This window comes from Hirsutella rhossiliensis, assembly GCF_020360975.1.
Source record: "Hirsutella rhossiliensis strain HR02 chromosome Unknown scaffold00008, whole genome shotgun sequence".
In the NCBI taxonomy this organism is placed as follows: Eukaryota; Fungi; Ascomycota; class Sordariomycetes; order Hypocreales; family Ophiocordycipitaceae; genus Hirsutella; species Hirsutella rhossiliensis.
In genome coordinates, this window is record NW_025408674.1 from 201,260 (window position 1) to 330,991 (window position 129,732).

General features: G+C 48.2%; 18 protein-coding genes across 18 annotated transcripts; 6 read left to right on the plus strand and 12 right to left on the minus strand.

The window, feature by feature from the left end:
* Positions 1–36,667: 36,667 nt before the first annotated feature.
* HRG_07265 (C2H2 finger domain-containing protein) lies at positions 36,668–38,328 on the plus strand (the record flags this gene model as incomplete). Its single annotated transcript, XM_044865736.1, has 8 exons — positions 36,668–36,851; positions 36,919–36,959; positions 37,020–37,160; positions 37,208–37,418; positions 37,496–37,529; positions 37,593–37,969; positions 38,015–38,103; positions 38,266–38,328. 8 exons carry the CDS (start codon positions 36,668–36,670, stop codon positions 38,326–38,328), a joined length of 1,140 nt encoding a protein of 379 aa, XP_044718700.1.
* Positions 38,329–43,318: 4,990 nt separating this feature from the next.
* HRG_07266 (nitrate assimilation regulatory protein nirA) lies at positions 43,319–45,555 on the plus strand (the record flags this gene model as incomplete). The annotated part of the gene is made up of 8 exons (XM_044865737.1): positions 43,319–43,354; positions 43,463–43,751; positions 43,898–44,107; positions 44,174–44,471; positions 44,542–44,681; positions 44,752–44,923; positions 45,090–45,270; positions 45,361–45,555. 8 exons carry the CDS (start codon positions 43,319–43,321, stop codon positions 45,553–45,555), a joined length of 1,521 nt encoding a protein of 506 aa, XP_044718701.1.
* Positions 45,556–47,320: 1,765 nt separating this feature from the next.
* Positions 47,321–48,013, minus strand: HRG_07267 (uncharacterized protein; the record flags this gene model as incomplete). The annotated part of the gene is made up of 1 exon (XM_044865738.1): positions 47,321–48,013. One exon carries the CDS (start codon positions 48,011–48,013, stop codon positions 47,321–47,323), a length of 693 nt encoding a protein of 230 aa, XP_044718702.1.
* Positions 48,014–48,893: 880 nt separating this feature from the next.
* On the minus strand, positions 48,894–49,358 carry HRG_07268 (uncharacterized protein; the record flags this gene model as incomplete). The annotated part of the gene is made up of 1 exon (XM_044865739.1): positions 48,894–49,358. One exon carries the CDS (start codon positions 49,356–49,358, stop codon positions 48,894–48,896), a length of 465 nt encoding a protein of 154 aa, XP_044718703.1.
* Positions 49,359–55,867: 6,509 nt separating this feature from the next.
* Positions 55,868–56,205, minus strand: HRG_07269 (uncharacterized protein; the record flags this gene model as incomplete). The annotated part of the gene is made up of 2 exons (XM_044865740.1): positions 55,868–55,973; positions 56,057–56,205. The coding sequence occupies 2 exons, from the start codon at positions 56,203–56,205 to the stop codon at positions 55,868–55,870; spliced, it is 255 nt and encodes an 84-aa protein (XP_044718704.1).
* A 6,498-nt stretch (positions 56,206–62,703) lies between these two features.
* Positions 62,704–63,165, plus strand: HRG_07270 (uncharacterized protein; the record flags this gene model as incomplete). Its single annotated transcript, XM_044865741.1, has 1 exon — positions 62,704–63,165. One exon carries the CDS (start codon positions 62,704–62,706, stop codon positions 63,163–63,165), a length of 462 nt encoding a protein of 153 aa, XP_044718705.1.
* A 1,862-nt stretch (positions 63,166–65,027) lies between these two features.
* Positions 65,028–66,285, plus strand: HRG_07271 (tc5 transposase DNA-binding domain-containing protein; the record flags this gene model as incomplete). Its single annotated transcript, XM_044865742.1, has 6 exons — positions 65,028–65,156; positions 65,202–65,570; positions 65,616–65,756; positions 65,978–65,991; positions 66,153–66,178; positions 66,236–66,285. The coding sequence occupies 6 exons, from the start codon at positions 65,028–65,030 to the stop codon at positions 66,283–66,285; spliced, it is 729 nt and encodes a 242-aa protein (XP_044718706.1).
* Positions 66,286–68,570: 2,285 nt separating this feature from the next.
* Positions 68,571–69,442, minus strand: HRG_07272 (phosphotransferase enzyme family domain-containing protein; the record flags this gene model as incomplete). The annotated part of the gene is made up of 2 exons (XM_044865743.1): positions 68,571–69,144; positions 69,252–69,442. 2 exons carry the CDS (start codon positions 69,440–69,442, stop codon positions 68,571–68,573), a joined length of 765 nt encoding a protein of 254 aa, XP_044718707.1.
* A 4,520-nt stretch (positions 69,443–73,962) lies between these two features.
* Positions 73,963–74,857, minus strand: HRG_07273 (uncharacterized protein; the record flags this gene model as incomplete). Its single annotated transcript, XM_044865744.1, has 2 exons — positions 73,963–74,701; positions 74,760–74,857. The coding sequence occupies 2 exons, from the start codon at positions 74,855–74,857 to the stop codon at positions 73,963–73,965; spliced, it is 837 nt and encodes a 278-aa protein (XP_044718708.1).
* A 2,570-nt stretch (positions 74,858–77,427) lies between these two features.
* HRG_07274 (uncharacterized protein) lies at positions 77,428–77,980 on the minus strand (the record flags this gene model as incomplete). The annotated part of the gene is made up of 2 exons (XM_044865745.1): positions 77,428–77,712; positions 77,762–77,980. The coding sequence occupies 2 exons, from the start codon at positions 77,978–77,980 to the stop codon at positions 77,428–77,430; spliced, it is 504 nt and encodes a 167-aa protein (XP_044718709.1).
* A 1,143-nt stretch (positions 77,981–79,123) lies between these two features.
* On the minus strand, positions 79,124–81,397 carry HRG_07275 (kinase; the record flags this gene model as incomplete). The annotated part of the gene is made up of 5 exons (XM_044865746.1): positions 79,124–79,523; positions 79,578–79,797; positions 80,155–80,760; positions 80,815–81,234; positions 81,289–81,397. 5 exons carry the CDS (start codon positions 81,395–81,397, stop codon positions 79,124–79,126), a joined length of 1,755 nt encoding a protein of 584 aa, XP_044718710.1.
* Positions 81,398–84,307: 2,910 nt separating this feature from the next.
* HRG_07276 (DDE superfamily endonuclease domain-containing protein) lies at positions 84,308–85,979 on the plus strand (the record flags this gene model as incomplete). The annotated part of the gene is made up of 4 exons (XM_044865747.1): positions 84,308–84,616; positions 84,671–84,981; positions 85,033–85,184; positions 85,279–85,979. The coding sequence occupies 4 exons, from the start codon at positions 84,308–84,310 to the stop codon at positions 85,977–85,979; spliced, it is 1,473 nt and encodes a 490-aa protein (XP_044718711.1).
* Positions 85,980–88,477: 2,498 nt separating this feature from the next.
* On the minus strand, positions 88,478–92,281 carry HRG_07277 (endonuclease-reverse transcriptase domain-containing protein; the record flags this gene model as incomplete). The annotated part of the gene is made up of 10 exons (XM_044865748.1): positions 88,478–88,618; positions 88,688–88,759; positions 88,808–88,895; positions 88,974–89,306; positions 89,377–89,518; positions 89,597–91,094; positions 91,146–91,290; positions 91,430–91,666; positions 91,722–91,768; positions 91,817–92,281. 10 exons carry the CDS (start codon positions 92,279–92,281, stop codon positions 88,478–88,480), a joined length of 3,168 nt encoding a protein of 1,055 aa, XP_044718712.1.
* An 857-nt stretch (positions 92,282–93,138) lies between these two features.
* HRG_07278 (endonuclease-reverse transcriptase domain-containing protein) lies at positions 93,139–98,596 on the minus strand (the record flags this gene model as incomplete). The annotated part of the gene is made up of 9 exons (XM_044865749.1): positions 93,139–93,944; positions 94,044–94,059; positions 94,134–94,300; positions 94,344–94,559; positions 94,727–94,835; positions 94,935–95,006; positions 95,344–95,490; positions 95,722–96,706; positions 96,789–98,596. 9 exons carry the CDS (start codon positions 98,594–98,596, stop codon positions 93,139–93,141), a joined length of 4,326 nt encoding a protein of 1,441 aa, XP_044718713.1.
* Positions 98,597–98,822: 226 nt separating this feature from the next.
* On the minus strand, positions 98,823–99,539 carry HRG_07279 (Ribonuclease H-like protein; the record flags this gene model as incomplete). Its single annotated transcript, XM_044865750.1, has 2 exons — positions 98,823–99,030; positions 99,199–99,539. 2 exons carry the CDS (start codon positions 99,537–99,539, stop codon positions 98,823–98,825), a joined length of 549 nt encoding a protein of 182 aa, XP_044718714.1.
* An 896-nt stretch (positions 99,540–100,435) lies between these two features.
* Positions 100,436–102,607, minus strand: HRG_07280 (centromere DNA-binding protein complex CBF3 subunit; the record flags this gene model as incomplete). The annotated part of the gene is made up of 8 exons (XM_044865751.1): positions 100,436–100,574; positions 100,662–101,140; positions 101,203–101,342; positions 101,417–101,502; positions 101,707–101,829; positions 102,107–102,117; positions 102,194–102,424; positions 102,485–102,607. 8 exons carry the CDS (start codon positions 102,605–102,607, stop codon positions 100,436–100,438), a joined length of 1,332 nt encoding a protein of 443 aa, XP_044718715.1.
* A 5,288-nt stretch (positions 102,608–107,895) lies between these two features.
* On the minus strand, positions 107,896–111,524 carry HRG_07281 (uncharacterized protein; the record flags this gene model as incomplete). Its single annotated transcript, XM_044865752.1, has 13 exons — positions 107,896–107,954; positions 108,017–108,061; positions 108,152–108,514; positions 108,585–108,677; positions 108,729–108,823; positions 109,100–109,192; positions 109,402–109,470; positions 109,538–109,589; positions 109,671–109,781; positions 109,862–109,909; positions 110,000–110,626; positions 110,708–111,097; positions 111,437–111,524. 13 exons carry the CDS (start codon positions 111,522–111,524, stop codon positions 107,896–107,898), a joined length of 2,133 nt encoding a protein of 710 aa, XP_044718716.1.
* A 4,419-nt stretch (positions 111,525–115,943) lies between these two features.
* HRG_07282 (uncharacterized protein) lies at positions 115,944–116,444 on the plus strand (the record flags this gene model as incomplete). The annotated part of the gene is made up of 1 exon (XM_044865753.1): positions 115,944–116,444. The coding sequence occupies one exon, from the start codon at positions 115,944–115,946 to the stop codon at positions 116,442–116,444; it is 501 nt and encodes a 166-aa protein (XP_044718717.1).
* Positions 116,445–129,732: the final 13,288 nt, after the last annotated feature.

Consider the following 129,732-nt stretch of genomic DNA (forward strand, 5'->3'; position numbering starts at 1 on the left):
TACCTAGGCTTTATTATCTACGCTAGTATAGGTATATAGGCGGATCCTATAAAGATCTAGGCGATTTAGGACTAGGCTGCCCTAACTACGTAGATAGGCGTATAGAGCTTCCTTAGGTTCGCGAACTATTATAGGATATTTATTAAGGGCTTCTCCTATATTATAATGCCCTTAAACGAGATTACTAAGAAGCGGACCGCCTTTCGTTAGGGGCCTATATAAGAAGGAGCGTTCCGCACGCTTAAGGACCTATTCTCTTAAGCCCTAGTACTACTACTTTAGTAGGACTTCGACCGGTCTACGTTAGTTAAAGCGGACTATAGCGGCTAGGTACTTAGAGGAACGCTCTCTTAGGAGGTAGACGGGCGGAAGTAACCGGTAGTATTCTACTCCCGTAAGCTAACCCTAGTAGAGCGGAATTACGCTATTTATAATAAAGAGATACTAGCGATTATTAGCTACCTCGAGCAATAGTAAGCGGAGCTCTAGAGCTATAAGAGCTTCGAGGTTCTTATAGACTATAGGAACCTTAAGTACTTTATAACTCGCTAGCACCTCTTAGAGCGGTAAGCCCGCTAAGCGGAGTATCTCTTATACTTTAACTTCTCGATTAAGTACTAGCTAGGGTAGGACTCCGTAGTCCTAGATACGCTTTCCCGGAGGGATTAAGACCGGCCGATAGGAGCGGATATCGAGGCCCGGGATCTATAGCTTATCCTATAAGAAGCGCTATAGACTTATATAGGAGCTTCCTTAGTAGGGGAAGGCGCGGCGCTAACGGATAAGCCTTTTCCCGTACCTTTGCCTCGGCCTAGCAAGGAGGGATAGACCGGCCTAGGGGCGCGTACGGCGCGGGTATTCTAAGATAAGGTCCTCTAGCGCTTATAGGATAGGATATCGTCTCTAGACTATACCTACGAGAGCGTATACCACGCTATTAAGTCTAGCGCTTAACGCCTCGATCTAAAGCTAAAGCTAAAGGTATAAGTAGCCGACTATTATATCGACCTACGGGGGCACCTACGTTAGCGGGGGAGACTATAGGTACCGGGCGCGCCGTATACTATAAAAGCTAGGGAGAAGGATAGACCGCTAGAGCTAGATAAACAGAACGAGCTCTAAAGGAAGCTAGTTTAGCTCGTCTATAACTTTAGTATCGTAGGCTACCTAGGTAGGCAGGGTATAGTAGTAGGCCTTACGAGGGATTTCTACTAGCCCCTCCTATAGTACTACGTTCGCCGCTTCCTCTATAACTATAATATCTATAGCCGTACTAAGATTTAGAGGGCGTAGCTTAAAGGGCTGCTTAAGTAGCTTCCGGTGCTTAACCGGTTCTATACGTATATATAGATAGACTTTATAACGGACCTCTTATTTATAGAGGGCGGCAACCGCTATATATAGGTAATTAAGGACTAACTTAGTAAGTCTATAGTATTAAAGCCGATACTATCTATAAATACGGAGTCCTATATAGAGCGCTTCCTATAGTACTAGGCCTGCTTATATAGCTAGCTAGCCTTTATTATAAGCGATAAGGGATCGAATTAGACTAGCTGCTTTTAGTAGTACCTATACTAGCTACTTTAGATTACGTAGCTACTTAGTATAGTATATTACCTATAGACTAACGGAGGGCCTAAGAAGGTTAACTAAGAGGTATAGGCTTACCTACGGGCTATTATAGCCTATAACTAAGTAGACTAAGACTATTAGCTCCCCGCGGCCTAACTTACGTTAAATAGTAGACTATATACCTCTATTAAGATAGCCCCTTTCTTTATAATATATAGCTTTAAACTACCCTTACTAGTTCCCTTTACCGTAGATATAGTAGTAGAGTAGTATAGTAATTTATTACTAGAGGGCCGCGCCTTTATATTCGTATAAAAGCTATAGGAGACTATAGATTATTATTAATCCGCGATAGCCGCCGCGGCATAAGATTAGGAGCGGCACGCTAATAAGACTAGGGCCTTAATAGATAGGTTTATAGTAAGAGATAAGGTATAGCTAGACCTCTATAACTATAGGTTAGTATAGCTAAAGAAGAAGCTTAACTAGCTATACGCGAAGTTTACGGTATAGAGGGTTATTAGCTTATAGGTTATAGAGCTCGATAGTCTCTTAATAGGGGTCTATAATAAGATTAACGTAGACCTCCTTTATAGAGCCTCCTTTAACCCGCTGCCTAGATAAGAAGTAGTAGACGCTTAACCGCCCGTAATTAAGGTAGAGGGAGAGGATAAGTTCGAGGTTAAAGAGATATAAGCCGCGCGCTAGAAAAAGGTCGGTAAGGGGAAACGCCGGGAGGTCCTTATTAAGTAGCGCGGGTATCTCGACCCTATATAGGAACCTATATATAAGTTTATAGGAACTATAGCCCTTAATAAGTTCGAAGCCTTATTTAAAATAGTAGATAAGAATAATAGACTAGCGGACTACTAATAGTAGCCTAGGCTAGGACTACGAAGTAAGTATAGCGGAGGGGGCAGTTATAGTAATATAGGTAATATAAGCGTAATAGTATAGGTAGAGATAAAAATAGCGTTTATTATAGGGCGGAGCCCTTAGACTACCTAGGCCTATTCCTTATCGTTATTATTATTATTATCTTTATTATTATCGTCCTTATCGGCCTCTTCCTTCTTATTAGCGGCGGCGGCGGTCTCTAGGGCGCTAAGGCGGCCCTCTAAGCCCGTAAGCTAGTCGGCGGCGGCGGCGGCTCTAGGGGTAAAGGGGCGGCGGCTAGCGGCGGCGGTAGGGGCAGCGGCGGTAGCGGAGGCGGGCACGGCTAAGGGGACCGCTAATAGGGCGACGGAGGTAGTATCCCTAGCGCTAGGTATATTAGAGGCGGAAATAAGGGAGCGGAGGAGTAGGACTTACTTAGGTATAAGGCCCTATCGCTCGAGGGCACGGAGGTTATAGTAGGCGGCGGCGGCGGTAGTAAGGCGCTTCTTAGTAGCCCCCCGCGCTTACCCGTATAAGCCGGCCTTTTAAGCCGACGCTATAGCGAGTAGGATAAGAGGCGCCGCCTTATAGGCGCGGCCGGCTCGCGCGCACTAGTAGCAGCTACCGCCGCGGCGGCGCCCGGCCTAGTCGGAGTAGTTAAGCTCCTATAATATATAACGTATATAGGGGGCTAAGCGGGCGGCGCTAGCCTATACTTAGCGCTTATACTATAGGAGGTTAGCGGATAATATCTATTACGCTTGCCTAACTATAGACTTATAGGGGTAGCGGAGATAGAGGCAGGGGCCGAGGGGCCGGGCGTTATAGGTAGCGGCGGGGACGGCGTCGTTACCTTAAGGGGCGACGTAAGAGTAAATAGCGTAGTAGAGGCGGCGGCGGCGGCGGTAAGAGCGGTAGCAGCGGCGCGGGTAGGAGCGGCGGTAGCGGCGGAGTCGTCGTTAGCCGCGGCTAGCGCGGCGTCGACGAACGACTCTATACGCTCTAAGAAGGAGGAGGTAAGAGAGGGAGAGGTAGATATATCTATTATAGAAGTTAGTATAACGGAATACGGCCTCCCGCTCTATAGGGCGCGGAACTTACTAGTTAGAGTTATTATTATTATTAGGGCTATTATTACTACTACCGCTACTACTATAAGTATACGTTAATAGAGCGGCTTATATAGCTAGGAATAGACTAACGCCTTAGGTAGAGCGGAACTTACCTATTAATACTACTACTATAGTTAAAGAAAGGAGAAAAGGAAGGGAAAAGGGAAAGGAGGGATACCGCCTTATATACCCCTTAGTAGAGGATACTGCCTAAGGTAAAGGGGACGGGCAACCTAAGGCTTATATAGGTCTAGACTAGCCGCTAGCTACCTAGAGGCGTATATAATAAGTTACGCCCTTATTTAAATAGCTAGCCGGCTAATAAGTATAGAGCTAGGTCCTAGCTACTTAGGCTAACGGGCGCGGGGATAATAGGGCTAGTAGGGCCGGCCCTATTAACGGGAAAGGGTAGGGAAGAGCCCGCGGCATAGGCCTAATTATATAGGAGCCGTTAATAGGGCAGCGCTACGCCGCGCTTAAGGGAGGGCATTATATAAGAGTCTTTAACTATTATAGGTAATAGGCTTAGGCCGCGGCCTAAGCTATATAGTTATATACGGAGGGCTAGATCCTATAAGTATAAGGGCGGGCTAGCCGCGTATAAAAGAGCTCTATATAGCTTATTAATATTATCCTACGGATAGTACCTATATATACGCTTTTACTTACTCTATAATAGGTAGCCTCCTTTACTTAGGGGTATATAAGGCGGTATCCCCTTTTTTTTTTATCCTTTCCTTTTCCTCCTTCTTTAACTATAGTAGTAATAATAATAAGTAAGTTTAGCTTTACCTAGGGTATTAGTTCGTTCTTAGCTATATAGGCTACTTTATTAACGTATACTTATAGTAGTAGCTATAGTAGTAATAATAGCCCTAATAATAATAACTTTAACTAATAAGTTTTCTACCTTATAAAGTAAGAGGCTATAATCTATAATACTAACTTCCGCGATAGATATATCTACCTTCCCCTCCTTTACTTCCTCCTTCTTAGAGCGTATAGAGTCGTTCGTCGACGCCGTGCTAAGTATAGCTAATAATAGCTCCGCCGCTACCGCTACTCCTACCCGCGCCCCCGCGACCGCGCCTACCGCCGCCGCCTCTACCTCTACTACGCTAGCCGCCCTTATATCGCCCTTCCGTATAACGACGCTATCCCCGCCGCCGGCTATAACGCCTAGCCCCTCTACCCCCGCCTCTGCCTCTACTACCCTTATAAGTCCGCTACCTAGCGAGCGTAGTAGCTATTTTCCGCTAACTTCTTAAAGTATAAACGCTAAGTATAGGCCGGAGCCGCCCGCGCGGCCCCCTATATATAGTACGCGTCGTAGGAGCTCCCCTACGCCGACTAAGTTAGGCGCCGCTATAGCGGTAGTTATTACTAATACGCGCGTACCGGCCGCGCCTATAAAGCGGCGCCTCTTATCTTACTCGCTATAGCGTTAGCTTAAAAGGCTAGCGCGTATAGGTAGGCATAGGGGGCTACTAAGAAGCGCCTTACTACCGCCGCCGCCGCTTACTATAATCTCCGCGCCTTTAAGCGCTAGGGCCTTATCCTTAAGTAAGTTCCTCTTTTTTAGCTCTTTTACTTCTACTACTAACTCTCTTAGTACTAAGAATACTACCTTTATCGCCTTATCGGCGGTCCCCTTAGCTATGCCCGCCGCCGCCCCTACCGCTACTACTAGCTAGGCCCCCCCCGCTCCTAGAGCCCTTAGAGCTACCGCTACCGCCGACTAGCTCGCGGGCCTAGAAGGCCGCTTAAGCGCCTTAGAGAGCGCCGCCGCCGCTAATAAGGTAGAGGAGGATAATAAGGATAAGGATAAGGATAACGATAAGGATAAAGAGTAGGTCTAGGTAGTCTAGGGGCTCCGCTTTAAAATAAACGCTATTTTTATCTCCGCTTATATTATTATACTTACGTTATTATAACTACCTACTTTACTTTACCTACTTTATAGTCCTAGCTTAGGCTATTATTAGTAGTCTACTGGTTTATTATTCTTATTTACTATTTTAAATAAGGCTTTAAACTTATTAAGGGCTATAGTTCCCGTAAACTTATATATAGGTTCTTATATAGGGTTAAGATACCTATACTACTTAACGAGGACCTCTTAGCGTTTCCCCTTATTAATATTTTTCTAGCGCGCGGCCTATATCTCTTTAACCTTAAACTTATCCTTTCCCTTTACCTTAATTATAAGCGGTTAAGCGTTTACTACTTTTTATCTAGGTAGTAGGTTAAAGGAGGCTTTATAAAAGAGGTCTATATTAATCTTATTATAGACCCTTATTAAGAGACTATTAAGCTCTATAACCTATAGGCTAATAACCCTTTATACTATAAACTTTATATATAGCTAGTTAAGCTTCTTTTTTAGCTATACTATCCTATAGTTATAGAGGTCTAGCTATACCTTATCTCTTACTATAAACCTATTTATTAAGGCCTTAGTCTTATTAGCGTGCCGCTCTTAATCTTACGCTACGGCGGCTATCGCGGATTAGTAATAATCTATAGTCTCCTATAGCTTTTATATAAATATAAAGGCGCGGCCCTTTAATAATAAATTACTATACTACTCTACTACTATATCTATAGTAAAGGGAACTAATAAGGGTAGTTTAAAGCTATACGTTATAAAGAAAGGCGCTATCTTAATAGAGGTATATAGTTTATTATTTAATATAAGTTAGGCTATAAGGAGCTAACGGTCTTAGTCTACTTAATTATAGGCTATAATAGCTTATAGGTAAGCTTACGCCTCTTAGTTAACCCTTTTAGGCCCTTTATCGGTCTATAAGTAATATACTATACTAAGTAGCTATATAATTTAAAGTAGCTAGTATAAGTACTACTAAAAGCGGCTAGTTTAATTCGATCCCTTATTGCTTATAATAAAGGCTAGCTAGCTATATAAGCGGGCTTAGTATTATAAAAAGCGCTCTATATAAGACTTTATATCTATAGATAGTATTAGCTTTAATATTATAGACTTACTAAGTCGGTCCTTAATTACCTATATATAACGGTTACTACTCTTTATAAGTAGGAGGTCCGTTATAAAGTCTATCTATATATATATATAGAACCGGTTAGGTACTAAAAGCTACTTAAGTAGCCCTTTAAGCTACGCCTTCTAAATCTTAGTACGGCTATAAATATCGTAGTTATAAAGGAAGCGGCGAACGTAGTACTATAAGAGGGGCTAGTAGAAATCCCTCGCAAGGCCTACTACTATACCTTGCCTACCTAGGTAGCCTATAATACTAAAGTTATAAACGAGCTAAACTAGCTTCCCTTAGAGCTTATTTTATTTATCTAGCTCTAGCGGTTTATCCTTCTCCCTAGCTTTTATAGTATATAGCGCGCCTAGTACTTATAGTCTCCCCCGTTAATATAGATGCCCCTATAGGTTAATATAATAGTTAGCTACTTATACCTTTAGCTTTAGCTTTAAATCGAGGCGTCGAGCGCTAGACTTAATAGCGCGGCGCACGCTCTTATAGGTATAGTCTAGAGACGATATCCTATCTTATAAGCGCTAGAGGACCTTATCTTAAAATACCTATACTATACGCGCCCCTAAGCTAGTCTATCCCTCCTCGCTAAGCTAAGGTAAAGGTATAGGGGAAGGCTTATCTATTAGCGCCGCGCTTTCCTCTACTAAGGAAGCTCCTATATAAGTCTATAGCGCTTCTTATAGGATAAGCTATAGATCCTAGGCCTCGATATCCGCTCCTATTAGCCGGTCTTAATCCCTCTAAGAAAGCGTATTTAAGACTATAGAGTCCTGCCCTAGCTAGTACTTAATCGAGAAGTTAAAGTATAAGAGATACTCTACTTAGCGGGCTTATTATTTTAAGAGGTACTAGCGGGTTATAAAGTACTTAAGATTCTTATAGCCTATAAGAACCTTAAAGCTTTTATAGCTTTAGAGCTCTACTTACTATTACTTAAGGTAGCTAATAATCGCTAATATCTCTTTATTATAAATAGCGTAATTCTACTCTACTAGGGTTAGCTTATAAGAGTAAAACGCTATTAGTTACTTCCGCTCGTTTACCTCTTAAAAGAGTATTCCTCTAAGTATATAGCCGCTATAGTCTACTTTAACTAATATAGACCGGTCGAAGTCCTACTAAAGTAGTACTAGGGCCTATAAGAATAAGTCCTTAAGCGTATAGAACGCTCCTTCTTATATAGGCCCTTAATAAAAAGCGGTCTATTTCCTAGTAATCTTATTTAAGGGACTTATAATATAAAAGAAGCCCTTAATAAATATCCTATAATAGTTCGCGAACCTAAGGAAGCTCTATACGCCTATCTATATAGTTAGGGCCGCTTAGTCTTAGATCGCTTAGATCTTTATAAGATCCGCCTATATACCTATGCCTATATAGATAATAAAGCCTAGGTACTTAACCCTCTTAACCCCGAATTTATATTTATCTAGGTTAAGGTAGAGCCTATAAAGTTAAAGGCGCTCTAAGACCCTCTATACTTTCTATATATAGTCCTTATAGGAGCCGCTAATATAGATAAGAATATTATCTATATATATAAAGGCGAACTTATCTAGGAAGTCCTATAGTATATTATTAATATAATACTAAAAGGTAGCGGGCGCTCTTAAAAGGCTAAAGGGCGTTATAAGCTACTTAAATAAGCTATAGCGTATATAGAACGCTGTTTTTTACTTATTACCCTTTAAGATTTATACCTTATAGAACGCTTATTTTATATCTAGCTTTATAAACTACTTTACCTTTAAAAAGTTATAGAGCGTATCTAAGATTAAGGGTAAGGGGTAATAGTCTAGCCTTATAATTACGTTTAGAGCCCTATAGTCGTAATAAAACTATATCCCGCCCCTTAGTTTACGTATAAATAAGACTAGCGCTCTTACTTTAGAGCTACTTACTTAAATAAAACCCTTATTTAAGAGGTCCCTTAGCGTCTTCTTTAGTACTAGTAGCTCTATATATAATATACTATATAGCGGTCTAAATAGTATAAGTAATTCCTACCCCTTTTTATTAGTATAGAGTACGATCCTATAGTCTACCCCTAGCTTATATAGGTTAAGCTTATTTACTTCTTAGGACTTAAATAGCGGTAGGAGGTCGTAAAAGCGCTTTAGTATCTACTACTATAGCTTAGAGGGTAACTTTAGCTTCTTTATCTAAAGGGCCTTATCGATATCCGCTAAGCTAACTATATAGACCGCTACGTTAGCCGCTACCTAGCCTTACCCTTACTCTACCTATTATATAGTTCCTATAAAGATAAAGGTAAGGACTTCTTATACTAAGTATAAAGCTTATACGCTTAGTCCTACGCCTATAAAACTATTATTATAGCGGACCTACCGTTATATAGGCCTAAACTATAGCTTTCTTTAGTATAAAACTAAGTATAACTCTATATATAATAACTAAGGTTTCCTAAGGATTAAGGGAAATTTTAGTTAAGGGATTATATAGGCTATAATAAGCTTATAGTAACTATTAACCTTTATAGCTAGCTATATAATACCCTTAATTACTATACCCTTTATTACGCTTAAGGCGCCCTTTACTTACCTTAGGGCGATCTTTTCTACTAGTACTTATATCTCTCGCGTAAGCGCCTCGTTAACTACGGCGTAGTACTAGTAGCCCTTATCTATAAAGGTAGTAATAGGTAAGGAGTTATTAATTATAACCTATATTAAAGTAAGCTCTTCTTTTATATAGGTAAATAATTCCTCCTTCTTTCTTATTAGTACTAGTAATTAAGGCTCTAGAGCCTATCTTTACTCCGGAGCTACTTTTTTTCCTCTAGGCCTAAGGGGGCAGAGTCCTCTTTATTATCTAAGGTAAAGAGCGGTTCTATCTTCGCTACTTAAACCGCTATAGGCCGCTTAGCTAAAAGGAAGGGGCATTTTAATATAAAGTACGTAGATACTCTATAATATAAGTAGCGGCCGTTAGCCTTCCTCTTCCTAATTTCCTTACTTATTACCTACTTTGCCTACTACTTAGAGTATAGGGCGGTATAAGGGGTAGTCGATAGCGTCTTCTTACCGCGTTTAGCCCGGTCTATATAGGTAGCTAATATTAAGGTATCCTTATCTATATCGATAGCCGGTTATTTATCTTATAGAGGGGCGGTAATCCTATCGCTACTATACGGCGTACGCTTACGGAGCTTTTAGAAACGCAGCGTCTATTTATAGCCCTAAGCTACCTTTATTAAACGGCTTATATACTCGCCGTAGTTAATAAGTATAATTATAGGGATAAGTAGCTCTTATAGGGCTAGCGTAATCGAATTCTATAGCTGTATAAGCTTCGCGCTATCTTCTTATACTATAGTCCCCGCTACCTATAAGAGCGTCTCTTTAAAATTAAGAAGGAATTTACTAAAGGTTTATCTATCTCTCTACTTAAGGGTCTATAGCCTATCTTACGCCTTCTCCCGCTCCTATACGTTACTAAACGTATATATAAGGTATTAAAAGAAGTCTTATAGGTCGCGTTTACCCCTAAGGCCGCCCTTATCCTAGAATCTAGAGATCTACTATATCTAGGGCTCTAGTAGCGTATAGAGGAGCGAATACTACGCTATATCGCGATAGCTATTTAGGCCCTATTTCTTATTAGTTATAAACTTCGTCTATAGCTAGCTAAGAAAGAAGTAGAAGGACTCTAGCTTACTATCCTAAGTCGGCTAAGGGAGCGGCTTCCGCGTTAGTAGTATCGCCGCTATAACCGGCGTTACGGAGGCTATAGGGGTTAGAGCTAGTCTTATAGACAGCTCCCTTAGTATAGCGAGAACCTCGTCTATCTTACTAGCTATTGCGCTTTTAATCGCTTTTAGGATAGCTACGATACTTCCTATCTATCTAAGGAGGGGCGGAGTACTTCCTTAAAGGGGAGGCGCCCTCTCTAAAAAGATATCTATTAAATCTATTAGTTAATAGCTTATACTATTACGGAGTAAGTAAAGGCATAGGCGTAGGTACTATTTATAGGATAATATTAATAAGCTATATAGAGCTCTCTTATACGCGGCTAGCCTATATATATATATATAGGATCCGGCCCTCTATATATAACTATATAGCTTAGGCTATAGCCTAAGCCTATAACCTATAATAGTTAAAGACTCTTATAGCCGGCTACTAATATCTCTATAACTATAAATCCTAACCCCGTTAGCTATAGAATACGATAATATATAGACTATATAGATTCTTATAAAGGAAAATAGTAAGCTATTAACCTAGCTATAGTATATCGATATCTATTAGTATTAGTTACGCTAAGAGGTCTAAAGGGGACTTATTTCTATTTATTAGGTTCTAACGGTATTAATAAAAGCTAATAGTCTTATAAAGCCCTTACTAAAGTAGAAGCTAGCTATCTTTTTATAGTAAATTAGGCTAAAAGACGTTCGAGAGAAGCTATCCTTAGAAGCCCGCCTTAAGAGTCTACGAGAGGAGCTAATAGTATATAAGAGGAAGGAAACGTCTATAGCTAAAGAGAGGAATTAGGACTTATCTTAAAGGAGGGCCCCTAGCTTAATTAGGACTTATTCTTCTTAAAGGCCCCCCTTTTAGGGACTTATCCTTAGAGAAGCCCCCCTTTCTTATAGGACTTAATTTCCTCCTTAGGCCCCTTTTTCCTAAAGTAGGTCTAAAAGAGCCTAGGGCTAAAACCCGGATTTCTTAAGTAAGGGATAAGTATAGACTAAGACCTCCTCTATACGCTTACTAGCCTAGGTATTTAGCTTTACCCTTTCTATAAGGGCAGGCTATAGCTAAGGGGGTATATCGCGAAGCGTGGCCTAATTTCGTAGTTCTTAGAAATATCCCTTAGTACGAGGGACCTAGGAAGCTAAAAACACCCGGTATAAAAAACAGGTTTTAAAGAAGTAGCTAAAAAGAGGTATAGAAAGAAAGGTAGGGGTATAAGGGGAAGTAGAAGTAGCGATAGCTTCTTATAGAGGTAGCGAGAGATAAGACGGATATACCGGCAACGGCTAAAAAGGAAGGGAAAAACCGGTAAAAGGCTCGGTAGTTAAAAGGATATTAGTACCTTCTTTAAGTAGGATCTTCTTTATTAATTAAGATACTAAACGGGTATAAAGAGGGGCGTTAGATAGAGGAAAGAAGGATAATTAAGGAAATATAATAATTACTCCCTTACTATAATTACTACTCCTATAAGAATTAAATATCTCTACCCTACCTATCCGACCCCTTACTTTTACTTTTACCTTTATATATTTTATATATACTTCTTATATCTCTCTTTACGAGACTTATAGTATAATTAGGGACGAAATATAAGCTTAGTATAGCTTATTACTTATAAATAAATAAATAAATAGAATAACTTAATTAAACGCTTAAATAATATTTATAATACTATATTAGCTATAAATAAAACGATTAAGTTAAATAGCTACTAATAGTATAACTAGCTTATAATAGCTTAGTTATAGAAATAACTAAGCTCTTATTAATATATATTAATTATAGATATAACCTAGAAGTATTTAAGGTTATTTAATAAAGACTATAAATAAAATAAGTAATACTATAAGTAGATTAGCTATAAAAATTATATAAAGAAATATAATAAGAACTTTAATTTATTAGAAAATAAATATCTACTTACTATAATCGGAAAAGATTATAGGGACTAATCTTTTAAGAGGGAGATATAGTCTACTTTATATAACGAAATATTAAAATAAAACGGCTAAGTAATAAATTAGATTTTAAGAAACTTAGACCGTTTAAAGTTAAGAAAACTATTTTAAAAGTTAACTATAAACTTTCGCTATTAATAATAATATAGATATACTTAATATTTTATATCTTATTATTAAAGCTAGCGCTATAAAACGCTAAACTATAAGAAAGAAATTTAAAGTTAACGATAATTAAGAATATAAAGCTAAATAAATACTAGATATAAGAAAATAAGGTTAGTAATAAAAGTACCTTATTAAGTAAAAGGGATATAAACTAAAAGAAAATACCTAGGAACTACTTAAGTACTTACCCTACTATAGTTCTTTACTTTAATAGTTTTACTAGTAAAATCTACCCTAGGTATTATAAAATCGCTTAATAAACTAATAGTATTTTAATTAATTATATTAAATCTACTTATTTATTAAATATTAACTATTACTTTAGATTCTTAACGCTCTACTTTATTAAGGTTATTTAAGGAATAAAGGCCTTAATAGGCTATCTTAGTACCCTTTATCTTTAGCTAGTACTTTTAATAGTAAAGCCGCGCTAAACGAGCTAAGGCTTTATTTAGGTTAGCTTAAGCTTTTAATATTCGCTCCTTAGTAATTTCTTTTTCTTTATTTAATTAATCGGACTTTAGATTTATTTAGGATACTAAGAGATATATTAGCTATAAATAATAAGTAAGATAATAAGGTTACTTATAAGAGCTAATCGCTACGCTTAATATATTATAAGAACGACCTTACTATATATATTTAATATACTTAGAAGATTTCTTTAGTATTTTATAATAAAAGCCGCGTAATAAATAAAAAGAATATAGTATAATATTAAAACTAAGACGATTAATAAACTTAGCTAAATAAATACGCTTAAGGGTCTTATAAGAACGATCTTTTAATATACGACTAAATATACTATTAGTAGTATATCCTAAGGGATAAAAAGGATAAACGAGGAATATATATACGCGCGATAAAGGTATATTTATATATAGCGGCTAAGGTAGTAATAGGTCTTATAAATAAAACTAAAAGGAAGGGAGATATTATATTATAACTATAGTTAGTAGGCTATAGGAGAGCTAGCTATAGTTATTACGAAGCGTAGCTTAATTTTATAGTTCTTAGAGATATCCCTTAGTAAGAGGGACTAAGGAAGCTAAAAATACCCGGTATAGAAGAAGGAAGAAGGAGCTAAAAAGAGGTATAGAAAGGAGGGTAGGGGTATAAGGGGAAGTAGAAGTAGCGATAGCTTCCTATAGAGGTAGCGAGAGATAAGATAGATATACCGGCAATAGTTAGAAAGGAGGGGAAAAACTAGTAAAAAGCTTAGTAGTCGAAAGGATATTAGTAGCTTCTTTAAGTAGGATCTTCTTTATTAATTAAGATGCTAAATAGATATAAAGAGGGGCGTTAAATAAAGGAAAGAAGGATAATTAAAGCAATATAATAATTACTCCCCTAACTTTATTACTGCCCCTATAAGAATTAAATCTCTCTGCCTTACCTATCCGACCCCTTACTTTTAATTTTACCTTTATATATTTTTATATACTTCTTATATCTCTCTTCGCGAGAGTTATAAGCCCGGGAGGAATAGTATTCCTATACCTTCCGGCTGCTATAAAAGGCACCTTTTTTATATCCTTTATAGCTTCCTTTTACCCCTCTTACTAGAAAGGCCGATTTTTAACCGACTTTTCTACCCCCTTACTTCTATAACGATAACGAAAACCGACTCCTTTACCGTCCCTACGGTCTATAGGACGATTCTTATAAAGCCCTAAGATTAAGATAAGTAGGTAAAGGAGCTACGGGCTTATATAAATAGAACTATCTATAATTTAGTCTTCTTTAATAAGTAGGACCCTCTTAAGCCCCCTCTTTATCCTAGGGCAACGGACTTTATAGAGGGCGCTACCCTCTTCTCCGAGCTAACCTCTATATAATAAAGAGCCTTTTCTACTACCTTAGGTAACTATAAAAGTTATCGAAAGGAATACCTTTACGAGACGAAGCTACTAACTACTACTTATACGGCGATAATAGAATCCGTTAGTACTATAAAGCTAATCTCTCTTTAAGAGGAAGAGACTCCTAGGCAGTAGCTTTTAAAGCTCGAGACCTTAATAGCTCCCTCGAGGGGCTATATAACTAACTATATTAAGAAGACCTATACGGTATATCTAGGAGCCTTTTCTACTAAGAACTTACTAGCTTCTTCGTAGCTAGCTAAGTAAGAAGAAATCCTCGAGGAAGCTAACTAATACTTCTTAATAGAAGCTCTTTCCGGCTAGTAGCTATAGGATATATCTCTACTAATAAAGCTTATTAGTAATAGTTACTTAACTATCTTTTAAGAGGCTAGCTAGGAACTAGATAAAGAGGCTACTAGAGTATAATAGTAAGTAGTCTTATTCCTTCGTAGCTAGTACTCGACCTAGATAGCTCGACCTATAGCTGCTATAGCCCTTATTGCTACGGCCCCCGCTGCTACTACTATAGCTATTGCTCCTTCGGCTCCTCCTCCCTCGAGAGCCTTAACCCTATCTTTAACGGCTACCTTAGTCCTAGCCCCGGCTTCGTATCTTACTCCGGGCCCGGACCCGGTCCCGTTAGTTAGACCGGCCCGACTAGTCCCCTAATAGACCTTTTAGTCTATTAGTCGAAAAATCAAGGAACTAATCGAAATCGAACCTCTTTATTAAAATTAGCAATAAGGGGTAAAAAGAGGAGGTTTTTAAGTAGACCTTCTAGATCGGGACGAGGATTCCTTAAAGAAATAATATATAAGGAGGAATCGAACTACCTACTAAGTATATAAAAAGCCCTATTAGCTAGAAGACTACTAGTAGGTCTTCGAGGAAAACCGACTTAAAGGAGTTAACCCTTTAAAGAGGCTATAAGAAATAGTATAATAGTCTCTTAAGGAGGACCCCTTATTATAGAAGAAGATAGACGAGATTTAGGTTACTAAGAAATAGTAACTAATAACGCCGCTACCCCTATTTAAGCTATAAATTTAAGGAAAAATCGTTAGTATAGTAAATCCGGCCTTCGTCTTCCTTATAGATTAATAAGGCTAAGACTAACCGTTAGAGCCCTCCGATTATCCCCTACGAAAATCAGCTATCCTTAACTCCGGTGCTTCCCTCGATATCTATAATATACTCTTACGATTCCGGTCCTTTAAGAAAGTATAGAGGGAATACCTTATTGCTAGGGAATTAACCGTACGGATAGAGGGGTATAGAAGGGTGAATTTTACGATAAAATTACCTAACGGGTCTATATAAATTCTTCGGCGAAAAAGGGTAGTATTTTGCCCTTAATTTTTAATAAGCCTAATTTCCTTCTACCTTCTTAGAGAGGAAGGAATCTTCTAGGATATAACGTCTAAGCCTACGAGGCTAGTCTAGAAGAATTAGACTATTAAGCTTATTAAGGAGAAATTCGGTTAATTTATTCTCGAATTCTAACCTATTTATAGGAAGGAACTACTTAAGAAGTTAGCTTTCCTTACTAGGAGGAATAGGTCTACTATAAAGGACCCTCTTTTAGCAGCCTAAGGAGACAGCATTCTTTAGCACGTATAACTTAGTTACCCGGGCCCCCTAGCTTTATATAGGCTAGGCTAATAATAGGGCGTACGAATAAGGGGCTTAAAGACCGTCGAATATAAACACTATAGCTAAGGAAAGACTAGGAGACGAATTTCTAGAAGGACCTTAATACGGCCGGACTAGCCGTATAAGGAAATTTAGGTCGACTAGACCGACGTCTCTAGGGACTAGGAAAGCTTTATTAAGGTAATGTTTTTTATAGACGCCTTTTTAGGGATGGTTTTACCTTATTTCTTATAGACCTACCTAAGTAAGTATAACTAGTTTACCCTCTAAGACTTCGTTAACTAGATAAAATCCTACTTTAGCTACGAGGTAAAGAAGATATAGTTTAATAGAGAGCTATTTATAAAGGATATCTTAAATTAGCTTTAAAAAAGGGGCATTTTACCCCTCCCGTTAGCACCGAATACCTAGGCCTAAAACGGAGGGGTAGAAAGATTAAGGGGTGCTATAATAAAAAGAGCCTATATAATAAGACTTACTATAAAGCTTCTATACGACCTTTAAAGGGAAGTCGTTAAAACCGCCTATTACCTTTAGAACCGGACCCTTAGGGACCCTAAGGACCCTAGGGAACTAAACTAAGGAATAAATTAAAAATCCCCCCTTAAGCTCTTTACGAAAAAGAGGGCCTCGCTAGCCTACCTTTATGCCTATAGCTATAAGGCATACGTAATAACTACCGATATATAGCTAAAAAGGAAGAAGAAAAGAAAGCTTAATCTTAGAGCCTTTATTAGTTACCTTATTAGCTATAATTCTACGAATATCTTCCGGATCTAGATTCCTCTTCTACGGAAGGTTATTACGACTAGGGATATAATTTTCGATAAATCTAGCTTCTTTAACGGAAAGAGGGATTAATAGCCCCTCTTACTCTCTTAACGTTAGCTAATTTAGAAGATTTAAATCCCCCCTTCCTAATAGTCTTAAGAAGAGGTTCTAAATAAGGAAATAAAAGAAGAAACTAACGTTAAAGTAGTCGAGGATAACGCTAACTTCGAAGAAGAGGAAGCTACTAGATTAGATAATCTAGACGAAGAAAGAGACTATAGGAAAGCGGTAGAGCTAGAATACGCCTACCTACCTATGCCTCCTCTTATATAAGAAGAAGATCTAAAAGTAGCTTTTTTAGTTAGTCTTTCTATCTCGACCCTTAAGGGGGTAGGAAAGGCACCTCTCTTAAAGGATTACCTAGCTGCCTTTTTATCCCTACTTCGAAAAACAAAGGAAGGTATAGGGCCCGATACGGATACTAAAGAAGACTAACCTCTCCCTTATTTTAATCGTTTTTCCGACTTCTACCTAACGCTAATAGAAGACGGTTCCTACGGAGCGTTTATAGTAGGCTAGCTTTTTAAGCTACTATTAGTAAGGAAGGTATATAAAAGAGACCTCCCGGACCTACTAGTAAACTAAAAGCAGCTAGAAAGACACTCCTTTAAAGACTAGTTTTTCTAGGCCTAGAAAGACTACCTAGCCTTATATAAAGAGATAGGGTCTTTCGAAGAGGTCCTTAAGGAAAAGGTAAGAGGAAAATAGGTCCTTAGCTATAAGTAGGTCTTTATCTATAAAACTAATAAACACGGCTTCCTTTAAAAGTATAAAGCCTAGCTAGTTATCTATAGGAATTAATAGGAAAAGGGGGATCTACCTACTAAGGTAACTACCTTAGTAGGGATATCTTTTTAGACCCTTATAGATATAAAGAGGGGCGTTAGATAAAGGAAAGAAGGATAATTAAGGCAATATAATAATTACTCCCTTACCTTTATTACTGCCCCTATAAGAATTAAATCTCTCTACCCTACCTATCTAACCCCTTACTTTTAATTTTACCTTTATATATTTTTATATACTTCTTATATCTATCTTCGCGAGAATAGTTATATAATAAAATAGCTTAAAATAATAGTTAGAACGAAAAGCTATTTACGCTTAGCTTACTTAAAGCCTATATAAGCTAAGTAAGCTTTATATAAATAGATTACTACTTAGGAGTATAGCTTATAAGTAAGCTATAGTAAGCTATAAAGGGGATTATAGCTAGGTCTATAATCTAAAGATAATCTTTATAAGTATATATAGTTACTTACTTTTACTCTTTTAAATAAATAGCTCTCTAGCTTTTAATATTAATCTTTATTATAATTTTATCTTTAATTCTAATTACCTAGTTATAGTCTATAGTCTATAACCTCTAACTTATTACTAACGTAATATACTTATTATTACTTAAACTACGCCTTAGTTATTATATCTATAACTTATAAGTAAGGTAAGTATAATTCTATACTATTAAGGGCTAGTATATACTTAGTATAGTAGTATAAGGCCGAATAATTATTTATTTAAAGCTAAGGAGAAAGGAGGAAAACTCTATCTTAGTTATAATAGTTATCTATCTTCCTTAGTCCTTAGCTCGACCTATATTTAAGTACTATTTAGCCTAAGTTTAGGTTAAGCTTTACTTATATATAGGTCTACTTTAGCTTAACCGTACTATAGTCGCTATAGTATAACCTTAGCCTTTTATAAGTATAGCCTATAATACTACCCTTACTCTCCCTATCTTATTAGTAGTACTCTTATTCTTTTCTTACTACCTTTTTATTATTACTATCCCTTTTTTTCCTTAGCGCGTATAGTCGCTTCCTTTTACCTTATACTTACCTTATCCTTTTATATACTAACCTTTTATATACCTATTCTACTTTATTCTTTCCTCTTCTATATATATACCCCTATACCTTACTAACTATATATATACCTATAACGACCGGTATTATTCCTAAGGGATAAACCTATTAAGGGGTTTATATTAATAGATATAATAGGGCGTAGTTTAAGTAATAATATATATATTATATTAGTAATAAGTTAGAGGTTATAGACTATAGACTATAACTAAGTAATTAAAATTAAAGATAGAATCGTAATAAAGATCTATATTAAAAGCTAGAGAGCTATTTATTTAAAGGAGTAAAAATAGGTAGCTATATATACCTATAGAGACTATCCTTAGATTACGGTCCTAGCTATAATCCCCTTTATAGCTTACTATAGCTTACTCGTAAGCTATACTCTTAAGTAGTAATCTATCTATATAAAGCTTACTTAGCTTATATACGCTTTAGGTAAGCTAAGCCTAAGTAACTTCTTATCTTAACTATTATTTTAAGCCGCTTTATTATATAAACTTAGCTAGCTCTCTTATAGCCTACTAACTATAGTTATAATATAATATCTCCCTTTATTTTAGTCTTATCTATAAGACCTACTACTACCTTAGCCGCTATATATAAATATACCTTTATTACGTATATATATATTCCCTATTTATCCTTTCTATCCCTTAAGATATACTATTAATAGTATATTTAGTCGCGTATTAAAAGATCGTTCTTATAAGACCCTTAAGTATACTTATTTAGCTAAGTTTATTAATTATCTTAGTTTTAATATTATACTATATTCTTTTTATTCTTTACGTAGCTTCTACTATAAAATACTAGAGAAATCTTCTAAGTATATTAAATATATATAGTAGGGTCTCTCCTACGATATATTAGGTATAGCGATTAGCTCTTATAAGTAACTTTATTATCCTACCTATTATTTATAGCTAATATATTTTCTAGTATCCTAAATAAATCTAGAGTCCGATTAATTAAATAAAAAAGAAGAAATTACTAAGGAGCGAATATTAAAAGCTTAAGCTAACCTAAACGAAGCCTTAGCTTATTTAGTATAGCTTCGCTATTAAAAGCGCTAGCTAAAGATAAAAGGGACCGATATATTTTTTTAGGGCCTTTATTCCTTAGATAACCTTAACGAGGCTAAGCGCTAAGAATCTAAAGTAGTAGTCGATATTTAGTCTATAAGTAGGTTTAATATAATTAATTAAAATACTATTAGTTCGTTAAGCGATTTTATAATACCTAGGGTAGATTTTACTAGTAGAACTATTAAAGTAAAGAACTATAGTAGGTTAAGTACTTAAGTAGTTCCTAGGTATTTTCTTTTAATCTATATCCCTTTTACTTAATAAGGTATTCTTATTATAACCTTATTTTCTTATATTTAGTATTTATTTAGTTTTATATTCCTAATTATTATTAACTTTAATTTTATCTTATAGTTTAGCGTTTTATAGTACTAGTTTTAATAATAAGATATAAAATATTAGGTATATCTATATTATTATTAGCAGCGAAAGTTTATAGTTAACTTTTAAAATAGCTTTCTTAACCTTAAATAGTTTAAGTTTCTTAAAATCTAATTTATTACTTAGTTATTTTATTTTAATATTTCGTTATATAAGGTAGACTATATCTCCCTCTTAAAAGATTAGTCCTTATAATCTTTTCCGATTATAATAAGTAGATATTCGTTTTTTAATAAATTAAAGTTCTTATTATATTTCTTTATATAATTTTTATAGCTAATCTATTTATAGTATCGCTCGTTCTACTTATAGTCTTTATTAAGTAACCTTAAATACTTTTAGGTTATATCTATAATTAATATATATTAGTAAGAGCTTAGTTATTTCTATACCTAAGCTATTATAAGCTAGTTACGCTATTAATAGCTATTTAACTTAATTTATTTATTTATAGCTAATATAGTATTATAAATATTATTTAAGCGTTTAGTTAAGTCGTTTTATTTATCTATTTATTTATAAGTAATAAGCTATACTAAGCTTATATTTCGTCCTTAATTATACTATAAGAGCTTATTAAAATTTAACTATAAAGATACTTTATTAAAGATAATCTTATTTAGTAGTTTATAATTACTAATAATTATTTATAGGAGTATATATACTAGCTATTCTATATTACTTACCTCTTTATATAGTAAAAAGTATCTATACTTTATTAATCTATTAGTAATAATAAATATACTATTATACTTAACGGTAGTTATAGGTTCTTTTAATAGTAGTAGCTTTATAATATAGTTAAAAGCTATTAAATCCTATAGTTTTTCTAGTACTAGTAGCGGTTATAATTCTCTATATAATTTATATCGTTTAGCTTTACTTTATATATAAAGTTTATATTCTTTAATAACTTATTATACTACTTCTTTAAGCTATAAAAAGTTATATTATCGTTTAATCTATTTTATTATCCTTTAGATTCCTTAGTATCTATATATTAGATATTTATATATATCTTATATAACTTTATCTTATAATTCTAGTAGTATCTAGATTTTATTTTTATATAGTAAAACGTTTAAATATCCTATATTATATTTATTCGGTGCTTTATATTCTTTTATTTATTTTAGGATCTTTTAGTTAGTTAAGTTACTAGGTTATACTTTAAATATTATATTTAGCTATCGTTACTAATAGTTCCTATTTTTATTAATTTCTAGGAGCTATCCTTTTACTATAAGTACCCTTATATTATTATTACTTTATCGACTAAGGGTATTAGCTTAACCGTTTTTTATTCCTTTTCTATAAATTATTTTATAGTTAAATTCTAATAAATATTCGGCCTATTAGATCTATTATCTATTTAACTATTATATTATTATAAAGTATAAGATGTTTTTATAATCTATATAAACCTTAACTTTATATTTACTTCTAAGAAGGTAGTATCGAAATTCCTTAAAAGATTAAATAATTATAAGGAATTCTTTATTATAGATAAAGTAATTAAGTTCTACGCTATATAGCTTTTTTAAGTAGAATATAATTAGTTATAGTCTTCCTTTATTATTTTTTTATCCGATTTATACTCTTAAAGTAAAGTCTAATATATTAGTTTTAAGTTCGATTTATTATTTTAGATCGAAGGTAGTTAAAACTAGTTCTTATATAATCGTAGTTTTAATATATTCGAAAGCTTCGTTAGCTTTATTATCTTATATAAATTCTTTTTCCTTCTTTATTAAGTTATATAATAGTACTATAATCTTTCTAAAATCTTTAATAAATCGTTAGTAGTAATTTATAAATCTTAGGAAACTTTATATATCCTTAATATTCTTTAGTATTAGCTATTCTTTAACTAAGTTAATTTTATCTTATTATATTTATATCTCTCTTAATAAGATTATATATCTAAGGAAGTTTACTTTCTATATATAAAACTTACTTTTCTTTAGTTTAACTAATAACTTTATATTTTAAAGTATATAAAGTACTTTATAGATATATTCCTTATATTCTTCTAAGGTATCTAAGAAAATTAAGATATTATCTAGGTATACTACTATAAAGATATCTAAGTATTTATATAGGATATTATTAATTATCCGTTAAAAGGTAGCTAGTATATTTATAAGTTTAAATAGTATTACTAGATATTTAAATAGTTTAAATTTTGTTTTAAAAGCTATTATTTATTTCTATCCCTTTTTTATATATATTAAGTTATAAGCGCCTTTAAGGTTAAGGGCTATAAACTATTTTTTACTATATAGTTAATCTTATAATTCTAATATAAGCGGTAATAGTATTTAGTCCTTTATTATAATATCGTTTAAGCGTCTATAGTTAATAACTAATTATAGCTTACTATTTTTCTTTAAAATAAATATAACTAAGTAGCTTACTTTAAATATTAATATTTATATATATCCCTTTTATAGATTCTCGTTAAGGTAGTTATATAGCGTTTATAGTTACTTTTTATTTAAGTTATAAATCTTATAGAATATCGGTATTATTCTATCCTTAAGATAAATTTTATAGCTTTATTAGCTATATTTAAGTAACCCTATCTTAAGTTCTTCCTTAAAGAGTTTATTATATTTCCGGTATTCCTAAGGGATATTCTTTATTTTATTTTATAGGCTTTATTATTTCTTTTAAAAGCTAGTTTCTTTTAACTTAAGCTCTTTATTAACTTATTTAAGGTCTTTCTTTAAAGTAGTAATAACTCTTTAGATCTTTATATTATATCCTTTATTCTATTTATATTAGATACTAAGTTATATAGCCGTATTAGTTAATATATAGGTCTTATTAATCGATTTTATTATATTTATTAGTTTAGTTACTATTTTCGTTTATATTGCTAAAGCCTATAATAATTTACTTAAATAGTTATCCCTTTTATCTTATTTAGTAGCTAAATTATTATAAAACTTTACTTTCTCTTAAATCTATTAGTCCTAGAAACTTATATCTTCGTTTTAATATAGCTAGCTAGTTTTCTAGTTAATTAATAGGTTGCTCTCCTATAGCTATAGACGTCCTAATATAAGGTCGTATTCTTTAATATCTATAATATTAAAGTTAACCTATTTATTATAGCCTTAGATATTAATATTAAGGTAATTAATCTCTATATTAATAATTCCGTTATTATAGTTAAAGGCTTCTCCTTTAATATTTATAAGTTTATATAGATCTTTCTTATATCTTTATATAAGTTAGTAACGATTAATACCTTTAAGTAAAACGTAATTACTTATTACGCTATAGTTTAAAATTATACGCGCGTAATATCCTACGATTTAAATATCTATTACTATTTAGTTACTATAGCTTACTATTACTATATATAAGGTCCTTAGATCTTATTATATTATACTAGTCTATAGCCCTTTTATAAATAGTATACCTTATTTTTTACTTAGTCTTTATTTATTTTATTTAAGTATTCTTCTTTAATTTATTATTAATATTATTTCTTTATATTTTCGTTATATAGTATTATATTAAGGCTTAAGAGACTAATTTCTTATAGCTAATTAAAGATTTCTTATTTCTTAACGCTATATTATTTATATTATATTACTTTATAGTTAATTATATACTATACTTTATAATTTTATATATTTTTATATTAAAGGTTAAGTTTTTATTTAGTATCTTTTTATTTTTTACGTAATATTTCTATATCGAATTTTCCTTAGTCGAATATAGCTTATAGCCTTTATATATATTACTAATAATCTTTTAGTATACTATTATATTATTTATACTATACTTATACTTTTTATATTTATAAACTCTATAGTTTAAGTATATATATTTATTATAATCTTCTTTATTATATTTAATTTATTATATAAGTCTTTAAAAGATTAATAGTTTAAATACTTTAAAGTAAGTAGCGCTATACTATTCCTTTATTTTAGCGTATTTATAGATTTTATATATTTCTAAAAGATATCTTATTAATAAACTATAATTATTATAGTATTTAAGTAGCGTGCCGTAATTAGGTTCTAATAATATAACTTAGTTATTTAGGTAGCGTTAATCGATTTTCTAGTAGTTTAATTCTATACTTAAGTAGGGTTTTAAAAGTACTTATTTTTTAAACCTAGCTAAGAAAGTATTATATTATACCTTTATCTAAAAGTATATTATATAATTTAGGTAAACGTATAATATCTATAAAATATAGTTCTAGTACTTATAAGTAAGTAGTATTTATAGATTATCTTTAAATTCTCTTTATAGTTACTTTTCTTAGTATAAAGCTATAAAGATATTAACTATAGTAATAGCTATAGTATAGTCTCCTTTATATAGTACCGGTTAATATTAAATTAATATAGCTTATTACTTTTTTATAAGAATTTAAGGTATTTATTAGGTTTTAATTTTAAGTATTTCCTTAAATTCTTTAAAGTATAAAGCGTATTCTTTAATTATAGTATTCTCCTTTAATAGTAAGGGTAGTAATATAAGTTCGTTCTTATCTTTTATTTCTTTAAGTATTTTATATTCTTTAAAGCTTATATTATCGATACTTTATTATTCCTCCTTAAGTTATTATCTAAGTTTTATAAGTATAAGGGCTATATTTATATCTTCTTTATTATATTATTTATAGACTACCTATTATTATTATCGATTTTTATTTTATATATCTTCTTAGAATCGTTTACTATTCTTCTTAATCTAGTCTTAAGAGACTCCTTTAAAATAAGGGTATTTTAGTTCTATAAATTTAACTTATTTTTATATTTTAAGATCCCTTTATTATATTATTATAAGGGTTTTCTTTAATAGCTTTAAGAACTATCTAGTATTATTCTTATCGCTTAAGTATATTATATATTTATTATCGTAGTATATAGTCTAACTAAGGAGTTTATACTTTAGTTCCTATTTATTAATAGCGTTTAAGTATTTCTTACCTTTTAAGGCTAGTACCTAGTAGGATTTCGTCTCCTTATAAGGTTATCTATATTCTTTAAAGTAATATTTAAGTTTCTTATAATTAAAATACTTTCCTTTACTTTTCTATATTATATTTAGATCTATCCTACCTAGGTTAGTTATATAAGTATAGGTAATAAGAGTTTCGCGCTTTTTTTTATAGTTAGCGCGTTAGTTAAAGTTATTCTTATAAGAAGGGTTTTAGTTTCCTCTTCCTTATTTCTTTTCTTAGCGTTATATATACTATCTATCGTTAATTTATACTACTATTATAATATAGTCTAAGAGGTTATTAGGTCGATTTTCCTTATAGAGCTCGTCTTTAATTTCTTTTTTAAGCTTATTATAAAATCTTAATATAAGAGGTTCGTTATCTTAATTAAGTTTTAAGGTAACTTAATAGAACTTTATAGTATAATCTAATACTAAGATCCTTTATTAAAGTTTTCGAAGTTTTTATTTAGCTTCTTATTCCTTATTAGTTATTCTAAATACCTTTATAATAGCTTTTTTAAATCCTTAGAAACTAGTAAAAACTTCGTTTATCTTATTATCTCGTTACGCTAGTTAGTTATTAAGAAAGTCCCTTATAATAGGTCTAAACTAAGTAAGTACTATTCTAAATAAATAATTTCCTATATAGAGTACTTTTTTAACTAAGTCTAGGAGTTTAGTAAGGTAAAACTAATAGTAGGCGTTAAGTTAAGTAAGAAAGTCTTAAAGCGTGCTATAAGTACTATTAAATAGTCCTAGCTATTTTAATTTAACTACTTCTTTAAGGTCCTTAACTTATCTATTACTTTCTTTATTCCTAAGTAACTATACTTTATATTAAAGGGTAATAATCTTACGTATTATATCTTAAGGTAATATAATAGCTCTAGAGTTAGTTAATCTAGCTTACTATATAGGTATATTAATAGTTATAATATTACTTAAAGTAACGCGGTATTATACTAAATAAGAGCTTTTAATATATAACGACTAGTATTATTCCTAAGGGATAAACCTATTAAGGGGTTTATATTAATAGATATAATAAGGCGTAGTCTAAATAATAATATATATATTACGTTAGTAATAATTTAGAGGTTATAGACTATAAACTATAACTAAGTAATTAAAATTAAAGATAGAATCGTAATAAAGATCTATATTAAAAGCTAGAGAGCTATCTATTTAAAAGAGTAAAAGTAGGTAGCTATATATACCTATAAAGACTATCCTTAGATTATAGTCCTAGCTATAATCCCCTTTATAGCTTACTATAGCTTACTTATAAGCTATACTCCTAAGTAGTAATCTATTTATATAAGGCTTACTTAGCTTATATACGCTTTAAGTAAGCTAAGCTTAAGTAACTTCTTATCCTAACTATTATTCTAAGCCGCCTTATTATATAAACTTAGCTAGCTCTCTTATAGCCTACTAACTATAGTTATAATAATACCCTACTATATATAAATACCCTTTTTCTTTCCCCTCTCCCTTTTTCTTTCTTTTTCCTCCTTTAAGCTTTACTCCCTCTACGACCTAACTTTTATTGCTACGCCGCGCTATATTATAACTACTATAGGCCCTTATACGCCTACTAGCTTCTCTACTCCGCGTAGTAGTACCCTGCCTCTTAATATGCTAGGCAACTATACTTTACCGCCCTCGCGCTAGTTAACGCGTTTACTTATATCTCTTAGTAAGCGTAGGGCGACCTATAGTACTATTATACGGCGGCTACCCTATCTCGCCTATATTAGCTAAATAAGATCGCTAAGTATTAAGATATAGTATAGTACTTATTAGAATTTAGCGTCGCTATATACTTATAACTACTTTACTTATACCTATATTAAATTACGCTACCTTCTTATTTATTACTCTCTTTTAACTTTATTTAATAGGACGCTAATATAATAGTAGTATACTAAGGATATAATTACTACTACTAACGCCCTTTAAGACTATATATTTTAAAGGACGTTTAATAACTACTAAAGTAACCTTTATATATATACTTTATTCCCCCTTTAACCTTATCTTATAATTTATCTTTAACTATTATTTTAGTATACTACGCTTACCTATACTATTATATTTATACGCTAAGCTTAAATATACCTTAATATCTTAGAGTAATTAAGCGGTAGTTAAAGGGCGTTTATAGTTAGTTAAAATTAAGTTAGTATCCTTAGTATATCTTACTATATCTATATCTTATTTTATTATATCTTACTTTTATCCCTATCCTTATCTATCCTTTATCGCTATTTATTCTATATTTATTTCCTATTTATCCTTTATTAGTTCCTTTTAATACTATAGTTCTTCTTTATCTTTTCCTTATTCTTTAATAAGCGTCCCCTAGCTCTTACCTCTTTCTCTTTCTCTCCCTTTTATCCTTTATTTCCCCTTCCTTATCTTCTACCCTCCTCTTAGTCCCTTTTTCTTACCCCTTTTCTATCGTTCTCCCTTATATTTCCCTACTATCTCTTAAATCCCTTTAAAGCTTCTATCTCTTAAAAGTTATTTAGCGGGTACTATAATAGGTTTATATACCCTTACTATTTTATAAGTACTTATTACTATTTACCCTTCCCCTTTTACTTCTACCGCGCTTATTAGATCTCTTTAATAATATACTTAAGCTTATTATCCTCCTTAATTACTAATAGCGGTTAATAGTTATTAACTACCTATCTAAGTAATAAGTTCTCTATTACTTAGTAGAGAAATTCTATATAGAGCTTCTTATATACCCTTCTTAGTATATTAAGCTTAACTATATATAAGCTTACTACCTTTATTATAATATACTTTTAGTATAGCTAGTTAAGCTTCTTATATAGCTAGTTAGTTATATATTTAGCTATATCTACTTATACCTTATCGCTTACTTTAAACCTTTTTATTAAGGCTTTCTTTTAGTTTACTATTTTCTTTTATCTTACCTATACCGCGATAATAGTAGTTTATAGGAAGTCGGTTACCTTTCTTATCCTTTAAGCGAGCTCCCTTACCCCCTTTACTTTTAGCGCTAGCGGCCCCTCCGCCCTCGCTATTTAGACTAGCTTAATATTATATCTATATATTATAAAGAATAAGCTTATACCTATTATTAACGCTACGCGGTTATTTAGTATAGCTTATATATATAGTAGCTATACTCCTTAGTTATCCTAGCTATAGTAAACGTACTCTTAAAGGTATACTTATACTTCTTAGTTTATATACTTAGTCGACCTATTTATTTATAGGTAGTATACTAAACTTAACTTCCTTTATACTCTTATTTATTTATAGAACTCTCTTTAAAAGCTTCTTATTTAGTTTATCTTTTTATTTAATATAATTAACCTTAGTATCTTATAAAAGTAAAAGTAAGCTTAGAGGAACCTCGTTATATATACTACTACCCTTATTATTAGTATCGCTTTAAGCGTTACCGCTTTTATTAGCTAGTTTATAATTACCTAAAAGTACTTTATACTTTTTATTTTAATTAGTAGTAGTTTAACTATAAAGTTTATTAATAGGTATATAAATAGTTAGGATAGCGGTAGTAAGGGCTTTAAGAGTCCCTTTTAAAGTTACCTTTATATATACCCCCTTTTATATAGTTTATAGTTAGTAATAAGCTACCTTACTATCGCCGACTAGCTAAGCTAAAAGAATTCTTAGGCTAGTATTACTAAGGTCCCTTCTCTCCCTAGGTATCCTACCGCCGTTAAGTTATATATCCGCTAAGCTATTTATACCTAAAGTATATCTTATTCCTTAGCCTTTTCTCCTTTATTATACTTTAGTTTCCTTAGTACTTATAGCCTCTCTTAAAAGTATAACTATCTCTTAATATTAATTATATATTCGCTTAGCTATACCTTTAGTTACTATTTTATATCTCCCTTTTATATACTACTTAAAATACCGCTTAGTATTCCTTATCTTTTCTTTACGCCTTTATTTATTTCTCCTATAGCTCTTAGTTATTAAATACCGGTATAAGGTTAGCCTATTCCTAGGGTATATTTTAGCCTAAGTTTAGGTCGAGTTTTAGTTTATTATCGCCCTTATTTACCTCCTCCTTAGGTCGTCTAATAGGCCCCCCCGCTTTACTAACGTATACTATCGCGCCTACCTTTCTTTTACCTACCTATAGCGCTACTACTACCGCCCTATCTTAAGTTAAGCGTCTTAGTAAGTTAGTATATTAGCCCTTAGTAGGGACTAAGCGGCCCTATAAGTATATAGTCTTTAGAATTATTTAAACTACCTACCCTATCTCCTTTTTATTTATTTTACCTACTAGCTAATCTTACTTATAGTAGGATAGCGCGTTAAGCACCGCCGCTAGCCTCCCTAGCTAGAACTTTAATATAAAGTTATAAGATATAAGCTTTATTACTTATTAGCTTTATCTCTTATTTAACTTCTTCTTTATTATAAAGTACCTTAGGTTATTATAGTTAGTTAGTACTATAAAAGTAGGTATATTTTAGAGTTCTACTCCTTAAAAGTCTAAGTACTATATTATTATAAGTATCTCCTTATTATAGATTAAGTAGTTATACTTCGCTAGGTTTAGTCTCTTTAAAAAGAATCCTACTAAGTATTATATACTATTTAGCCCTACTTATATTAGCGCCCCCCTTATTATATATCTAGAATAGTTTACCTCTAAGTATATTTCTTTCTTTAGGCTATAGAGTTATAGTACTAGGGCGTTATAAAAGGCGTTCTAAATAAACTTAAACGCTACTTATTACTTATCTATCTATTTAAAGATCGCGCCTTTCTTATAAAGGCCGTCTAAGTATACCGATGCCTTTATATAAAGTAGTATAAAGGCCTAGTAGTAGTTCGCGAAGCTAAGGAAGCTCTAGACTCCTCTTATATTCTAGGGTGCCCGCTATATTTATATTACCTAGATCTTTTCTAGATTATATTAAACTTTGCCCCCTACTTATATAATAAAGCTTAGGTACTTAACCTCCTTTATTATAAAGTTATACTTCCTTAGGTCTAATATTAAGCCCGCCTCTTATAGCTTTTAAAGTACCCTTACTACCTTCTTTTAATAGTCTTAAAAGGACCTTAATAAGTAGATTAAAACGTTATTTATATACGCTATAATAAACTTATATAAGTATTCCCTTAGTACCTTATTAATATATTATTAGAAGGTAGCTAGCGTCCCGATTAAGCTAAATAGGTATACCTACTACTTAAATAATCTAAACCTTATTTAAAAGGCTATCTTAAACTTATAGCCCTTTACTATCTAGATCTTATAAAACGCTGCTATAATATTAAGCTTTATAAACTACTTTACCTTTATAAGTATTTATAGTATCTTTATAATTAAAGGTAGTATATACCTATCTCTCTTTATAATTACGTTTAAGGCTTAGTAGTTATAGTAAAATTATAAGCGACCGTCTAACTTTTAAGTAAAGAGTATTAAGGCCGCGGCTAAGAAGCTACTTAAGCGGATTAAGTTTACCTTTATTAGCTCGCTTAGGGTCTTCCTTAGTATAAAGAGTTCCTCCCTTAATATATCGTAGAAGGGTCCCTATAATAAGGGGGGCTCTACCCTATCTTTATTTAGTATTAAGTTAATCTTATAGTCTACCCCTAGCCTATATAGGGGTATCTCTATAGCCTTCTTTAGTATAAAGAAGTCTAGGTATACTTTTAGCGCCTACTTTAAGACGTAGTCCGCTAAGTCTACCGCTATCTTTAGCTAGAGTGCTCTCTCTATATCCTTTATTATAATCGCTTAGATATTAACTATCCTTTACCTTCCTTTATTATCCCTTACTACTCTCTCCTTTTAATATTCTATTAAAAATACTACCGCGCTAATAATCTTTGCCCCTTAGATTTATTCTACCCTCCTTATTACTTTCGATCCTTATAGGCTTATTTAGATCTTAGCCTTATTATACTAAATTTAATCCCCTACTATATTATATATTACTTAGTTCTTTTTTATTTATAGCCTCCTTAGGAATATATTATAGCTTAGCCTAAGGACTATATATATAAAGGTCTACTTTATATAGCCGTTAATATTTATCTTAAATACTATAATTCCTTTTATTTATAAAGCTAGAATATCTTTTAAGAATAGCCTTAGTTATCTTTTCCTTTTATTAGTAAGAAGTATTTATAGCTTCTTTACTACCCTCTCGCTTACTATAGTATAGTAATTATAACCGGTATCTATAAGTATATTAAGTCCCTTCTTTCTATTAATACTTACCCTTAGCATTACTAGGCTTAGTATAAAGTAGTCCCTTATTAACTTCTAAGCTTCTTACTATTTCTCTTTTACCCTTAGCGCCTAACTTTACGCTAAGGTTCCCTTTTTTCTAAGTTATTATTATCCTTAGCGTCCCTCTCTTCTTTTATTACGCCCGCCCTCTAAGGTTCTTATCTTCTTTTCTTATAATAAAGCGCGATATATCCTTTAACTTTATAGTTAAAGTATATCCGATTCTCTAGCTAGCTCTACCCCTCCCTTTATCTATTTAAAGCGTTAATACTAATTATTAAGGTATCCCTATCTTTATCTTTCCTTTCTTAGGGGTATATATCTACTAGTCTCCTTTAGTTTAAGGGGGTTTATCTTATTTACTAGACCCTCTCTAGCTTAGCCGCTATTTACGCTACCTAATTAATATAGGCAGCGAAGCTTAATATAAGGAGGTTAACTATAGCTAATACCTTATAGAGCCGGATTCCTAGAGCCCCCTCTAGGAAGACGATCTAAACGTTATATAGCTAGGATCTACTTTTAGCTTTAAAGAGTCTTTACTTAAACTTTAAAAAGAACGCTATAAACGTTTAACTTTCCCCTTATTTTATTATCTAGATTACCGCTACCGCGCGTAACTAGATATCTACGTTAAGGTAGATTAAGTTAAGGTACTTTAGGAATTCTTTTTAATTATAGCCCCTCTTTACTTTTATTATATAATATATAGCGACCGTTTATTATAGCCTAGCGTCTAAGTAGTTAAAAATAAAGTAGAAGATTTCCCTTAAGCTTAAGAAGAATTCTTTATTAATCTTATACTTCTCCTATATATATTATACTTATAGGGTATAGTACCGTTATTATCTATTAAAGTTTCCTAGGCTTAGGAGAGGCTTCCTATAGCTATTCTTCTTTACTACCTCCCCTTTAATTATAGGTATCGCTGCCCCCCTTATTACCCTTAAAGGCGGTATTAAACTACCTACCCTACCCCTAGCCTCCTCTTATATACCTATCTATATTAGTTTATCTATCCTTTAATATATCCTCTTAATCTAGCTAATTAGTTCCTATATCTATAGTTAGCTCTATATTACTTAATACCTTATCTTTACCTTTCTTACCTATAGCGAGAGTATCGCTTACTTTATTATTAGCTAGGCGCCTAGCCCTCCTATCGCTACTCCCTACTATCCTTAGGCTTATTCTCCCTCCTTTAAGTTATTAGGATATTTATATTATATCCTTTTAGTCCGATCTCTCTCTAAGCTTTATAGCCTTATTTAAAAGGAGCTTTAGATATATTAAGGGCTAGCGTATACTTAGTATAGTAGTATAGGGCTAAATAATTATTTATTTAAAGCTAAGGAGAAAGGAGGAAAACTCTATCTTAGTCGCGATAGTTATCTATCTTCCTTAATCCCTAGCTCGACCTATATTTAAGTACTATTTAGCTTAAGTTAGGGTCGAGCTCTACTTATATATAGGTTTACTTTAGCCCGACTTTAGTATAGTTACTATAGTATAACCTTAGCCTTCTATAAGTATAGCTTATAATACTTACTAATACCTTACTAATATATTAGTACTATATACTTAAGTGCTTTATTAGCCTATACTTCTTAGTAGTACTCTTATAATTATCTCCTTTTTTATATAAACGTCTTAGCTATATCTTTAATATATATTACTTTTACTATACTATATATATTTAGTTAAAAAGAAAGGTAGTTTTAATTATATTATATATATATACTTATATAAGTATATATTAGTCTATACTTTATAATATTAATAGTTTTTATACTAGCGGTTACCGCTAAGTAGCCGTTATAGTATCGCTTATATATTAGCCGCGTAACTATAGTATAAAGAGCGTATATATATATCTCTTACTTCTTTTATTTATTTTATTTTTTAACTCTTTTACTTATAATTACTATAGAGTTTTATACCTTTTTTTATTAATCCTTTATACCTTTTTATATTACTTTTTATTAATAATTTACTAATAATAATACCTTTTATATTAAAGAAAATAAAGAACTATAACGCTAAATTCCTATACTATATATAAGAGTAGGTAGCGGCGGGTTTACCTTTAAAGTATAAGCGATCGGCCTAAAAGTCTTATAATAACGCTAGTTCCCCCTTAGTAAAGAAAGCTAAGAAAGGTATAAGGGAATCTTAGTCCTAAGAGACTCTTTATTTAAGACCTAATATTAGCGAAGGTTATATACCTATTACCCTACTAAATACCTTAACTTTAACTATTAATAAGCTTACCTTTATAAGCTAAGAAACTTATAAGTTTATTACCTTTATTAGCGATATTAATACTAGTAAGAAGACTATACTTAGGCGCTCTTAGGTAAGTACTAATAACCTAGCTACTTTATCTTAATAAAGCGGCTCTAGCTAATAAGAGATTATCGCTTAAGCCGCTCCTTAAAATAAGTAAGCTAATATTAATAATAAGGCTTAGCTAAATAAGGGCTAAGATAATCCTAATACTTAGCTAAATAAGGGCTAAGATAATAATAATAGTAATAATAAAGATAGCCGTAATTTAACTCCGTTTATTAATAAACTTAAAAATAGTAGCGCTAGAAATAAAGGTACTTAAGTAGCGGTATAAGGTAGTCGCGCTTATATAAAGAAGTATACTTAATTTAAGGCTAAAGCCCGCTTAGTTAAGGCCTAAGGGGTTATCTTTTATAAGCTTTAGTATATATATTATTTTAAAACGGTTGTTAAAAAGTATAATATAACCGAGCCTAAGCTTATTAAAGTACTCTTAATTAGCTATATTTTCTTAAGGGTTTCCTTAACGCGCTATAAGTAGTACTATAAATATACCGCGACGTATAACTAAGTAAGTTTTCCCTTAACTTTGAATATTATAATTAATAAGCTAATATTCTTTAGGGCTACTACTCTTATATTTAATAACTAAGCTAATATAGTTACTATTATAAAGTACTTATATAAGCTTAATAAGTTAAAGACTAGTAATAAGAATACTAAGGATAATAGCTTAGATATAAGTATACTTATTTTTAAGGAAGGTAATTAGCGCTATCTTACTATTATAGTATAGTATTTAGCTAAGGCTTTTAACGCTATTAAGATAGCTTATTATAAGTCTTTTAAGATTATAAGTATATAAAAGTCTATTATTATAAGTTTTATTTAACCCTTTTATTAATAACCGCTTAATAATATACTAAGTTAAGTATACTAACTACTATATACTAATTAATAAGCGCCGCGAGCTTATTATTTACCTTAACCCCGCGCCTTTATTTAATATTACTTATATAAGCTTAAAGTACTAAGCCTAGGAATCCTAGTTAAAATACTACCTTATTAATAGCGATATAAGCTATACTTCTTAGTAATATACCTTATTATTTACTAAGGCTAAGGTAAGTACTATATTAATAAAGATAGGTCTTAATATAGAAAATAAGAAAGGAGTAAAAGATAGGGTAGTTTTAGTATTTCTAAAAGTATTTAATATAGTAAAAGGAGCGCCTTAGTTAGTTCTTACTATATTAGTAAAGAAAAAAGGTAGTTAAAAGTAATAAATAGGTCTTATCTTTTTTTTATTTAATTGTAACTATCTTTCTCTCTTTTATTATTATAGTCTTAATAAAGTTATACTTTAGTTTTATTTTCCTTAATAATATTTAATAAGTAGTATAAATAGTTTTCCTTTATTCTCTTATTTTACTATTTTATATATATTTATAAGACGTTTAAGCGTACTAATATATTAATAAGTTAGTAGTAATATAATAGAAATTTATTACCGATTTAATAGCGCCTCCCTACGCTAATAGGTTTCCTTACTTTACTAAGTCTTATACCTCTTTTTCCTAGTTAAGTAAGTAGTATATTCTTTAATAAGGTCTTAGCTATTTACTATATCTTTAATATTAACTTATTAGTTATACTTAGCTAGCTATCTTTTTTATTTAATAAAGAAAGAAGTATTACCCTTAAATCCCTTTTAGTCTTTAATCTCTTAGACTTCCTATTTACTTTTATTATCCTTTAAGTTTAGTATTAATAGGGTTTCACTATCTTTATAAGTACCTTTATACTTTTTTTATAGCTTTAAAAAACTAATATAGAAAACGTTATAAAGGTATAAGTACTTTTTAAAGAGTAAGTTTTAATTAAATCTTTATTTTATCTTATAAGTAAAATATAAGCTATTAATAGTATTTTACTTATAAGCTAATAAGTAAATAAAATAAATAAACTAAGCTATATAGTACTACTTAAGATACTTTATTAACTTAAAATAAACTAACTTAGTATTACTATTATATATTACTTAATTTATATATAATAATAAAAAGAACGTAATAACTAGGTTATTACTTAACGAAGCGTTAATAGGTTACTAACTAAACTTTTATATTAATATCGAGGATAATATTATTTAAAGGGGGGTACCTAAAGTAAAAGTAAGAGTTACTAAGCTATAAGAGCTATAAAAGAGGCTTAAGGAATACTAAGGAAAAGCTATTAAATTATAAGTAAAATATAATAATTTAAGGTATTAACCGCTTATATTAAAAGTAAGAGACCTTATAGTATTATTAATAAAGAGCTTATACTTTAAGGATAAAAAAAGAAAACTCTTACCTAAGTATATTAAACTATTTTAAGTCTTATAAGGTATTAAAAAGTAAGTATATTATCTTATACTCTAATAAACTATGAGACGGCGGATTTACCACCCGTTTGGACGGTCTCTGCCACCAAAGGTGGCGGCCAATTTGCCAGGAATCCAGAGCGAGAACGGACAAATGTATCGCCGGGCTCATCCCTCCAAGTATCTCCGATGTACTTGGCATGTCACCCATCATGCTCAGCCCGCAGAGCCACGTCGGGACGCCTCCGCGGCCCGTTTAAGCTGTGTGCCTTTCCGACACCTCTTTCTAGCCTCAAAAGAAGGAGCCACAAAGCGCTCAGAACGGTGGCGTCGCATAGGTCATACTTAAGAAGCTCTTACTCCGCCTCAAATTTTGGTAGCATCTTACCTATTACACAACCAAGCATTACTGTGGAAACTCTTTCCTCTTGCCAGCTCACGGAAAGCCGCATCCCGCTGACTTATACGATCCATTGTCAACCATGACGCGCCGAGCACGCCATTCCGCCATCTCTTACGACTCGGACGCGTCTTACTCCCCAGAACGAATTTGACGATGGTGGTCTCTTTGACAAAGTTGAGCCCTTCACTCGGATACGTATGCGGAGGCAACGGATGTAGAGGACTTGAACTTCAATGACGCAGACGGATTCGTCGACGCTGACGTTGAAGACCAAGTCCAGCTCTTCGGTGGCAACGTTCATCCACCTGAGTACTACCGGGAAGCCGTTGAGAAATTCAACGAGACCGCCTACGAAGCTCAAGACTATAGCGACGGTAGTCTACTGCTCCTCGATGCCTGCGACGCACAATGGCGCCAGTACGTCACCAACGACATCATGTCCCTTATGACTCCCAGCCTCTAACATGTAATGGTCCTACCTCAGGTACTGCGAGGTGCTGGGTTGTGACCCCAAAAATGTTTGGAGTCTGTCTCGAGTCCAGCTCCTGCGGCTTTTGTATAACTTTTTGACTGGTCCTCAACCAGAAGGTCGGTAAGGATGGCAGGAAAAGGCGAGGAACGAGGAAGAGCAGCTCTTTGAGCACATACTGGAAAGTCTTCCGACTCGTCTTCGAGAGAGCCACTGGAGACAAACTCGACCCGAAACTAAATCGGCGTATGCACAAGGTACAGCCCGATCCCTCCGAATAATAGGTCAAAAGGTAACCCTGCAGGTTCTCCGAGACCTCTCCAGAAAACATGACTTGAGCGACCAGAGGCGAGCGAATCGATGCATGACGATCGAAGATCTCAAGGAGCAAATCGAAACGACAATTAGCACGACAAAAAATCGTTCAGGCTTGGGGAACTTCGAATCCTTGCTGTTCTCTTTCTCCTTCTTCTTGCACCCGCTGGAGCTCGCCCCACATCCATCCTGCGTCTCCGGTTTGGAGACATCCGGCTCGCACTGGTGAAAGACCCAGAAGGTGGACCGCATAATATTTTGATTCGCTTCACCTTAGCCTTCACGAAAACGTACCTCGGTGTCAAAGATGCGTAAGGACGCCAGAAACGCCGTGCTTCATCTGCTCGTAGGATATGGCGCTGACGCGAATCTAGGAAAACATTTCCTCTTCCAGAGACCTTAGCCGACCCTTCCTTGCTACTCAATCCTCACATCTTCCTGCTAGGCATTCTTTTCCGCCATCGCGCGTTCCGAGCAACAAGTCTCAATTCACCCGCACAGCTTGCCAATCTTGATATCCACCCTGAGGAGCGGGAGCTACCTCTGCCGCTCAAGGACGATCTAAAAGACACATATATATTCCGACGGGCTATGAAAACCTTTACCGGCTATGAGCTATCCCAGGACAAGCCTCTTTCTTACCAGATGATTGCACAATGGATCAGAAGGGTTGGCGAAATATTGGGGTTGGAATACCCCACCATCCCCTACAACTTGCGTTATAATGCGGCCAATGAGTTCGATCGAAGTGGTTCGTCAAGTCCTCCAATCACGATAGCCTTGTTGCTTACTCCAGCTTCAGCCGATATCAGCGAGTCGCTGCGAAATCTTGCTCTAGATCACGCCAATTCGAATCCCTTTCAGAAGCACTACCTGGGACGGGAGGTTTGCGCGGATACTTGGGGTATTCTCCGGCGACAAAACCACAGCAGGCGCTCATAAGGCAGGCCTGCAGCGTCGGCCACTCTATCAGCAAGCGGAGACCCACGGATCTCACAGCTGAACAAATAGCATCCGTGTCTACTGATCCTATCATCAAGCGACTAGAGCAAGACCTTCGGCATCATCGCCCAGGTTCAAAGAAGCACATGGAACTCCGCCGTCGACTGAGGAACGAGAAGCAAAGATTGAAGAGGGTGCTTAAGCAGAAGATTCGAGATGAATGGACTGCCAGACAGGCGGTGGGCGACATTGAGGGGCAATTGCAAGGTATTGGGTTTGTCAAACAAGCGACTGTGAACACTCCCATTTGTCCTCAACGACCGGCTCAAAAGCGATTGGTTGAGGCCCTCGCCGCTCCACTTGGCAACACGCTCGAAGGTCAATATCGACGGAGAGACAATGCTATCACCGCCATCGTAGCTTATTGTACGGTCGAGGAAGGGCAGACGATCCGCGGCGCTCGAGCGTCGGTCGACTCAACTAGGCCTACTCTCATGAACGAACCGCCTATCAACAGCCCTCAACACACGGCTCTGATGTCCACCTTCATTAAGACAGTCACGGACAGGCCTCGAAGATGCTTCATCTGTGTCGGCAAGGCCCTTGATTTGACATCAGATGATGGGGCCGTGGAGGTTCTCATTCGCGAGTTTTACACTCCTGAGACCTGTCCAAGCACTTCCGACGCAAGCACTTGTCGAATTTACGCGAGGGCGATGAGATTAGATGTTCGATCTGCGATTTGCCACTGGACCATATGGAGCATCTGCGGAACCATGCTCTACGAATACACGGAACAGTGTCCTAAGCTATGCCTTTTGACCAATCGAAGTTGTTGGTCTGCAAGGTAGCAAATCGAATGTATCGCTTGGTATCTCCACGGTCAACCTGCATCGCGCGAAATCTATGTGTGTGGCTAAAGCAGTCACCTTGTTCTCAACCAGACTTCCTAATCAGGAGAATATCCTTTCTTTTAGTATGAGACAAGGAGAACTTACGTTCCTCGAGCTTCAGCCTTCTAGTTGACGCCCATTTTCGCGCGGTGGTGATAGAGGAACTTTGCGGTGGAAGTGTTCCAATCGTTCTTACGAGGAATGTCGGAGTGTTAGGCTATTAGGTGTTATCAGGACCACCTGAAAGATCATTATAAGGCCATGTATCAGGACCTATAGTGACCTCACGTGTATGGCTAATTTGGTGCCCATGGAAGTTACCCAACGGCATAAATAGGACCGTTGGGCCGCACCTTCTAGATCTTCATAACAACTTGTGTACTTGGCTCCTACCTCTTCCAATGTGTATTGGCGTAATCGTCGTTAAACATTAATTCTGTCTTTCGCTTGAACGGCCGTCGGGCCACCTAAAAATCCACACCTAGATAAAAGGCGTGCATGATCGAGCGTCCAGCGTCCTTTGCAACAAACCAATTGTCAAGGACAACCACGTGGGCGGCATCGTATCGGCTCTCAGTCGCGGGAAGTGCATCGATCGTCAATGTGACTAGAACACAACGTAACTAAGGAACGAGCATTCTTGAAAACGTCAATTTGCTCCTCGAATGTTTGCCTGCTCATTACTTCTTACGGCATGATGGAGGTCAATTGGGCTATCGTGGTGCCTTTAACAGTTACCTAGGGGAGGCACGCAGCTATCTTACTTTTTCCCAGCAAGCTAGCGAGCAACCAGTCTGCCATGAAGGGCTGGCCGCGAGAATCCTCCCGAAGCTTCAGGATACACGCCCTCAGATCTATTCCAGCCGCGCGACAAAGCAATCATGGTCTACCCTTGAAAGTTCACACTCTATTGTATTTCCATTAGCACCACCTGATCCACCTTGAGTAAGTACGTGCCGAACCTGAGCAGGGACTGAGCTACCCTGAGCAGGGGCTGAGCTACCCTGATCTGCCCTGAGCTGCCTGAGCCGCCTGAGCCTGTCCTGAGCTGCCCTGAGCTGCCCTGGGTTGCCTGCCCGGCGTGTGGAGCATCGAATAAGCCACTGCCAAGCGGTTGAACGAACATTGTACAGCCGCTGCATTTTTCGCTGCCGCAATACTTGTGATATCCTGGCTTACACGCGTCGCCAAGTTGTAGCGTATTTACGAATCTGGTGTACCAGTCTACGCTTCACAGTCTTCGATGCTGCGCGAAATACATATCGTGTAATTTTTCCGGCCCTTCCATAATCTGCAGATACTCCTCTCATGCTCTTTGAACTCTTAAAATAACAAAAATTCGAGATGCGAAATTACAGTATCACGCATCGAGGAGAAAATTAACTTACCAGTTGGCAGTTGCTTGCCGTAGGTACATCTCAAGGCTTTGACCGTACCGTAATTGCGTTCTGGCGAAAGGTTTCTACCGCCCTGTCAAGATCAAGACGCTCATTCACGGTGCTGCCTAAAGGCAGCAAGCAGTTCGTAATGCCATATTAGTGATGGATTCGAACCTTCTAGGTGACATCGTCATCTATGCTGTGTGATGGGTTCTAATAGTGTAAATTACAGCTATGTAGTCCTCGTGCGTTTTACATTCGAGCTGAGGAAAGAAGAAGGAAAGGAAAATAGAAGGACAGAAATCCTCCAACAAAATAGACTAAGCCGTTACTGGAGCAACAGTGCTTAGACCGACAAGGCACTGCCTTGTCCAGCAGGGCCTAGCCCGTTACATGCTGCCTAGGTGGCGACATCGCCACTCAGCCCAAAATTCCAAGTATAAGAAGCCAACTTTTCACCATCACTTAGATAGAGAATCAAGAGTCTTTCGTTGCCCGATACACAGGGATCTTCTTCCCGATCGTTGTTCAGTCATCCACACCAACCGTGCCCTTGTTGTGTGACCCTGTCTCTTCCGATCTGTGACTGACTGACTCACTCTGTTCCGTCCCGCAGGTCCTAACGGCCATCAGGTGCACAGCCTCTGATGCAGCTTGGCGTCACTTGACCAATCATACGCGCAGCCCAGAGTTATTGATGTTCTAAGCTCCAGTTCTCATTGGTCAAAATCGCTTCTACTAAGAGGACAAGATGACGCCATCCAGACGTGCGCCGTCTCTCGAAACATGCATGAAGTTTGTGCAAAAGCCCCTCCCTGCCCGGCTGAATTCTGCCTCCTCCTGGTAAAAGACCAGCTCAAACGGAAATAATACCGTAGTGTACACTATGTTACATAGTAAGCCAGTCAGGACAATAAAGGAGCACTTCGGCGCTCATTAGCTCCACAGGAGTATGAACTACTCGCGCATGTCCACGACCGTTGCCCACCAGACTTACCTGAGCCTGCTTTTGCCCAATCTAGACGCTATATTCTTGGCTCGGCGGGCGGGGAGCCGGGAAAACCTATGTCGCAGAAGAAACGAAAAAAGTCTTTAACTTCTTCTGGGGGTAGTTCACAAGCACGGTTCAGATCAACAGACAGTGTTGGAGCCCCCAAAAACGGCAATTCTGGAGGTTGGGGTAGGTAATAGCCCCTGCCGCACCTCGAACGTCATCATCGCGGTTCGTGCCCATGTACCTGGAAGTAGTGTCGCTGAAATGCGCCCAAAAAGGACGCGGTTTGGTGACGCAAGTTGTGGCCCCTGACCATTCTCTCGCATACGTCTCGAGACCCCACATCTCCCACCCTCGCCTTCACTCCTCTTCTCTAGCTCTACTTTAAAGTACTTCTGCACTATCCCGCTTCATCGCGCTCCAACCGAGCTGCTGCCACGAGACCCTCCACTACGCCCACCTTCGGGTTTCTCCATATGCCTCTAAACGCAGCCATCTCAAGAAGAGGGCGTAATGCCTGGTACAACGCAAAAATCTGGCAGAAAAAGTGCTAAGAGAGGTGGAAGCACACTGTGGCTGCGGCATAGCAGCTCGTAGAACGAAGACGTCAGGTCATTGCTGTGTACATATTGCAACCATCTCGAGAATGTCGGGTGAAGCAGAAGCGCGATTCGGCCGGCAGTGCAATTTCATGGTTAACTAATCCTTTCTGGGCGTGGCGGCAGCCATCCGAGAACAGGTGGTAGGATTGATGACCTGCAGCAAAAGATGCAGGACGCTGCTGACCAACGATCTCCATTTGCAGGGCACCCTTCTTGAACGAATCATCACCTATGCATGGCCCTAAACCAGGACCCCTTAATCGTTCTATGCGCGATATTTATCTTCCATGTGTCTAGCCGTATTAGCAAGGGCGCCTCACACCTAGCGGTAACTTAGCTATGCGCGTTTCCTCTGGAAATGGCGCTGTCGTAAGTCACGATTGGTGAGGCGCACTTACACTATCGACAAACATGTCTGACATAACATAGAGGTGTCGCGAAGCCAGATACTTAGTGTCATCTGAATCATTAGACAGTAGCTCCAACTTTTCGTAACATAAGGCAAAGGCAATTGGCATCCAGAAAGTGAGGTTATCGCGAGATTTAATTACTATAACTAGTAACTTAGTAGTATTGATTACCGTTTGGGACATCTCCAAAAGCAAAAAGACGTGCTAGGCTAGAGAAGACTAGATACATAAAGTATCCTGAGTATCCGTACCTGGGGTTGCCTCGAGCTAGTGGCGGTGTGTCACACAATACGAGTCAGGGGTAAGCTTACAAGTGGGGTCTAAAGACCCCGCCCTTGGGCTAATGATCGGCTGCAGTGAGATCGTGCTCGAACTACCCCTGCCAATTAGTTTGGGCCGCCACGACATGACGGGGACAAAGACGAGACAAGGCAAGACAAAATGTGGCGCGACGTGACAGAAAGCGACCCACCTGCGCGCCATCGAGGTCGGCATGACGTCTGCGATGTTGTGTTGCAGCACGTCGGTGCTGTAGTGACCCAAACACCAAACCTTGTTCCTCTACCTGAGCTCATGCAGACCAGGGCAACCATATGTACATACATATATACATACATAAAACAAGATATATATGCATGTACGTATGCACAAACATGCCTCGGGGCCGGCACGTTAAACCTTGCCATGGACAGCACGTGGCGATCGCGGCCCTGACCACCATCTCGCCGTGACGCCTAAGCCATGTTGTCTTGATACCTCAGGGTCTGACTCGACTGGCCCCGGGCACGATAGGCGTACCTTACATAAGGAGGCGGTTCCTTTCCACGGGCCCCTACTGCACTTGGCAGCAAAGACAATGCCCCGTCGAATGCTGATACGAATGGCTTGTCAGAGGTGCCGCAAGAAACGAGCAAAGGTCAGTCGATAGCCCACCCGAAGCCAAAGCCCAAAGAGCCCCCAGTCGTCTGTCTCATCCCATATCCTGCCTAGCTGGATACTTTCACTGATTGGTTTCTCGCTCTAGTGTGATGATGGCCAGGCACCGTGCAAAAGATGCGACGAGGCCGGAGAAGGACGCGTATACGACCACCCGCGACGCAAGTCCAAAGACGATCTACGGGCCGAGATCGATAGTCTACGGCGGTACAACGAGGAGCATGACCGACTACTCCGCGCAATATGTTCAATCAACGACGTCGAAGTCAGCAATGCCTTTATACAAGACTTGGTCGAGGGGACCAAGTCTCACCAAGCCATTCTGCAGGAGCTGGCGCACCTGAACGGTGAAAACGGGCGTGGCTCGTCAGATGGAGGTGAACAGGAATCATCGGCGGGCTCTTCCAGCTCCATTCTCGACGAAGCCGTCTGCCCGCACTGCCTGAGCCGACTGCCGTCGCCCACCATGCACCGTTCTGCCTCGGGCTCGAGCGACCTCAGCACACTGACCGAGGCTCCCAAGGCGACTTCGACACCGGCCCTGGCGGCTCCTGTTTCCCGTCATTGCCCTTTGACGATGCATCACACGCGCAAACCGACAGGTGGACGTGCGCCGGGTGTACGGTGGCTTCGGTTCGGCAGATCCTCGACGCCCTCCTCACCTGGGACTACCTCCCCTTCTGCCTCATGTGCAAGGACCCCTTCTTCCGAGACTATTGCAGCGGCTCGAGCGGTACTGCTCCTCTGCCCTGGTAAACGCGCTCATCGCGCTGGCAACCCGGGTGGTCCACGAGATCAGCGACGAAGCGGAGAGCCCGGGGCCTGGCTTCAAGTGCGGAAGCAAACCACTTTCGACAAGGCCGAGGCCATTATCCGCAGAACCGGCCCTCGGCCAACCTCCCAGATATACAGGCCATCGGGATTCTCTCGCTCTACCAGATTACCTGCGGGCGCGAGGCCGAAGCTCAAGCGCTTGCCGACTCCTTTGCCGCTAGGATAGTCAATCTTTGTCCTCAAGAGCCCCTGATGGGCTCCGAGGCCGAGAAATATGCCAAAGTTTGGGCTACTTCGTACCGCGGCGCCGTGTCCCTGATTCGGTCTGTAAACCGCTTGCAGCCCCTGTTCCCGACTCCTCCGAAGCATAAACTGATGGGATTCCGCACACAGCATACTTCGTCTCACGACGGGCCAAGTCTTCACCATGTCTACGAGTTGCAAGCTACAAGACGACTCAATATTTCTAGACCAATCCGCCTGCAGTGCCGAGTACCTGTTTGGCGGCCAGTGCGGCAGCGGAACTACACCAGGTGAATGCATCAAGTTAGGTATACCCAGGAATTGTATCCAATCAGGAGTCGCACCGTAACACGGCTGCAGACCCTACCCTAAAAGCACGCAGCTCGCAACTGCGCAATCTACAGCTCATTCCAGCAAGAGTCTTCCAGCTCACGGAATGGGTGTACAAGCTCCTCTCATCAGCAACCCATACCCCAAACGGACGATTCGACACAGCCGAGGTCATGGCAGTGTATACCGAGTGTCTCGATTGGTACGAAGGATTCTTCTCCTACCCAAAACCGGCGGCAGTGACACCCCTTTGTACTCTTTATCCAGTATGTACACAGACACAAGAACCCGGCTCACAGGACTCGGGAGGGCCGAGAGACACAGAGGGGAGAAGAGACAGCATCATCCGGCTGACTGCCCGCATGTAGCATGTACTATCAGTTCTGCCTACTCTGCCTGTTCCGCCCTCTCGCCAACCTTGTCCTGGCTGATTCCGACGTCCGACCCCGCGAAATCTGTCTCCAGGCTGCGGACTCTATCCTCACCCTGTCGCAGTCCTACAGCAGGCTCTTCACCCTTAGACGCGTCTCCCCATTCGTCCCCTATTTTGTTTGTGCCTCTGCCCTTGCATGGCTTACAATTGAGTCAACATGCAACTCTGTGGCCTTGGCTGGCTCGCAACCTTTCCAACCAAGAAAGTTGTCCTTGGCGACCATCTCGGATGTTTCAAGCGTGGACGGGTTTAGCACCTATCAAGACGTGTCCTCCCCGACTGCCGCCAAAGTGCCCATAATGGCCCACGCGAGCCAATTGCTGGCAGAGATGAGCTCCAACCGTCGAATGGCCTCATCCATAGAGAAGATGCTTCGAGGATATCTTACCGAGTTATGGTGATGCAGAGTAGACTCGACAGAGTCTTGTTGTAACTTTACGGGTTCTCGCATCGGCCGGGGTCTTTGCGGGCGCGCTTCAGTACAAGTAGCAAGGCAATCGCCTCACTGGGTTCGAACGCCGTTGGACAAGGCAGCCACAGTGCTTTTGCTCTCTTGCCAAACGCCGAATCTTGATAATTACCCACCCATTGCGTAAGTCTTCAATATGCATACACATATTTTCTAGTCCTGTTTTACGCGTTTGACTGTACTATGCCATGCACTGTCCGAATCCACCCTTCTCTTCGATGAATCGACGGAAATATTATCAGGGCTCGGAGCTCAACCGCTTCCCCGTTTTCCTGTTGCCTCTGATCTGGGCTGGTGGCTTGAATGTCCAAAGAAACTGAATCGACGCTAGGAGATCGCCTTGATGTCCCAAGGCTTGATGACCCAAGCCAGTGCCTGTGACCTCGCAACCTCCTTAGCCAAGAATTTTCTTCCCCTTCGCAATTGTCAGGTATCTCTGAGCATTTTTGAGCCATTCCCTGCAGTTCGTCGAAGCTAGTGGTAGCAGTGAACGAGCGATCGCCATGTATCTTCAACACTCGTGGAAACCGTAGAGTATAGTACCGTGCATTTGCGGGCTTGTCGAAGCCAGATCCCACGAGTTCTACTATAAATGGATGCTGAAATAACGCCTTTGGGCGTAGTCCACGGTCGGGTCCAAGACCACGTCAAAATTTGGCGTGGACTCAATGAAGGGTATTTGTGTGAAATATCCATGTCGGTTGAGATATTGCATATGGTCTTTCGGGATGCCATGTTTGTCGATGATGTCGATGATGCGAAGTCTTGGCTTAGAATTATAACGGCAGACCTCATCTTTATTTTCCATGCATCCGATAAAAAACGACGTCCACCAGAGCTTGCCAATTCCAATCTCTTGTTCGTCCTCCGCGCTATGGTTGCCACCGACAATAGTGAAGTCGGCAGAGTCACCGAGGCCTGGAATGTAGTCTTTCTTGAGTTTGATGGATGACTTGTCGCAATCGGAGGTGAAGTAAGGGTCGTTGCAACCTTTCAGCACCAGTCCCTCCCACCGTTGTGTAATGGCTCGTGCGAATAGTTCAGTGAGCCGCTCAGCAGCATTGGCTGAGGAGAATGCAACCACTTCGCGGAACCCGACCTCGGCAAGACCAGGGATCCGGCGAACCAGAGACCGAAGTAGTCGTCGCCGCTTAGCATGGCTTTTTCTAGCGCAGACCGTGTCGTCCAGCAACAGAAGATCGTAGAACATAATCATGAGATGTTCATTCATATTGAATGGGGGGTCTTAGGCCGCTCCAAGGAGCCGTCCTGATCGTCTGACGTGTTTACGAATTTTGTGGAAGGGCTCGATTACCCTACTGTCGTCGTTCCATACCAGCAGCTCGCCCTCCAGTATGCATTGTTTCTTGATCCTGCAGCCTGCCGTGCCAAGGTCGAGGCTTTCTCGTAACGCGCGATGAAGGCCAATGCGGTCGATGGTAGAGTCCCTCCCACTCTTGGAGAATATTTTGATGCAGGCTCCGGGTTTGCTTAAGTCAACATGAAGTTGACAGTATTCTCCATCGTATTTCCGCTCCACGCTCATTAGTCTTGAGCCAGCCAAGTGGCAGCAATGCTTGATGCTCCTTGCTTTCGCATAAGCTGGCCGTTCAATCATGACTCCAACCTGCGGCTGTAGGACTTTCCTCAACTCTTCCCAGGGATTTACCACGGCCTGTAGGGGTGTATTCCGGATCTCAAGTCCCCCTAGGATACTTACGGCAACTTGGATTGAATTCTGAAAACGGAGGAGATTCCACAAAACGGATGAAATCTGCCCATCGCCAGTCTTTCTGGGACAGAGGCCGGATTGTAGTTTTGGATAGCATGCGAACCAGCCATTTGGCCTCAAAGCTGTTCAATCTTCGGAACAAACTGATGAGCAGATCGTCCGAGCTGCTGCAGGGTTGACGGTATTTCCGCTCAGTTTCTTCTCGCAGATCAGCGGACGAGAAAGGTGAGAAGGCTGCAATCCGATCGAGCACATCGTCAAGTTCTTGCAGAGTCACTTTCGGACCCATCCTTGGTTCGCAGTCCGTTATAGCCATAACGCGCTCAACACAAGTTGCGAAGTCCGGGCCGTTCCTGGTTTGCCATATCTGTAGCTCCTTCATTCGGGACGATCCAAGACATTGTGCTTGTTGGACAATCCTTTCGAGCTGAATTTTTGACAAGCCGAAAACTCGGTCCGGCCTGCGTTCGGGAAAGAGGCATGACAAGAATGCCACGGCTTCTGACCCTAGACGTGGGATGGCTGTATCATGTTTGTCGAACCAGCCAACAAGACTGCGCACATCGAAGTCCTGGGTCTTCTGAATACTGAAAGACCTCGTGTGATTTCTTTCGAGTTCACTGAGGAGTTCACATAAGAGATGCAACGGAAATGGCATATTGGCTGAATATTTGTAGTCCAGGGCTGTTCAACCAGAGGATGGCGAATGTATGACGGAATGAGTCTTAGCACAAGCTCTGGGATGAGCGGAGGGAGTCGTAATCCAACTTATAAACGATGTCCTCCCTGCTCCATTTCCACTGAATCTATGGCCCTCGAGGCGAACTCAGACTTGTAGCATGCGGGTGGGTTGCTCCGTCTAATGACGACGTCGTGAATCTCGTCGCTGCGGCTGACAGCCCTTGCGACATAAGTACCCATTCTGCCTTGCCAAGTTATTTGTCGTGACTGGATTCGGCACCTCTAGTTCGAAGGTTAGGGTGGGACTACTGACCTCGCAACGCAATAGCCATGAACGGCAAAACATGTTCACGGCTGGACGCTCGAATGCGACCTCCTTGGCATCCTGTGCCAACCCAAAACGGCTTCACGGCAACCGGCGCATGTATATTGTCACTTGATCTCTGCCCCAGCGCTATTTCCAGAAAGTAGTATCCCACTCGTATCTGCAACAAATGCTGCGTCTCGTTGCAAACCGTACAGTACGACTAGGCTCTAGCAGACTATTGTGATCCGTTGTACTCATACTTGACAAACCCGCCAATCCCTACACGCCTGATAGGGGTTGCAGAGCATCTCAAACATCTCGTCGTAACCGATGAGGAGATTCATTTCCTCAGCATATCCTGCCCCTCGAAGGTTTCGGTTTCGTCATTCCATTGCAGCGTTATGGAAAGTGGCTGCCGCCGTTAATCTCGACTTCAAGAAAAAGAACGTCCGTCATCAGCGCAAAATGTACTCCTTCCAGCGTGGTATCGGCCCCGATTGTTTCAGACCTCCAGAGCCCTCCGGCCCTCCACCATGCTCTCTTGGGCCTTTCAACGTATACTCATGGCGGGCACTCCTTGGTTATTTCGAGCCAGACCCGTGAGAGCTTGACTTTGTTCACTGTTTTCGCGGCTCCGCTCGCCCCTCTGGGCAAGTCTTCCGATGCCTTCCACCGCTTCGGCGACGCGCGCGTGGTTCGTCATCCAGCGCCTGCTCTGCGGGCCCATGAGGTGGCTGGTCTCGCTGCTGCTGCGGATCCTGTTTGGCATGCCGTTTGCGATCCTTGGTGCTGTGGCACTCTGACAGACGGGTTTGGTATTGGCAAGTTGAGCTTCTAAGGCGCCGAGACGAGAGCTGATGTCGGCCAGCTGATTTCGAATTTCGCAGTGCTCGTTGTAGCAAAGGTCTCTGATCTTGCGGTCCGTCACAGCAAAGAGGCTGCCACATGTGCAAGTAGTGCTCGCAGCGGCAGTTTCATTACAGCCGACATGATCGATTCCACTGTCTGCTGGCATGTGGCAGGATTTAAGTGCCTCGTTCACATAGGTAAGTTCTTCCAATTCGATGTGACCTTCGAAAACGGGATCACAACTGGAGTCGTCGACATTGTATTCGCGAATATATTTCGGCCCGGATTGACCCTCCGCCCCAGGCTGACCAGCCGGTGAGTTTGTCGCTATTTGCTTCTTTACTTGCCATGGCGCTGTGGACGGGGAGAGTGGAGAAGGATGGAAATACGTGACGAGGATAGTGTAGAGGTAGGATGAGGAGACGAAGACACATGGAGTCGGAATGTATGGTCTTTATAGGCAAACCTCGCCTAAGGACATCTCGTGATCTTCTCCTACACGGATGTCGTTCCTGTGATGTCGGCGCAATGGAACTTCGCCATGTATGTGGTTAGGGGCACCTCCGCCTATTTTCGTTCTCCTGCGGGTATGCGAGTCGCTGTGGGCAGCCCGGAAACGGTGTGATACGAGACGCAAATCCAGAAGCCCAAGCCATTCTCCGTCCGGCGTATCTGGCTACCATCTAGAGGCTAGCTCTAGACCGCGCCGTCACGTCGCAATTCATCGCCGAGCAGACCTTTGAGCTGGCAGCCCTCCACCCGCCGCACTGACTGCTGTCCACGACTGGCTCGCCGCCATACCGCCGTAGGCTCCGCCTAGCAAGCCTCCGGGCCGAGAGATGTACGATGAGGTGACAATGTGCTCCAATCAGAAGCGTCTGCGGCTTTGTGAAGCGGTATCAATCTGACTGATGATGGATCAGTGGATGAAGTCGTTTCCCAGACGTGGCGGCCGGTCTATGGTCCAATGGCCTGCGTGCTCCTCTGCACCCATGCCAGTATCGAGAGATACTTGCCCCGTTAGGGCCAACAGGCGTAATGAAGAGGCGATCATTCAGTGCGAGATAGCACGTATAATGGACTTGTAAAGGCAAATATTGCTCCCGCTGATCGGTTGAAAGCTCTATAGCCCCGCCAGGCAGTCATTGTAACGCCTCCCATGTCTCCGCTTGTAGTGGAAACGCAGCTGGGCTCGCGCGAGGTGTCATCGTCGTTCGCCGGTGAATACAACTGCCTGACGCTTGCTGGTTTGTGCGAGGCTGTCGTCCTGTGAGAGCTTTCAAGCTTAGATGGGGTCGTGCCCTCGGGTTGTCAGCCTGAGTATCGACACCGCTTTCGAAGTCGTCGTTATTGTCGTTGTCATTGCCTCATTTTCTGGGAAGCGATACTTCTGGCAGGGGTCGGCCAGGCAGGGGGACTCTGCTCGCAGGGACTTGGCTGGCCGCGGTTGTGATTGTGCCGCCGGTATGAGCCTTTGAACATGTGCCTTGGACATCTAGTAGCGGCTCTATCCTATGGCGGAATAATGGTGAACTCAAGTGAGTGGTTGGCGGATGATTGGTACTGTAGGACAAAATTACCAGCTGTCGCAAAGAGAAGTTCGGAGAAGGCTGGGTACAGAAAACGCGGGGTGTCGCTCCTAGACCCTTCCGCTCATCATGGGTGCCTGGATTCCCGTTACCTTACCTGCGGCCGATTCTGGCTTCACAACAGTGCAGCAAGTCCTCGTCTTGGGCGATTGACAGCATCCTAGCTTCTGGCTGCTTGGTAGTACTGAGCTGTAAGGACTGCAACCCCTTCTTGGTAAGCAAAATCGACTTCACTGCAGCCAGAAAGTGAGCTGGCGCCGAGCACCAGGCAGCAGCGGAAGGGTCTAGGAGCGACACCCCGAGTTTCCTCGACCAACCCGTTCCCCGCCACTCGCCTCTACAACAGTTGGTGATCTAGTCATGCCAGTCCTCCGCCAACCTCTTGACTTCACCATCACTCTACCACGGCGTTGCAACAATTCTCCGCTCATAGATCAGCGTCCCGGTATAACATGGAAATATGTTCTGACGAAGATGGCGCATGGTATGACCAGTGCGTCTTTCTCCCGCCAATCCATCCGAGACTGGCCATGGACGAGCCGGTCCGCTTGGTTGGCAGTCACACCTCGACAAGATCTCTGGCCGTGTTCGCGGCCGCCCCTTAGTCTTTGGAGAACCCGCAGGTGGAAGTGGATCGTGATACTGTTGATGAGCGCTGCGGCAGTCCTGATGTCGCCGTGATCAGCAGGCGATTCGAAAGGCTCCTCCTACTGAACAACTCGACGAATGCCTCGATGATTCGCGACTTGCCAGTCCTGCCCTCGCCACCGACGAACTGGCAGAGTTGGCCGACTTCGCCTCCGTCGTTTTGTCGCATCAAATCGAGCTGGCAGCATATGATTGGGAAAGCGATCGACTGCGTTTTGTTCAGCGTCGGCCGTGTTGCCAACTCTCTGCCCGCCAAGCCTGCATTCCCGCCTCTACGTCGTCTGCGGTCTCGTCGAAGTCGGCCAACGCCATTTCGACATCGACCTCCTCGAAGCCAGCTAAGCCGACCATGACCCTCCGCAACGCAGCACGGCAGTCGCTTTCTCGGACCACGGTTATACTTTGTATGCCTTGGATCATCCTCTCCCTCTCTTTCGAGGCACTCATCTGCTGCGACTTGGTGGCCCTGACCTGATCCTACGGTGGCAGTGCGACCCCGGAAAATACCCGCCCCTACATGCTTATCCGTCTCGCCCCTTGTTCGGGTACTGTACCACGGCGGCCTGCAGCTCGGCCGTCGAGGAAAGCGCTGATCGATGGAACCGATAGAGCTGTTGCATCATCGCCATTGCTCCGGCGACTTGGCCGTCACCTGATTCGAGTCCAGTGCACCTCGGACGACGTCGATCAGCTGCGTTGCGTTTCCGATGCTGTTTGGACTGATACGTCGCTGTTGATTCTGCGCCCGCCTCGTCCGTCCCGCCCTTCCACGTGTGCGACCGTCGGATAGGCATCTCCGGATGAGGATGCCCATTGCTTAGCGTCGCGTTTTGCGTCTTCGGCTGATCGTCGAACCAGCCGCACGATATCGGCACGATGTCGTCGAGACATGATATTCTCGGAGCCAGCGTCTCGCGCCCGCGCCCAGATGCTGTTGATGTCGCCCATTTCTTCGCACATGAAAGACTCCCATGGTACAAATAGCACAAAGTGCTGCACGGTTGCCCTTTCAAAGGTGGAAAAAAATTAGCGTCTCCCATATCCTCCGGCGAATCGGTTTCCGCGCAAACCTCCGATGACACGAGTCCTCGTCGTGGGCAAAGTCTTACTCAGGTAGCCGTCAAGGCAAACGGTGGCCTGCTTTCCCGGCCGCCTGAGCACCTGAACCCAGCGTCTTCCTGGTGCCCGCCCATCATCGAAAGGCACCTCCCCCCTAGCCCCACAGCTCCCGTCGTTGCTGTTGCGTTTGAGTCTGACCAGCGATACGTAGTCGTACAGGCATAGGCCTCGCAGGAGATCTCCACGGTGCTGATATGCCTCGACGCGGGAGATCCTGGGGCCTGCTTCTTCGACGACGACCGACTCATCCAGGGGATCATCTGTGACCCATGCGCTACTTGTCGCAGATGCCGCAATCGTCGAAAGACGTGCCAGTACAGCTAGTACCGGTATGTGTTTAGGTACGCCTAGGCGCTGCCATTGGAAAATTCGGCTGGATATCCTAGAAGATGAGCGACGACCTCGACCTGCGACAGGGGACGCTCCGTGAACATACGGTTCGTCACCCTCATCAAGAACTGTATGGTCCGATCCGTGCTCCATGGGGTGTATATTGCATGTCACCATCTCGTCTGCCGGTTCGGTTCGGCCGACGCAAGCACTAGATCAATCGTGCTTTCCGAGTCTTGGCCCTGCCACGTCTTGGTGCCTCGCGGCAGGCTGCAGAGCCCACAGTCATTCATCAGGTCGATGATCGGCTGCGCTTCCCCTTGTCTTCTTGTTGCTACCTCATCGCCTCCCCAGAGCAGATCGTGGCGATTAAAGTCCCCCGCGACGACGTCCAGTTCCACCACGGAAGCCCACCACTAATCCATGCAGTTCTCTTACCGCTCTCGATAGCACCTCGCTCTTCTACTCTACGTATACCGACACTACCATCAGATCTCGGTCCGGTAGCCGAAGGATTACCGCCGTCAAATCCGCTGACTGCGTTACCGCTTGCTCCGCCTCGAGGTCACTCCGCACCCAGAGCATGCTCCGGATCGGCCAGCCGGTCTCGTGTATCGTCGTCAGTATCATTGTCACCCAACTGCTGTGGCTTATTGAGCTCGTAATTACCCTGTCGTTTATCCTCCTTGCGTACGGAATCCTGCGCGGCACCATGAACGGCAGTATGAGCGACAGTATGAGCGACTCTACCGCCGGTGACGGCATCTTGTGCTCGATGTCGGACCAAAAGGGGATAAATATCATCAGTAAAGATATCGACGGCGGTATAGTGCTGGAGATCTTAACATTAGATCTCAACTACCGTGGCTTCAAGGTCACGCGTCATTTTCACTGGGTCTAACCAGACAGAGAAATATGGTTTTGGATGCTATACGCCAAGCTAGACCTACGAGGGAGCACGAGCCGACAACTCCACAGGCTAAAAAATCTCGAAGCTAGTAGCCTCGAGAAGACTTTGAGAAAGATATCTAGAGTGTTTGAGCGCAAGGAGCAGAGTTGGTGTTGAAGGATCAGAGATTTCAGGCCTCGGCGGCTACGCTGCATCGCATGAGGCCAAGGAAGGAAAGAATGATCCCCAATCCTAATAATATGTTCATAAACCTCCGATATATATTAGGAATGTCTATATGCTTCCACAGGGCGATGAAGTGGTGCTATATGCGATTGAAGGTGCATTTGGTCAGGTTGAAGAGGAGGAGGGGAAGAGGGTAAAGCCACCTGATTCGTCGCCTTCTTACACATGGGCGGAGACAGACCAGAAACCCAACAGTCCACGGCAATTAAACATTGAAAGCACTACAGAGTAGTATTTCTTTTATAATTTATTATGGGCTAATAGCTTCAATTCAATTGATATAGTTTGTATGGTCAAGGCACCTTTTGCGGTACCGGTGAAGGGGTGTAACAGGCGATGGGTGGGGCATGGTAGGCCCGGTCGCCCTCGCTAAGCAGGCGCCGAGGGTGGGTCCGAGTACTCTTCGGCTACACGAAGAATATATATCGAGCACGAATCTGTCATTGGGAAGATGCCACGTGATCACGGCGTAACAGTCACATCCACAGTCGACGAGTGCGTATTCAGTAGCCTCTGTTGACGGGTCGACCGTTCATTGGTGGCTTGAACGCTTCCTAGTCGACCATGCCGGTCACAGCCCGTGACAGATGGCCAGCTGTTGGAACGGCGCAGCAGGAAGGGCGGCATGGGTCACCTGCCAGGTCACGTGGGGCATTCAGCTGAGATTTCTGCGGGCCCAAAGGGCATTCCTAGCCGGAAGGGGGCATCACACACATCGCCTTTACACACAGCCGTGCCTATAGCTCCAATTGACCTCTTCTGTGTGCCCACTATCGTTGCCACCTTCCTCATTCGGACGAGCCGCAGAACCGCTGTTCTGACACCAGCTTAGGATGGTAGCTTAATACTACAAAGGAACCCCAAACGAGCGGCAACACTCTGGGCACAGGGAGCAAGACGTATCAGCAGATTGAACAACTGGACGCACGTATACAGGCACGCCGCCATGAACAGTAACGCTGCATGGCTGCCTAACCAACAACCGCCTGTCAAGAAGAGATAGTCCCTTGCGTGGTCCAAATCGACAATGATGTGGCTGGCCACGGCCTGCCCCCATAACCTCGTCCGCAAAAGTCAGTTTACTTTCCCGAATAAGATCCAGGAGATTTGGGTGTATCAGAAGACTTGGGCGATAGCATGAAGCCTCGCCCGTACCTTGCCCCAAATTGGGACCTGGCCTCTGTTTTGGCACCGACATCAGGTCCAGGATACGCATTGTCTTGCGATTGAGATTCCTCCTCCTTGGGCCTTTGGATATTAAGTGTGATCATGTCCCGTGATATCTGCCGGACCGTTTCATCACTAAGGTGACCCCCTACTTGCCTGCTCCTCCATCCAAGTCCCTTGTTTTGTCCGTGAATCGTCTTTCCGTCAGTCGAAACCATGAACTGCATGGCGTCGCCTGTAGCGTAGTTGTCAATAACGCTAATGTTTTCCTTTAAGCGCTTGTTTGCTTCAGAACAAATGCTCAAGCTTTGGCGCGCGTTTTCCCATTCTTCACGCAGCCTCGCAATCTCGGAAGTATCCCCTCAGAAGCAGGCACTTTCTTTATTTTCCCCATCAAGCGATCGAACAAATCCTTCTCGTGTTGTCCCAGTTTCACGACTGTGTTGTCAAGGGTCTTCCTGCACCCATTCAGACCCTCATTGACGACCTTTTCGGGGAACGTAGCTGGCTCTTCATTTTCGGACGAGCTTCCACTGCGTTTGGTGGCCAGCTGAAATTCATCGATATGCTTCGACAGTTGGTCACAAATTTCAAGGCATCGCTGCGTGCTCAATCGCTCTTCCTGCATGGTTTGCAATTCTGGCGCGCCTGAGCCGGTCTCCGATATGGCGTCTGCGAGAAAGACACCTATTTTCTCGTCGATACTTTCGAGGTGAGCCCGAGGTCACTGTGCGCTGTCTCGACAAGGTCTTTGTAGCTTCGAATGGTCTCGGCGGTGGCAGAGCATACGCGGCTACATTCACAGCATAAACATTAGAGTTGTTACTGAATGGTTTATTTTATGGAGGGTGGTGGCTTGCAGACCGTGAAACGTACAGATTGGCGTCAGTGAGGGCAATAGTGATTGTCGACTTGTAGCCGGATAACAACCGCCTAAATCCGTCGATATCATCACCCATGTACTTGAGTTTAGCCCACCCCCGAAAGGTCGTCTGAGTCCCCCCGGACTGCGACACGCATTTCATGAGTTCCTGATTGAACTCTGCACAGGCATGGCCGCATCGCAGCAACGGTCGATCGAGCGCTGAGAGGTCGACAGTATGGACGGCACTGACCGTCTCCGTAAGTGGGCCTCAGTGTTGCTAATAATATGACAATAAAGTAGTATACTGCAGTATATACAATACAATACGCGATTTCTCATATTGTACCAATACAATATGCTCGCCGTCATATTGTGACGATACAATATGGCGCCTTCCATACTGGCAATATATGGCTTGTATTGTTTGTATTGGTTGGTGGTCATTCGCCTTTCCGTTCCCCAATTCGCGCCAATATGATGACGCGTCAAAATACACGCGTAAATATAAGCATGTTCTATGTATTGTTTTTCGTCTGGCGGACCTCCAGGACGTAAAATCTTCCTATTGGCGCACGGAAACGCGTAAATGTATGTATAAATCCAGACCTACAGGGTAGCGGCTCGCCGTCCAAACACTGTTTTCCTCCTCAACCCTTTCCCACCCCAGGACTTACAAGCAATCTCGATGCCTCAACAACGCCTGCCTTTTGTTCAAACATCGCCGCGACGGGATTCGTCAATATCAGACGAATACTCGGAGATTTCCAGCCCACGGTTGCATGATCCAGATGAGACCCAAACCACTGAATGCCAATCGTCGCAACCTCGCACGGCCTCCATAAACCCTTCGGCCAAGCCAAGAACATCATGGGTCTTTTCTCATATGCCAGACGAGGACATAGAGACGAAATACTACAATCAGCGGACCGGAAAAGAAGAATGGCGCTGCAAACACTGTGACAAAACGTATTGCTGTTCCGGTGGAACTGCGGCCCCAGCCAAGCACCTTACGGATCCTCCTCCTGACGGTCACGGCCTCCCAAAAGGCGCGCCACGAACAGCCAAAGTCACGAATATACGAACTATTCTCGAGATAGCTCGTGTTATGGCCAAAGAACATCCCCGAAAACGCCGTCGGCTCAACGATCAATCCGGAGACTCGATCGACCCAGACCAGCTCGAAGCTTTATACGTAAGGTTTATTACGTCCTGTTCTCTCCCATTTAGGCTTGTGGAATGCCCAGAATTCCGAGCATTCTTAGCCTACCTCAACGCCGATATCGATACTTGGCTTCCAGATACACACGAGACCATCAAGAAATGGATTATGCGGCAGTACGAAGGTCAGAAGGAGAAGGTCAAGCAGCGCATCCAGTCAGCAAAGTCAAAAATTCATATCAGCTGCGACCTATGGACTTCCCCCAACTCTTTGGCCATCTTAGGCGTAGTTGCTCATTACGTTGCAGAAGACAGTCAGTTGGAACACCATGTCTTGGCTTTGAAAGACATCGACAGTGAGCACGACGGATATCACCTGGCAAGGGCAATTTTGGAAGTGGTTGATGACTGGGGTTTGCTTCCAACCTTGGATATTTTGTGATGGACAATGCAGGCAATAACGATACAATGATGAGATCTCTTTCCCTTGGTAAGTACGGCGCACTGTTTTTCTGACTGGCCCTAACATCTACAGGCCTTCTACGTCGATATGACATTCGATACGATCCCAAATCTCACCGACTCCGCTGCCAAGGTCACATTATCAACCTTGCCGCCAAAGCTTTCCTCTTCGTTACCGATAATGAGAAGCTCAAAGACGACGAACGTGATGGGCATAATGTGACACTAAAGAGATCGAGGCGTGGCGGAAAAAGGGTCCCCTTGGCAAGCTCCACAACTTCGTGGTTTTCGTCCAAAGTAGTGTTCAGCGTCGCCAAAAGTTTCTGGCCATCAGCCATAATCGCAAGCTTGCGCGAGATAATGACACGAGGTGGAGTTCGTGGTACACCATGCTACGAGCGGCCTTGCATCTTAGAGGCGCAGTCGAGGATATTCAACAAATGGCTGGAAGGAGATTGTGCCGGAGACGAGCTCTCTCCCGAGGAGTGGGTCATCCTCGAGAAGATCAAGTCTTTCTTGGAGAAGCTTAAAATGACGACAAGGCCCTTGAGTCATCGTTTGCAACTCTTGACAATGTTCTCTTGGCTATGGACTTCGTATTGGCGCAATTTGAAGCAGGAAAAGAGGCACATATCGACGATCCGATTATGGCACCAATGTATAACTCGGGCTGGGCGAAGATGGATAAGTACTATTGTCTTACTGACGAATCGCCTGCCTACGTCGCTGCGATTGTGCTTCACCCTTCGCATAAATGGCACTACATACACGAAAACTGGAAGAAGGAGTGGGCTGACTCGTCAAAGAAGCTGATGGAGACACTGTGGGATGATTATAAACCTGTGGAGCCGCCTTCTCTATCTGAGGTTCCGTTGACGACCACGAACGAGTTCTTGAATTGGAGAAACAAGCACCTACAACCAGCACTTATCACAGACGAGTACGAGCGATATTGTAAGTCTGAACGGGTTTATGGGTTCACAAGCGCCCTCGCATGGTGGCTGGAGGAAACACAGCAAAAGAACTACCCATACCTGAGCAAAATGGCGGTGGATATACTGTCAATTCCCGCAATGTCTGCTGAGCCCGAAAGACTCTTCTCTGGGGCAAAAATAACCATCACAGACCGTCGAAATCGACTTGGGAGTGATGTAATTCAGGCATTGGAGTGCTTGAAGTCATGGTTTGGGATACAGGATTTTCAGGGTGACGATATTTCAGCAACGACGGTTGAATAATGAGGGTCACGTGGGATATACGGGATATATTGTTTTACTGGCAATATATTGGGTCACTGGCAATACAATACAATATGGACCAATGCCATATTGCGCAATACAATACGCACCTCTTGACAGTACAATAATATTGCGAGGGGTCCATATTGCCAATATACGTATTGTTTATATTATTAGCAACACTGGGCCTAAGACTCCGCTCAAAGCTTCAAGCTCGTCAATGAGATCGCGCACACGTTTGGGATGGTCTCGAAAACTCTGGACAGTGCTGTAAAGCGTAATGCTGGATTGGAAGGCGAACGTAGCCAGGGCCAATAGCCCGGAAGCCAGTCCTACCGGCTCGGCCATCGCGGTGGACGGCCTCAGGCATGAAGAGCGTGTATGTATGTATGTATGTGTATTTCACACGGAGGATTTCTCCTATAGGGCCTAGGCGTAAAAGCTACTGACATTTCAATACATTAATGCGTAACACCTTAAGCCCCACGGTGAAGAGCGTGTAGGAAGATCGCAGGAAGGTGTAACAAATAGTTGTGGGGTGATCGCTCGTTTTATGATCTGCGAGGCGGTGCCTAGAGCTTCTTTGCCATACTTGATTGGTTCATCTCAGCCGAATGCCCCACGTGACCTGGCAGGTGACCTACTCCGCCCTTCCTGCTCGCGTTCCAACAACATGCTATATTACCGAAATTCTGCCTTACGACAATAAGCGGGAACGCCAGTGCGCCAATCAGTGGAGTTCGTGCGCCAGGGGTACCATGATTTGCCGCTTCTTAACTGGCTCAGCACAGAACAAGGCGAATACGTGCAAAAAACAATTCTTTGACTTTCTGGCCAAATTTTCGAAACGGCCACTGAAATCCGAAACACCCATACCATGAAAATCGCCTCGACCGCCGTCCCCTGCCCACGGAAGTGCAGCCGCGCGCACGTTGTTGCGGGTGCGCTACGTGGCTGCAAAGATGGCGAGAACAGGCGGAAAATTCGCTCTGCTTGCGCTGGAGCCCCCCAACGGGAACCTTGGTCGGCGGGTTGACCGGGGTAATTAGCGCCATGCGCCAACCTGACGTGACTTAATTCAGGGCTCACGACTGTCGCCCGGTTCTAGTTCAAAATACGACATGCTCCCATGTAGACGCAGTCTTCGCCGAAAAGGGAACCATGCGCCTCGTGTATGCGTATGACTCCGTTACAGTACTAGTTACAGGGCTGCAACAAACCAAGAACCAACAACCGGCCTCTAAGGCCAATCGGAGGTGTCCCGCCCCTGTAGGGCATTCACTGCCCACCTAACTATCATCCTGCAGCACGAGCGTGCATCATGAAAAGGATGTGGGGCCTGGCTGCAGCACAATGTCTTGCAGAACAAGTGCTATTGGAAGTGGAAGCACAATGTGGCTGCAGCGTGGCAGCTCGCAGAGCGATGACATCAAAGTTGTTACGAGCCCAATAAGCCCCAGCGACGAGGTGAAAATGTTACCGCCGACGACGCACGAGACAGGCTGGCCGATCCGGAGCATGCTCTGGATGCGATGTGACCTTCAGGCGGAGCAGGTGGCAACGCATTCAGCGGATTTGACGGCGCCACTCCTGCGGCTGCCGGATCGAGACCTGATGGCAGTATCGGTGTACGCAGAGGGGAAGAGTGGGGGAGGCAATGTAGATATGATGGTATCGAGGTACTATGAAGTACAACAGGAGAGAGGAGGAAGGAAGGGAAGCTGGGCGACGCGGGGTCTCGGAGTCGTTGGTGATAAAGTGACCAGGAGCCAGAATCTACATTGCCAGACAGCGTCCGCTTCGAGATGCATTTCAGCAGCTCTACTTTTGGGTACATGTACATAATCACCCATAGTTCCGTGTTGCTCCTAATACTGCAGTTGGTTCTCAATGCGAGGTGGTGACCGCAAGGTGGATGTGCGTTGCTGCAAGTGGGTGCTTCTGACTGTCCCCGGCACGGTGGTGTGAGTCATTTGGACGGCATTGCAGCTGCAGATCGTAGCCCCGCCACATCCTCTCCCTGTGCATTAGCGAATGTTTGCCTGCATCGAACTGCAGCCACCATTGTGATGGATGCCAGTCTTTCTGCATGAACCCCGGTATGTACATACAGTACAGTACGAGCCTTTTAACGTGTCAAATTACCAGCTGTCGCACAAGAGAAGTTCGGGGGAGAAGGTTGGGCACAAAAACGCGGGGTGTCGCTCCTAGACCCTTCGCCCATGGTGCCTGGGTTCCCGTTACGTACCTGCGGCCGATTCTGGCTTCACAACAGTCCTGCAAGTCCTCGTCTTGGGCGACTGACAGCACCTTCACTTCTCGCTGCTGGTAGTACTGAGCTGTAAGGACTGCAACCCCTTCTTAATAAGCAATATCGTCTTCACTGCAGCCAGAAAGTGAGCTGGCGCCGAGTAGCATTGCTGCCCCAACCAGGCAGCAGCGGAAGGGTCTAGGAGCGACACCCCGAGTTTCCTCGCTCAACCCGTTCCCCGCAACTTGTCTCTACAACAGTTGGTAATCTGGTAATGCCAGCCCTCCACGAACGTCTTGACTTCACCATCACTCTACCGCGGGGTTGCAACGTTTCCCCGCTCACAGACCAGCGCACCGGTATGACATGGAAACACGTTCTGACGAAGATAGCGCATGGTATAATCAGCGCGTCTTTCTTCTGCCAATGCATCCGAAACTGGCCATGGACGAACCGATCCGCTTGCTTGGCAGTCGCACCTCGTCGAGATCTCTCGCCGTGTTCGCGGCCGCCCCTTGGTCTTTGGAGAACCCGCATGTGGAATGGATTGTGATACTGTTGATCCGGACTGCGGCAATCCCTGACGTCGCCATGATCAGCAACGATTCGAAAGGCTCCTCCTACTGAACAACTCGACGAGTGCCTCGATGATTCGCGACTTGCCGGTCCCGCCCTCGCCGCTGACGAACTGGCAGAGCTGGCCGACATCGCCTCCGTCATTTTGTCCCATCAAATCGAGCTGGCGGCATATAATTGAGAAAGCGATCGACTGCGTTTTGTTCAGCGTCAGCCGTGTTGCCCACTCTCTGCCCGCCGCAGAATAAGAGGTTGATAGGCCAAACCGGACCTGCATTCCCGCCTCTGCGTCGCCTGCCTGGCAGCACGCTCAGTCATTGTCGTACCGCAGCGAAAAGATATTACACGTCGTCGCTTCGCGTTTGCTCCCTCCTCTTGTCCGTTGCTGCGAGGCAGCCATCACTGCTTGCATGCGTTCATTGACCTCTTGCAGGCGGGTGAGTACGACGTCCGCTTTACCCTCGCCCCGGGCTCGAGGCGGATCCTCCGAGTCTTCGACCCTGAAGGGGTCGACGTGGTAGCCGTTCTATCGCATATCAAGTATTATCAGGGTAAGTACCCTTGTGCCTTGCCAGTAGCGTGGCAGGCGTCTTCAGGGTCCTTTTCAGTGTTAAATTCTCGGCAGTACACACTGACTCCATAGCGGCGTAGGCGGCGGTAGCGGCAGAGATATCACGAGAAGCTGTCACACAATGCGTAGAGGAAGACCGCCCACATGCAAAATTTTGCGAGGCCGGCCAACCAACGTCAGATGCCGGGCGGTGAGCGGGTTCTGCCCACACACCGAGAACAGAACTCATTTCACCCTTGCAGGAAGGGGACATCCGCGGCGCGGAGCGACTCGCCTCTGAACTCTTATGCCCCTGTCGGCTGGGAAAGCAAGAAAGCACCAGATTGGCTGTTCATTAACGAACCCAAAGTAGAGAGGACACTTCGCCGTCGGACCCCTTCGCCTTTTGTCCAGCCCTGCGCAATGGAGGAGTCTGCCACTGAGAAGTACAGCAAGCCGCAGGTCGCGCCGACAGTGCCCAAGTCTTCATCAGCTGCCTCCGCTGCCGGCGGCCACGAGCCAGCGGCCGCGACGGCGCCATCGCCAGCCGCAGGCTTTCGAGAGTTGTCCTTGGCCGCAGGAGCAGGAGCGGACGCTACCGCAGCCGCTATGGTCGGCGACGAGTCATCACGGCAGGCTGTCTCTCACTACCCCAAGCGCAAGCGCGCCTGCTTGTATAACGACCTGAGTGAGAGCAAGATGGAGATTTCTCAGCCAGCGTCCACTCAGCCCATGGCCGTTCATCAAACCCGCTTTCCCACCGACCCTCTGCCTGGCACCCGCCCGACACGAATCCTTCTAGGATACTGGAAGCAATCCAGCGAGCCCGATCCAAGGGATCGGCATGCCGTCTATGGAATACTTGACCACGACAACAAGTTCTGAGTCAAGGTGGTACGAGAGACGAGAGACGGCCGCTTCGTGGATGGAAACTTCCCCCTCGGGAGCTGGGGCTCTGGATTCCGTACGAGGAGGTAGGCTTTGAGAACCACCTCAAGGCTCTCAACAAACAGGAAGTCAGGAGTACTGCCGCATTCGGCAGTACCAGCTGGATCACGGCGAAATTGATAGGAAGCGGATCGAAAACGAAACAAGGGCCGTGTATGAGGCCAAGACCCGAGCCAGAACCCCCATTAAACAGACCAGTGTCGCTATGCCGACTTTCAGCATCACCCGTCCTGCCAACGTGGACATGGATCGGACCAGCCCGAGAACAAGCTATGGCGGCGGTGAGCCTGGCCAGTCGCGGCGAATCGATCCGCGAGCGGACAGACGGGCGCCGCGTCAATTGCTCAACGAGAACGAGCTGAGCTCGGCTCAGCTTCGTCAGAGGCTCCACGTCATAGAACGCACCAGCGCCTTAGCGCGTCGCGAGCTAGCCAGAGCTGAGGCGGCCCAGGATGGCGCCGACCGCCTTGCTCTAACCCGAGAACGTGCTTTCTTCGCCGCGGCTAACAATGCTGTTGCGATAGCGGCTCCCGCTTCAGCCATCAACGGACGGACGCTTCTTCACGAGTCAGAGGATACGCAGCACGTCAACAAGGTCTGGGCTCGCAAGGAGTCGTTTCGCATGAAAGCCTATGCCGAGGACGCCAAGATGCACGACGGCGTCAAGTATGGGCGGAAGTCGACCGGGCCATTTACGGAAAGTTCGTGTCGGCGGGCACTATCGTTCATATTGACGGCGAGGACTATGTTGAGTATCGTGTTCTGACCAAGCCATTCTGACGGTGTGGCTAACAGACAGACCGACCGGCCGGAGCAGTCGGTCGGTTTGAGTGGTCTGAGATTATCTGACTGGACTGGTGTTCCTGTGATGCCATTGGTCCGTTCCACCTTTAAGGTAGTACCTAAGTCCTGCCTACGCTGGCCCCGAAAGCTCGCTACGACTTGACCAGAGTCAAGGCAGGGTCTGCGGACCTCATGAGTGCCGTGCCGGCCGAGATTGACGATGAGAAACACCCTGGCTCTTTCACATCCGGACGGCGAACCGCTTAGAACCGTCGAGCAGGAGATCACAGGCGAGACGATTCCTGCCAAAGACCTAGCGAAGATGTGCATCCATTGGCCTAGAGCCGATGATGATGCGGAGGAGATCCCGGCAGACAAACTGTGGCGAAGGCGTGCAGTCCCTATGCGTATCGGCGTTGTCGGCCATCGATTCATGGTACGGGTCAGTCCCGAAGCTTATGGCCTCGCTGTCGACAATAAAATCGCCACCCTCCTTGTATCTTAAAAGGCGACGCTTGTTTGAGGTGATTTGGAAGATGCAATCGACGCCGGGCGCCATCCTAGAATACGTTATCAGTGATGAGAAGAAGGGGGGAGAAGGGGGGCCAAGGCGAAGGGCAATAATGGCTCCGCGACAGAGCGTAAAGGCAAGTGACCTCGCAGCTCTCCCTATCAGCCCTAGAGCTTGAAAAGCTTTGAGAGATCGCCTGTCCGGACCCACGTTATTTCCGGGTTTATGGGAGGCAGCCCCGCATGCGTCTGGGGTAGAAACGGTAAGGGACGAGTGGGTGGAAGGGTGCTTCTAACTGTCCCTAGCCGGCACTAAGGACAAAAGTAGCGATGTCACGTGATTGCGCGCGTGACACCCTTTACCTCAGCGAGCTCAGACCATTGGTCGTCCGTGGGCGGAGAGGAGTCACTAACGTAATCCACCCCCTTCCCGGTCAGACCCCCTACTCGGTCAGAAAATTCCCCACCGCCGCGACCCACACTTATGGCAAGACAAACCGAGCACAATGACGGCGACGGGAGACCAATTGGTTCCACGCGAAGAACGGGTCCTGCTCGCCGTCAGGGCCTATCAGCAGGGCCAATTCGAAAGTACCCGCAAGGCAGCGGCCGCATACGACGTCCCTCAATCGACAGTATCTGATCGACTGCGCGGTGTCATTCGCCGACGCGACGCTCAGGTGAACAACCTAAAGTTGACGGCGACGGAAGAGACTGCCCTGGTACAATGGATCTTGTCGATGGACGAGCGAGGAATGCCGCCGACAGTGGCTTACACTCGTCGGATGGCCAACTTATTGCTTTCCGAGCGAGGCAAAGATCCTGTCGGGGAGAACTGGGTGCGGAAGTTTGTTGGCCGCCACGGCGAAATCAAGGCAAAGTACTCTCGCCGATACGATTATCAACGCGCCAAATGCGAAGACCCCCAAAAGATCCAAGGATGGTACGATCGAGTCGCGGCGACGAAACAGACATGGGGGATTCTTGACGAGGATGTCTATAACTTTGATGAGACGGGGTTTCAAATGGGAGTCGCCGCAACGGCGAGAGTCCTTACCCGGTCTGACCGGCGAGGTCGGGCAATACTCACGCAGCCTGGAAATCGCGAATGGGTTACTGTGATCGAGTCTATCAATTGCCAAGGTTGGGCTTTACCGGCGAAGGTTATCTTCCAGGGCAAGTTACACCAAGCAAGCTGGTACGAATCAGGAGTGCCCGATGACTGGCATATCGCCGTTAGTGAGAACGGCTGGACTTCCGACGACCTTGCTTTGAATTGGCTAAAGGAAGTCTTTGATCCGAATACACGGCGCCGTACGGTTGGTACGCATCGACTTCTTATTCTCGACGGGCACGGCCGCACGGTAGCCACGTCACGCCGGAATTTGACAAGTACTGTACGGCCAATTCCATTGTGGTACTCCAAATGCCTGCACATTCCTCACATATCTTGCAGCCCCTTGATGTCGGGTGCTTTTCGCCGTTGAAAACAATATATGGCCGGAAGGTTCAAGAGAAAATGCTCGCTGGGATCCATCATATCGACAAGCAGGACTTCCTTCCTATATACTTAGAGGCTCGCCGACAAGCACTTTCGCCGTCGAATATCCGAAGCGGATTTATGGCAACAGGCCTCTTTCCGTTCGACCCAAACAAGGTATTATCGCGGTTACAAGTTCAGGTTGACAAAGTTGGTAACGATCACGGCGACAAGAATACCCCAAGCCCCAACAAGAGCCTGGAAGCAGCCAAGACTCCGTATAACGTCAACCAGCTTATCACTCACGCCGAAAGCCTTCTTCAACGCCGGCCACAAAATCCAGACTCGCCAGTCTCACAATCTATCAACCAGCTTATCAAAGGATGTCAAATGGCCATGCATGGCGCCGCCCTCCTTGCCGACGAAAACCGGCAACTTCGGTCAGAAAACCAGCGGCGAAAGCAGAGAAAAGAAAAGCGCCGTGAATACATTGGCGACGGCGGTACTCTATCGGTTGCAGAGGGCACGGCTAGGATAAAGCGACGGAGAGAGGATGAAGAAGAGCGGGTTAAGCGACGGAGAGTGGAGGAAGAGGAGAGGACCAAGCGCCGGCGAGAGAAGGACGAGGAGCGGGCCAAGCGACGACAAGAAGAAGAAGAGCGGGCCGAGCGACGGCGACAAGAGAACGAGGAATGGTTCAAGCTACGGCGAGAAAAGGAAGAGGAGCGAGTCAAGAAACAGAGAGCAAAGGAAGATGAGCGGGCCAAGCGACGGCGGGAAGAAGAGGAGCGTGTGAAGGAAGATTATGCATGTCTCACTTATGAAAATGTACAACTAGCCAAAGTGAGAGCCTTCCTTACGAAGCTCTTTCTTTCCCCTTTCTCTCCTTGTAGACAATCACTTTGTCCCGGCCTAATTCCTGCTTCGATATTTCCGACAGCGGCTTCGGGTCGGCCCCCGAATCAACGCCCTGCCCGACGACCTATCCTACCCGTTCAACCTCGACTCCTTTATACTCTATTGTGGTTTATTTGGTATTCTCGAGCCCTTTAGCCAAGACCGGGTAAAACTTCATGACCCTCCAACCTCCCCCTCTTATTTAATCACTTTACGAGTGGATAGCTAATTATAACATGATACATAGTATGGCCCTTGCTGAATCGAAAACATCTGCCGCAGCAAGTTTCTTTGCTCCTAGGACCCGGCGTAAATTGCCAACGCAGAACTATGCCCGCATCGAACGTCCTCAATTCAACCCTCAGAATCCCGCGCGCGCGCGCTCTGATCCTAGCACAGCTCCGGCTCCTTCGTCCCCTCTTCCGACTGGCGAAGATACAATTGTCTGCGCCCCCCCGGGCCATCCTGACTGTGAGTCAGATGATGACATGCCCGACGCGGATACACCAGAGCCGCCATTGAACAGTACCGGTAGTCATATGATCTCGCGAAGGAGAGAGCAAAAGTGGGCATAAACGTGGATAAAGGGACCTTTTTGAAGGTCGAGTATCGTACGATCAGATATTGTGTTAATTGCTCTCTCCCCGGTTGCCTCCTTTCCCGTCCAAACAGCCCCTTTTATATCCCTCCGGGCTTCTCCCAAGTTGATATCCCGTTTTCAGGTATAGTATACATTCTATCAGGAAGAGGGCACTTCTTGCCACTTACTGAAGGCCACGTAAGTCATCTACGTCAGCAACATCAGCTCCATCTCCCCGATCTCATGGCTCTGCTAGCTATGAGATCGATAGTTCAGTCTCTCGAGGTCCCCGAGCCAGTAATAGCTACCTATGCCGGACTCCTCAAAGGGTCCCCGTTCGAATAGGACATCCTCCGGACCCCTCAGTGGTCCAGGAAGAAGAAAGAACAGTCTGCAGACTTCCCTTCTTACCTGGTTTCAAGCTGTATTACCTAGAGAGACCTAGAGACCTCAACTCGTTCGGACCTTCTTCTCGACAGAGATGAAGTGGGAAGATTATCTCTCCAACTAAGCTATGACTGCCTCATCCTTATGTAGGAGGCAGTCAGGTCGGACTATCTAGGTGATCCGGCCGGTTTACAAGGCAGCCACATACGGATGCCTGTTCACACGGATGCCTGTTCACACGGCTGCCTGTTCACACGGCTGCCTGTTCACACGGCTGCCTGTTCACACGGCTGCCTGTTCACATGGCTGTGCGTGCGGCAGCCGGTGTCCTTGATGCTTGGTGCCGTGCCCAACGCCCTAGTATGCGTAGGGACACGCAAAAACGCATCAGAGTGGGACCCATTTGAAGACGAAAAGCGCCTCAAATACATCGGGATTGAGAGCGACGCTACGGGAACGGACAGGGCTACAAACCAAAGCTTGGAAACATCTGGGAGCATGTGCCCACTCCCCCTTACAACTACACCGCCACCACACTCGATGATTGCTTGTTCCTTGGACCCTCACATCAAAGACTTTAGAGAGGCTCAGACAATCTCAGCAACAGAGCTCTAAAGTTCTGCAAACCTCCCTGCAGTCTAGACACCACTGGCTACCTCTCGTTGCATTCAACGTCCTAAAATCGCGATATCAAGATCCAAAACATCAGGCGAGAACAACAGCACCGAGATATCGCAAGTCCAAGCTCTCCTCTGTAGCAGGGTGCATATTCCCATATTGGTCCTGTACGAAGCCGTTTGCCAGGAACAGGCCAGTCAACCTCGCAACCTCGATGCGCTGCTGCTGTGCTTCGGACGTCGCTCCCAGGTTCTGGTAGAATGTCGTCCAAAAATGCTCTCGGAGCTCATTATGATTAGGGAAGTAGCTCCAACCGTGCTCATTCATCGTCCGGACCCCAAGCATTGTCTCGAGGCCCCCTAGTGACATGCCAAAGGGACTGATTTCGGCGTCCCTCCAGTCACAGATGCCCACGATGGCGCCCGTACCCGGATCTACGTGGATGTTATTCTCAAGGAGGTCGGTGTGATTAGGCACCAGCGGCCAGTCCTGATCAAAGATACTTGGGAGTTGGGGGATCAGAGTGTCTAGTGTTGCGTAAAAGCGCTCGGGAAGCCCTTCACGCAGCCGTTGGAGCTGCCACGTGTAACTTTGAAGAAGCAGCCCGCGATCTGGCCTACCCATCGGCCCGGGAGTGTTATGATACGCCGACGCGAAGAATCTATCCCAGTTGAAGTCAGTCATAGCTATGCTTCCTTAAGTCACAAAGGGCATAGTCAGCGACAAAAAGAGGCCGAAGCCGCCGAGGGTGCGCTGGTGTCGACGAACCTTGCGTAACTGTCGATGGTGTTTCGTAGGAGCTTGTAGTTGTTCTTTTGTAAGAAGGTTCGGGCAAGATACATGGATATGCCCCCGATGTTGTTCATGGTGTAGACATGCAGGTTACCAAACGAACCATGATCCTCATGCTGTGGCGTGAAGCCTCGGTAGGCTTGCTCAACACTTTTCATCAAGGCCATGTCTAGAAAGGAGCCTGGAACGCGGAACTGGACGACGACTTGTTCCGCACTGACGGTGTAGCTGGTTCCGCCTTGGCAAGCTGTTGGAGTGATGGACTTGCCTGTAATGCTTTTGGCTTTATCATTGCATTGCGTTTGCGTGACAGGAGCGTTTCTCTGGAAAAACTCCTTTATCTGCATCTGAGACAGTGCTGACATATCCAGTGCCATTGCATAGATGTTTGACAGTTTTTCACTCGCGATCGTCGGCTTGGGTGTTCGGTCGTTCCAGCGTGAGATTGTCGATTAGGAGATGGAGAGGGACCATTGGAGGGCGGGCATTCGCGATCGATCCAAATGCCATGAGGCAGAATGGGAAAGGAGGCGGGGTTGAGGCGGTGAGCGTCGGCACGACACCTTTGCCCCTGACTAATGCTGAGCAGGGTACGGCCCACCAAACATGGTTGCGCCGCCTGGCCACCACTGAGAAATTTCTTACACACTTGGCAAGTCAGCTGGGTTCTTTCAGTGCACAGCTTTCGAGGCGCGGTGCTGCTTATTTGCGCCTAGCCGTCTCCAACATGGCACATGCTAAGAGAGCGCACCACTAGATCCAGACAACGTCGTAGACATTTGCATGTCAAGTTTTTGAGTCGCCTTCATTTCATCTCGTCTATCTTGCACTACTGGCTCATTGTCACTAAAAAGGAAAAGAAGGGGAGCCAGGGCGACAGCTTCGCCTCCCCGCATCAGCCCGGTCACGCAATGCACTGTCCAAGACAGCAGCCAAAATCAAATGCATATCGAATGCCTACTGTGGAGCCATGCTGGCGTGAGGAAGGAGAGAGACTTGTGATGAAATGGCGCAAAGCAAGCAGTGGCAGGACGTATAATTTTCCATTGTTGCGTGGTCGAAACTGCTGTGTCGCACAAAGATCCAGGGTCACGTCGCATACCCTACTCTCAGCAAGCTGAGAGCGCGGGCGGAAGGATAAGGGCAGTCACAATTGAGTCCAAACGATGATGCATGTTCTCTATCTATCTGTGCGACATTGAGGGGGTATTTATACGAATAGATACCTCTCTGGGACCCGTGGAGGCCCTGAATCAGGGCCAATTCCCGCGTATCCTGATTAGGGCAATGTTCCTCCATTGCATCGATACCCGGACTCAAGTCTCTGTGTGTGACCTGCCTCTTTCACTAGGGCTTTTATGCGTGCGTGGGTTTGACCGTCAGTCTGCTCCCTTTGACACCTACATACTCAGCGTGGTTGCGTACGGAATTCCGAAGCTATAACACGCATGTTAAGGTCGAGCACTTGCATACGTGTGTTTTGAACCCTCGTTGAGGTCAAAGCTCCGGGATGGCTCCGGACAGACAGGTTCGGACAGACATATTGCAGGGATTATCGCGCTAAGCATGGGTTAAAAGCCATCGCGCCTTGACTACAACCTGAACGGGAATAATCGTTCATCGCCCCTTGCTAGGGTGCGCGTCGCAATAAGAATCGCGTTGTTCAGGTTCAATGGAGATCCAGCATCTCGTCCGACGCGAACGCGAACGCGATGGAGATCCAGTACCGCGACAGCCTCCCCGATGATGTCCGCTCCGGCTTCGACAAAGCTGTAGAAGCCCTACCGCAAGAGCATCTCCGCGCTCCTGTTACCGGTGACGAAGTGAACAGCCCCGAGGAAGCCCTTCACTGGTTCCAAAACTATGCATTCACCCAGGGTTTCGCTCTGGTCACTGCCAGCAAGGTACGCGACCGCCTGCGAGTGAATTGTATCCATCACGGTAGAGGTACCCGAAATACTCGAAAGCTGCCGGACATCGTCACAGAGGGAGGGGACCGAAAGAAGGAGCTTACGTACACCAAGGCCAAGGAGTGTCCTTATAGTCTTTATGTCTCCTACAAAACTATCCGGAGCGGCCGCGGAGGATAGAAGAGCGAAAAGGCTGGGTGGTCGGTTTCACTTACGCGTACCATACGCATCCGCCACTTCAAAATCCCTTCCACTACGCCTGCCATAGATCCCGTATCCCAGAGCGGGCTGCGGCAGTCGATCTGGCCCTCGCGCATCGGACTGCCGGCCTGTCAGCAACTGAATCAACCCGGATTCTCGACCAACACGGCTTAGGCAACTGTCTTTCTGCAAAGGAGTTCTACAACCTGAGCCGGTCTGAAGGAGACGCAGCAGTCAAGAAGCGCTTGACGTCTTGCTCACTTGTTTGGAGTTCGAGGACTTCCGTGTTCGTTGCTTCTTCAAATACCTTCTTGACGACCAAGGACGACGGACAGCGCGAGTACTCGAGCACCTGTTCTTCTGTTCTTCCGACCAGATCCGCCTGGGTAGAAGATTCGTCAGCGGATTCCTCATGCAAACCGATGCGACGTTCAACACCAATTGCCTCCACCTGCCTTTATCTGTCATAGCGGGAATCACAAACACAGGCAAGACATTTCCTCTGGCTTTCGCCTTTATAACATCTGAATCAGCTGAAGCCTTCGAATTTGTGAATGCTCAATTGGCAAAACTGGTCTGGTACGATTGCCCACCACCTCAAGTCGTTCTCGGGGATCAAACCAAAGGGCTCGCTGCCGCGATGGCGGCGTCCCAAGCGAGCTGATCCTCAGGGTGAAGATGGGCAAATATTGCAGCTCTGTGAATGGCATGCCGCAGAGAACTTCAAGAAGCGATTGTTAGACTCGGGCAAATATACGAAGGAACGAAGGGAAGAGCTACTTCGGTTTGTTTGGGATTACATACAAGCTCCCGATGAGGCGCGACTTGAAGAACGGCGAGGCGAGCTGCTCGCAGAAATTCGGGAGCCGGAACGCCTTTATCTCAAGAATAATTGGCAACCGAAAGAGCGCCAATTTGTCCGAGCACACACGACAGTACCCGAACCTCGGATGTAACAGCACGCAGAGGAACGAAAGCTACCATGTCGTGGTCAAACAGTCTCTCAACAGGCAGCTTCCCTGCAGGCATCCTGTCAAAAACTGGCCGAAAGCTTGAAGAAATTAACTCAAAAAATCACTGAAGACGAGGATCGGAGCAGGGCTGACGTCCCAAGGCTGTTGGACCGAGCTGCTTTCCGCCTTCTTATCGGGAAGGTTCCACACTACGTTCTGAGCAAGCTAGCTCCGGAGTGGGAGGCAGCAAAAGCTCTAAGATGGAGGCAAAACACTGAGCTCGAGAAGGAGCGGTAAGGTATTGGGCCTTCTCAACGAACCTGGATGTCCCTTCGCGTGTGAGTTCCCACTCAGATACGGCCTGCCCTGTCGACACTGGCTGTACGAGGCTGTTGTCAGGTCCTGGCCTGTCCCACTCAATGTCCTTCATCCACGCTGGTTACTCGACGGACCTGCGGTGGTACGCAGCTGGACCATGTCTTATGCAAAGCAGCCAGCTCCCGAGGTCACAAAAATCCAGGATCGTTACCAAGATGGCGGTAGGAACATGGTTCTTCAATCGGGATTGGAGGTCGTTCAAGTACAGGAGCCTCGGCGGACAGCAGGCAGAGGAGTTCTCGAGACTCTTTCGCCTACAGAATGACCGTCTAATAGCAGATTTCCAGGCGCAGGTACAGTCAAGAGCCCTCCTGCCTCCGGAATTGCCGGAAGCACTGCATTCGCCTGGCTTGAAGAGGTTCAAATCGCACGGTAGCACGAAAAGGCGATCCATGACCGGCCGTGAGGCCGCAGAGCATACTGCCGCTCGAGCGGACCGAGCCACTTCGGATTTGCTGAAGGGAGTTGATCAGCTTCCTGACCCTTCCTCGACCCCGTCCTCTCCTTTAGCAACTTCGCCACAGCTTCTTCGGGAAACGAGACGTAGTCGAACACGGAGCACGAAGGATATAGAGAAGGCGACGACTGCTACTGGGAAGTCTCCAGATAGAGCGGGAAAGGCCCGAAAGGGTGAGGAACCCGATATGCCTAAGCCGCGGTGCAAGAAGCGGAAGGCTTCCAAGGAGGATGAAACGCAGTTGGAACTGCAACAGCGGCCTACCCAGGATTGTATACTAGTGGATTTCCCTTCAGACTGAAAAATGGCACTTGTGCCCGTTCAGGTTGTAGTCAAGGCGCGATGGCTTTTAACCCATGCTTAGCGCGATAATCCCTGCAATATGTCTGTCCGAACCTGTCTGTCCGGAGCCATCCCGTCAAAGCTCAAACATAGGCTGTATCAGGCATCACCAACAGCCTCGCTTACAAGGATTCTGCACCACAAAGCAGGCCTCTCCTTTGTGTATAAAGAGCCACGCATTGACGTGCATCTAGCTCGAGCTCTTTAAGATAATTCTCATCAATTGACTGATACCAAAGATGGACCCGGTTGACCCAGTTGTCTGACATGCTGGCTAGCTACCTTAGCCGGACTCGAGACAATCCATGTTGGCTAGTTACCCGCATATCACGGCCGCGTTGCGTCCGCCCATTTGTGCAAAATAAGAAGAGAAATGTAAGTTGAAAGAAGGAGGGAAGCATATATCCCAATTCTGTACCGTCAAAGGCCCATGTTTAAGCAAGCACTTAAGCCTTGATCAACCCCGTCTCGACAAGGGCCTTCTTGAGAAGCTCAGGGGTGACAGCCTGGGCGTTATGAGACTTGCTGACGAAGACTTTGTGCGTTTCCCTCGTCCCGACAACTGCCTTTGCCCAACTCTGACCAGCGGGAGGCTCCGAATCCATGTTCTCCTGAGAGCCGTCCTTGACGTTCCAGCCTGTAAGAACAGGGTCCACGACTCCCTCAACAATGCGGTCAAGGGGAATAACGACGGTGAACTCCTCTTCGGTAAAGCCCCAGATCACCTCGAGCTCGCCAGTTGGCACAGTGTCCATGGCGCGTGCCTTGGAGAAATCCCCAACCTCGATGGCAATCACCTTAGTGAGGTTGTGCATGATAAGATACTGGACGATATCGACGATGAATTGGGGAGGGACCTTCTTTCCATTAAGGGGGGAAGGGCCCTCGGCAAACTCAAAGGCAACCAAGGTATCGCCCTCCAACTTGAAGAAGGTAGCGTGCATCCTATCCTCGGTGAGAAGCTCCTCATTGATGGGGGTGGCCCGATTCCACTTCATGTCGGGGACGCCAGGCACGTCAGCCTCGAGGCGAATGGTCTTTTCAGGGACCTCGTTGTGGCGATGGAGTGAGTGAAGACCAAAGAAATTGCCCATGTCATGGATGTTGATGATGGCAAGCAAGGCTTTGACATGCTCGGAGCCCTGGAGCTTGACCTGCTCCTCGATTGGGGGGAGCGCATTGTATCTATGTGAGACAGCGAATTAGCCCAAGCTTCCGAGTATGCTAAAGTGATGGCACGCACGTGCGGGAGGCGAGGTCCAAGTCCTGCTCCTCAAGAGGGAGACCTAGACCTGGAATAATAGCAGGATGGACAGCGGACTGGACAGCAGCGGTGGCCATCGTGGTGGATGATGATACTGATTGGTGGAGAGTATAAGAGGCTGATGCGTGAATAAAGATCTGTGTGCCAATTTCGAATGCTGAATTCTGATGCCGGAGAAGAAAGGTGACCTGTTTGTGAAGGCAGAGAGACTGGATTTATATATCCATAGGCCTGGTTGAAAGACATGTCTCCTCTGGAAACGGCGAAGAGAGACGGATTACAGATGGAAGAGGCGGCAACGGCGGCCAGGATTGTACCCAACATTCTTTCTGGTACTTGCCATAGCTCGTACTGCCACTGTCAGGCGTGAGGCAATTCTCGTGAGCGAAAAAAGTGGCACACACGCCTGTCAAAGCCAACCATCGTCGCAGCAGATTTGGCCGAGTATCCAACCAATACGACCTACTTGCGTCACGCATAGGTAAGCGCCAACAAAGCGACGTCTGAGATGAATATGAGTTGGATGCCTGCACAAAATGTTGCCTCTTCGGCACGGGAAGCTGTGAATGCTAGCTAGCACCTTGAACCGCCTCTGAGAGCATTACAGAAACAGGGCATCAAGTGTGACTCATCGGCTGCGTTGCAGGACGATGAGATCCATCTATTCGTGCCCGCACTAGTAGATTCGCATCTGTGAGCATATATACGCATTTGTGAGCATTTATGCACATATAGGAGCATTTGTCCGCCTTGTGTTTGGGAGCCAAAGGAAGAACTTCTGGACTCAATACTCCCAAATGGGCATAAATGCGCTATGTGACATCTCATGTAGGTAGGTAGGTAGGATTTATTTCGCCCGGAGGGAGGTCCCTATAAGGCCTTTACACTGTCTAGAGTACAGTTCAACTCGTTTGTTCCTTGACTCCCCAAGCCCCACAGATCATCTTACGCTGCGCCAACCATTCCACTGTTCGCTCCATGACAGACCTGCTTGAAGGTCAATTTCTCCAAGTGTTCAGCATCCTATTCCCAGCAACTGAAGCGCGATGTGTCGAAGTTGAAGCGTGGTTGTGTTAGTCATTGATGGTGGTTGGTACGCCGATTGTGTTCTCTCATGACGCTATTCCCTCTTGACGGGCGGGAACCCGGGTGTACCCTGTTCGCTCAGGGGTGCCTCCAGCCGGCTTCGAACCGACCCCTCTGCGACGCAGAAGCTCCAGACGTGTCACCACTACGCCATGGAGGCACATCTCATGTAGAGGTGCTAAAGAATACCCCACTTCGGCCCCATCTCGGCGGGTACAAGCTGATCCTACATCTCGTAGAGATTCCTAGACGTGACGTGGCACTACTGTAACTGACAGGGGCCTACAGCGCATCTGGCGCGTTTCGGCGGCGCAGCCTTGCGTTGAGCTATACTGGGCCAGCGATAGCTAGTACGTACTGATAGCGCCGCTGGCGGTTACATACACCACGAGTACTCCGGACATTGGGTGCCTCCTGGTTGGCTGATCTACAGTAGGCAGCAGTAGATGTAGCTTTTGCTGGCAAGAAACGAGCTTTCTCCAGCTTTTCTGGACCATGTTCCTTGATCCCTCAAAGCTATTGCAATATGGCAGGGTATCCTGTCGAATGTAAGGTATGCTCAGCCAATATTGCAACAAAGGAGGAACATTGGAAGCACGTTTCACTACACCAGGTAAGAACGCAACCCCTAGCGCGGTCCCTACTAATGTCTGTAGGACCAAATTGCTTCACTGCTGCAAGATCTGCGTCAACAAGAACTTGGTCAACCATTAGGGCCCTTTGACGATGCCATCGACTCGCAACCATTCACCACAGGCTCCAAAATCCATGCTCAATATAACATAAACCGTCGAGGTTCCGCAGAGCGACGAGTCTGCCCACACGAAGGCTGCGCGTCTAGCTTCAAGAAAGCTTCAGACCTTCATCGGCACCGCTTCATACGTATGAGGCCAGTCGCTCTGCATTTTGCGTCCTGATCTGAGAGATTAGAACAGATTATGAATGGAACCCACCATGCGCCGATTGCACCTACAGCTTTACAACGGCTAGCACGTTCATACTGCACAAATGTGGTGGAATACGGCCAGAGCATGCAGAGATTGTACGCCGACGAGAGGTTGTTGAGAATGCTTTGGGTGTGGTCGCCACCGATATTCTTCCAGCACGCAGAGGCAGACGCAAGCAAGTACTATCAAACAACTCCGCGCAGGATGCCGATTTGCATCTGCTTTACGACAGGGGGAGAACGAGATCCGATAGTCTGGCGTATTCTGTGTCTACCGTACCAAGTGCGGCATTTCCGCACATTCCAGACCTGTCATTATGGCAGGCAATCATCGATTCGAATTACGCCGACAACACCTGGCCAACACAAAACTGAGGCGTCGTAGATGGGATTTGCCAAGGGGCATTTTTCCAGCTCAACATGTTTGATAGTGCTTTCGGTGGTCTGGGCATATATAATAAACCCTGATTCACACAACCGATCCTTTATGGCCGGTCTCCCGTTTCCGAAAACCAAGCATGATTGAGCGGCCTGTCGTAGCTGATAATGCGAGTCGAGTGGACGCAAACAAACTATACAGTGTCAGAGATGGCGATAGGGGTTAGATCAGTGACCTTACACGCCGCCTTCCTTCAAGTCAACTCCGATTTTCGGAACGTTCTCCAAGAGATGATCTGCGACGCGCAAAACACGAGTGCCCACCAATTCCCCGTCTATATCGAGTCGGTGAGAGCCATCTGCGCAAACGTACAGCGACCCAGGGCTCAGCATGTATCCGACAAACCCAGTGTCTGCTGTCGGATCCGTCTTTCGGTTCCAAATGTAGAAGACTTCTGGAATCGTGCCCCAAGGAATACGGAAGGGGACTTCGGCAAAGTGGTCGAGGATTCTGCTGAGCCGCTACAATGCTTAGTCAAAATGCTCAAAGATATCTGGTGGCTTTACTCACTGGATCTTGCCGGAGAGCAGGCCTAAAATATTCTACCCTAGCATCTTCGCTTCTTGAACGTTTTGTGCGATATAACTCTTCGACAAGCTCGCCAATCTCGGGGACTGCTTGGTAGAAGAAGCCGTGATCGTCCAGAAACTGTAGCACCGCATCTACAGATATCGCAAGAGAAACCTGATTGGGTTCAAAGAGATTTTCTGCCGAAGCTGATGAAGCCATCTTCAGTCTGTTTGCGACATGGAGGACGGGGAAATCCGCCGGCTACCCTGATGGCAGAAGTGAGAAATTTTGGTCGCCACTGGCATCTACTAAGGCTGTAACTTCGGTATGTAATTAAGCGAGGTGCCAGAATATTGAAAGTGCCTTAACCCCGCATGCGCTGTCTCGACTTTCTCTCACCGCGCCCAACTCTTCCATTTCTGCCCAAGAACAGGTTTTTGACAAAAGACGCAGTAAGCCGCCTGAAACTTGCCGTATTAACCCTTATACCAAGGCTATTCAGGATCAACTGACCGGAAGACAGATCAAACAGAGACGCAAACATGCCAGACTCTGAGTGCTCGAATTGCACAGGTGGCAAAACGCCAGAAGGCAGTGATTGCACGTTGTGCTCTGCGGGGAAAAAGTGAGAGCTGGGTGCATCGGGGAATGCATAGCGAAGTGGTCTTGGGATTGGTGGATTGGCAAGCATTTTAGCAAGAGAAAGTTTTCATCGGTAACAACTTCGGAATTCACTCAATACCTACTGCTGCCCTCTTCAGCACGTGACTTTCCAAGGGTCTGTACCTGCGTATGGTCATATGCACAGATGTGTGAGATGCGCCCGGACGGAATGTACCAAAATCTATAAGATACGTCTAAACGAACCCCAGATGCACACAAATAAACCCAGATGCGCCAACTGCCCCGGTGAATGTCACGATGCGCCGACGCTAATAGAGGGGCGAGTCCAGCTCACAACCCCTCACATCAAAATGTCAGTTACCTGACAGTTACCGGCAGCTCTTGGCTGTTCTGATGCGCGGTTACTGGCACCCTCTGATACGCCTCGTTGGTAGTTACTGGCATTTGACTGCGACTGCCGTTGGGACGTTTCTTCTGTTCATGGCGGGCACGAGAACTGTGAACCACGTTTATTTTCAACTTAAAAAAATGGGGGCAAGACATGCGAGTGACTGGTAACCGCGCGCACTTACTGCCCTCTGATTGTTTCGGCATCTTGAGATTTTCCAGTCCGAGTTTGCTGACTCATGCACGTGGACCACCATGCAAGGGAGCGCGTTCCCTGGTTATTGCCATGCTTTGCCAATGTCGAGCTTCCTTGCGATCAATGTTCTCTGCCTACACAGACTGCCGGACTGGTCAAGCTCGCAGCACACCTGAAGCGCTCTCCACAGCAGACTCCAGCTCTCTCGCAAAGTCGTCCTTCTTTTGTTTCTGTAATATCCCCCGCTTCCTCTTCCGGTTCTGGACGTTAGAGACTATCAAACCGAGAGGCCGGCGACCGCGGAACTCGGCACGCTCGAAATCCACAAGCATGAGCTTCCCAGTATTTGTATTGTATAAGATGTTGCGTGGCTCCGCATCACGGTGAAGAACACGCAATTTGTGCACTGCCTTGAGTATTGTGCTGACGGCGTCGTCAATGCCCGCTTTGAAGGCCAGGTCAGCACGGTTAAACAGTGGTTGTCCAGCCCAGCTGAGAAACATGAAGTGCACGTAAACACCGCTGTCAGAGTGGCATGGCCGCACCAAATCTATACTGCCAAGACATACAGGGATGTGTTTCCCCTGGATAGGCCGGAGTCGGTCGTACATCTCGTTCTCGTGCTGCAGGCAGGCCAAATCGAGACTCTCCACACCCTTGGCAACGAGCGTGTAGCCGTGAGATGACAGCCGCACCTTGAAGAGTGACCCGCGCGCCCCGGATACATAGAGTGACACACAATCCGCATCGCGGCCGCGGTCCGTGGCAAGCTGGTCTCGGATGAGTCGGAGGAACTCGAGTCGGTTGATGTGCCCCTGCCTGTGATGGTCTGCGTTAGGGCAGTTCTCGTCCGTAGGCCCGCCATATGCTAATCCCAGGAGACAATTTTGAGTACAGAATGGCCGGCTTTGTATATCCGGCTTCGTCGCTGGGCCCGACTGCTGCTGCTTTCCTCGGTGTTGTCCTTGTTTCCCACCACCACCCGAGCCCGTTCCCCTTAACGGCACCGCTTTCCCGCCAGTGCGAGATGGATTAGGAGTAGGGGAAGGAGGCTCGTCGTCTTCCTCTGGCTGTCCAACACCAGGGTCCGGTTGCTGGCAGCGGGAGCGGGTCCGAATTGGCGATCTCTTAAAGCCCTTCCAACGCTGGGGCCTATAGGGAGAGGCGCGAGGTTCCTTGCGCTTGCGCTCCGTCGCGGGTATATTCCTCAGAATATCGTCGTACTCGACAGCCCAAGTACCGAGCCTCTCGGCCTCGTCATGCCATGACTCAGACGGGGGTTTAGCGCGGAGAGCCTGAAGAATGAAGGCGAAAACCTGCGCGACGGCCGTGCGATGCAGTCTCGTCTCGTCGTCATCATCCATTACGTCCAGGTTCGGTACACATACCGAGACATAGACTATGGAAGGATCGTCTGGGATGTGAAGGAAGGCTCGTGTTTGTCCCGTGCACACATAGCCGTACTGGATGCCCTTGCCGATCATATAAGAGAATAGCTGGGTGACGACGGCAGCGGTGAGTCGCCTGGCCGTGAAGGCGAAGCCCTGACCATCCTTGTTGATCACGTCACGTTCCGGCTGAATCTCCGACTCAAGGCCTGTGATGACCTCGTCGACGCTCAGCTTGTGCGGTGCCTTGTATTCGATAGCGAGCGCTGGGACCTTCTGGCCGTCCGAAGTCCTGTATATACAGAACTGGTCCGCCCGATTGCCTTTGCCCCTCGCTCTGCGACGGGCCTTGGGAGCCGCCGGCGGCTTCGGGCCAGACGCCGGCTCTGTGGGACCAGTGCTACCTGTGCCAAGAGACATGTGCTCCAAGGGCTCGGATATGGGGTCGTCGGTCGTACCGAGATTCGTATGGCTCTCGAACGTCACAGTCCCCTGAAGGCCGAGACTACTTCGCAGCAGCGGATCCGTGTATGCCCGGTCAACCAACTTCTGAACCGCGTTTTCGACGACGTCACGCTCGAAGTCCCGGAGCCCAAGCTCACTGCTAATGGGCTTGAGCAACGACTTCACGTATTCTATCTGATGCTGAGATGGAAATGCGGGTATGCAAAACAAGTCGCCGGTCGAAAGGTCGTTCCAGATCTCCTCTTGTCTCGTTGCAAAGTCGTCCCAAGGGATAATTTGTCGAGGGAAAATTCGGCCGGCCGGATTGGTAGTCTCGCCTTGCGTAGTCAAAGACCGGTCAGTTATTACCTGAATAGCAAGATGGAGCGAATGACAAGTCTCGAGATATTGCTGAAGCGTCTGTGGCCGCGACGCTGCGGCAAGTTCTTCGGCGGCTTCGCGTCGGCGTTGGTCCTCCAATGCGCGACTCTCAGCCGCTTCGCGTTGGCGTTGTTCCTCTTTGCGTTGGCGTTGCTCCTCTTCGGCACGACTCTCCGCCTCTCGGACCCTTCGTCGCAGGTCTTCAATATCGTCCATCGTGATGGTAGCGAAAGCAAACGATCCGTTCGGTCAGGCGACGATATTAGCCTGACTCGTCGCACTGGTCAAGACCAGGGCCCGTTTGGTCAAGCTAGACGCTCCAGTCCTGGCGGGCGAGAGATCTGATTTGAAGGGAGACGGGATCCAGATAAGTCAGGTAATCGTCGTTGGCCGATGATGCTGGGAGCGCATACGGTGGGCAGAAAGAGATGAAGAGACTTTCAACGTCGAAGGTAGTGCTGTGGGTTGCTGGCGATGTCGGGAGCGCGCGATCGGGCGCCGCAAAGTGATGTCAACAACCAGCGTGCCCTTCGGTTCAGAGGGCGACTGATACACTGGCGCCCGGGCGCCATTTTAAAATTGGCGCCCGGGCGCGTTTTTCCCCCACAGGCCACCACCAGTCCTGACTGCTGCAGCACACACCGAACGGGTCGCCGACCCAAAGAAATAGCGGATTTCTATGTTTTGACAAAGATACAATTATCAGCTACCGAATGCAAGGCTTCTTGCTCTCGGCTGTCTCTCTCTATCCTCTGCCATATCTCCTTCACACCCTTACTCGCATTCGCTAGGGTTGTCTCCCATCCCCTGCGCCACCTGGGCTTCCACACGTTCGTCTTCTGCTTTACTCCAATCTAAATATGCCATCATCTCCTCTTTAGTCCAGCTTCTTCGCCCTGTCGAGGTAACGCAGACCGCAGACATCTGCTTATAGTCCAAACACCATTCATAGCTCTGTTTGTCATATCTTTGTGGAAGACCCATTGCCTTGCGATACTGTTGGTTGGTCTTGATACTACCTGTGGGTTGTGCGTCATACCATACCCGTCACGAGACAACGTACCTTGCATATATGGCTTCTGGGGCATCATAGCGCACCGAAGGTTATAACTTGTCTTGCTCCAACCTTGACGGCTCCTCAACAGGAAGAGGGTCGGGGGGGTCAACGACGAGATCTGGCGAGGCACCGACGGAGCTATCTATGTCGGCGGACGGGCAAGGATTGGCAGGTAGATGAGGTGGTGGCGGAGATCTAATGTTTGGTATGCGCGCGGCGGAGGATGATCTCACGGACTGATTCATTCCGGGAGGAATATTCAGTGCTGCATCCTGCACAGATTGACTCGTCGCCGACCATAGCTGCTGCGGTGGCGTCCGCTCCTGCTTCTGCGGCCAAGGACGACTCTCGAAAGCCTGCGGCTGGCGATGGCGCCGTCGCGGCCGCTGGCTCGTGGCCGCCGGCAGCGGAGGCAGCTGATGAAGACTTGGGCACTGTCGGCGCGACCTGCGGCTTGCTGTACTTCTCAGTGGCAGACTCCTCCATTGCGCACGGCTGGACAAAAGGCAAAGGGGTCCGACGGCGAAGTGTCCTCTGCTTTTGGTTCGTTAATGAACAGCCAAATCGGTGCTTTCTTGCTTTCCCAGCCGACAGGGGCATAGGAGTTCAGAGGCATGTCCCCCCCCCTGTTCTCGGTGTGTGGGCAGAACCCGCTCACCGCTCGGCATCTGACGTTGGTTGGCCGACCTCGCAAATTTTGCATGTGGGCGCTCTTCCTCTACGCATTGTGTGACAGCTTCTCGAGATATCTCTGCCGCTACCGCCGCCTACGCCGCTATGGAGTCAGTGTAGGTACTGCCGAGAATTTAACACTGAAAAGGGCCCTGAAGACGCCTGCCACGCTACCCGGGCCACGCCCCACTTTATTGGCCCTCGAAAAACTCGCACCAGCTAAAGCTGTCAACTCTCCCCTGTAAAAATTCTTCTCTTCTGCGGGCTGTTAGCAGCCTGTTAGTGGATAATTATTTTCAGGTCACCCGACCATGCTTCTGCCTCTCTAGCCCTAACGGGGCTCTAGCAAGCACCAAAGGCAGACTTTGGAGAGTTCGTCTCCTCTTGGGAAGCTGGTCTCGAATAACGGCATGCCTCGCGCTGCCTCGCCTTCTGCCGCCTCGCGGCATCGCCTACTTCTGCCGCCTTTACTGGCTGGCCTCGACTTCTGCCGCCTCGCGGCCCCGACCTCTTCTGCCGCCTCGCGGCCGACTTCTTCTCGCCCTTCCTGGCACGCCTCGCGCTGCCTCGCACCCTCTGCCGCCTTTACTGGCTGGCCTCGCCTTCTGCCGCCTTGCGGCTCTGCCTCCTTCTGCCGTCTCGCGGCTCCGAACTGCCGCCTTGCGGCCTTTCTGCCGCCCAGCGGCCCGACTTCCTCTGGACTGGTGGGCCGCGGGGCCCCGAGGACTACAAGGCCTAGAGCTCAAGGCCTCACCCGGGTGTCCCCGGAGCTGCACACAATCGACAACACCTCCACCACCTGCTTGCTACGAGGAGCAGGCACGGGGACTTCGCCGACTGTCATGACCACGAAGTGGTCCTGGATCGAACGCTCCTGCGGGAAGAAGACAATCGCCATCGGGGCGAACCCCGATTAACATTGCTACACTCTCTGCTTCCTTTTTCTTTTCTTTTCTTTCTGCCCCGTAGGCCCTCCTCGAGGGCTTGCGGCCGGCCCATGACTTCGTGGGCTTTCTCAGTCACCCGGCCTCGGCCAAAGACTGACTACTATTACGGCTTAACTGCCGTGCCTGGAACCCGCTGACGGGGAAGGGCCCAATTTCCGACCGGCCTCAGAGCCTCAGAATTGCTAGATGGAGTGGTTAGGTGCTACACACGGTCCTTAGTCCAGGTACTCGGGATATTCTATGTATCTAGTCTTCTCTAGCCTAGCACGTCTTTTGCCCTTATAGGGATGTCCCAGACGGTAATCAATACTACTACTACTACTACTACTACCAGCTAAAGCTGGTGCTGACTACCAAACTTTGAACACCACCAAAAGTTGAACACTTTGGCACCTACTGGTTTCAATCATCGTTTTCGCGCCGCACACGACCTCTCAAATCTAGCCAACTATGGAATCACGTCTGGAAGAAGCTGTTCAATATGCTAAGGATTTTCCTCAGAACTCAATTCGCTCTGTGGCCAAGAAATATGAGGTGGCACACACAACACTGAGATATCGCCTCAAGAGGTCAGATCACAAATCCTCGCGTATCGCGCACAACAGAAAGCTTTCGGTTGCAGATGAGGGTGCCGTCTGTAGATATGTCGATCGCCTTGATGCTGTCAACCTTGCTGTGCGACCCGAGTTCATTGTGGATGCCGCGAATGCAATCCTTCGTGCCAAGGCCCCTGCAGCCAAATCGGGCGACCCGCCTACTGTTGGCGTTCACTGGGTCACACGATTCATCCAGCGCCACGGGTACTGCAAGCAGCGCCAGAAGACCTTGAGCGCCGAAAGAGCAGCATCCGAGGACTTGCAACGGGTCGTGGAGTATTTTCAGCGGCTGCAGAGGATTCTTGAGCGAGAAGGTATCCAACCCGATGATATCTGGAATATGGATGAAACCGGCTTTCGAGTCGGGGTGGGGAAAGATCAACTCATCGTCACAAAGCGAAAGAGGTCTCACTACTTCAGTGTCCCCGAGAATCGGGAGTCAGCAACTCTCATTGAGGCAATCTCCGCCGCCGGGCGCTTTACCCCTGCTTTCATAATTCTCGCCGGTCAGAACCACATGGCGAGCTGGTATCATCAACAGGAGCTCGACCCAGAGACTGTCATTCGACCTACTCCCAGTGGATACACGAACGATGAGATCAGTCTCGACTGGGTGCAACACTTTGACAAGCACACTAACGGGTGCCGAAAAGGGAGGAAACGTCTTCTCATCTTGGACCGGCATGGGTCGCACCATACGAAGGAGTTCATTGAGTACTGTGATGCCCATGGCATCATTCCTTCGGCTTGCCCCAAATCTGACACATCTACTGCAGCCACTAGATGTGGTGGTGTTCCAGCCGTTGAAGCACTACCACGCCAAAGCGCTGGACCTCATGGTCCGTGACGGGTTGGTCAACATCACAAAGGTTGAGTTCCTCGGCTGCATCCAAGAAGTCCGAAAGAAAGCATTCAGAGCAAGCACTATCCGCTCTGCTTTCAAGAAAACAGGAATCTGGCCATTCTATCCCCAGCCAGTGCTGGATCTTATAAGTAGTAGGATGGTGACGTCAAAAACGCCTACTCCGCCGCCTTCTGGGCCAGAATCTTCACCATTCAGCACGCCTTTGACAGTCCGACAAGTCAACAAGGTTGCCAGGGTCATAGAGAACGGATTGGGTGAAGTCAACGAAATTAGCCCGGATCTGGCTCACAATATGAGCCGATTCATCAAGGGCTCTCTGAGCAACGTTGCCGAACTCCTGCAGACGAAAAAGGACCTAGGAAGGACTAGATACGCAGAGAAAATAGCCAAACAGCGGAGGGCCATGAAGAACAAGGTTCTGCAGTCGGGAGGGGTACTTACAGTCCAGGAAGGCCGTGCAATGGTCCGGCGTAAGGAAGAAGACGAAGTTACCAAGGCGAGGGAGGTGATCGCCAGGATGGAAGCGAAGGCCAAGAACGCACTTAAGCGTTGGTTTAATGAAGCCGCAAAGACTGCAAGACAATGGAGGTCCATTGGAAAGCTTGACAGGGCTGAGATTTACGAAAGTGGTCGCGAAGTGCGGCTGCTGAAGCGCTTCTAATGTCGGTGGTAGGGCAAGTGTTCAACTTTTGGTGGTGTTCAAAGTTTGGTAGTCAGCACCAGCTTTAGCTGGTAGTAGTAGTAGTAGTAGTAGTATTGATTACCGTCTGGGACATCCCTATAAGGGCAAAAGACGTGCTAGGCTAGAGAAGACTAGATACATAGAATATCCCGAGTACCTGGACTAAGGACCGTGTGTAGCACCTAACCACTCCATCTAGCAATTCTGAGGCTCTGAGGCCGGTCGGAAATTCAGGGCCCTTCCCCGTCAGCGTTCCAGGCACGGCAGTTGCCGTAATAGTAGTCAGTCTTTGGCCGAGGCCGGGTGACTGAAAAGCCCACGAAGTCATGGGCCGGCCAAGCCCCTCGAGGAGGGCCTACGGGGCAGAAAGAAAAGAAAGAAAAAGGAAGCAGAGAGTGTAGCAATGTTAATCGGGGTTCGCCCCGATGGCGATTGTCTTCTCCGCAGGAGCGTTCGATCCAGGACCACTTCGTGGTCATGACAGTCGGCGAAGTCCCCGTGCCTGCTCCTCGTAGCAAGCAGGTGGTGGAGGTGTTGTCGATTGGTGTGCAGCTCGGGGACACCCGGGTGAGGCCTGAGCTCTAGGCTCTGTAGCTCCTCGGGCCCCGCGGCCCACCAGTCCAGAGGAAGTCGTGCCGCTGGGCGGCGAAAGGCCGCAAGGCGGCAAGTTCGGAGCCGCGAGACGGCAGAAGGAGGCAGAGCCAAGGCGGCAGAAGGCGAGGCCAGCCAGTAAAGGCGGCAGAGGGTGCGAGGCAGCGCGAGGCGTGCCAGGAAGGGCGAGAAGAAGTCGGGCCGCGAGGCGGCAGAAGAGGTCGGGGCCGCGAGGCGGCAGAAGTCGAGGCCAGCCAGTAAAGGCGGCAGAAGTAGGCGATGCCGCGAGGCGGCAGAAGGCGAGGCAGCGCGAGGCATGCCGTTATTCGAGACCAGCTTCCCAGAGGAGACGAACTCTCCAAAGTCTGCCTTTTGGTGCTTGCTAGAGCCCCGTTAGGGCTAGAGAGGCAGAAGCATGGTCGGGTGACCTGAAAATAATTATCCACTAACAGGCTGCTAACAGCCCGCAGAAGAGAAGAATTTTTACAGGGGAGAGTTGACCAGCTTTTTTTTTTTTTTTTGGTTGTATTACGCCCGGAGGGTTCCCCCATAGAGCCACTACGCTAGCCTGTCTACCTTCTGTACATTGTTCCATCTCACCCAAAGCCCCACGCTTCTTTTCATCTGTTTCCAGCCTCGTTCGCTATGACATGACAGGCCTGCTTGAAGGTCAGTTTCTCCAAGTGTTCAGCGTCCTACCTTCAGCGACTGAAGCGCGGTCTGCCAAGTTGAAGGCTGTTGTGTTAGTACGATTGTCCCTTGATCAGCACATGGCCCGTTGCCGGTCCATGCTAAAACGTTTCGTTGCCAATGCGAACTGTATTGTCGCCCGCACAGCCCCCATATCAGGCTGCCACTTGTCGTCGTCTGACTCTGCCTTGCCACCTAGGAAGAAGGACAAGTCTCCCATCTTCCCGCCTGCATATCGACTCATGATTTCTCGTTGTACCGTCCATTTTCTGCATCGGAAGAGAAATGTTCCACCGTTTCCGCCGACTGTCCACACGTGCATTCATCCGATTCTACTGCCCCGATTTTGCAAAGATAGCTATTCAGCCGCGATTTGCCAGTTCGAAGCTGTACCAACACTTCCGATTCCTTTCTTTTCAGCTCGTCGTATAGCTTGCGGGTGTGCTTGCCCGGCAAAGCCTTATCGATGCGCTTCGAGTAGTTTCCAACTCCTTCTGGAATCTGACGGACTCGAGTGTGTCCGTTGAGCAGCAAACGTAACGTGGTTGATCTTGCTTGGAACGTTGCTGGTTCGGCGACGCATTCATCTCGCGTCGCCCTTTTCGCTTGCCTTTTGGCCAGTGGCCCGAGAGTGAACTCCTCATTCTTTGCAGGCACCCAACGAAGTCTGACTCTACAGCCTCTTCTCGCCAGAAACTCAACAGATCCGTATATCGCCCGTATCGTGCACTGGCCAGACTGCTGCCGTGGCCGCCCGATGACTTGCAGGACAGAGCGGTTGCTTGTCACAACTGTGAGGTCTCGGTCACGAAGGCCTGGGGAACACACCTCAGGGCCGTGGCGATTGCCTCGAGTCCTGCTGTGTAGGCATTCTGCTCATCACTGGAGCCGAGGTGACGGAATAGCTGGCCAGCACCTCGTCTGCGCTGTTGAGGAGAGCGTCTCGAACGACGCCCCCAACCCGACCTTGCCTTTCCTTTGAGAGCTGGATGTCGCGATAGTGATGTCCTCCGGGTCATCCGACTTCAGCACCTCCACTCGGTTCGTCTCATATGTTACCTGCACTCGGTCGTCCCACGGCGCCAGTGCGAACTCGTGGATGGTTTCCAGGCGTTTGGTATCTAGTCTTTCCATCGCCGAGGCAAGCTTCTGCATTGGCGAGGCATACCTTCTGTTCAGCTTCAGCTTCAAGGATGTCAGGGATGCGTCCTCGGCAGCGTCTGCGTTCTGATCCAGAATCTCGACGCCGCTTGAGCATGGCGTTCTCGAAATGATTGCACGCTGGCCTCGGCCTCGGCCACAGCCGTCGCGACCGTACGGAACCCTCCCGTGATCGCCTGGGCTCCGACTCGCTGGGCCCTCTCGATCCACGTTGCTTCTTTCGCCTTGCATGCATGCGACCAAACGTTGGAGGCATAATCCATGGTCGGCGCTACGGTCGCAGTGAACAGTTGCCTTGCCGTTCGTGGTGAGGCCATCTTCAGTCGTTTCAGGCACATGGCAGCGGTCAGCCCCTTGGCGGCTACTCCGGCGATATGCTCCTTGAAGCGAAGTGCTTGATCCATGATGACTCCCAGCAGCTTCACATTGTCCTTCGGCTTGACATCATTCCCTCTGATGGTGAAAGGCGAGTCGCTGTCGCGTTCTGCGATGCGTGTGAAGTGAATGACGGACGTCTTGTCCACTTCAAACGTGGCGCCGCTGCGCTTCTCCCACTCGAGCGCATCATCGATAATCGACTGAATACCATCTCTGTTCGACTCGGCCGTTGGTCCAGTGACCCAGGCAGAGTAGTCGTCCACGAAGGCGATGGAGCCGCTGTTGTTACTGATTCGCTTCTGCACCAGGTCCGCATTGAAGAACAGAAATGCCACCGGTGATAGTGGAGATCCTTGGGGTAAGCCGGCCTGCGCCAGGGCTTGCTGCTCGGATGTGTGCCCGTTGACAACCACCGATGCGGTCCGTTCCGAGCAGAATGCGTCTACCCACTTGACCAGGCGACTCGGGATGCCTCGAGCTTTCATCCTCTCAAGCAGCCGCTCTTTGCAAACTCCATTGTACGCCCTTTGACGTCGAAGCTGACGAGACTCAAAACCTGCCCATTCTCCAAGCCTTATATATCCGCTCCTGCAGAAGCACGAGTGCTTGGTCTGCCGACCTGCGTTTCCGTGCACCAAAGTGGTTCGCGGGCAACAGCCCATGAGCTTCGACTGCATAGCTGATGCGTTCTGCAACGACTGCTTCGAGGATCTTGCCAAGGGTTGACAGCAGTGAGATCGGTCGCCACGCCTTGGCCAGAGTGTAATCGTCCTTACCCGGCTTCTTCAGCGGGATGATCTTGGCCGTCCGCCATTGATGGGGCACCACGCCCTCTCGAAGCGATAAGTCGAAGAGCGTCCACACCCGATGCTTGACCACGTGCCAGAGCTTCTTCCACACAATCACAGGGAGGCCGTCCTCCCCCGGCGCTTTCCAAGACTTGGCCGCCATCACCTTTTCCTCAATCTCTTGCAAGGTGAGGTCGGGCATGGTTATCGCTTCTCTTTGCGGACGCTCACCCTCCGGTTCGATCATGGTTGGCAGAGGCGGGAAGAAGGTGCTCAGGAGCTCCTCACCTTGCTCTCCTTTGCCTTTGGTGATCGAGCCGTCGGCTCTCCTCAACGGCGGCACCTTGTCATCGAACACATTCACGCCGGGTTTCAGATACTTGACCACTTTCCAGATGTTGTTCTCGTCGGTGACGAAGTCGTCCCAATGGGACTTCTTCTGTTTCCGCACGTTGTCGTGGTACTCCTTGGCAGCGTCCTTGGCGCGTTGCTCCAGATCCGGCTGCGGTTGACCGGCTCTTCGCTGCGCCCTTGCTTGATTGCGCCAATACGTGTACGTTTGCCGCAGTCGCGTCAGGTCCTTTGTCCACCATCGCTTCGCGTATGGCGGCGGCTGTGCCCGAGGTGTCAGATCATGAAGCACCTTGGTGACCACCCTCATGAGCTGATCCGCCTGCGTCTGTACCCCCACACTCCACGGAAGAGGCCGAAGCTCGTCCTCGACCCTGGTTGCGATGGCGATCCACGGCGCGTTCTTGAGCATCAGGCGCTGTGGAAACGTTCTCTCCGGTACTTGAATGTCGAAGGCCGTCTGGATCGCTCTGTGGTCTGACCCGTGATCTGTCGGGTGAGTCATGCAGGATATCACCTCGTCTGCCAGTTCTGCCGATGCCAGCACCAAGTCGATGGTGCTCTCCTCGTCCGCCCTTTGCCACGTTTTCGTCCCTCTCGGCAGGAGGCTGCTGAGACCAAAGTCGTTCATCAGGTCGATGATGGGCTGGCCCTCCCCCTGTCTGCTCGCTGACACTTCATCTCCGCCCCAGAGGAGATCGTGGCGGTTGAAGTCTCCCGCCAGAACCACATCTGTGCGGTTTCCTGTCCCATCACGGAAGCGATCGATCAGGTCGCGCAGCAGCTCCATCGCGCTCGTCAGCGCCTCGTCGTTCTTTCCTTGCACGTACACTGATACCACCATCACTTCCTCCTCGAGTCGGAGCACCACTGCTGTGAGATCGGCCGACGGCACAGGCACTTGCTCCGCCTCAAGGTCACTTCGGATCCAAAGCATGCTACGGATCGGCCACAGGCCGTCACGAGCACACGTCGGTATCATCTTTGTCCAGTTATGGTGTCCCATAGGGCTCGTCACCACCTCTCCGTCGATAACACGCGCATACGGCTCAGAAAGAGCCAGCACAGCAAAGTCCTTGAGGCCTGCGTCGTTCATCAGGCTTTGCTGCACCACATCACTCTTGTGCGCATTCAGCTGTAGGATGCGGAGGGACTCAAGCATCACTGTTCGGGTTCCTCATCCTACATTTCCAGCTGAACGACTCGTGCGGTCCGCCACACGGGACGCATTTTGGCTCAATTGCTGTGCACTCTCTGTGGTGATGCCCAACCTTTGCGCACTTGCCGCATGTCCGCTGCTTCTTGCATGCATATGCTTTGTGACCGATCTCCTGGCAGTTGAAGCATTGGATTGGTCCCGTTCTTGGCTCGAATACATAGGTGGTGGCTGACTCTCCCGCTAGGTCAAAGTAGTGCCCTTCTAGAAGCCTTTCTGCGTCGCTTTTCTTGGTGACATACACCACCATGGACCCGTACGCTTTGCCAGACTCTCGTTTGCTCAACCAGGAAATCTTGCCAATGGTCACTCTGTTTTCGGCACTCAAGGCCTCGATCGCTCCAGGCAGAACGTTGCCTTCCGCGTCAAGGATTGCTGTGCGGTTGGCGTTGTCGACTCGGACCGGGTACAGCTGGTCTCGCATAACTCGTGAACCTTCCACGGCTGTCTTCTGCGCAGCCTCTTTGACCATCTGAAGCTCGGCTTCGTCTCTGCAGACGATCTTGACTCGGTCGGCATTCCGGGACTCTCACGACTGCTGCGCACCTCCAGGTCTCTTGTCCGTTCATCGCTCTCATCTCAGTCTCGATGGCCTGGCGAATTGATCCGATTTGCGCTTTGTTCTTGTTCGACTCGCTGACGCGAGATGTGTCGATGGTACAATGGAGAGGATCGCTGGCTGTCTGCTGCTTTCTTGGGACAGCTACGCTGGATAGACTCGTCGGCGGGCTCGCTGGCAGTGTGCGCGCAATATCGGCAAACGTTGCTCGAGCGCCGCTTGACAGAGTCACCTCACCCGAAGCATTCAGCTTCTGCGTAAGCTGGGCCAATTGCTCTTTTAAAGCGGCGACTTCTCTCTGAAGATCCTGGTGTCCCCGTTTTAATTCCGCGTCGTGCTCATCGCTCTTGCGTCGAAACTCTTCCTTGGATTCCTGGACTTGGACCTCCAAGCCTCGGATCAGATCTTCCTGTCCTTGAATGATGGTGCTTTGCTTGTAAACCGTGGCGCTCAGCTTCCTGATCGTGTCGCTTTGCTCGGATACTCTATGTTTCAGGTCCACCATCTCGTTCCCCATCTTCGCCAGCATCTCTAGAACCCTCTGCATCATCGATTTGGCGGTCTCCACACTGCTGCGTGACTTCACCTCGTCAACTCTTTCGCCTTCATTGCCGACCGATGAGACCCGCGTCGTTCGGGCCGTGACTCGCTTCGGAGCCCTTGCGGATGCATTTTCCAGTGATCGCAACGTATCTTGCACGCGTCCGCTGGGCGTCATCCCTCGCGTCGGACGCGTCGATGGCGTCGGGCTAGTTGGATCTAGCCCCGCCACGTCCGCCAGGACCGCCACTTCAGGCTCTGCCATGATGGCAAGCAAGAGCCACACCTATCCCAGAGTAAAGAAGGATGAAGAACTATCTACGACGAGGAACTGACGCAATCCCTCTCAACGGCGAAATTCAGTTGACCAGCTTGGCTGGTAGTAGTAGTAGTAGTATTGATTACCGTCTGGGACATCCCTATAAGGGCAAAAGACGTGCTAGGCTAGGTATAGTACAAGATGAGGGTGCTCGCCGGAAACCCGTCGCGCCTTCCTTACTTCTACTCCCCTATCTAGCAATTCTTGGACTCTGTGGCCGCTCGGATTCTCAGGTCCCTTCCCCCGTCAGCGGGTTCCGGGCACGGCGGTAAAGCCGTAATATTAGTCAGTCTTCGGTCAGAGCCGGGTGACTGAGAAAGCCCACGCAGTCAGCTGGGCCGTAGGCCCACAGGAGCCTACGGGCAGAAAACATAGAAAAGAGAATTGTACATATTAGGTTGGGGTTGCCTCGAGCTAGTGGCGGTGGCAAATCCGATCAAAGAATCCTGCCTCCGTTACTAGCCCGAGGAACCGGTCAAATCCCTTCCTAGTGCCTGGTTGATAGCCTTGCCCGCCGTGGGGCTAGCCTTAGGCGGTGTCAGTACCTACCTTCCGGCAGTAGAAGGGTGTGTCGGTGATTTTCTCCTCCCGCAGGAGCATTCGATCCGGGCCTCTTCGTGGTTAAACCTCTCGTGGTAGTCGGCGAAGTCCCCGTGCCCGCTCCTCGCAGCGAGCAGGTGATGGAGGTGCTGTCGTTTGGTGTGCAGCTCCGGGGGGCACCCGAGCGAGGCCTTGAGCCCTAGGCTCTTGTAGCTGCTCGGGGCCCCCGCGGCCCACCAGTCCTGGAAGTCGCGCCTGGCCGCAGCCTTGGCCTGTCTCTTGATGTTCGCGTACGTCGGCGGCCTGTCCGGGCCGAGGGCCCGGCAGCCCTCCTTTGCTAGCTGGTCGGCCCGCTCGTTGCCGGCGATCCCCGTATGGCCGGGGCACCAGCGCGTCCTGACGTCTCCGTGCCGAGCCGCGGCCTCAGCGAACTTCTCCGCCGCCGCTTGCGACGAGATCGATGGGCTGCCTCGTATGGCTCTTATAGCCGCAGAGTTATCAAGGCAGACGACTATCCGGCACTGCTGGTCCGGGGTCCTGGGGGACCACGTGAGTGCCGCTCGAAGCCCCTCGAGGGCGCCTTCCACCTCTGCGTCGTAGACCTCAGCGAGTAGGACCCGACCGCTGCCGTAGGTCACTTCGCTGGGGCCTAGCCACACTGAGTACCCATACCCGCAGGCGCCGTCTTCGCTCTGCGAGCCGTCAGTGTAGACGATGAGGGTATCTTCAGGGCATACCCGGAGCCACGAGTTGAAGTCTCTCGCCGCCTGCGTTTTGTCTACGCCCCCTGTCGGGTCGGGCTGAGGGGGTGCTGGGGGGAGAAGTCGGGGCCTCGGAGCATGGGCCGTCATTTGGTGAAGACGCAGGAGTCTCGAGGCGTGCTGCTTCTGGGCGCGCGAGGCCCGCATACCGTGCCTCTTCATTAGCTCCCGGCCAGGCGTTGGGAGGATGCTCATACGGGGTGTCAAGGGTGCCGCTCATCTAGGGAGCGTAGACGGACCGCGGCGCGTCTCTGAGCGTCTGCGAGGAGCAGCGTGGCAGGGGGGATCCCGGTCTCTCGGTGGAGGGCCACAATGGGCATGGTACACCAGACGGGCGCGATGGCGCGCATCGCGACGTTTAAGGTCAGCTGGATCCTATTCTTCAGGTAGGTGATCCGCGACGGAACTAAGCGGGCAGTCCCCCACACAGGCCGAAGCGCCCCGGGTACCATACATGGGCGCCGTATAAAGGATCGGGAGGACGCAGGCCGTGACCGCATGCCGTGTCGACCGGGGAGGGATTCCGCGCCGGGTGTTTGAGAGGTTCTGGAGGAACCCTGCGGCCGTCATCGCCTTCGCGGCCCACTTCTCCACATGCGTGCGGAATGAGAGCTTTCTGTCGTACCAGACGCCGAGCCAGCGCAGGTCCTGCTGTGGCTCCTTTTCTACGGACCCGTGCCAGACCGACGGCAGGTCCCCTTTGTATCTCGGTCTCGTGAAGTGGATGACTTCTGTCTTGCCCGGGTCGAACACTACGCCATTATCGGCTCCCCACTGGATGAGCTCACCCGCGGCGCGCGTGGCCCGGGCGGCCGTCTCCTGTAGGACCGGCCCCGGATCAGGGTGGCCACGTCATCTGCGTAGCCGAAGCGCGAGTTCGGTTCCCCTGTCGAGTAGATGGGCACTGTATAGAGGAGGAAGAGAATCGGGAGGCCGGGGCCCTGTGGCAGCCCGCACGTCAGGGGGGTTGTCGGCGTCGTTATATCCTCGAGCCGTATTCTGGCCGATCTCTGCTCCATAAAGCAGCCTGCCCACCGGACCAGGTTTGTTGGCCAGCCCTGTTCCCGTAGGCGTAGGAGGAGCCGGTTCCGCAGAACCGTGTCAAAGGCGCCCTGTATATCCATCGTGATTAGCGTGGCGACTTTCCCCTCGGTGAGGGCCGTCTCCGCGTCGTGGAGCAATGCTAGCGCTAGGTCGAGCGCTGAACGTTTGGGCAGGGCACCCGCATGCTGGCTGTGGATGACTCGTTGTGTGATCGCAGCCCAGGCTAGGCGCCGGGCTATTAGGCGTTCGAGTCCCTTGCCGAGGCAAGCTGGGAGAAATCGGCCTCCAGCCTCTCGGAATAGACAGGTCCCTCTTGCCAGGCTTAGGGATCATTACGACCTCTGCTGCGCGGAAACAGGCGGGGTGGTAGCCCACGTGTAGGCAGCCTTCATATAGTCCCCTCACCGCCTCGCCGATGTGGTTCCAGACGCGACGCAGCATTCGGACCGTGATGCCGTCGATCCCCGGGAGGTGTTGCCCGTAGAGGTGCAGGCGCATGCCGCATCCGCGAGCGTGACGCTGCAGTCGAGAGTCCTCCTGGGGCCAGCACCTCTGGGGCCCAGGGGTCCGGGATGTCGTCCGCGGCCCCGCGCCTTTCTAGGATCTCGACTCGGAGCGCGTTTGCCTTTTCCGTCTGGGTCTCGAAGACCTGGTCGCCTACCTGTATAGGCGGGGCCCGGAACGGCTCGGTTTCCTCGACCACCGCATGATCTTATAGATATCCTGGTTGCTCTCGGCGCCTTCTAGAACAGTCTGCCAGAAATGTCTCTTACCCCGCCGTACCGCCCGGCGCAGCTCCCGCCGGGCAGTCTGGACCTCTCTGCCGTGCCCTGTGGGGTAGATCCGCCGCATAGCTCTTAGTTCGGCCGCTGCACCGGCGCACTGATCGTTCCACCATGGGGTGCCTCTCGCGTTCTTCCTGGGCCGTCGGCCCGCTGCGTCGGCCGCCTCTTGGAGTAGGCGAGACAGCGCCTCGGCCAGCCTCTCCAGGCCTCTGGGCTCAACGGCCAGCCGGGGTAGTGCTGTGGCCCCAGCCCGCACAAGTTCCTCGAATCGCTTCATTTCTTCCTCGGAGCTTACCCTTGGTCTAGCTATCGTCCTTGGGGGGGGAATCCCGCCGGGGAGCGTAATGCTGATCGTGTAATGGTCCGAGCCGGTATGAAGGTGCTCTTCGATAAGCGCGTCAGCAGAGGGGATATTGGCAAAGGCTAGATCAATGGTATTTCCGCGGGCGTGTGTGGCCTCGCCTGGCGTGGTGAGCAGTCCGAGCCCCTTGTCGGCCGCCCACTGGGCGATGTCCTTTCCGTTCCTCGCACTCCGGGCTCCAGGCTGCCAGGAGAAATGACAGGCGTTGAAGTCGCCCGCGATGAGGCATCTCTCGGGGACGTCCTGCTGGTGGAGGAGGTAGTCGAGTGGCTCGGGTGTCTTCGCGTGTCGATAGAAGTTGATAATAAGGGTGCTGTTTACCCGGAGCCACAGGATATCACGCGTAGGGGCGGGGCAGAGTTGCTCTGCCCGTATATCTGGGTGGTTCCGGACATACGAGATCACTCTCGGGGCCTGATCCGGTTCCCAGGCGCGTTCTGGGGCGAATGCGTGGAAGGAGCGGTGCGTCTGGGTCCTGCAGGCTCCGCCTTCTTTTTCTATCCAAACGTTCGGTTCCTGGATGAGCACGACGTCGTAGTCTTCTGCTTCCGCTAGTCGTAGGGCTATGCTATGATAGGCCCCTATTTTGGCCACGTTGGCCTGGAGAACTCGGATCGTCCTCCTGTCGCGAGTTGTTAGTGTTAGGGGCCTATTGTTCATAGGGGTCCAGGGATACGTTTCGTCGGCGCCTCTTCATAGGAGACTCGGATCTGTCTTCCTGTGGTGGAGGGAGCGTTGTGGAGTCTGGCGCCTGCGCGCTGGTGGGGGACAGCCGCTGGGGTCGACATTGCTGCTGCTGTTGCTGCTGCTGTTGCTGCTGCTGGTCCTGTTGCTTGCCTAGGCGGGCCTCGGCAGCTCTCATGCAGGGCGATGGGGTCGGTCCTTGGGAGGGTTGGGGGGAGGCGGTCGCCGTGGCCCGTTCGAGCTCCATATTGGCTTGCCGGTATAGCTGAGAGCCGATCTTCCTTACGGCGTACTTCTCGATCTTGGAGAGCCGCACGAGTTGGCCGTGAGAGCGCCTGGGTCTGGCAGGGCACTCCTTATGGTCTGCCGGGAAGGGCCCGGAACAGTTCGCGCACCTCTCCGGCTGCTTGCAGTCGTTATCGCGATGGTCTTTCCCGCCGCATCGTCGGCAGGCTTGTTTTCGGTCGCAGGCGTAGCGGGAGTGATAATCCCAACAGGTGTCGCACTGCGCGGGCCGGGCGGTCTTGGCGATCAGTCGGGCTAGTCGGCTGGTGCCGAACGGCACGGCATAGTAGATCGACGAGGGGACGCTGATCGCATTGTGGGTAAGGTCGGTGTAGGCGGCGGCGTCCTGGATCTGTAGCCGTAGGCCGCTCACTACGACGGCGGCTGGCAGGCCAGAGGCCTGTAATCCGTATCCCTCATAGATTGCGGCGATCTGGCTGGACGGCATCGATGCGCAGCCCGTGTCGCTAAGCAGGTCCATACCGATATGACCCAACTGTCGCGGCGGAGGCCCCGTAGTGGAACGAATCACGTCGATGGGGATCCGTCCACAATCGTTGGTCAGCGAGACGACGGAGTGTTTGTCTGGGCGGGAGACGATGCCAGGTCCCTCCGACCACTGACCGGGAATGTTCACCTGTGAGTACTTCTGGCTGGCAAGGTCATACGGATCGAGGAACGTCAGCGTGGTCTGCCCCGGGGCGTTGTCTTGGGCAATGATGAATGCATTTAGGGCGTCGGAGTACTGCCAGTCCGCTGAGAATGCATTAGTGACCGAGAAGCTGCGTGAGTTGGCCTGGGTCTTGGCCTGCCAGCCAGAGGTGGTGAAGACCTCGACATTTGTCTGGAAAGCCGGATCGGGCGACCGCCAGGCGAACTGGCCAGCCCCGTTACTTAACGCCCCGGCACCGGTGGTGTCGGTGAACATCACGTAGAAGTAGCCGTTGCGGTAGATTACGCTCGGCTGACCCGCACCGTAGTTGTTCCCCGTGTCTTGCTGGTTCGCCGGGGTGATGATCGGCTGGTCGTTGTTGAGCCGAGTCCAGCTGATTCCGTCGGGACTAGAGGCAATACCAATCGTGGTCGGCTCACCGTCGTGCCGCTCAGCACCATAATACAGATAGTATGTGCCGCTGACACGCACAACTGAAGGGTCGCAAGTGTGCTCGTTGTCGAAGCTTCCGTTGCCGGTTCCCCCGAACACTACTTGGTGAGGCGCGGAGCTGCCCCGCGCGTGGAACATGCCATCCAGGCTGGAGGACTCTGCGTATAGAATGCTGTCGCCGGGGACTTGCTGTCCAGGGACCTGGCCGCACCACCACATCTTGTATGCGCCGTCCACCATGATGCTCGGCGCGTAGTCGTACGCCGAGCCCCCGCCCACGATGAGTCCCGAACTCGATCGGTAGGAATCACTGCCTAAAGTAGGCGCCGTTGATGTTGCGGGCGCCGTGGAAGTCGCCGCGTAGGCAACGCCGGCCAGTGGCAGACCGGGCAGCATTGACAACAACATGAGGAAGTTTTTTAAGGCGCTCCGAGTCATATCTTCCCCTATGGTCTGGGGGAGCCTGATCTGACTGCGAGTAGACTCAGTAGAGTTAAAGTCGGTCCGTGATTGCTGCAAAGGGGGCAGCAAAATTATTGCACCACCAGGCTCAGTGAGTTGTAACGGTCTCAACTGAGTGTGTTGACAACTAGCTGAGCGACTGCAACGAGTATCCTAAAGCTAGAGAAGAAAAGAGGATATGCCGCGGGGTCCTGAGCGGAGCTCAGGAGGTGGTGTGGGTCTTCTTGGTCGAGGGCGACTGCCAAGACCCACACGGGCCCAGCCTGTTACACTTGTGAAGGCATTTATGAATCTTCGTCATCAAGACTGATGTTATCATTGGTCTCTTCTTGATGTTCTTGAGGTTTGTGTAGTTATCCTCCTCGTCAGGCTGGTCAACTGTCGGCGTCTCCTTGAGCCTTGACTTGGTCCTTCTGCTCAGTCTTTCTATCCATATTCCATACTCCATACAGGCCTGTATGGAATATGGAATATGGAACGCACCCCGTATGGAAGCTTATTCCATACGTATGGAATACACGAGATGACGTCATCCAATAATTCAGCTACAGGAAGAATCAGGTGTTGAGCATCGCCACCTTTCCATCTCGCCAGCCTCCTCCTTCTCCTCCTCACCGGCCAAGTCGACCGGAATTCCCTGCGTGATGCCGCTCTTAATCCAGCTCTTCATGCACTCTCCTCTCTCGATTGCATGGCTTCCCAAGCGGCATCGATCCCACGATATTGTGCGCCGTGCGCCGGAGAATACTCGCTCTGGCTCGGCCGACATGGCAGGTATGGAGAGGATATCAACAGCCATTTTGGAAAGACAGGGGTATCGCTGTTGCTGCTCCTCTCTTAGCCACCACGCAAGCGGGGAACAGTCAATGGCAACGGGGGGTTCTGCGGTGAAGGACTTGTACTCGTCGAGGTCCCTCATCGCTGGGCTAACGACATCAAGTGGATGTCACAGGTCCGGCTTTGGTGGGCGGTCAGCGGATTACCCCGCAGATTACCGCCGATTACCCGCTTGCCCTTGACATCACCTCTGCCGGGTTGATGTCATCTTCGGAGCGCCATAAAGCGCGAAAGCCGGGACCGACGACGAGAAAACCAGTTCGACTGGATAGCCTGCGTTTGTGCGATCAGAATGCACCCTGTCTAAGGTCCTACATCCTGTCGGTTGCGAGGTTGCGGTGATTTGAAGCATTTTCTAGCCTTGACGCACTGGAGCTACAGCGACGCTTAGCGGATGCATACCCTGTCTACAGGCCCCCTGACGGCCTGGGGGCACTTTCGCCGCCAAGGTCCTCGGTCATTCTATCAGACGGGTGTTCAAAATCACTGCGCCATCGACTTTTCGCTACCACCGACGTTGAATTGCCCCGACGCACGTTTGTGTCCCTTTTCGCCTTGCCTGTCCTTTCGGATGGCCTTGAACAACTTATCCAAAGAGCTGGGTCCACCACGTTCTTCGTCCATTTGCCTCGCCACGATATCTTCAGTTAAGCCGTCCGACTGGGCCCGCCTCCGAACCTCATCGATGATGATCTTGCGCGTGGAAAAGTAATTCTTCTCTGCAGATGGCCGCCATCGAGCACCCCAGTCTCGCTCAAGAGAATCCACAGAAGGTATTTCGCCCCAGCCCTGCCGCCAGAGACGCAGCAGCTCCTGTACAGATTTGACAGAACGGGGGAGCTTGAAGCTCGGAGGTTCGCGCGGCCCAGGCGGCTCGCCATGCGCTCTTCCCTGGGCCTGTCCTGGCCCGCTTGCACCATTCCCTGCTGCTGCTCTGAGAGAGCGGAGCGTATGTCGGACCGCCCGCTTGCGAAGGGCCTATCTCGGACCTGAGGACCGTCTCTCGTGGAGCGCGGCGCCTCTGTTGATGAGCTCCCGCGATCTCCGCATGTTGACCTGCAGCACCTTGGCCGGGGCTGAAGGTGACGGTGTAGGTCGCCTGCGCAAACTCGTCCAACTTTGTGCATAGTTCGTAAGAAGCCCCCAAAAGGTCTAGATGTCTTCGCTCAGCTAACTGCTCGGCTGCGACCTGTTGAGTCAGTACTGTGCGCAGCTTCTCCGCAACCACCGGCATCGCTTTTGAATGACCGTGGTATGGCTGTCTTCGTGGTCCCGTGTGCATGTGTCTTGAACTTTGCTGGCGAACGCTTCAAACTCGGGGCAAGAGAAGACCGGATCCTGGAAGATAGGATGGTCGGGGTAGGACTCGCGAAGGAAGACAGCGTCCTGCAGGAGCACCTCTCGAAGCCACTCCAGGAGTTCCAAGAAGGCGCCGGCGGCCATGTTCTGCTCCACCCCGAGATCTGAGAAAGGGCTACTGTGGGCCTCTTTCCATTTGTCGAGTTGAGGCCAGACCTGCACGAGTAGCACCACAGGCGGCCTTACGGTGGCCCGGGGCACGAAATAAGACCCCGACCATTCAGGGTCAAAGTCGGCCACGGCCCTCATGAATTCGAAAGGCAGGGAAGTCAGATAGCAGCCGGTCATTTGGTCTCCGTTATTCCAACGACCGGCTCGGCGGATCTGTATAGTTCGGGTCAGCCCAGGCCAGGGGGTTGGCGGCTTGCCTAGGGCAGATGACATGCCTGGCCTTCATCCACTCCGGCCATGTCGGCGTTTTGCGTCGCGGCCACTCTAGGCGCATGGCTGACCTTGGAGACCTTGATCCCGGCCTTCTTGTAGAACCTGGACGTCCATTCTCGGGCAGTCTGGCCCGACAACGGAGCTGTATATTCGGTGAGTGAAAGGGTCGATGCACCCTCTGAGTTATGGGATTCCGGTGAATGCCATCACGCTTACCTTGAGGCTCCTTCGCCGATCGGCGGAGCACCTTCGTTTCATACCAGTCTTCGCTTCTTTGGAAGACGGAAACCTTTCCGCCTTTTCTACCTGCCAGCGCCAGAAAAGCCAGAACGCGAGGGCGCCGATGAGACAAGACCGCGGATCTCGATGCCGCAAAGCAGATCCATACTCCATGCGGCCGTGCTGGTTGGTCTTCCCACAGTTCATCACGACAACCAGCGCCTTCGTGGTATACCCTGGGCCTTGCAGCCCTCGTTGGGTAAGTCCAGGGAAAGCAGTCTGCCAACTCCATCGGCAGGCGGTTGCCGGACCGCAGCAGCATGTGGTTCCCGAGCAGAAAGTCCACCTGCGTCCTCAGGGCGCAGGCGATCTCTTTCCTCGGACCATGCCACGTTGGTGTGGTCGGGTATCTGCGCCGGCGCATACACATCTCTCAGAGTTCCAACTCCCTGTCCATGTATTCCTTCCTCTTCCGGCTCCAAGTCGTTGCAAGAATGCTGCGTTTGAGTGCCTTCAGTGCCACTCCCTGTGGCCGGGCCGCAGGATTGACTCCCGGCTCTTCTGCTCGTCGTAAAGCTTCTGTATGGCCGAGACGTAGCCCCGTACAGTATTATACTGTAGTTTGAGCGTGGACTCATACAACTCCAAGTCGGAGTCTGACTCGTATTCGCTACCTCCGCCGCCTACAACGATGGTATCTGCTGGGGAAGCTGGGTGTTAGTATGATGGGCTGGCTCAGTCCGACGACCACATCCCGTGATCAACATCTGTTACCTGATGGTGCTCTGCGTCTTTCACGGCCCTCTTGGCTTCCTGAGCCTCGAGGTGTCGTTTTCTTTCATCGGCGACCCTCTTTCCTTTCTTTGGAGGACGTGATGCCACTACCTCCTTCATGAAGAGCAAGAGCTTTCCTTCATCGACCAGGTCTCCCGGTAGCTGTTGGCCCTGTGGTACCGAGGCCGGCCAAACGTCCGGGATCGCAGGCCAGTTGGCTTGACACCACTCCTGTGAGGCGGTCAATGCATGGATCTACATGAAGATTGCAGGGCGCGCATGCGGGCTTGCCTTCCATTCTTCCTGCTTGGGACGATAATTTCGCTTCGTATTCTTCGGCTGGGTGTTCTCCAGATCTAACAGGTAGTGCTCAATGGCCGCCCTGACCCGGGGATCCTCTATCGCGTTTGACATGGTGCAGGCGGTCGCCGTCGCGACGGTGGCAATGGAGGAGGTGGAGGAGGAGGTGGGAGGAGGAGGTGGAGCGCAACGCGCGTGAGCGAGACCGAAATCGAAGGTCTCGCGCAGGGCCCCGCGGGCGTGGACCTTCGCTTTTGCCGTCCGATGGCGGTAATCCGACTAAGAAAACGCCAGCCCCGCAGGGACGAACCTTCGAAAACGACATGGTTTTGCATGGGGCGGGGCGGTAATCCGATTACCGGATGACCGGTCGGCCGGCCCCGGGACCTGTGACACCAGCACGTGCTTGGAGCCCGAGACAAAGGATTGGTGCCACAAGACGCTCCTTAAAATGGGCTACGATCAGGTCGTTCTTGGAAGTCGCCAGGACCCGGATAAATTGCGACCCTTTAAGCGTTTCTATCTTGGTCTCCGGGATAAGATCATTCAACACGTCGAAAGTGGCCGGCAGCCTATACTTGCGTACCGCAAAGCCCCAACTGGGGGTGTTGCTGAATATGTAAGCGCAATATCTGTTTGTGAGTACACTGACCTAAACGTACATAGCAAGCATTACTTGAGCGGGCAAATCGAGCCCGAGAAGAAGAGCTTGGAGATGGGCAATCAGCAGAGCAACCATTGGTTGAACTAGGCTTGAAGACCAACTCATTCCAGTTGTCATCCAACTCATTCCAGTTGTCATCCAACTACCCGTTGATCTTGGTGTGGGGCCACAGCAGCCCAACTAAGTGTCTTCGCCACTTAGTTGGCCCAAAAAATCCGGCACAGCCCAAAAAATCCGGCACAGCAGGGTCCTCAATTTGGGGTGCAAAATCAAGGAAATTCTACGCTTCGCTTCATGGTGCCGTCAATGCGACTTCAAATAGCTAAAATATACATGTGATCAATAGCTGCGGATCACCTAAAGACGCAAGTAACAACGAAAAGTGAAAAAATCACGTCTTTGGGCCTATTTAGGAGCTGCCGCCTTCCAGTCGAAGAGATAGGAAGACCGCGTTTGTGAGTCCAAATAGACGTATTATGTAGTAATTTCGCCTGTTGTGCGTCTCTGAGAGCTATTTTATCCATACCTGTGTTCCTGGAGCGTCTGCTGTATCTTGTTGGACGATCGGGTGCGCGGTCGAGGGCATGGTGTATCGACTACCGCTTCAACCGCTGCTAACGGCGGCGATGAGGTATATTCTCTTGCGTGTCGAGTAAATTGTCCTCGTCTTCATCGTCGGCGCCATCCTCACTATGTTTGTCAAGATCGAGGCCTGTGAAATAGACGGTATCGTCACTGCCGGGCAACGACGACATATCTGTAAGTGGGCGAGGTCGGGTCGCTGCGCGCGCCTGACATCTCTGGCGGAGTTATTTCTCTTCGTGGTATCATAGAAAAGGATTCCTTGGATGGCTCTTTGAGCTCCCGCATGAGGGTATCGCAACTTTGCTCCAGAGTGTAGAACTCAACGTCTCGTCCCGTAAACTCTAGCCAGGGCTTAAAGTTCAATGTCTTGACTCTGCCATTGACTAACTGCTTCTTCCCGACTTTATAGTCTTCTCGGATCTTCTGCATCTCTCCACGAACTCGTTTAAGATGCATCCTTATCTCCTGGCGCGTTTGAAGCCGGGTTTGCTTTGCCTGGAGCTCCTCATACTCCCGGGTGATGTCGGCCATGCTGGAGCTCGTGATAAACTCTCCGCGCGGCCTGACAATCTTGCCTCTCTTCATTCGATTCGCATACGCCTGGGTTCGGCTATTCTTATCGCTGACTATGCCCTGGGAATGTGACGCCATCGCGATAGACTCGGTGTTCACTTTCGCAAGAACCCGCAAGTTTTCTCGTGATGGCGAGCTCATGAGGGGCCCATACCGTTGCCGGATATCATTGAGGGCATCCGCGGCGACTTGGAAACGCGTCTCCGAGGGTAGGAGCGAGGCGTATGCAGGATTGATCGGCTGCTGTTGTCGTAGCTGCTCGTGGAGGATCTTGGTGATCACCGGCGCTGGGTCGACAGGAAAGAGGCCTGTTTTTCAAATGCCGCCATAATGTTATGCCGCGTGAAGCCAGCCTCATATACGTCCTGAAAAGCTGTGAGGAAGTTGACCCGCGAAAATGATATGTTGCCTTCTGCGAGCGACTTCCGAAGCGCTTTCTGATGTGCTGACTTTAGTGGCTGGAATACCCCAACATCAAGCGGCTGCATGAGGTGGGTGGAATGTGGAGGAAAATAGCAATGATGATATCAAACTTGATACAATACTCAGCAAAGTCAAGGGTGGTATGCCCTGTAAAGCCATCCACAACAAGCAATCGGTAGATCTTCTCGTCGTCAGGCCGTTGGTTTGGCGGCGCCTCCGCGACTCATCCCCATGTTGGGGCGCCGAAGATGCTCGTCACAGCCGAACCACTCTTCCAGCGAATTTCCTGACTGTTTTGCTTGCGCTGACGATGCCCAAGACCAGCAGTTGAAATGCCTTGCCCACTCAAGGTGTATCTCTGCGTTGGAAAAGCCAGTTGGCGACTGGGCAAACCGTACGCCTGTCATGATGTCGATGCCGGCCCAGTTGGTGGTAGGGTAATGTTGGAAAACAAGCCAGGGTGGAAGAGAGTCCCCCACTGCGTTAACTGAGGCAATTACCGTGCAGGATTCTCGGTTTGCTGGGTCTAAAACTCGGGGCCGGGTGCTCTTGACTCTAGTGGTGCGCGTGATGAGAACTTGGATGCGTTCTCGCAGGCACCCAATGCGTATTCCGGCCTCGTCTTCATTCCAGATCTCTGAACTGCCAATACGGTAGCTGGTGATGATTTCTCGAAGCTTTGAGTAGAAAAATTCGACTTCTTCTACCCCGTGGGCTTCAAAGGACTTCCGGGCTCGTTCAACTGCTTTGAGATACGTCTTCGCGATCGCAGGATGACTTCCACGCCAATTGTCAAGCCAACTTGACGAGACCGGGCGGGCATTGGGATCTCGACGCATTCTTATTGCATTTGCAACAGCTTCAAGTTGCTCTCGTGGCGGGCATGCCGGTGCGTTCCATCCACTGTACATACGCAACCAGGGCGTCGTCTTCGTCCTCCGTCAGCGCCAATGGACGCCCTGGAGCACGGGAAAAGGGTTTCTTATGAAATTAATGGCTCTCTGTACGGATGAGCTCTTCACATTGTAACGGATGGCCGCATCTCGCACGGAAAGAGGCGTACTTTTGGTGTTGTTGAGCGACGAACATCGGCTCTGGGGTCGCGACGAGACGCCAGAACGGCTTTGCTGCCTCCAGGGTAGCCATGTTATCTGTCATAATGTATTCCGGCAAAAAGATACGTAAATAAAGTCAAGTTGCGCGAGAAAACGCGGTTGAGATGCATAGGGTTGACGTTTTGGAGGTGGGCTGCTGTGCCGGATTTTTTGGGCTGTGCCGGATTTTTTGGGCCAACTAAGTGGCGAAGACACTTAGTTGGGCTGCTGTGGCCCCACACCAAGATCAACGGGTAGAGGCTCAACTTTTCTATGCAGTCAGCAGACCTCCCAACCGAGCTTGCAGCTATTTTGACCCTGAGGCTGCTCCTAGTCACCGGATCGTTCGGACCTTCTGAATCGGTCTTCCTTTAAAAGGGAAGGAAATGTCTAGACATAAGAATAGCTGCCTAGAATAATTACTCAGCTGCCTAATGTTGCACTGTCACACTGGCACATCAGTATCTACAAGCCTCACCAACCTTCCTTTTGCCTACGCTTTACACAGCCACAACCCAACAGCTGGGTTATTCATTCACTTCCACTGTTCTTCTATCTATATAAGATCATCTACACTCCCTCTCTAGATAGAAGAATCAAGAGCTTTATTCCACTCAAGATCAATGCTTGCTGCCCATCTCGTACTGCAATACCTAAGATAAATTCCTAGATCTAAGACTAGTTGTCTAGAATAATACTCTGCTGCCTAGAGGGATCGAACGAATAATCAGAGGAAAGAAAGGGAGGTGATGGTAGGCACCTATGTGCCTACAGATACGCATGCGCACAAGCTGTAGGCTGAGTCACAGTCACGACAGGTAGGGTAACCGGTGATGACTTCAATTGTAACTAACTAGGGAAGAGGAAGCTATTCACAAGAAACGGAATGTGCACCCGGTAATGGGGCATGCAGCCGGGCTGCGTGCCCTGATCGCGGGGTAGGGTGTCACGTGGGAGTCGTGCATGAACCGTGATGGTATCCCGATTGCACGGGTTACTCAGCAGGTTAGTATTCCAACACAGGCAGTCTTTTCTTTTCGTGATGGAATCCGAAGACTGCCGTGCCTGCCCTTCATTCCGGTCTCAATGAAGGGAGGCTCGTCATCATGGAGTCGTTTGTCGTTAGGTGGTGTCTGCGGTCACGGGTCGTTGTACATATCCTTCCACTCGAATCGTCAGCCTGTTCGTCTCAATCAACCGTTCCAAAGCACGGTTGGGTGCTGCTTGGTCATCGCATCAGCCGGGTTGTCATCCCCATTGATCCAACGGATCTCTGCCATCTCGCGCTGCTCGTAGGACTGCCTTAGCGCCATGATATCAATCATGAGTCGCTTCTCTTTCGTGGTCCCGAGCTTTACGAGGCATTCGTATAGCGAGTATGAGTCGGTGCAGACAATGAGGAGTCGGGGTAGGTCCAGCTGCTTGACAATAGCCTGCAGGGTGGTCGCGATGACAATGGCCATATCGAAACCTTGGACCATGCCGTAGATCTCCGAGGCTAGCACGCTCCGGGTCACTCGCTTGCTCTTCGTAGATGACCAGTGCAGGACATTGCCTCTGATCGTGAAATCAGCAGGGCTCTGTTCCTCGTTGGCGAGCACAATAACAAAGCCCAGTTGTGAGCTTAGGTCTTTGTTGTTCGCGAACGAACCGTCCGTGAATACCATTAGCTTCGCAGTCGAAAGGCCAAGGGAACATAGCGGAGTCCTCGTTGCAGGTTGTCGGTCTGCCATTGTATCCGCTTGTTCAGGGTCTTGTAGTCCGGGCTTCCGGCTGCTGCACTTGTGCTGCGACTGAGTAGTCGAACGTGGCCTCGGGCTGGCAGATTGATGCGATATATGCTCCGCGCGCGCGCTGTTGGGCGTATTGCTGCGCGCGATCCGTGGAGGAGAGAAAGATGGTGGCTAACTTCTGGCCTTGGCCCTTCTGCTGGATGATAAGGTCGTCTTTTTCGGCTAGAAGTGTGCAACCATTAAACTCGAGGAGTCGCGGCCGATAGCTGGCTCCTTGGTTTCGAGCGGAGCTTAGCCTTCTGGATCTCTCTTTCTTCTGCGGCCGCGAACTCAGGGAGGCGAGGAGGAGGTGTCATCCGTCTGCATAGCGACCATGCCGAAGCCGGCGGCTTGATCATTGGAGATCAACAAGCAGGGTCAAAGGTGGAATGTGTCATACCGAGGCGCTCACGATGATGCCTATAATATGTCACGAACCAATGGAGACCTGACTCTGCTATGCCATACAGGGGAAGGATGACATGGATGATGGTGTCTGGGGGATAGCGGGGCACTAATTCCGCTGGGAGGCGTGCGAGTATCGTACGATTCAGGGGGGTTTTGGACTGAATATATGCTTGTGTGATATCACGCAGGAAGACGGAGGCTTCACCTGCGAGGAGGGGCAATTGAGAGGAGTAGCCGCTGTGCTGCCGTTGCACGGTCGGCGGAGGCCTTGTGGTTGGTCCGAGTCCTTTAACTTCGCGGACCATGCGTGCTTTAAAGAGTCTTTGGCCTTTGTGGGCCACGGGGTCGAAACGAATGAACTCAAACACACCCTGTGCGATTAGGTTGTTAATCTCTTGGGTATCGGACTGTTCAAAGGGGGCACCTGGTGTGGTGATGTGGCCTTCGCGGCGCAATTGAACAGCGTGATCATAGTGATTAACTTCCTTCTTTGACAGGTTGGCTACGCCGGTCTTGGGCTTGTTCTTGGAGCCTTTGGGGCGTCCTCGTCGGCGTTGTTCAGGTAGGAGCACAGGGGCAGGGCATCATCTTGATCGGGGTTAGGGGTGCATTGGGGTCGACTCGTCGGGGACGGCTGCGAGTCGTCGTGGGGTTGTGATGAGGGCCTGAGGATCACGGTGGTATTTCTTGACCGCTGTGATCCTGAAGTTGCGGGCCATTGACATGATTGATTGTTATTTCGTGGCCGTTATTGCCGATAACGATCCACGGGCCGGTCCAGCCGTCAGCCTCTCTCCACGAGGACCTCGCTCTGCAGGAAGCTCTGCAGCGCGCTCTACATTTGGTCCATTCCTCGTGTTGAGGGCATCTCTAACCTGACGGGCAGCGGCAGCACGGTGCAGGGCTGCCATGGCTTTCCGAATAGCCTCTGCGCGCTTGATCATAGGGGGAGAGGGCGGTGAATCGTGGTTGATTCGTGGGTATGCGCCGAAGACGAGGAGGGTAGGGACAAGGCCATCCGGGCCGGCTGTGTCATTGACTGCCTTTACAGCCATTTGGAGGAGGGCATCTGGGCTTCTCGACTCACCCAACTCTGCTTGGAGGATATCGTAGGCGCGGCGGAGGGCCGTGTGCCTTTTCTACCTTTCCAATCGAGTTGTGGGCTTCGATAGGCACCTGCCTGCAAGTGATACCCATCAGCGATGCCTCTTTTTGGAACTCCTCTGCTGCAAAGTTAGTGCCGGCATCGTGGCGCATAAAGTCCGGGGGGCCTTGGTAGGTGTCTATCCACAGCATCCGTAGCGTTTCCCAGGTGTCTCGGGCGGTCATCGAGGGAGGAACCTGGCGCCTTGGAACGCTGTGGCTTCGTCGATCACGTGTAGCACAGGCTTTCCGCCTATTTGGACTACATCCGCGGTTATCTCGAAATTGAACTCGCGGTCGTCTCTAAGGGTAAACCTGAAGCGTTGGGGAGGTGCCGTTGATTTGACAGTGGTGGCACATCCTCGTGATCTCACGGATTGACTGCTCATCAATATCATCATGCCCGGCACATCTAAGCAGTCGGTGGAGTCTAGCTGTGGCCGGGTGACCGAATCGTCGGTGAAGTCGTCGCAATTCGCGTTCGGTCAGGAATACTCTCGCAGTCTCTTCTTCACCTAGATGGAACCATGCGTGGCCCCATTTACGTACTGCGGGAACGCGAATGTCATCGCGGACGACTTCGTTGGTCTGATTGTTGAAAAACAAGCCTAGCCGGTCCATATCGGCTAGGGAGAGGAGGAACGGGGTCTTAGTGGGAAGAACGTGAAATCAACGGGCCCGAATGCCGTGCGAATCGCGGTCGCACCGACAGACACAATCCGGGGTCCATCTCCAAAGGAGATGCCTGCCTGGCCTGCGCGGGTGGTATCGAGGGTAGCGCAGTGGTCTTCGCGCTGCCAGGCATGGAATTGGTCTAGGCCAGCGGTTGAAACGTCGGAAGCACCTGTGTCGAGCATGATGCCCTGATAACGCGTTGTGTAACGGTCATCGACAAGGAATTGTTGTGCCGGGGCCTTTTGAGGAGCGCTATAGGCATCTTCCTTAGTCAGACGGTGTAAAACAGCGTAATCTGCGAGGAATGATTGCGTGAAGAACAGCGAGCCAATCGCTGGGTCTTCATCGTCAATTTCATTGGCAGTATCATAGTCAGGGACAGGGGTCTCGTCAAGTTCATGACCTTCGAATTCGGCGAGGAACATGGCGAAGTCCGGGGTCGTGTCGGAGGCATTGTGGGCATTAAGGAAATACATCCGTGATTGTTTCCGTTCTTCTATGGTATGCTTGGTAGACCAACAGCCAGCTTTGCCGCAGATGAAGCACGCCTTCTTTCTCTGCGGCTGTCGTTTGGGGTTCGCGCTGTTATTGTTGCGGAAGGGGGGTCTATTCTGTTGATACTTGCGGTCGGTATACCATTGGGTGCTACCGTTGTCCGTGATCGCAAGTTCAATAGAGGCGCGGAGGTCGGCAAAGAGTTGTTCGCAATGGGCGGGGGCTTTGTACAAGGCTTGCTTGAGCTCAGGCGTTCCACGGCAAGCGCGGATGACTGCGTTGCGGAGGTTGCTTTCGCCAGCTATTTCCGGCCCAATCGCTCGTTGACACAATTGGAGCTTGTCAAGCATTATATCAAGCACAGCGTGGAGGTCCTTGTCACTGTGCTTGCTACGGACACTGTTGAAGGTGATAGTTGACCAGTCCGTATGGTAATGCTCCAGATTCACGTTGGTATCGAAATGTTGCTTAAGTTGTCGGTAAGCGGCGGCGAACGTGAGGTCTGGGTCAAGATAAAGGTCATAGTAGGTCTTTGCTCGACCTGTAAGGGCGCGGGGGAGAAAGGCGTGTAGCTGGCTCTCGGGGACTTCAACCGAACGGCAGGTGGTTAGGAAGTTCCTGATCTTATCGTCAAGGAGATCGTAAGGTTGACCTGAGTAGGCATCTTCCTTATTCCAAATCTTGACGAAGAGGGCGAGAGTCTGGGCATTGGTCGGGGTGTTCGGCACGTCTCGTGGTGGCAATGTGCGGTATGGGGTGTATTGTGGCGGATCTGACTTGGCTCTTGGGGGAATCGCCACTGAATTGGGGTAGGTAATAGGGAGCTGGTGTTACCTGGGAGCTATCCTTGTGCGGTGAGGAAGGTGTAGCTCGTCGGAGCGTTTGTAAAAGCGGTTGGGGTGACGGATTGAGTGGCCTGCTGGACAGGTTGTACAGGCGGTTGAATAGGTGGTGAGAGGGGCAAAGGGATCGCTGCGGGCACGGGTTGTGCTCCTTCGTCGATGGAGGTGACCGGGGTATCCTGGGTTTCCCAATATTCTTCGGTGACGAGGAAGCGAGAAGATAGTCATGTCGGCATCTTCTCAAGGGCCAGTGATCACTTCCTTCGTACGAAGATAGTTGACGAATGCAGCTCGAATCGTTGGCTCAATCCTTCCGAAGAGTGCACTATTCCATCCTTCGAAGTGCTCTTGGAACATAATAAGAGTGTCGATTCTCCCTACATTGGCTCTCTCATAGTCGGTCCACGCACGGGCGAGTTGTGTGATCAGGTGGCGTGGCGTTGGCTCTTCCTCTGGGTTCACAGGGGTATGCCAGAGGATAGGTCAATGTCTGACAGGTCGATCGGTATGCCAGTATATTTGTCCAGCCATCCTTGCACTCTCTCCTGGCTTGGGGATCGCGAGCAATATAGATAGTAGGGACGGGGTATTACTACTGCCTCCCGGGGCACTGCTGCTAGGTCCTGCAGACATAGTGTCGGAGGTGAATGGTAGTAATCAATTGTACTGATTAAAGCACAATCGCGAGGAGTCGGAATGCGTTGCTGACGCAGCTAAGCTATGTCTTTTCCTTTCCTTCGAACGGTCGGTGAGTTGCTCGGCGGAACGGCAGTTAGGAATAGCAATAGGTTAGCCGTAGGTTCTGCTTCTTTCTTCCGAACGGCACAGTGAGTTGAAGGCGGATCGGAATAAGGAGTGTCTCCTGCTCTTAGCACAAACTTGTCGTCTTCGAACGGTCGGTGAGTTGCTCGGCGGAACGAATCACGGAGTTTGTCTCTTCTACCCGTAGAGGAAAGTATCACTTTCTCCGAACGGCACGGTGAATTGCAGGCGGATCAGATCGGTGACTCTTCGTCTACCTTGCTGCTCTGTGGCTCCTTCGGGACCTGGAACCACTGATCAGTGATGGTAGGCACCTATGTGCCTACAGATACGCATGCGCACAAGCTGTAGGCTGAGTCACAGTCACGACAGGTAGGGTAACCGGTGATGACTTCAATTGTAACTAACTAGGGAAGGAAGCTATTCACAAGAAACGGAATGTGCACCCGGTAATGGGGGCATGCAGCCGGGGCTGCGTGCCCTGATCGCGGGGTAGGGTGTCACGTGGGAGTCGTGCATGAACCGTGATGGTATCCCGATTGCACGGGTTACTCAGCAGGTTAGTATTCCAACAGGAGGAGTTTTCTATATAAAGGGACTTATGTCTACTACATATCCTTTTCTTAAGCAAGCTTTCTAGCTACTCTCTAAGCAATACAACTACTAAGATCACCTCTTTACCCATCTTCCTACCTACCTTCCTATCCGTCGTACGGACACTAAGTAATCTTAGTGAAAAGTGTCGGCAACTAAGTGATTTACCGGTGATCTGCCGGATCCCGTGGCCCGCCGGATTTACACCACAAAAGCCGCCTCCATGGTGTAGTGGTGACACGTCTGGAGCCTCTGCGTCCGTCGCAGAGGGGTCGGTTCGAAGCCGGCTGGAGGCACCCCTGGTGAAACAGGGTACACCCGGGTTCCCCGCTCGTCAAAGGGGGCAGCGTCATGAGAGAACATCAGTTCACAACGTCACGTTCAATGAAGACCCATTCGGTAATTCGGTGATAGAAGAATTCGTCAAGTACAATCGGCGTACCAACCACCATCAACAATAACACATCCAGCTTCGTCTTCGACAAATCGCGCTTCAGTTGCTGAGAATAGGATGCTGAACACTTGGAGAAATTGACCTTCAAGCAGGTCTGTCAGGAAGCAAACAGTGGAATGGTTGGCGCAGCGTAAGCAGATCCGTGGGGCTTGGGGTGTCATGCATCAGTGTATCGAAGCGTCAATAGTCAGAAGGTCTAGGCCCTATTAGAGTCATTCTCCGGGCGTAATAAACACACACACACCACAAAAGCCGCCTCCATGGCGTAGTGGTGACACGTCTGGAGCCTCTGCGTCGCAGAGGGGTCGGTTCGAAGCCGGCTGGAGGCACCCCTGAGCGAACAGGGTACACCCGGGTTCCCGCCCGTCAACAGGGAACAGCGTCATGAGAGAACACAATCGGCGTACCAACCACCATCAATGACTAACACAACCACGCTTCAACTTCGACACATCGCGCTTCAGTTGCTGGGAATAGGATGCTGAACACTTGGAGAAATTGACCTTCAAGCAGGTCTGTCATGGAGCGAACAGTGGAGTGGTTGGCGCAGCGTAAGATGATATGTGGGGCTTGGGGTGTCATGCATCAGTGTATCGAACCGTCAATAGCCAGAACGTCTAGGCCCTATAGGGACCTCCCTCCGGGCGAAATAAATCCATACCACAAAAGCCGCCTCCATGGCGTAGTGGTGACACGTCTGGAGCCTCTGCGTCGCAGAGGGGTCGGTTCGAAGCCGGCTGGAGGCACCCCTGGGCGAACAGGGCACACCCGGGTTCCCGCCCGTCAACAGGGAACAGCGTCATGAGAAAACACAATCGGCGTACCAACCACCATCAATGACTAACACAACCACGCTTCAACTTCGACACATCGCGCTTCAGTTGCTGGGAATAGGATGCTGAACACTTGGAGAAATTGACCTTCAAGCAGGTCTGTCATGAAGCGAAAACAGTGGTACGGTTGGCGCAGCGTAAGATGATCTGTGGGGCTTGGGGAGTCAAGGAACAAACGTGTTGAACTGTACTCTAGACAGTGTAAAGGCCTTATAGGGACCTCCCTCCGGGCGAAATAAATCCTACTACTACTACTACCACAAAAGCCTTGCCTCCATGGCGTAGTGGTGACACGTCTGGAGCCTCTGCGTCGCAGAGGGGTCGGTTCGAAGCCGGCTGGAGGCACCCCTGGTGAAACAGGGCACACCCGGGTTCCCGCCCGTCAACAGGGAACAGCGTCATGAGAAAAAACACAATCGGCGTACCAACCACCATCGATGACAAACACAACCACGCTTCAACTTCGACACATCGCGCTTCAGTTGCTGGGAATAGGATGCTGAACACTTGGAGAAATTGACCTTCAAGCAGGTCTGTCATGGAGCAAAACAGTGGTACGGTTGGCGCAGCGTAAGATGATCTGTGGGGCTTGGGGAGTCAAGGAACAAACGTGCGGAACTGTACTCTAGACTGTGTAAAGGCCTTATAGGGACCTCCCTCCGGGCGAAATAAATCCTACTACTACCACAAAAGCCTTATAGGGAACTCCCTCCGGGCGAAATAAATCCTACCACAAAAGGCATAGGGACCTCCCTCCGGGCGAAATAAATCCTACCTACCTACCACACGTTCGCGGTGGAGGGCGCGTGCCTGGTGAGACACAATCTGCGAGTGGGAAAGTTCGTCCTCGATCTATTCCCCGCTCGGTTGGTGGTCCGCACCCGTCCGGGCCGTCCCGGGCATCTCGGCCACCCATAAACACGGGGCACCTGTCCCAGACCCCATTGGCCTGCGAGGACCACGTCCTGCCACGTGTCGTTAGAGTCGCGTTGCAGCCCTGGCCACGACCATGACTCCTGGTGGGAAAGTTGGAAAATACGGCCCCCGCCGGGTCCTAAGCATCCTCGTCGCTATCCTCCACACCGTGTCGGCGCTGAACAACGCTTACAGGTGCACGGGGGCATGGGCAGCGGCGTGGCTTGCGATCCATTGTGAGCGACACCATTGTGCCCAGATCCTGATCAATGCGCCTGGTTCGGGACATGGGGTCGGCTGGTCTGTCGGTACCTCGAGTCCGGATCCCGGAGTCCGGGTTGCGAGCGGGCTGGCGTCACTCACATTGCGGGAACAGACCGCGGAGATCAACTGCAATCTGTGCCCGGGCACATATCCTGAAATTGGCATACCAAACCTAATCCAACAGCACCCTGCTCAGAGCCCGGTGAGATCTTACTGTACCCTGTTTGCGCGGGCCGCTTGACCCGTCCCGGCCGCGCCGCAGCGGTTAGCCGGCAGCCGTTGCTGGGGACCGTCGCAGGGTACTGGGGTCGCTTGGGTTCCCGTGGAAGTGCTGGATACTGAGCGGGATGCCCCCCAAGGTACGGGCGCCTGTAGGCCAGACTGTCTCAAAACGCATTTTGGAAGAAAATTTGTCATTACGTATACCCTACTGTGACCATACTTGGGGGACTAAAATCCGTCCCGATTCCCGCGCAAGAGCACAGAGAATGATGCAACTCAACTGATTGTAGGCAGCCTAGGCACCGTCCAGTACCAGGGCAGTGCCAAGTACCTGACGGATCTTCCACGGGCGCTCTCCACAGCTCTCAGGCAGGTTGTATTGTCTCCACATCTGCCCGGTTTCATGGAGTCTATGGAGTACAAACATTACGAGACCATAACGTATGACTGAATGATAAATGCAAAAGCTGCAGTTTTAAAACAGTGGCAGCTCTATCTAAACTACATAGTACTGCTGATATCAAGCAGCTCCGCGGCTGCCTCACTCAACTTGACGGATATCGAACGCAGTCGTGCGGCGCGGCTTGCTGCGTCGCTCACAGACTTGCGCGGGAATCGGGACGGATTTTAGTCCCCCAAGTACCGTATACGACTACTCGTGCCCGCCCCACTTTTCTGGATTCCGGTTCACCTTCACCAGCCCAACGAACTGCGGGGAGGAACAGAAGAACAATGCCGCGGAAGAGCAAGAACAGCACCAAGCGCAACTCGAACCAATTCGAGTTGCTCGATGACGAGGATGACGGTACGAACGATAATGTGGCCTGTGGCATCATTGTGGCCAATTCAACAAGCGCGGCCGACGTGACAAGGACCAGCGCCCGCGGTCGCCCCCTGAAACCGACACTGCAATTCGACCCAGAACCGCGCCCATCACGAAAGAAATCCGCCGTCCCGAAAGCGAAATCGACGAATTCCGACCCCAATGTCAACGAGGATTCATTGGCAAGAATCGAAGCTCTCCTGAAACGCGTCGAGGAGCGGGCCGAAAGGGCGGAAAAACGCGTCGAGTCTCTGGAAGAGTTCATTCGAAACGAGCTCTTCCCACGCGTCGCTAGCCCTCCGAGTCCGCCACTCCAAGTGCGCCTCATCAGCAACAGCACCAGCACCTGCCACCTTCGCCACCACCCTCTCCGGTCCCAGGGCCACTGCCAGGCATTGGGTTGGACGTGAGTCGGGTCCTAGACAGCGACATAAAGGAAGGCAATGCCGGCACCATTCGTCGGCGCGCGAACGCTGCCCTTGAGAAGTTGGGTGTGACCTGCCTGGGCGTCAATTCTAAGAAACGGGCGTTTTCGGCTTCTCTTTCGAGAGACGGACGTCGATAAAGTACGGCAGAACGACACCTGGATAAAGACACACTTCGACAAGGGAACGCTATATGGGGAGCAGTGGTACCCTCTACGGGTTGATAGAGCACATCGCGGGGTTGCGACGGATGATATCGGATGCGCCGTGTTTGAGCGGATGAACGGGGTGAAAGTGCACAAGATGCGATGGCTCGGGACAGCGTCTGTCGACAAGGAATACCGCTCTCTAGTGGTACACCTGGATAAGAAAGAGGAGGTGGACAGGTTGCTTGCAAAACGAACGGTTGAGATGGCGAATGGCGAGTGTGCATACACGCGACCATTCGTTCAGGACTTCAACCAGCGAGATGCTACCGTTGCCACCTCTACGGACACTTGCATTATCGCTGCAAGGCGCCAGCTCCGATCTGTGGACAGTGCGCCCAACCGGGCCATTCTGCGTCGACTTGCACCTCGGACGTTTTCAAGTGTGCAGCGTGCGGTGGAAAAGGAGCACACAAGGCTACAGATCCTGGGTGCCCGGTGTATCGCCGGGAACTCGCCAGTTACGACCGACGCCCTACTAACATACATCCTCTGTCTTAACCTTTTCTTTTCAGCACAAACCCTCTACCTATACCTGTGGTTGCCCCACAGCTGGTAGGTTAGCTACACCGGACGGCTGAAGGCAGGTGGACTCTTCGTCAAATGCGGCGGAGGAGAGTGGTCTGTACCTCATCAGACAGGCTCCAGAATTGGAAGGGACAGGTCAAATGAGCAAGAGACGGATTGAAGGATGTAAGAGAAATTCAGGCATTAGATCGGGACGAATTCCTTGGGCTCGGAACCGAGTATTGGACAACTCTAGATTAGGCTTAGCGAGTCTGACGCAGTGCCTCTGACTATCGTCAATGGCGGAATATACAAAAAAAAAAAAAAAAACGAACTGCGGCTATAAGAGCCATACGAGGCAGCCCATCGATCTCGTCGCAAGCGGCTGCGGAGAAGTTCGCTGAGGCCGCGGCTCGACACGGAGATGTCAGCACGCGTTGGTGCCCCGGCCATACGGGGATCGCCGGCAACGAGCGGGCCGACCAGCTAGCAAAGGAGGGCTGCCGGGCCGAGGGTCCGGACAGACCGCCGACCTACGCGAACATCAAGAGACAGGCCAAGGCTGCGGCCAGGCGCGACTTCCAGGACTGGTGGGCCGCGGGGCCCCGAGCAGCTACAAGAGCCTAGAGCTCAAGGCCTCGCTCGGGTGCCCCCGAGCTGCACACAAACGACAGCACCTCCATCACCTGCTCGCTGCGAGGAGCGGGCACGGGGACTTCGCCGACTACCAGAGGTTTAACCACGAAGAGGCCCGGATCGAATGCTCTTGCGGGAGGAGAAAATCACCGACACACCCCTTCTACTGCCGGAAGGTAGGTACTCGACACCGCCTAAGGCTAGCCCCCACGGCGGGCAAGGCTATCAACCAGGCACTAGGAATGTCAGGGCCCTACCTGGGACCCCTGGGTTACCGTGACACACCTGGGGATTACTACGGAAATGTCAGGGCCCTACCTGGGACCCCTGGGTTACCGTGACACACCTGGGGACTACTACGGCACCCGCGGACGGGCACGGCACCCGCGGGCGGGCACGGGCACGGGCAGCTCCGACGGTAGGTACGGGCAGCCCCGTCATCCAGGTCCGAAGCGACAGGGAGGATATGAGGAGGTCACGGCGTTAGGAGTTATGTGGTTTTCTTTCCTCTTCATCTTAGTATTCTTTCGTTACAGAGTATCTTGCTAGCTTTGTCTGCAGTCCCCTTTCGCTCGCCGTGACATAATACTAAGATCGCCCTTACCGACCCCAATACCCATTTGCGTTAATTGCTCTGCCAATTGCGCTAAGTGGTTATTGCCGCCGGTCACGCCGCACACCCGGCACCTTACCCTACGTGGAAGATTCCAAAGATATCAGTTAGAAACTGATCTTCCGTCCGCTAGTACGCGTACGATGGCTCCTACGACGAGCGAGACTCCGGCCAGCCTAGACGGGCCGCCGACGACCACGACTGCATCGAAGTACAGATGGCTAGTAAGAAGAACGAGAGACAACCTGATCCCTACTTGAGGGACGAACGACAATGCAGAGACCGTTAGAAGAGACGGCTAGAGTGGGCCGCGACTTCCAGGTCCCCCAGAAACTGACAACAGACTTGCACGAGCTCCTCCTTACGGATTCCGACCAGGACCTCGTCCAGCAGTTCGCACACACCGTCCTTGCCGCGCAGGAGAACCCTACCCCCTTTACAGCAAAGACAGGCCGCACGAGCGGGACCCTAGACGCGGCCTGGGTGAAAGCGTCATCGCGAATGCGAAACATGAGGGCCTTGCTAGGAACTGCAACACTTAGTCAACGAACGTAACGCGGCGTTACAGTTACTTCGTTGGACGGTCGAACGGTCCAGCACCCGAGAGAAGGTTGCCCGTCAGATCCTCGAACGAGCCCTCGCGAACCAGAAGGAGCTAGGCCGTCAGGCTAGAGCTCGCCAGCAAGATCTTATGGATTACACGGACCAGATCCGTGCGATCGAGGCGAGCTATGCAGGCATCAAAGACTCTGGGGCGCTCCGACAGGATACCCCGGGCCCCTCAGGAGCACCACACACCCCACGACCTCACGCCATCTCCCCCGTCTGAAGAACGAACCCCCTCGCAGGCGCCATCGTCGACTACGTCCACAGCCCGGACCCGGCACAATACAATCAAGATCAAGGACCCGGAGCCCTTGGACAATGGATCGAATCCGCGTTACGCTGACTGGAAGGCAGCAGTGGAGCGGAAGATGGAATTAAACGCCTACTTCTTTCCCGACGAATTCGCTAGGATTACGTGGATCGCGACCCTTATCAAGGGACAAGCGCACGAGGTCCTAGCGCCCTACCTCGCGAAACAGGACGACCTGGAGATCAGATCCGTGGGTCAGATCTTCGAGCTCCTTGGGTCAGTTTACGATAACAAGAGCCACAAGTGGGAGGCGAGGCAGCGGCTGGATAGCCTGAAAATGAAACAAGGGGAGTCCTTTATCGACTTCGCAGCGAAGTTCGTAACCCTTGCGACAAAAGCAGGACTCCATGACCGAGACCGGATCACAGAGCTTCACAAGAAGCTCACCGGTCGGATCCGCCTAAACAGCCAAGATATCTACGAGCGGTACGAGGAGCTTACGTTTGCTCAATATCGTGACCGGATGACTGCCCGGTATCTTGTTCAGGTTGACGCGTTAGAGGACTGAAGGAGGACCGAGAGGAGGTTGCGAAGACTAGGATACCGACCCCAGACCGAGGAATAATCCGCCTCCCTCGGTCAAAGGCAGTCCGATTCGCTCCCCAAACCGAGTTACGGGCCCAGCGACCCTCGACCCCGCCGACTACCACGTTGCCGTCTGATGGTACCTTTAAGGGGAACTGTTTCGTTTGCAAAAGACCGGGCCATCAGGCTGCCGTCTGTCCGACAAAGGGATCCCCACGAGTGGCCGCACTTGTGGCGGCAGTGGGGACGGTAAACGACCAACTGAGAGCGTTATTGGAAGGATCGGACAGCGAAGGTAGCGAGTCGCAGGACGATCAAGATGAGGAGTCCGAGGTAGCGGAAATGCCATAGCCTGAGCAAAGGCTCCCGCACAGGCTATATCCTAAGTATTCGCAAGCTTACTGAGAACTTGAACTTATCGACAATTGATCACTTAATTGGCGGTCCTAGTTTTGTGATTAATAGCACGATTCGCAAACATGGTCTCGCTATCTCAGTACGCATCCTTGTGGATACCGGAGCACAAACGTGGCTATTAGGCAACTCACGCCTAACAAAGCCAGCAGCTAAACGACTCGACCTCCCTAGACGCAGCTATACAGCGCCGCGTTATATTAAGGGAATTGATGGTCGTGCTCAGTGTATCACTTCTTCTATCCAAGCAGACTTCCAGCTCCAGGGCGGACTTTCCGCGATCAACCGATCCTTGAGGCCGACCTAGGGACGAGGAACGATTTCCACCTGATCGTAGGACTTATGTTCTTGAGCCATTTCGATATCCGTCTCGACTGCCGCCGTCGTCGCCTTATCTTCCCTCCTGAGCTGGAAGCCCAGAGGGACTGGATCCCGGATATTGCACTTAAGGCTTCTCGTCTTATGTACCCGAAGCCAGTTTCCCTACGAGTTCAGGCCGACGTAGAGCGGCGAGACCACCTTTGGGAAGAAGCAGAAAGACAGGACCAGGAAGAAGACGGCGCGGCCCATATCATCCAGATCTCTCCCGCGATACAGGAACCAACAGGGGCCACGAGCACCATCGGCCCACGGCAACATCGTCCACGGTACTCTACTCATCGAGGGGATGACCTGGGAAGATGAACCGAGCACTGGCGGGCATCGAGTGGAGAGACCCTGCCAGAAGGATATCAGGCCACGGTACCAACGGAGGGCGCAGGATCTCGATATACTGATGATTTCGGCACCAGCATTCCACGCAGGTATCCGTCGCAGGAAGGACCATCGGCATGCCTACGAAGATGTGACTTTCCTCAACCTTCACATGATCGATAAGGCGCTCGGGGAAAGGGGCGAGCAGGATAACCAACAGGACGAGGACGACCGTTTCCTCGCAGAAAAGCTACCTCCAGAGCTCGCAGACCTAGCCGACGTGTTCTCCCGCGAGGACAGCAATAGGATGCCTCCGTCCCGCCCAGGGTAGACCATAAGATCGAACTAACAGGGCCTGCTGCGTTACGAACGCACCCATTGTACAGCCTTAACCGCGAACAGCTGGAGACTATGAAGGAGTATTTACAGGATAGTCTCCAGAAGGGCTTCATTGAGCCAAGCAGCGCACAGTTCGGATCCCTGTCTGTTTTGCAAAAAGAAGGATGGCAAGCTGCGTTTTGCGTAGATTTCGGGAACTCAATCAGCTAACTAAGAAGGATCGGTACCTATCCCTCTTATTAGCGAGACCCTAGACCGCATTGCGAAGGCGAAGATATTTACGAAGCTAGATATTAGGCAGGCGTTCCACCGGATCCGGCTCGAACCGGATTCAGTCGAACTAACCGCCTTCCGCACGCGTTACGGCCAGTTCCACTACAAGGTCCTTCCCTTCGGGTTATGCAACGGGCCTAGTACGTTCCAACGGTTTATTAACACGACCCTTTGGGACTACCTCGACTCTTTCTGTACGGCCTACCTCGACGATATCCTCGTGTTCTCCGAAGATAAGAAGGAACATATGCGACACGTACGGCTCGTTCTAGAGCGACTTCGGGAAGCGGGTCTTCAAGTAGACATCAAGAAATGCGAATTCGGTGTCACAAAGACGGATTTCCTTGGGTTTATTATTAGTACGGATGGTATCTCCGTCGACCCTAGGAAAGTCTCGGCTATCCTGACCTGGCAGACCCCACGATGCAAAAAAGAGCTGCAGTCCTTCCTCGGATTCTGCAACTTCTACCGTCGGTTTATCCGTAACTACGGTAGAATCTGCCGACCCTAAACCGCTTGACAGGGAGAGTAGGTGGGATTTCGACGACCGGTGCCTTGAGGCCTTCGAGACCCTAAAGACAGCTCTAACTACCGCGCCAGTCCTCGTCCACTTCATAGAGGACCGCGAGACGAAGCTAGAGACTGACGCGTCGGATGGGGTTATCGCGGGCGTGCTCACAACTAGCGGACGATGGACAATGGCACCCGGTCTCGTTCCTTACGAAAACGATGAACGCAGCGGAGTGTAACTATGAGATACACGATAAGGAGCTCCTGGCTATTATCGTGTGCCTGAAGGAATGGATGCCCTTGTATCCCTAGTCGCTCCCGGAGTCATCAAGATCTTCACCGACCACCAAGCCCTCCAGTACTTCGCTACAAAGAGGATGCTAAACGCACGGCAAGCTCGATGGATCGAGACCCTTGCTATGGTTGGATTCGAAATCCACTATCGCCCGGGCAAGCAAAACGTCGTCGCCGACGCTCTTTCCCGCAAGGCCCAGGACGTGCAGTTACAGAAGGCGCTCAAGGAGTTGAACCGCTCGCAGATCCTAATCCCAGCAACTCAGTTTGCAGGGGCACGACGGGAGGGCTGCTATAGCCGCAGGCGCCGCAGGCGGAGACGACCCTACTATTGCCATATATACCCCGGTTCCGCAAGACAAGCCGAGACCCCAAACTCTAGAGATGGGTGCCTACTGGAAGGATTCGAGCTTATCGAAGCGATCCTCCAGGCAAACCGGGCTTCACCTCGCTACGCTCCGAAAGGGAGCAAGCAGAGATACCAGACTCCCGGTTCCAAGTCCAGAGTGGCCTCCTCTGTTACGATGGACGACTAGTCGTCCCCGACGAGGCGAACCTACGGACTGCCCTTTGTCACGAGGCGCACCGTCCGCGAAAGTCAGGCACATCCCGGCCGGAATAAGATGAGGAAGATCTTAACGAGACGGTACTACTGGCTCGGGATAGGAGGTTTTATTGACCGTTACTGCGCGAACTGCGCGGACTGCAAGCGGTCCCAAGACTCCCGCCTCCGACCAGCAGGACTACTCCAGCCACTGCCAATTCCGGAGCGCCCCTGGCAGCACATCTCTATGGACTTTAAGACAATGCCACGAGACAAGAAGGGTATACGGCGGTCTTCGTTACGGTCTGTCGGTTGAGCAAGAGGACGTTCTCCCTACCGACATATACGACCTGTACCGCGCAGGATATGGCCTGGCTTTTCTACGAGCATATCTGGAGGACCTACGGCGCACCGGAGACCATTACGTCAGATCGCGGGCCGCAGTTTATTTCGAGCTTTTGGAACGAACTTTGTCGCCTCGTGGGGACTGTTACGATCAAGGCCGATATGGATAACCAGAAGGGACTTGGAAGAATAGTTAATTATCGACTTCTTAAGGAAGAAGGGAAGAGGAAGAGGAACTGAAGAAAAGGAGGAAGCGGTCTATATACGTAACGGTATGTGGAAGTGGATACCGTAAGGTATGTGGAGGTGGATACCGTAACATCACCCCCTTCCTCCGGGGAAGAAAGAAAAGGCCCTAAGCGACTTGAAAGCGCACCCACTGAAGCCCATGATATACGACAAAGCCACCACTTTTGGTGTTTTTGTCTTGCGGCGCTTACTCGTAGACCCTGTACGAGAGCCTTCGTCTTCACCCACGTCGTCGCCCTCTCCGTATGTTGCCACGAACCTCTTGAAGGCGTCCGTAAGCTTGATGTTGTCACGTGGTTCCCACGTGGGTTCGATATATCCGTCCCATTTGACGAGAAGTTCTCGGCCCTTGGGGTGGCGTTCTGCCCGCAAAACCTTCTCCACGGAATACACTAGAACGGTACCGTCTAGTAGCGGTGGTGGTTGTGTGTCGTCTTGTACTTGTGATGGAAGAGGGTCGTTAGGGTCTTTGCAAAGGAGGTCAGCAAAGAAGCGCGGGTGTATGTTGGAAGGGACATCGAGTTCGTAGATGTCAGGGGCGATGACTCTGGTGACCTTGTACTGGGCTTGTGTCCACGAGAGTTTCTTTTTGAGTTGGGGGGTGGTAACGTTCTTCAAATTCAGCCAGACACGCTCCCCGACAACGAACTTTTGACTTGGCCGCCGCCCTTTATTCGCCTGGTGTTCCATGATTTGTTGTGCTGTCGCTTTCGCTGCTTGGGCTAATTCTTGACCCTCTCGTAGGCGGGCAATGAAGTGGTCGGCACGGGCCTTGGGGTCGGTTTTGGAGCGAGATGAGATTTGGTTTTGTTGGATAGGCTCGGCGTGGTACCCGTGAGTGAGGAAAAAGGGGCTGTAACCCGTGACAGAGGAATCGCGGTTGTTGATCGCGAGCATGGCCATTGGCAAAAGACCTGCCCAGTCGGTCTGGGCGTAGGCGACGAAGATTCGTAAGTAAACAAGGACCTCTTGATTCATCCGTTCGGTAGCGCCATCGGTCTGAGGGTGGTATGCCGTGGATAGACGTTGTTCAATGCGCACGAGTTCACAAAGCCGTTGCCAGAATTTGCTAACCCAGTTGCTGCCTCTGTCAGATGTCATCGTCTTTGGAAAGCCGTGGAATCTGTAGTGGCACTGAACAAAGCGCTCGGCACAAGCCTCAGCTTCCATCGAATCCATAGCTTCCAGTGTACAAGAGCCGAGCAGCCGATCACAAATTACCATCAGAAATCGGGGGCCTTTGCCGTTAGCTGGCAGGTCAACCATGAAGTCGACAGACAATTCGCTGTGAAATCTGTCCGGAATAGGCAAAGGTCGTAGGAGACCCTGTGGGCTGTGGCGCCACGACTTTGACCGTGAGCAAACATTGCAGTTCCGTACGAATTGGCGAACCATAAGGTATTGCTGGGGCCAAAAGTAGCTCCGTTGAAGAATGTTGAGCGTAACGTTGCGCCCAGGGTGACCCGTAATGTGATAGTCGTGTCTGTTGTATCAGTGCCGTCCGAAGTGGTTCCCAATTGGGCACCCATAAAGCGCCGCGCCGGAGCAATGCTCCGCGGTCGTCGATTTCGCAGTCAGGTACCTGGACAGAAAGGTTGTATTCCGAAGGGAAGGTGGCGTTGCCTTGGACAACAGAGGCGTGTATGTTGCGGTACTCGCCGTCTTCGATCAGGCCGCGGTCCCAGAGCAACTGAAGCGCGGAGTCGAAGAAGAGTTTGGCGCCTCTGGGCGGGGCTTGAGAATCGTCGATGGGTGTGGTTTTGAGCGGCGCGTCTGTACAGCGCTGACGAGTTGGTTAAGAATGTAGTCGCCTTGGTGATGCTTGACGGTGCGTGGAGGTAGCCAATGATCTTTAAGCAGCTGGAATTCGCGGTTTTTAAGGCGCTCGTCGTCGCCGTTAGCGGGCAGGTCTTGGGCGCGGCGAGAGAGGAAGTCCGGCTGTGTATTGTCCTTCCCAGCGCGAAAAACGATCTTGAACGTGTACCGAGAGAGTGTTTCCGCTAGGCGGACCTGGCGTTCGGAGGCGGCGGTTGGTCATGAAGTATTGCAGGTTCTTGTGGTCTGAGACGACTATGAATTTGTCAACGCTGCGTAACTCGCCTGAGAAGTGCTCCATTGCCGCGACGATGGCGAGAAGTTCTTTGTCGTGAACGTCGTAGTTCACCTCCGCAGCGGAGAATTTGCGTGAAAAATAGCCTACTGGTCGCAGTCTACCCTTTTCGTCTCGCTGAGAGAGGACGGCGCCAACGGCCCATCCGGAGGCATCGCATTTCGGTGCTGTCCAGATATCAAGGGTGAGCGAGATGGTAGCACAATTGTACTCAAGCTCAATCTTCAGCTTCTCTCTGCGTTCGACAAAGTCTGTGTAGATATGATTGCGTAAAGTTATACGACTCCTGTACACACAGGTTGTATTGTGAGCCAAGAACATCTCTTGGAAATCAGGGGTCTCAACAACAGAGAAGGGTTGTCGGTGTTTTACAAACCACTGGCGGATAGACTCCTTTGCCGTGAGCCTTGCTCTCTGGCATTAACTCACGAGGGCGCAGCTAGCTACCCCAATAAGTACAAGAACCCAGTCTCACTGCAGCGGGCCAACCTGGCTCGGAGTCTATGTCTGCCCATACGGTCCCGCTTGTGCAGGGCAACAGGGTATACAACTCCGGCTGGTCTTACGCGAGCAGCAGGGTGAATTCCGCAGCCACGATTCTTGTAGAACCTCGCCGCGCGGTAGGACAGTCCTGAACCACACCCGCCAACCCTCCGCGTAGCCGGGTGCTACGGGGACACGCCCCCCGGTACCTCCATTTGTCGGGCAGATGGTATCGTAGAGGTACCACTTCCCGGCGTCTACACTCGCGAATGCCATGATTGACGTAATAAGTGGGTTGAACTTCATCGTGTCGAACAAGAGGCGGGTTTTTGAGATGAGTACTTGTGGGTTAATACTGGTTGGGTGCCGGGCCGTTCAATAAGATTACTAGGCCGAGCGGAAAGAAGACTGATAATGTGTCTTGAAATCTTTTGGCACGCGCGACGTGCCGGTTTGAAAAATAACCACAACAGAACTAGTAGCTTAAGCTGTCTTGATTGATAGGTAGTAAGAGAAAAAGAAATATTCGAAGCGGCTGATGCTTATTCTTTATACTTAGAGAATACTATGCGCTCTCTTAGCGTAAGCAGGCGCTCAACTTAGCACAGAAGTTATGCGAAGTGTCGAGAAGAAGGTCCGAACGAAGTGAGGCCTCTAGGTCTCTCTAGGTAATACAGCTCGAAACCAGGTAAGGAGGGAGGTTTGTGGTCCACTGAGGGGTCCGGAGGATCTCCTATTCGATCAGGATCCTCCAAGGAGCCCGGTATATCTTTACTGGCTCGGGGACCTCAAGAGATTGAACTATCGACCTAATAGCTTGGAAAGCTATTGATCGGGAGATCGAGCTGAATGTGCTGACGTAGATGGCTTACGCGGCCTTCAGTGAGGGGCAAGGAGTGCCCTCTTCCTGATAGAATGTACATTATACCTGAACACGGGATATGAACACAGGGAAGGCACAGAGGGATATAAAAGGGGAGGGCTAGACGGATACAGGGCAACCAGAGGAGAGCAATCAACACATGCATTTCACATACCATCTGATCGTATGATACTTGACCTTCGAAAAGTCCCTTTATCCACTTTTATGCCCACTTTTGCTCTCTCCTTCGCGAGACGAAGGGCCTAAACATCTAGCTCCGACAATTTCAGCGATAGCGTCTATAGCAGGGAGAATACTTAAAAGAAAGGCTAGTAATGAGGCTAGAGGGTATTAAGAATAGTCTATCTATATTAAACACGCTTATTAGCGAATAAAGAGAAGATTGGCACTATTTGGAATGCCGATGCGAGGAGGCTGATAGGTAATAAGGATGTCGCGAAGCCTGCGCCTGCCTGTACCATACGCGTCAATTGACGTGTACTCCTGTAACAGCAGGCGACTCTCTTTTTCGTGACAGTTATGAGCCCGGGAGGGGCGGCTAACCGCCCCTGGAACTTCCGGTAGCTGCGCACGATGACTACCTAGGCTAGCGCGCATAACCCAAGGTTGATCGGTCGGAGTTCGAGTCCCGACGGGGAATAAGCCTGTGTAAAACCTAAAAAAGACGCGAGTATCTACCCGTTGGTCAAAGGCAGGCGCGGCTGACCAACTTAACTGCCGTTAAGTTGGCCCAAAAAATCCGGGACAGCACAAAAACCCCCGGGACAATCTTAGAATAGTGGAAATTACTAATACAACTGTTAAGAATTAAGTACCTCAGATTTTAGCGTATTTTCGAAGAAGTACTAACTTCTTAACACTTTTTCTAGTAAATTACTAGGCCCCAGGATTGTCCCCGGGGTTTTTGTGCTGTCCCGTATTTTTTTGGGCCAACTAAGTGGCGAAGACACTTAGTTGGGCTGCTGTGGCCCCACACCTAGACCAACGGGTAGTCAATTGGCAGATGCGTATTCTCATAGCGTTGGGGTCCAGGAATCCCGGGGATTACCCGCGATCCCTGAAGTGACATATATTAAGGAATGTAAGTATCAGCCAAAAAGGAATGTGACGTTAGATAAAAAGGAATGTGATATTAGCTGAAAAGGAATGTTATTATATCAGCTGAAATCTGTTACGGCCAGGCACATACGAGCCTTGACGGCTATAAAGATGTATTGGCACTATGAACGAAGACTCAAAACTAAGGAGCAAGCAAGAAAGACTAGACTACACGACCGAGCTGGCCCTTATGTGCATATGCACGAGGTTACCTCAGCAAGCTCAGGCCATTAGTAAGGTCATGTGATGTCCTCGAACAAATGGCCTGAGGTCCGTGTCAATGATTTTGGGCGTGAGTCAAGATGAACACAACGCGTGTCCTACAACACGATAGAAAGATAAAACCTGGCCGAGGAAAGCATTACGCCACGCTCAATAGAATCATACACAATTTGAACGGAATTTCTCTACGGTTCGTAGGCTATAGGGTGGAAGAGTGGCTGGGATGATGATTTCGCCAAAGTCTTAGCTCTCCACATACCAGAGTTTTCCACAAGATACACGCATCTGAGTGTTAAAAAAATATATTATCGGATAGGGAGTGCCTTAATGAACAGCCCAGTGAAATTAGGAGCATATGTAAAACACGTTGATGTGACCATTGATGGATATATGAAAAAGGGATACTCCAGAGTCGCGAAAATTGTCGAATAGTCAGTGCGAGTGTTGGACAGAATCCTCAGGCCATTTGGTCGAGGAGCGCATGTGACTTACCGATTAGGTATAGTCCGCTCCGGTGGCGTAGTCATGACCAATGGCCTGAGCACTGCTGAGGTAAGCACGAGGTCGCACGTGGGCACGTGATGCTGCTTGGGCACGTGACACGTGTGAGGTTCTGCGCTGGTGTCTCTACGCTGGCGCGCAGGGTCGTGACACTACCCCCCGTCTAAGGCCTTGATATGCGTATCAAGGTAGTCAGTCGTGGCGGCGGGTTCTTGGTTTCACGGCTTTCTCTGCTGTGTCGTCATCGTCTCGTTCCTCGTAGCCCTCCTCCGCTGCAGCACATTCGATCCAGTATTGTAGGTTGACGGGTGGGCCTGCTGCGTCCGGTCTGAACTTGACGTTGAAGCCTTTCCTCAGTTCACCTTGCCCCCCGCCGACAAACACGAAACAGACGCGACAGGGTAAAAGCAGAGGGATGTCGATGACCTTCTAGGTCAGGCTGGTTGTGATAGCTTCTAGCAGCGTTGACTTGATCACTCAACGCTGGGGGGTGTGTCGCATATCAAGCCTGCCTAGGATGATTATTCATGAAGTGGCGAAGTTACTCGCAACGCCGCTGTTGCCTGCTAGGCAACCGCTACTGCGTAATCACGCAACGGACCTTTCATTTGTGTATAAAGAGCTGCACAACTCCGTGCGTTCGTTCATTCACTTCTTGTTCTTTAGATAATTCTCATCAATTGCCTGATGCCATCTCTGACCCGTGTGGAGCCAAATGTCTGACAAAACTTCTAGGAGGCATCATCGACGCATCAGTGGCTTCCAGATGATCTGATCAGATGCTTCCATTCACTACCATTCCCTTCCATTCTCATATTCAGGCAGTCTATAAAGATCTCGCCTCTTTCCCACCTTAGATAGCAGAATCAAGAGTCTTCCAGTCCCTGATCTTTATGCCCACTTGCTCATCCT